This window comes from Dermacentor andersoni, chromosome 6, assembly GCF_023375885.2.
Source record: "Dermacentor andersoni chromosome 6, qqDerAnde1_hic_scaffold, whole genome shotgun sequence".
NCBI lineage: Eukaryota > Metazoa > Arthropoda > Arachnida > Ixodida > Ixodidae > Dermacentor > Dermacentor andersoni.
In genome coordinates, this window is record NC_092819.1 from 125,072,093 (window position 1) to 125,206,752 (window position 134,660).

Sequence of the window (134,660 nt, forward strand, 5' to 3'; positions counted from 1 at the left end):
TGTTTTTATTTTTTGCTTGATGTTGTTGTGCCTTTAGTGAACGCGTCCACGTTTGAACTCAGATTAGGTTATTAGAGTATGGGGTTTTACGCACCAAATCCACGATCTGATTGTGAGGCACGCCGTAGTGTGAGACACCGAAATTTGGACCACCTGGAGTGTTTAAGGCGCACCTAAATCTAAGTACACAGGTATTTTCACATTTTGCCCCCAGCGAAATGTGGCCACCGTGGCCGCGATTGGATCCCACGACCTCGTCCGTAGCAGCCCAACACCGTAGCCACTAAACGACCACGGCGGGTCGTTTAAACTTGATCGCCTCATCTACAGTACAGAAGATACAATAAACATTAGGTTGTTGTTACTGATGAGACGGGATGCTCCCTTTAAAAATAAAGAAGATGCGAAAAAGCTAAAGCAAACAGTGCGGAGCGAAGCTGTGGAGAAAGAGAACGAGTGAAAGAAGAAAGGAAAGGCAGGGAGGTGAACCGAAGGCGAGTTTCCGTTTTTCTACCCTGCACAGGGGTGGGGCACATAGGGTTTGTAAGAACGACAAAGAGCGAAAGGAGCAAGGAAAAAAAGTAAAAAAGAAAAAGAAAAGAAAAGTACATTGAAACCTCGTTAAACTGTAATTGGCCGGAACTCGGAAAAAGTATGTACTAAACGGTAGTACTGCTTAACCAAAATAGCATGAGATCGCCCACTTACCTGTCAAAAACGGAACTCGGAGAGAGTGCGATGAAAGTGGAAAAAACATGCAGTATTTATTTACTTCGCGCAACAAACATGTTATTTTTGTTTGATGCCGCGGTCGCCTAGCAGCGATGACAGCGGCCTCGAACTTACTGAAGCTGTGAGCCAGATTTTCAGCCAGCCCCTTCTCGGCAAACACTCGCATGGCAGATTCCTCATTGGCATTGCATATTCTTCGTGCAGAGGCGCGGTAGCATTGCAGAAGCCGCTGGGCACTTTCTCATTGCAGAGTGCTGTTTTTGTCGGGACGATTGCTTTCATGAGGCTGATGTAACACGTAGCTTCTGCCACTATAGGGCCTGAATCGCCCGTGCTGTCGCTTTCCGTGTCATCCTGATCACTGTCGCTAGGCAATACTTCGGCAACAACAGAGGCAACGATGTCAAAAAGTCGGACCCCGTAGCCGACGTCGCTTCGCAGTCGCAGCAGCGCTGCCGAGCAACTTTGCATTCGAAATGCCACACACCGTAGTCAACAGTAGACCCATGTCGCGTGCCAGCACCGAGTTTTCGCGTCACATTCGATAGCACAAACGATGCCTAATTTTTATTCTATGCTGAGCACTCGCAGTATTTTTTTATCCGAGCTTCAGCATTACGCAAGTTCTCGCTTGCACAACGCCAAAATGATACTGATGTTGATTTGGCTTCACGCACAAACGCACAGGGTGCTTGGATGCCGTTGTGCCGATCTCTAAGGCTTGTTGTTCTGCCGAGCTGCCCGATGGAGACGACGCGCTCAACTACGTTCGACTACGTGATGAGTGTGCTGATGTATTGCTGACGAACTTCAGAAGTGAATTTCAGCACGTCGCAAAGAACACAGCCATCGCCTTCCTGCACGGTGCTACTGCAGTCACAGATGTATGTAGCTTAGCGTCAAGGCCGCCTGCTGTCCAAACTACGCCTGACGCTGTAACATCAGTTGCGATCAACCAAAGTCTGTCACCAGCCCAGAAAGAAATGATGGAGGACTTTATAAATGACTTCGCTGAATGTTTCTCCACCTCATCAAAGGTACGGCACACACCAATTGTTGAACACCATGTAATAACAGACGAAGCGACCAGGCCAGTATACCAACATCCGTACCGAGTGTCACCGGTTGAACGAGAATGTCACCGGTTGAACTTAGCCGCTCGAGGCGAAGCTGTTCGGGCTTTACTTTTTTGTTTGGTTTCCGCTTGCTGAAAAAGGACCATTCTATGCTTCCGTTGTCCTCCTCGTTGTCTTCGTCGTTGTCACCCTCGCTAGCATCCTGAATATCCATTTGGTCGTTCACTTGCGACTCCCTCCTTCTGGCTTCTTCCATCGAGGAACTCACCACGGCGTCTTCGGCTGCAGCTCGGCGTTCACTCGGCGTTTCGACGCTCTCAGCGTGCTTCGCTCGTCGCGTTGTCTGCATTTTGGAGGGGCTATTTTTCAACTTTTCGGCGTCTCCAAGCTGAGTTGAGCATGGAGTTCTCGCGCTGGGTCCACTCGAGTGCGAATGTTGCTGTGGTGGCGACATGATGTCGTGCTCACCTGGCCGGCCTCGCCGAGGCCGCACTCGGGCTAGGCCCAGACGTGGTTCGGCTTAGGTCAGCGGGTCGCCGTCGAAAATGTCCTCGTAGCCAGAAAAAAACGTAAACTGGAGCCGTGAAAAGGCACACCACACTCACAGAAAGTACTCACAGTGTCGTTGCTCAGTGTTTTACCACGTTGAATGATAGTTTCACACCAGCTTAAAAGAAAACATCGAAGAGCCTAATTGGGACGCGTCTTCACACTCAGGCGATCGTAGCCCCCCCCCCCCCCTCTTGACAATAAAATTTGCCTTTTTTTTTTCATTCACAAAACTTTATTAGTGTCCTGAAGCCCGGTCTTTTCAGACCTAGGCGGGCCGCGTCCACGTCGGCACCGCCAGGCCGAGCCTTATGGCGTCATCGTGGACCCTCTGGACAGCCTGTAGCTGATCTTTATATGAAGAGCTTGTTAACAACTTGTACCAGTAAAGCAATTTTTCTTCGGGGTCGGCGAGAGTCGCGGGACAGCCCGCCAGCATGTGTCTGATGTCAATGATGCCATCGCACACGTTACATTCTTTCCTAATTTCTCTTTCGGGGTGAATTTTATTTATGAAATACGGAGTGGGGTACGTCCCGGTTTGCAGTAAACGTAGCGTGACTGCCTGAGCCCTGTTCAATTTTACGTGTGGCAGAGGGAATTGCCTACGGCCCAAGTAGTAATATTTAGTGATGTCGTTGTAAGTTAGTAACTGATCTTTATGCTCCCCGGAATGGTAGTAGGCGTCGGTTCGGCTCTGACCGGCACGGCAAGCAAGTCCTCGTGCCAGGTCGTTCGTAACCTCGTTGAGGTTGGGCCGAGTCTCGTCCACTTGTCCCATATGTGCAGGAAACCATCGGATTTCAGTTTTGATAGTTTCGACCTTGTCGATAATTTTAGCCGCAGTCCCAGCTACATAGCTTTTGTCAAAGCTCTTAATTGCTGCTTTGGAATCGCTATAGATGAAAGACCATTTACGGTTCCTGATGGCTAGAGCAATTGCGGCTTGCTCCGCCACCGTGGAATCCTTAGTGAAGATGGTGACGGCGTCCCGTACCTCGCCCCGGCTGTCGACCACCACAGCGGTGTAGGCCTCTTTGCCTTTGACCCAAGCAGCGTCTACAAGGGCCGCCTCTTGTCCTAGCTGTTCAATTTATTTCAACAAAGCATTCGCTCTCGCTTTTCTCCTGCTAACATTGTGTTCCGGGTGCATATTTCTCGGAAGAGGGGTGGTTCTGATCGCGTCTCTAAGTTTCGCGCTCAATTCTACCTCGGATTCCTTCGGGTTCATCGATCTATTTGGGTCTGTCCCTATCGCTTTGAGTATAAGCCTGCCCGCTCGCGTTTTCGTCAGTCTTTCCTGCTGCGCCATCTGTTGCGCTTCCGCCATCTCTTCTATCGTATTGTGAACGCCTAGGTTCATGAGCTTCACGTTCGAGGTGCTGATGATCAAAAGCTTTTTCGACGTCTAGTCCCACAATCGCTCTCGCGTGCACCGGGCTAACGTGTATGAGCTGGTGTTTGATCAGGAACATGGCGTCCTGAGTCGATAGTCCGGGGCGGAAACCGATGACGTTATACGGGAGTATGTCATTTTGCTCGACGTATCTAGTGAGTCTGTTAAGAATAACGTGTTCCATAGCTTTACCTATGCACGACGTAAGCGAGATTGGACGTAGGTTATCCAGATGGAGTGGTTTGCCCGGTTTTGGTATGAGGATGGTGTTAGCTATCTTCCATTCCTCCGGATAGTCTCCCTTTCTCCACAACTCGGTGAAATGATCCGTCAGGAAAGTGATCGACTCATCGTCTAGATTCATTAAGAGTTTATTGCCTTGAATGGGAAGAAATGAAAAGCGAGGAGAAAGTTGATATCAAAAAGGGGCTGAAACAGGGGTGCCCTCTTACCCCGCTGCTATCTATGATGTACATGCTAAACATGGAAAGGGCGCTACACCGAAGCTTATAGGGTGCAATATCTGATACAGACAGGTGGGTACTATAGTAGAGCAGCGACTTCCGGGTTTGTTTTATGCGGACGTCATTGCGATGCAAGCTAACAAGAAAAGCGATTTTCAACGTGTGGCTGATATTTGTGGAGAGGAGGGCGAGAATTTAGGTTTGAAATTTAGCATTAAAAAATCCGGTGTTATGTTATTCAATAATAACAGTGAACACACAGTGTCACTACGGGGCCAGGAAGCACCTGGGGTAAAATAACATAAATACCTTGGTATATGGATAAACGAAGGCAATAGGTATATGGAAGCACAGAAAAATAACAATAACAGCAAAGGGGAAGAGAACTGCGCCCATAATTAAATGCAGAGCGCTATGGCAATACAATAGGTACGAGGTGCTCCGGGGTATGTGGAAAGCTGTAATAGTTTCAGGACTTATATTTCGAATTGCGGTTGTTTGCTTGAAATCAGGGTTACCATCAGGACTCGATGGCAACCAAAGGTCAGTGGGACGCCTCGTATTGGGCAATCACGGGAAGGCTACAAATGAAGCTGTGCAGGGCGATATGAGCTGGACAAGTTTTGAAGTGAGGGAAGCTCAGGGGAATTGAATATGAAGAACGACTGAGGAATATGGAAGAAAGTGAATAGGCTGAGAGAGTTTTCAGGCATATGTACAGGAAAAAAATTGGTTTACAATTCGGCACATGAATTTTTTAAAAATATATGTAAAACCAATTTGGGTGCCGCAGAGTGCAATATCGAAGCGGGAGGAAGAACTGTCGATCAAGTGTGTGAACGCTGGCGCATTAATAGAACCAGGTATTTGCATTATTTTCAGCCGATGTCACATTTTCAACTAAAGGTGGCATTCACCTCTTCTCCGAGGACAGCAAGTGTTACTGCTGTTCGACAGCCAGCACTTGACACGTGCAATGTTCAGGCTCATGTGTTCAAACGCCGTTGAGATCCACTTTTCGTAGCCATGGAAATAAAAAAATGAAAATCAGTCAACAATGTGACGCTGCAAATCGCTTCTGTGGGTTTTCATACAATAAGAAAGCCAGGAAATCTTTACTGAATAGTTCCTCAGGCTCACTTTGTGGCCAATGTGTCTTTGCAGGACGGCAACCCTTCAACACAATGCTGGTAATGCTGTCTGCGTGATCCATGCACTGAAAATTAGGAAAATAGATTTTCGCGTTTAGAAAATAATACTTTTTTTGTAACTTCCCACATGCATAGTAGACACGTAGGGCTGTGTAATGATGTAACGCATATATTTTTAGGCCGACCACCAAAGCAACTTTATTTTTACCTTCAGTATGGGGCTTTTTGCCAAAAATAGAATTTTACGAATATTTTCCATGCGATCTGCTGTATCTTGGACACTTTCAATATCTTTCAACTATATTTTGGTGAGTGGGCTACCAACATATATTTTATTTGTGTCTCCTAAATTTTTCTAAGTTTTTCTAAGAAAAAGATTCGAGCTTTGCAATTTCACCTGCTTTGCCGGTGCCAAAAGCATTGGAAGTATTCAAATATTTTAAAATATTGGCAGTTTTGGCAATCACGTCATTTCATTATCTTGTCATACACACCATTTGAAGGACTGAATCTCACAATGTCTCTTTGAGAAAAAAATGTTGAATGATGCCTTCTAACTCAGCTGGGCAAGAAAGCCAAATTGTCGCCAAAATACTACAACATTTTTGGCAAGAAGAATAAACGTGGAGGACGACCGTTTACCTCCAAAAACATGCGGAATTTTTTTTTCTTTTGCTATATCTGTGATGGTCGAAAAAACGCTGGTTCATTTGCTGTGCAATGTCCCTGCTTCTAACGCTTCCTGCAGCTGCAACTGCATTGTTGCATTGCATTGTTGCATTGCATAAGCTGCAACTGCAGCTTATGTAACCGCAATGTTTACCGGCAAACGCTGGCGGCGAACTCTATGCACGAAGGTGAGCTTTCTGCAATAGACGCGGTCTCTTGCGTGGGCCGATCCCCGAAGTAGTGCATAATCGCGCCAAAAAAATTTGGTAATTTTCAAGCTTCTGTTATTGTTCCGCAATTTTAACATTTAGGTCTGAGAACATTTTACATAAAAGGCCTGCGGCAAGGTACGAGCAACTTTAGCGATGGAATGGTGTGGCAATATAACCCGCATATACCGCATGTCAAATAGCAAGGCGTCGCATATACATCTATGTAAATACATACGTAAATTTTCACTCACGGATAACTCAACAGCACCGACACCGTATTTTCTGCGGCACGGGCCTTTAACGCTCCCGCGTGATAGAGTATTCATAAAGATAACTCTGTTCTTAAGATCAGCAAGCTTGCGATGCCCGCCATTGCAAAGGCGAGCGCTGTCATCAAAAAAGGCGTGTATGAAACGGTAGCACAGGTGCCAACTTCATTACTTGCGTCAATAGCAAGCGTAAGTAGGTTCGCAAAACTTAAGCAGTCGTTGCAACTGCCGACGTAAAACGACATTTCTACGATAGGGGGGCAGCAGTCTTACGAACCTAATTATGTCTTTCTACGCCGCACGAACTGATGCGGGTAAGCGTCGGAACGCTGTTGCGTTGGAACGCCATTGGCCGGAGGCCACAACTGATAGCCGAGAATGGCGCGTGCTTATATCTGTACGGGGCGCTCTGATTTCTCATCTCGGAGTGCACTGAGCAGTTTTAGCGCATAATTGTATTGTGCGTGCCCTGTTGTAGAAGGCAGTAACCTTAATGCTATGCTGCAAACTTGCGCTTCATGTTTCATAGGATGTGCTTCTTTATGCGCTCTATAGCCTGATTTTTCATACCCGTAATGATATTCTGTGGAGTGGTAGCAAATAGAAGCTTAATGTCCGTTCCTGACAGCTGGCCAATTCGTAATTGTTGTCTATTGAGCACTTCTCTCTTTTTTTTTTGTAGTTTAAGCTTTCTGTCGCTCATAAGCAGCGGATGATTCATGATTATTCTTCCATACACTTTTTAAGCTATATATTTCTATACGACAAGAAAGAACGTAAAAACGCCTACACGTTTCTAATTATGAGAACTTGTTGCTGTTGTACAATTCGCCGTCGTCTTCGGTGCTGTTATCCTCAGCCTTCTATTATATTGCTCACAGTTTCAATTCAGCACGAAGTCAAAACGACGTGTCTGTGCCCACGCTTTTGCTCATCCGGCGGCCTACGGTGTGAGGGAACGTATGCGTAGGATAGACAGCCATCCTATCTATGAGATGAAGTGGGACGTCAAGACGGTGTCATAAAGAAGTGGTGAATAACGTCACGTATCACCATCGCGACGAAAACCGTGAAGAATTCTGGAACAAGAGTGATGCTGTGAAATAAAATACACGCATAAAATCTGCGTATAATTACCGCATGGGTCCTCACACGCATGCGCGCACTGGAGACACTTCATTTTTGGTAAAAAGAGCACGCTGCATAACTCTCATAAAGACGACACTGCGTTCTTGCTTTGCATCGAAAAGCCAGTAACAGGCACCAGGTCATTAGAAGACCCTATATCACAAATAAAAGCCAAAGCAGACGGCAGCAATCGTCGTCTTATAATTGGCTGGAGATGCTTATTAAAAACCCCAGACTAGCATCAATCCAGGGCAAAATGACGGCACTTGAGTCTTTCAGTCGCTTCGTGCGATGTTCTACCTCTTCCTACTCTCGCTTGAGAAACCCTTCACAGCCTCTTGTGCGTTCAGCGCAAGAATTTTCCTCCAGCCGGCCGTGGCCTTACGCTGCCCCGCACCTGTTGCGCAGTAGTCATGGCAACGTGACGGCAAGAAATGTCGGCCACAGTGGACTGCTTTCGTGAAGTGAACAATGTCAAGCGTGCACTACTGCTAAGCGCAGTCATTGAAACGCGTCGTATCAGCGAGATCAGCGTTTCCGTCGCTCGAATTATGCTCTCTTATGTCCTCACCCGGCACGCGCAGTTCGATCACTTAATTCAGTGTGTTTGGTTCAAAGTACCACATTTGTGCCTCATTATCGGAGTAAGCGCATATCGTATCGATTGTACTGAAGGACTGAACGAACTTCACATGAAAGGCCATGGCGCTTGCAGCTTTCGGCTGACAACTCAAAAATTATTGCATTTATACAAACCTTCCATATTTACGTTCCGCCACAGCGCACGTCTCCGCAACTCAACGGGCTTGGCCTCTACTTCAGTGATAGTTCCGGTTTGACATGTTTTAATTATCCGCAAGAAAAGAGGAAAAATACTAATCGAGAAAGCGGTCAGGCAAGCAGACACAATCTCTCCAGTGATATTCACTGCATGTTTAGAAGAAATATTTAAGTAGTTAGACTCATTGCTAGCGACGATAAAAAGTGAATTTATCAACAACCTTGAGCCGATGGCATTGATCTTAACCGAGAAAGTCTAAGAATAGGTTGAAGATTATTATGCACAAGACGAAGCTAATGTTTAATTACCTGTCAAACGAACAAGAATTCATGATCAACAGCAAGCTTCTAGATTGCGTGAACCCGCCGTGGTTGCTCAGTGGCTATGGTGTTGGGCTGCTGAGCACGAGGTCGCGGGATCGAATCCCGGCCACGGCGGCCGCATTTCGATGGGGGCGAAATGCCAAAACACCCGTGTACTTAGATTTAGGTGCACGTTAAAGAACCCCAGGTGGTCAAAATTTCCCGAGTCCTCCACTACGGCGTGCCTAATCATCAGAAAGTGGTTTTGGCACGTAAAACCCCATAATTTAATTAATTTTAGATTGCGTGAAAGAATAAGTTTATCTAGGACAATTATTCACAGGGAACCCTGATTATCAGAAGAATGAAAATGGCTAGGAGCGCACAAGGCAGGCACTAACAAATCGTGACCGGCAGCTCACAGCTGTTGTTGAAAAGAAAAGTGTACAATTATTCCATTCCTCAAGTGCTATCACATGCGGCAGAAACTTGTAGTTTAAAGGATTACTTACACAAAATTTCGAAGCGACTTAACATTGTGAGACCAATTTATGTGGACACATACACACGTCTGCAAAATATCAACGGCGAATATACCTTAGAATGATATTTAAAATGAATTTTAAAGTACGTGCCCGTACAAAAATGACTGTTGATTAACCATTGATATATTATTGGGGAATTGTTGAAACAACGGACTTCAACAAATTTTCAAAATCAATTGAGTTCGCTCAACACTTGCACAACAATATTACCCTTGAGTGTTCTCAATAAACGATTTATTGGGTAATTTGTGTTGATTTTTGTAGCTGTTTTTTTTTTGTTGTTGTGGAGCAGTTGAGTCCAGTATCGATAATTAGGACTCGCATATGAAGACATACCAACAATTAAATGCGAAGCGTTCCAACCTCATTGCTGTCACTTTGCGGCTGGTAGGTTCTTCTTTCGCCTCATTTTCATAAAAAGAAAATAATGTGTGACCGATTGGGTGGCATTGAACGTCGGCCGTCAAGCCCGGTGCTCTAACCATTAGGCCACGAACGTGCGCATGCTCCTATCGTTCGCAAGCCAGTAATATCTGAAACGCTTGGCGCGTGCGCAGCGTGCCACTTCCTTGTGCTGTCGCTAAAGCTGGCGCTTTCAAGCGCCTATCTCTGGGACTGCCCCACTTTCGTAGCCGTTATCTCTCTGTAAAAACTGCAGCGTTAGACTAGCTTCATGACCGCTCAAGTTCATAACGATTTATTTCTTCGCCGGTGTACAAATGCCATCGTCGTTTTAACATACAATAGATGACATAGCAATCGGTACGATCCAAAATGAGCACGTTTCGGGGAGCAGAAGAATGCTAAGTTCACTCGCAAGCACGGCGACTACGCGCATGTGGAGTTCCCCAAAAGTAGACACGGCGGCAGCGCCGCCGGCGCTAAAACAGGCGCCGACACGCGACGACGCTACTACCTTCGAGCATCCGACGCTCTGTGGGAACCGTAGGATCCAAGCGGCGCACATGCTGCAAACATACACGTGAGAGATCTTCGAATTTCCTGCGACGCACCCTCCGTCCGAAAAGTAAATATAGCTTTTTTTATCCAACGGCCGTGGTACTAGAGATCAAACAACGAACACGCTTTGAGATCGCAGCGCGCAGCCGCTATAACCATTGACTTCAAAGAGCTTCTGATTCAGAAACAGCCGCAACAGTATCGCAGCTAATCGCTGTATCTGCGGCTGCTCCCGACTCTCGCCTTGCAAGAAGCATGCGATTTATTTGAGCCTCGCCGAACTGTCGTCCGCAGGACAGGTCCCGTATGTTCAGGTAAATAGAGGAACACCGAAGGGAAATGAAAGAAATACAGGTAGCGGACTCATACATCATACCTTACTTGTCACCTCGTCATCTGCAAAGGCGCAATAAACTATTCTAGTAGTGTTACTTTTGTAAAGATAATAAAATTAGTACTAATTTTTTCTTCTAGGTGGCGCTACCAACGTCAAGGTAGCGTTCGGGTGTGTGTGTGTGTGTGCGCGCACGCGGTTGCAAGCGTTGTAGCTGCGTTTTGAGCACACTTTTTCAACAGTACACATTGTTACCGCTAGTTTCGTAGTCGCATATTTTGGTCGTAGTATTTATTGTTTACGCTACAAATTAGGTTGTTATTAAAACCTTATGAAGGTTAGTGGATGAAAAATTATTACTAATTAATTAGTGGTTTTCCCGTGTGGTTATATTGTTTGAAAGGTTTTTATAACTCCATACGATAGTGAAGCTGTGAACGGCTTTCGGACTCAGTTGGTTGCCGTTGCGTGGCGGTTCACGCCTCGTGCTTTTTGATGAAAGTATTTTATTCTTTTCGGTCATCATGACGCACATTTTGGTGAAATGCTTTAACGACGATAAGTGGGACGTTTATCCGTTGAAGTCGTTGGCTGACTCAGCTACTAGTCTTCGACTGATGTGCGAGCCTGGCTGTTTCGATGAGTTGCGCTGCAGAGGTCATGATGCCTGTTGGAGAGAAGGCACCCCGAAACAGTCGCAGCCGAACTTCTTCAGATACGTAAGTAATCTCGTTTTCTTGGGCACGTAGCCTTTTTTCTATTTTGACATTGACAAGCGTGAGATGTCAAGCACACCGTTCACTTTCTTCAAGCCAACCGTATGCCCCGGAGCGAAAGCGCGCGATACGCATTTCGTAACTATGGCGGCCGCCGTGGCAATTTGGGGCTCGAGGTCGTGGATACGATCCCTGCGGCGGCCGCATGCCAAAGGAGCGGAATGCGAAAACGCTCGTGCATTGTGCATTGTATGCGCGTAAAAATTTCCGGGAAGTCAACATTAATACGGAGTCCCCAACTACAGCCTGCCTCATAATCAGATCGTTGGCTTCGCACGTAGGACATCATAATTATTTTTTTTAATCCGTAGTGGCTCATCGCTTACCATACGGTTAGTGTGATCACCTTTTGTGCCGTAGCGGTTAAGCGCGCCTCGATTTAGGTTGCGCCTAATGATGCGGCGCACCGCAATATCTATTTCGCCTCTTTGGGATTTGCGGAGAACGGCCAACCGATTAGTCGCAGCTTACGCGCGGTGACTGTACACGGATACACAGCGCAAATGAACAGAGGCGTGGTGACGACTTCGGCAAAGAACACAGCCGCCGACGGGGTCGCCTTATCGCCTATCACCGCCAAAACTACCGCAGTAAGCATCTTTATCTAGCGCGGCGCGTTTCCGTTGAAGGCCTACTGTACAATTTTAATTAGCGATAACCGAAACATGCCACCGTTCTCTGCTGCCTCTTTGAGCTGGGCCGATCCGAGTCTGCTTTGCTTGCAGAAGCGAAAGGAGCGGCACTCGGCGCGTTGTCGCCTCGAACACCGTTTGCGCGGTGAAGATTGACGCTTGCAAGAAGCTAGCTCACTGCGCAGCAGGGTTGCCAGATTTGGCTACTTTGCGCCAAATTGGCTACTTTTTGAGGCTGTTGGCGGGGAAAAAAATGCCTTGGCTACTTGGCTACTTTTTTGGCTACTTTTGAAATAACTTGACTACTGTAAAAATTGGATAGAAACTTGTGTAGCTCATATTATGCAGCAACATTGGCAAATATTTAGGCCAACCCGCAACAACGACACTTCAAACCTTTTCAAGCTGGTCCATCATCATTGTCAATCTGACTCTGGCGCTTTCATTTCATGCAAAGGATTTCGCACTGGTGACGTCACAGCGTGTTCCATCTTCGCATTGACGTTCCGCGTCAGGCCTTCCACCTTCCACACATAGGGCTTCTTCGGTTTTCGGAGTTCTGGCAGCCCGCTGGCAGCCAGACGGCAGCCAGCTAGTGCCGGTCCTGATGGGAAGGCATCGTGAGGTGGGATCCTAAGACAACCCGAAGCTGCCCGAAGTTTCCAAAATCGAACATTTGGACAGCTGGTCATGGGATAAACGTAAACATGCTACCAGCATGTCAGCGGCCGGTCTGGTCGGCGCTCTCTCGGCGTAGTCGGTCCATGTATGTGTTCCCAGCTTGAAAATATACAGCTGTATTCTGGAATACGATCACTTTTGCGAGATTTCGCGCGACTGGGCATCTCACTTTGCAGAGCGTAACAAACGGCCTGCGACGCGTCCGATGCCAAGACGCAAGATCGCATGTAAATAATCGCAAAAGCGATCGCTCGAGGATGCCTTGAGCTTTGACCTTCTTCGAGAAATGTGCGCCGAGATTAACTCAAACATTTACACCTGAACTGGAGCTGTGATTCTGATTTGTGATAACATTCTAGTCATATTGCATGCTAATCAAAGCGCTCTTAGCTGTAGTCATTTATACACGTTTCATAATATTTTTTGTATGTTCCTACATTTACTAAAAGCAGCTTTAAGTGTTGGCTGTGATAATGTCTTCAGAGTTGCATATTAAATGAAAATGCAAGGTTTTTCCATAGCGTGGCTACTTTTTTGGCTACATTTCTGTGTGTGGCCAATGTTGGCTACTTTTCTGGCTACTTTTCGAGATTTTTTGGCTACTTTTCGCATTTTGGACCTGGCAACCCTGCTGCGCAGACGCTACCGCGCAAAACGTGCAAGGGCGTGTACGTGACGTTCTACACACAAATCGCGTGGGATGATCGGAGACACGCCGGAGCGGCTAGCGTTAAAGAAACGGTGCATGTTCTCACTCGTACAGGCATGCTCACGCCCGCATCGCTCTCGGCGTATTTTTAGGTCATTCCTGCTGCTGGACGTCTACCCAAAGATTTGATATCTGCTTGGTATCGGCTATGTGCCGTCGCGTGGTCTTTGGTTCTGCGAGAGAGCCGGGAATATTTCTCCCCGCTGTGAAACATCGCTGTGCGTGTCTTAGCTAACATTTACCGTAGCAACCTATTTCTTCCTTTTCTAGACAGCACTCGTAAAGAGTCGCAAATTTTTACTTGCCAGTATAGTGTCTACTTCTATTTTGTGCGTAGTTATGTGCAGTGTGTGGCAGATTCTCAATCCGCGCAATCTCATCTTCTGTCCGCATTCCCTTCTCGCAGGTTACGCATGCAGCATATGCCCAGATGCTAAAGTGTTCTACGTCAAGAACAGCTTGGCGGCGTGCAAGACACACCCGTTAATATGTGGCTGATTCACTAGCAAGCTCGCATCTCTGTTGCCACTCTCCATCAAGTGGGATATTTAACTATTCTTATGTTGCTGTGTGGTGTACTAGCTACCCCATGGACGCTGTAAGAGCTTACTTTCGATTTGCTCTGGCTTTTAGCAGTGAAGGATGGGCTACCTTTTAAGGCGAGGTATTTCCTTTTGCTTGCGAGAATGTTTACCAGCCTAACCAAGTGATACGTGCGTACTGGAAACAGCAGCGCGAAGAGAGGCGGACGACGGACGGCGAAATAGGTAGGAGCACAAACGAGCGCAAGTTTATTTTTGAAGACAGAAGTATTAAAGACGCTGGTCAACTTGACGAAGGTAAAGAGCCGTGCATGCGTGGCAGAAACAGCCACGAGCGACAAGAAAAAATATGAAGAAACCATGTCGTGTAGATAAACGTGCGTGAAAAACGAGAACTATCGGACAAATCTTTCGAAAAAGCGAAATATTTGTCCGATGAGTGATACTACCCAACGAGAAATACTCTTGAGAACTGCAAGTCTTTCCCACTAAGGGCAACAGATAACTTGCTTATGTATTTATTTCGTTTGTGATCAATAAATATTTCTGCTGGAACTCCTCTGGTGTTGACGTATAGAGCAGAAAGAACGGTTGTTTCATCACAAAGACCAGAACACAAGAGGACTTATGGAAGAATTATTTATTGATCACGAAGAAAAATTCATAAGCAATATTTCTGTGACTCTAAGTGGGAAAGAGTTGCTGCAGTATTTTTCGTTAATATCACTTACAGGACAAACCTTTCAGTTTTCATGTGTTTTTTTTTTTTGTTTTTGACGCATATGTTTGTTCTACAGGACATGTCTTTCGGTCCTTTTTTGTTGTGCCGGGCTGTTTCTGCTGCACATCCATGGCTTTTTCTTTGTGAAGTTGGCCAAAGATGTTTAAAATCTTTGTCTTCACGAATAAACTTCTAGTTGAGTCAGCGTTCATGTGTGTTCATACCTTAATTCATCCTTCTCGTTTCTGTTTGTGTGGTTGTCAAATATAAATGTACACCGAATTAGCGAAGTGTCCATAGAATTGATACATGAAATATTTGCGCTGTTTATTTCAGGAAGAACGCTATAGGGTCTTATCTTCTGTTTTTAACACTGATGTACATTTTCCTAGTTCAACTTCAAGGAGTCCCCTGAGGAAGCCAATAAGAGTGATGGCAACTTCATTGGTGTAAGATTTATGAATTTCATCCATTCAAGGCATGACATGTCACATGCCTGTTGGTATGCAAGTATTCGTACTTTTTAAACATACTAAGCTCTAGTTTTCGGTTCTCATGACGCTGCTTTCTAGTCATGACGCTGCCTTCTAGTCATAAACTTAAGTCGCAAGTAAAGACCACAATGGTCGTTTTGATTTAATTAATATGTATAGGTTTTTTCAGATGTATTTACACTGTTAAGAGCGCTGTAGGTACTAGCCTATGCCTCCAGGTTCGATGTAGTGGTGCCTTGTGTACTGTAATAATGTTTCATGGGCACGCGTCTTTATTGTAAATAAACGTACTTCAAATTGATCAGTCTCTCCTTTGCTTTTGTTTGTGTTTGTGAAAGTTATGAGCAGGCACCGGGGCATGCAAGTGAGAATAGCAAAGCAATTTTAATATATGAATAAAGATCCACTAGCCCAACGAAATGTCAATCATATTTCAATCACCACTTCTGAAATCTCAATGCCTTCTCAACCTGGCCACAACGTACTTTTCAGTGCTGTGACAACAATAACTCAACAACAGGTCAACGGAACTACCACAACGTCAGTTCAATGCAGCATCAATGGTAACCCAACAACCATTCAACAAAATGAACACAACGAGCCGTCAAAGCGCAATGGAATTTAATGGTAACTTAACAATTATTCAACATTGAGACACCCAATCGTGTTTCAATCAAATTTCAGTGGCCAATATTCAAGACCACTCAACAGTTAGCCAAACAACCCTCCAACAAAATTTCCACAATTCCTCTATGAAAAACTCAACATTGACCAATGATAATTCAATGCCTTCACAATAATTTTTCTTGTACGGGTGCGCGCAGCCAACCGCACATCGCAGCACCACGCGACATCGACATCAAGGAAGGATTGTAAACAAAACTGAGAAAACGCTACGTCACGAGCTTGCGCTGCCGTCGGGGCGGGCCCCTCGAGCAAGTTTGTGGCCGCTCCGAGCGTACCGGTGTCTTTATCTTTTTTTTCACCGCTGATGGCAGCACAAAGTCTGCTAAAATTTGTTTCTGCCACGAAATAACTCAGAGTAAAGTGACCTCAAAAGTCTCCGTATTACAAAGCGTCGCGCGAAATAGTAAATCGTTGGCGTAAATTTGACTCGCAAGCGGTCAGCGCAGCCACAGCAGCAATCGTCTCTGCGAAGCGGCTCGCATGGCTAACGTGTTTTCTCATCGCTACAAACGGCGTCGGGAAAACTAATTGTATTGTCACTTAGGAGCGACATAAATGTGCAGACGTTGATCGTGTTGACGAATATAGGCGTTTTATTACGAAGTGCGGACGGATCGCAAGGGCCGTCAGCCTCGGATCCGGACGGCCAGCGAGCTGTAGGCCTGGACCGTTTCCCAGCGATCGCCAGCTCGCCTGGCTTGCTCCCTCGCTACCGTCGGCGTCGATAAGCGGCAGAAGTGGTCCGAGTTCGTGCGCGCCGCTGGATGCTTAGAATGGACTCCGCTGAAGAGCAGCCACATTTGCTCGTTTCATTTCGAGCGTGTCTGGTATAAACAAAACCCGCCGAGCTTAGGGCAGTCCAATGATCTTCGACCTGGACCACGTGTGTAACCCCAAGCCTGATGCTGTGCCAACTTTTACCCCACCTTGTGTCCTGCTCCGCAATGTGCTTGATAGCTGTCACTGATATGATGATTGACAGCTGTCACTGGCTGCACTTTGTCGCTGCTTCGTAATGGATCCAATCAAAAGTGGTTGGCCACGTCTAATACGGCGCCGACTCCCGCCTGCAGGAAGTAGTCGCCGCTGGACGACGAAAATGAGGACGACGATGATGTCGAGGACATCACACAGCTCGTGTAGGCGTAACAGACGAACTATAGAAACACGAAGCTCTCGCGCTGGCGAGTGCGCTGGCGTGCGCACGTCACAGTTTTGTGCGATCACGTGCCCAGCTGGGTTTACATTCCTTCTTTGGCCCATCTCGTTGCTATCTGCAACCGAAACTTGGACTTGTCGCTCAAAGCAAGACTCCAAATAATTACCTGTCGCGCTCTGAAGCAAATGTTTCGTGCCATGATCACTGGGTCACCAGCTACTTGTTGCATCAGAAAAAACAAGATCGAATGTTTTTGTGTCGGTACTCCTTTAACAATGCAGCCTGAGAACAAGTTAATGGCCGCTCAAACAAGTGCTGGAACGAGAAATGTCAGGCCTAACGTTATGAGGCCAGAAGAGAGGGGTGTGGATCAGAGAGCAAACGGGAGTAGTGATAGTTGAAATTAAAAGGAAATACTACGAGCTCTCCCGTAATCGCGCTGACGTGCGTCCTGCAGCAACTTTATTAAAGTTTGTCCAATCCAAATCTCGTAATCGAGAGTAGATGTAAGCATGAAAGGGCAACCGGCAAAGCAGATTGGTTGGGAATTGATACTAACCACAGTCCTAAAATGGGTGTAGTGCATTTTCGCAACGGCACGCCGCAACACACTGCACCACGCCAAACTGTACACTGGTCCATATAGGGAACACAAGCTCAAGTTTGGGCGCGCGACGACAGCGCGCGCTGCTGCTCTAGCGGGCGAGCCGTGCGAAACTGGGGATAGATGGCGCCCGCGCAGCTGCAGGCGGCCACTGCACGTGCGCGCCCGCGCTATTCAGTCGATACGAGGCACTGGGGCGTCGCGCCATTAGTTGGGTACGTTGTCAAAAGGCTTGTTGCGCGAAGTTGCGTTTCCACAATGGCAAAAGTAGCCCCGCCGAAGCGAAAGCGCGGTCCGAAGTACTGCTGTGTCGTGGACTGCCACAACAGTGCAGACAACACCAAGGAACGCGCTGATCCTGTGAAACTGTATCGATTCCCGGGCAGGTCGTATGAGAAAGAAAGGCGACAAGCGTGGATCACCGCCGTAAGGAGAATCAAGTAAGTCCTATAGCTGAAAGATGTTCCGACCGTTTCACTTCTTTGCTTTGGTTTGGAACGCAGCGCATGCACGCAACGACAGTAATGGCATGCTCGTTGCCTTCTCGCATCGCTAGTGTTGTGAAAGCGCAGCTACGGCTGTGTGGTGCAACAACTTTGCATTTTCATTCCTAGTGTTTGTTCGACTTCGTTGTTCAAAGTTCACAAGCAAAGTGGTCGCGCGGTAAGCGTTGCCGTGTTCGTTTAATCAAAATAAGCTACGCACGTTTTGAAATGTTCAGTGCTCGCAATTTAGGCGTCGGGAAAGTAGCTTTATCGCGTCGGAATGAACGTCTCTTCCTTTCAGCAGAATTTATCGTTTGCTTTGTTTTTGTGGCTATATTAAGGTGGTATTTATAAGACTGCGAATCTCACTGGCACTTAATACGTGCTATGCTTGAGGGACACGTGGGTTCTTTCAGTTGCCATTTTCGGAGCTTGTGTGATTCTCTTCCGTGTGCGAGCGTGTGCGCGGGTATGTGTGTATGTGCTTGCGTGTGCCATGGCGGCTAACAAGCAATTGCTGTTCTTTCTTACACAGTCCCGATGGAACTTCATGGTTCCCCAAAGAGCATACACGAATTTGCAGCACTCATTTCGTGGGCAACTGCAAGGGCGACATTAAACAGCACCCATCCTACATCCCGTCCATTTTTCCGCCTGTCTACAGAAAAAAGGCACCTGACAGGAACAGGGCGCAAAGGTAGGAAAGCAAAAATGTGAAGCTCTTAATGGAAACTATAGCAATTCTAATAGATATGTCGTCACACTTGCCTGATTCATGAAAAGTTTCCATGCGTTGTGCAAAGGCTGCATGGACAAGCACTCGGTGCTTTTATTTCATTACAGGTTTGGTTGTAGCCTGTACAAGATTGGCATTGATCTTGGCGTTTGTTAAATGCAGGTGGCAAACACGTTTCGACAGGGCAGTGTCATCTCGGAAGCTTCATGCAGGAGATGAGGATCCATCCCAAAGCACAGCTGATGGAGCAACAATGCAGGTTTCAGAAACCCATTCTGGATGATGTGCCTCCTATAACGGATTTTAGTGATGCATCTGTGGAAACATGCTCAGCTAGTCCTTCGCATAACGGCATCGCTGATTCAGATCCGTTGGTACATGATGCAGTAGAAGAAAGTAATTGTGCTCGAAGGAAAGACGCTGTAAGGACACATTTGATTTTAATACTTGTCTTCGAGCTACTTAATGAAGCACCAAAAAGATGTCTAAATACCCCAAAAATGTCTGTGTCCCGTTCTTTCAGACATGCCAAACAGAGGAACTCACGACTCCAGCAAGGCTGTCTATACTTCTCTCAGCGACAAATGGAACGGAGGCGTCTACTCAAGTTGTGCACACAGAAATGAGTCACAAGGTTGGAAAATAATGATGTTGGTCCTTATCTGCTGTGCTGAATTGTGACGATGTCTTGCTGTTAGCATTCAAATTCTTATTTATTAGTAATTAAAGTGCATTATTGGGCAGACTTCATTTTGTTAGTCCTGCCTAACACTCATATTATAGTGGTGTTACTTATTTCCAGAATGAATGAATTTATTTGCACTAGAGTGCAATTAAATTTTTCCACTTTGTATTCCTCGTACCTCTCTTTTTTTATTTCATCATGCTGTGTTTTTTTTTCATCCTGAAGGTTGCAAGCACGGATGGGAATTGGAAGCGAGACTGTGCATTTCGGGGCTTTGAGTCTCTAAAGGAAAAGCAAGAGGCACTGCAAGATTTGTGTGGTGTGACCCTGCAAATCTTCTGCCTTCTTTTGAACATGTTGCCACCACTAAGGTACAGGTGCAATGCAATGTCAAATGAAGACAAGCTGTGCTTGTTCCTGGCCAAGCTGCGTCTTGGAATAACGTACAGTGCCCTAGGAGCAGTATTTAATGTTACAGCCAGAACAGCATCAACCGTGTTTAGGCAAACGCTTGGTATTATGAGCATTGCCCTGAAGAACTGGGTCTTCATGCCTACCCGGGAAATAATCAAGCTTTCTTTGCCTGACCCATTTAAAGAAAACTATCCTAATTGCACCTTAATAATAGACTGCACAGAGATCCGCACACAAAACACCCTCAAATCCTGATTGTCAGCACATGCTGTATTCACATTACAAAGGAGGATACACACTGAAGGTCTTAGTAGGCATAATTCCTAATGGCATGATAAGTTTCATATCCAAGGTATACGGAGGACGACACACTGATTCGTTTATTACGCAAGACTGTGGCTTCCTGCAGCTTCTCAAACCAGGGGACTTAATTTTAAGTGACAAAGGCTTTCCAAGCATCCGAACAACTGTAGAGGGGAGTGGTGTGGTGCTGCTCATGCCGCCTTTTAATTCAGGAGGCGGTCAACTGTCTGCACACGACATGGAGATTACGTACAAGATTGCTTCTGTGCGCATCCATGTAGAAAGAGTCATCCAAAGGTTGAAGATTTATCACATTCTAAGGAACAGAGTACCGCTAAGCCTGGTCCCACACATGAACAAAGTCATTTGAGTATGTGCTGCCCTTGTGAACATGCAGGCACCCATAATCAAGAAATAAGTGCTTTGCTTCCCGTGATGTCTATAGATTGGTTTATTTGCTTGCATTCATTTTCTACAGTTTCAAGTTAGCGTCAAAGTGACTTGACAACTGCAATTATGTGCTGGTTAATGAATAAATGTCTACATTAATTGCAGCAGTAAGTGTTCTTTGCTGAAATTATCTTGGTAGCAAGATGTTATACAATTGTCACCTTGTGTTTTGTCACTGCAGATGCATGCATTTGCCTTATCTTGCTTACAAAGCAGCAAATTGCTGAAATGGAAGCCTTGAATACAAGCCAACGCATGGTAACCGAAATATAACATAGCATTTAGCTCTTGTTTATTGAATTCAAATTATGATGTGCAAAGTTTGCACCAGCAGCCCAACATACAATATGAAAGTACGTGATAATAAGTATTAATCATTAGCAATGCAGGCTTGTGACAGTTACCCTTCCTGGCAGATGGCAGACAAAGCTGTCTCCAATAGGCAAGCAAATGCTCGACGGGATGTTTGACAGACTATACGGGTGATTGATTTGCATTTCAATTTATAAAATAACCATCATCATCATCATCATCAGCCTGATTACGCCCACTGCAGGGCAAAGGCCTCTCCCATACTTCTCCAACTACCCCGGTCATGTACTAATTGTGGCCATGTTGACCCTCCAAACTTCCTAATCTCATCTGCCCACCTAACTTTCTGTCGCCCCCTGCTACGCTTCCCTTCCCTCGGAATCCAGTCCGTAACCCTTAATGACCATCGGTTATCTTCCCTCCTCATTACATGTCCTGCCCATGCCCATTTCTTTTTCTTGATTTCAACTAATATGTCATTAACGCGCGTTTGTTCCCTCACCCAATCTGCTCTTTTCTTATCCCTTAACGTTACACCTATCATTTTTCTTTCCATAGCTCGTTGCGTCGTCCTCAATTTAAGTAGAACCCTTTTCGTAAGCCTCCAGGTTTCTGCCCCGTACGTGAGTACTGGTAAGACACAGCTGTTATACACTTTTCTCTTGAGGGATAATGGCAACCTGCTGTTCATGATCTGCGAATGCCTGCCAAACGCACCCCAGCCCATTCTTATTCTTCTGATTATTTCACTCTCATGATCTGGATCAGCAGTCACTACCTGTCCTAAGTAGATGTATTCTCTTACCACTTCCAGTGCCTCGCTACCTATCGTAAACTGCTGTTCCCTTCCGAGACTGTTAAACATTACTTTAGTTTTCTGCAGATTCATTTTTAGTCCCACCCTTCTGCTCTGCCTCTCCAGATCAGTGAGCATGCATTGCAGTTGGTCCCCTGAGTTACTAAGCAAGGCAATATCATCAGCGAAGCGCAAGTTACTAAGGTATTCTCCATTTACTCTTATCCCCAATTCTTCCCAATCCAGGTCTCTGAATACCTCCTGTAAACACGCTGTGAATAGCATTGGAGAGATCGTATCTCCCTGCCTGACGCCTTTCTTTATTGGGATTTTGTTGCTTTCTTTATGGAGGAGTACAGTGGCTGTGGAGCCGCTATAGATATCTTTCAGTATTTTTACATACGGCTCGTCTACACCCTGATTCCGCAATGCCTCCATGACTGCTGAGGTTTCGACTGAATCAAACGCTTTCTCGTAATCAATGAAAGCTATATATAATGGTTGGTTATATTCCGCACATTTCTCTATCACCTGATTGATAGTGTGAATATGATCTATTGTTGAGTAGCCTTTACGGAATCCTGCCTGGTCCTTTGGTTGACGGAAGTCTAAGGTGTTCCGGATTCTATTTGCAATTACCTTAGTAAATACTTTGTAGGCAACGGACAGTAAGCTGATCGGTCTATAATTTTTCAAGTCTTTGGCGTCGCCTTTCTTATGGATTAGGATTATGTTAGCGTTCTTCCAAGATTCGGGTACGCTCGAGGTCTTGAGGCATTGCGTATAGAGGCTGGCCAGTTTTTCTAGAACAATTTGCCCACCATCCTTCAGCAAATCTGCTGTTACCTGTTAACCATACCAAAATAACCATACCACAGCTAAATGAGGTCAGTATTGCAACACAGACGACCAATAACGAATCAGTGCTTGAAGTCCAAAGGCAGCTAAAGCTACAATTAAAGCAAAAATTGATAGACACTTAACGCTGCTTACGTGTATGAACGCGAAAGCATTAGCATAGTCGTAAGGCAATGGATACGCGTCCATCCATTCTCTGCTTCAGTCTCGCAGATCGTGGAAAGACCTCATGCCACTCATGGCGAGGTGGTGCAGTGGTTAAGCGATACATCACTGCCCTGGAAGGTAGATGTTCCCTATACAACCACCCACGGGGCTTGTGCGGCGTCCCAGGTTGCTGCCAACCATCTTTTTTGCCATTTCAGAGTGCACAGACGTGATTTCTCGAGGTATTGTTTAATGGGGCTAGTACATCGCTCAAATACACATATAACCTCATGCTTAAATACAAGATGCAAAAGTTGGTTTCACTACACGATAATTGTCAAATCAAATATACAAAAGAATTTAGTTTATACAAATGCGCAAGTTCAATTTCAAAAAGATATCATGCACCAGTTCACAAAAGAAAGCACAGAAACTTACAACAATGACGGAATAAAAAATTTGAAATAAAAACGTTCCAACTTGGGTATAAGGTCCCAAAGAAAAGCATCGTCCCGATTTGCATGCACTATTACAGAGTGCTTGGGACTGTACACATAAAGAAGAGCCCTGTGCAAATTCAGGACGTACATTTGTACCTGAATTTGTGTATAATAGCTGTGCGTCGTTTTGAGAATAATCAGGCCCCCACTGAACTCTAAATAGGGAAGCAAGCTTAGTCTTTCTTCGTATTTGATGAAAGGTTCCCGTTTGTACTTGTATGTGCACTTAATTTCGATAAGCACAGTTTCACCGCCCATTTTCGCAAGGCCATCTGGGCTGCAGCACAACCACGGCTGCTCTGGAAGCACGATGAGTCCTGCCTGGAAAATGAATAATTAGGATTAGTGCTTGAATTGAAATGAGCAACAGATAGGAAACTAGGCATGCAAGAAGCACCTCATGCAATATAAAATAGTAAGCAATGTCACCTGCACTATGCGGGTACCAAGCTTTTGCTGGAGCTCGTCTCGTGCTGTGGCTTCTGTCTTGATGCCTGGTAAAACATTTTGGCTTATTAATTTTTAGTTCAAAGGAGTTATGAACATAGGGTTCGCATTCAAGCTTGCTATGGCGCAAGTGAGACCGGTTTTGTAACTCTGTGACTAAGCACTGCATGTTTCATTTAATTAAAGTTATACGTCGCTGAAGAACATACCATAACGCATTGCAGCACTCGTGTATGACGATCTCCTGCAAAGCTGTTTGGCAGCTCTCTCTAGTCCTTCGTCATCCTTTTTTGTGCGGATGGCATGTGCTCTGGTGCTGCTGATTCGAACTTGTCGTTCCTCATGCCATCTGCAAATTGTCAAAATTGCAAACATGACGCCACGAAACGTGTATGAGATCTGTTGGCTATCATCTTTAGTTTAGTTCCATACCGTGAGCAGTTCGCCTGGCCTATGGTTCGAAAGCACAATTCAGTTGGCGTTTCTTTAAGAACTACTTTTGTAGAGTACATTGTGGTCTTTTCATCGTCCATTTCGGTGACAAAGTTTTTGACTTGTGTGCTATTATTTTCCAGAACATCCAGGTACCTGTACACAGGTCGGTGGCTCATTGGCTGGAGCATTTCGTCTAACATTTCCATTTCCACTTTTTCCGATACTTGCTCAATAATGTTATTCAGCACATCTGCACAGATTGGATCTTCATGAGCTCTGTTCTGGAGCTCCAAAATCTCCTTCAGTGGGCACATTCTCTCCGGATAGTTGAAAACAACATTTGGGTCAGCGGGTATTGTTTTGGGAGTGTTGGTGTCCTGGCCTGGCATGGAGGATCAGACAAGAGGCAAACAGATTTTTCGCTGAAAAATGCCAAATTGCAGCTTCAAGGTGTGACACGTTGTGTGTTAAGAAATGAAAAAAAGTAAACTAAACTGTTACAGGCCAGAAAACATCTAAAATGTTTAGTACTGGTGCATGTTAAGAAAGCCGACAGTCATCTAAGTCTAGGCAGGCACAAGAGATTTTGTTTTATTTCTGGGGATGATTATTGATCTATTATTGGTCTAATCACTTAATATCTGAAAACTAATAAGAAAGTAGAAGAAAAGGTTACTTCACTGAAGCAGTGCATTCAACAGCATGAATGTTTTTCTAACTCACTTGGGAAGAGGTCCGAGACATCTTGTTCTAGGCGTCTCTTTGGCTTTCCACTTGGCTTGCCCCATTTCTGGGGCTGGCTGGTGCATGAATTTACTTGTTTATTGTTGACGTAAGTGCACACCGCAGCTGCGTGCTTGCACTGAGCCGTAATGCCAGCTTTGCAGGTGCATCTGCCTTCTCGAACGCAAAAATTCCGCTTTTCATGGCACGACCACTGCAGCTATGAAAAAAAAGAAATAAGGGTGAGACAGTGAAGCCATTTGCCACTACTTTTCAAATGCAGCTGCCTTCCAAACTTGTCTCTACAAATATTTAGTAACATGGCATGGCGCGCATTTCCAAAGCTAACTCCAAGTTTGCACTTCTGCCACAATACTCCAGGCTGCCGTATAAAGCGAAAATAAGGGCAACATGATATGCTTACGTTTACTAATATAAACACTCAGCACAGTGTTTCGAGTGTGTGTTCACTAGCGCGCTAATTACGCGAGCGCATCACGCGCACGATACCACATCGCGCCTTTAATTCTGCACCACTCACACTGAACCGCGTTCGCGCAGTAGGTTTTATGCGCCTGTAAAGCCGATACTTTCACAAAACTCGAGTGCGGGCATGACGCGATCGCCAAAATAAACGAGGTGTTGAACTGGCTTCGCAGTACTTAAATTTCAACTGCCTCGCCGCCAAGTGAGTGGGTGATGCTCCAATGGGCGAAGCATAAGTGTTGTATCTTCCCAGGCTTTTCAGTGGGATGCCATGGCCGTACAATTTTTTTGTTTTCTCACGCCGCAAACGTTCGTCCCCGACAGTACGCGACAATCACTGTAAGGATGCCATATCAAAAGAACTAAATCATATGCTTCATATTCGACAACGAAGAACATCGACAGTGCGCGGCTCCATTTCGCAGTGTGCATATACAATAAGTATATTTAACATATGACAGAATGACACTCACCTCGAGGTACACACGTCGTACACGATGTTGTCGCTGACTTGGGAAATGCATTTCGCATTGAGCTGTGCATCGTTGCCGTTGATTGTCTGCTCCACAGAGTACACGGGACTGACGAGCTTTTCTCCTTTTAACAAGTTGGCTTTCCTGAAATAGCTGTCCAGCTGGCCGATCTTTTTGAAGCCGCATTGAAGGCGATACATTGTGACGCGCCGCACGTGCAACGCGAGGAGAGAGCCCCGCACGTGCACAAAATGCGATCAGCTGTAGCGCGGCGCAGCAGAAATGCGCAGTGGATATTCCCAGTTTTGATTTTTCTGCCAGAGATGGCGCTACTCATCAGGAGCAGTGGCGCCGCTCGCGGACGCTGCCCAGCTAGATGAAAACAGGCTGAAGGTGGCACGACAGGCCGCGAAAGACGCAAGGAAGGCCTAGCGCACTGCGCAGGTAGAACAAAAGCGCCTAAGAGAGGCGCCACGCAGCGTGGCGCCATCTCTCGAGGCGACGCAAAAGCCCCGCTGCGGCACTCACGGTCTGCTGGCATTCAAAGAGCACAGGAGCTCAGCGCTAAAAGGTGACCATGAAGTGTATGGTGCCCTGTATCTGTTTTTTCAACGTCGCTGTTAGAATTCGGCGAACTAGACGTTTCAGCTTGACTGATAGCGTCAGCAAACATTAGGAAGAAATTGAGAGCAATATTTTTTGCAACTTGTTAGTGCACTAACTAGCGTGTGTAACACGGTCCTGTACAAAGGGTTCGGGGCCAAAGACCGCGTTCTCTTAAATTTGGACCGATCGCTGTCTCTATGCTGATCGCCCGAATGTCCTCGTTTTGTTCTCGCAACTTGCCCGGATAACGGTTCTGGCTTTTGCCTCAAGGTCGCATACAACGGGAGCTAAAGGCATTTCATCCTTAATAGGCTGATGATGCTTCTCTCTCTCTCTCTCTATATATATATATATATATATATATATATATATATATACATATATATTGTGAGTGCTACATATGCCTGACTATCAGCTTCATCATCTCTACATATCAGCGCACGCTGTAGATCTTCCTCATTTGTATATATCATCATCAGCTGCACAGCTTCGTCTTCGTCTGACAGCACAAGCTCGGCTGGAAAAAAGCGCTTCCTTATAAGTGATGGAAGGTGCCTTAAATTTCGTTCCCCAAGAGCTTTCGCACGTCCTCACTGCAGCTGGTCACACTGTAAAAGGAACGTTTCGAGATCGTGCTGTGCGCGCATGCCATTCTTTAAGGGCGGAGGCCATTTGTGGTTTGGCACAGCTCTGCGAATGCTTATGTCGAAACACCGTCTTCGCCGTTTATGTTGGTAGCGAAACACATCCGGTTCGCGATGTTCGCAGGCAGTACTTGTGCCGTGTGATATGGTCAAGCAAGACAACTAAGTGTGTGTGGACCGACGATGTCAGACATAGCCGTGCATTTCGCCTGACGGCTGCATTACTGTGCACACGCACTTTTAGTCGAGCCCTGTATGCATGTCAAAACGTCATTTTCCGTTTTATTTCGCTATAAAGTTACTTTATCTGCCTTCATCGAAAAAAAAAGACAGATTCTGGTCCGTTGTCGTAAAGCCCTACGCATATAAGCACCTGAAATCGATAAATTTGTAACGGTGCAGCCATGTGCGTAGACCTCGGTTGCGCAGATTTGTCGAGTGTTCGAAAGCTTGTCTTGCATAGCATCGTCAATTCTTTGTTTTAAGAGAGCGTTGTTGAGATATGTCCTAATCAAGACAGAAAGTGTTCTGAATATTGACTTTTATTCACAGGTGTCATACCACAGATTCCCAAGAGACCAGGACATATACAAAAAGTGGATTGCAGCCATCAGGCGAGATGAAGGCCCACTCTTCACAGTTTCGAAGGCCACCAGGGTCTGCTCTCTCCACTTTCTTGAGAGTGACTTTGTTGCTAATGTTGCTAATGGTTACCGACACTTACACCAGTCTGCTGTGCCATCCATATTTTTATTCAAGCAGCCAAAGCCATCGAGAAAACCACCAGCTCAACGGGCACCACTTCAGAAAGTTGCATTATCGAAAAGGAAGTGTAACGGTAATGTTCAAGGGCTTTCCACTACAGGACAAAAGGTAGACACCCATATCGATAACCAAGCAGATGACAAGGAAAACTCAGCAGATGGATGCAACAAAAATACATTCAGTGAAGGCACTGACGTCTTCAATGTTGAAGATACGGGCTCCAGTTTGCTTCCTGACAAACCGCAACAGTCACCAGAAGAACCAGCCTCTGGAAGTATTTGTGCATGCAGAGAAAATATTTCTGCCCTAGAGCAGGAGCTGGCTGCAAGCAAAGCAAGCGGAGCAGATACAGAAGCTGAAAATCATCACCTGAAGCTGCAAGTAAGCTCTTTAAGAAAAACTATTGCTGTCCTAGAAGATAAACTCGCTGTAAGCAAAGCAACCGAAGCAGAAAATCAGCGCCTGAAGCTGCAAATAAAGGCTCAAAATAATTAATTAAAGCTGCTTCGCACAGAGCTTGTAACTGCACAGAAAAATATTGAGAAGCTGGAAGAATTTCCTCCATTTGGAATTCAAAGATTCAAGGACAACAATGATGACATTGCGTTTTACACTGGACTGCCCAGCTACAAGCACTTCTGTGCTCTCATGCATCTCCTTGATTTTGGGGAAAATGGTGAAAACATTGCACGCAAGCGTACGAGGAGCGGGCTACGAAATGTTGAGTATAGTGGTCGGCGACACAAGATTGGTATGGAGAACCAGCTCTTTCTTGTGCTTGTTAAACTTCGAGTTGGCTTATTTCACAGACACATCGGCCACTTGTTCAACGTCTCCATCAGCACAGTGTCAAGAATTTTTTCCGCAGTGCTTGACTATATCTATTTGCAGGTAACAGAAATGACAACATGGATATCACGACAAGCTATTGATGCTGCCATGCCATCTGCTTTCAAGGAAAAATATCCATCAACACGTGTCATCTTGGATGCCACTGAGATTAGATGTGATGTGCCAACATCTTTCGTGACCAAGTCACAAGTCTATTCCTCGTACAAGTCTACCGATACGTTCAAAGCACTCATAGGCATATCCCCTCATGGAGTACTGACTTTTGTTTCGGAACTATTTACTGGGTGTACGTCTGACAGAGAGTGTGTGGAGAAGAGTGGATTTTTAGACCTGAAGTTTGACACAGGTGACTCAGTCATGGCTGACAAGGGATTTAAAATAAAAGACCTGCTACAAAGCAAGAAAGTTATGCTGAACATTCCACCCTTCCTCATGCATGGGCAATTTACTCCCGCCAAAGTGGAGGAGACTCAGGAAATTGCAGCAATCAGGATACATGTGGAGAGGAAGATCAAGAAAATCAAGGGATATCACATTTTTGACCGGTCGATTCCAATCTCCCTTGTACCCTTAGCGAATCAGATGTGGGCTGTGTGTGCCTTCCTTACAAACTTCCAGCCATCACTTCTAAAAGAAGACACAACCTGATCTAATCCACAGTGCTCCTTAAAGACACTTATTTGCTAGTCATATGTCAATCCTCACTGCCTCGTGGTGCTGCCCTCCTCTTGTGTGCAATAAAATGTTTGCAGCCCTACTTGTCTTTTCGACATGCCATTTTTGCATTGTTTTCTGCATCACATCAGATTACAGTGCTCGACAGGTATGGCAGCAGTGTGTCAAAGTAAAAGTTGTCGAGCACCTCTCTGGCACTTTTCCATTCACTCTCATTAAATCTTATTCTTTCGATCAAAATAAAATATCCTCCATAGACCACAAAGTCACCCCAGCGCAACTGTGATACACCCATCTGCCCAAGCAGTTGATGGTAATACTGGTGGTCCCTCTTAAGCTCTGGTACACCATCCCTGATTATGCTACAGAAATCAGTGTTTAGAAGGGCAGACGCCTTGTGGTAACGTAAAGAGTAGGGACACTTGATCTCCACTACACCATAGGATTGTTCTGTGGGGTCGTACACAATCCTGTCGGGCGACGCACCCAACCAAGGAAAAGCTGGGTTAACCAGCAATCCACAGGTGCTAACTGTAGGAGCGTGGCCCAGATGGCGTAGAGCATCCTCGTAGCGTTGAGCAGCTAGCGACTCCATCTTGATGCCGTAACTGGAAAAATGTAACAGAAATAAACTTGGTGCAATGTTAGTTGAGCTACAATGTATGGCACAATTTTTGGATACACTAATGCCACTCTGTGGCATATATAATTTGTTCATGCGTTTACAAGGATAAAAAGAAAATACTAACTTGACTGCAGCAACTCTAGAAAGGTCTCTCGCAGCTGTGAGGTTCTGCAGGCCCTTAACAGTCAACTCCTTCCTATTCAGGACCGCACCAAACTTGGAGGATGTGACACGAAGCCGGCGTTCCTGCTGCCATGTTGCACTTTTTGCCTGCTGGCGGCTGTCCTTTTCAAGCGCTTCAGCTGCCAATGGTGTCACACATATCTCCTGATGCAGGAAATAAATGTCAGACAGATATGAAAATTAAAAACATTGCATGTTTATCACGCTCAGTGCACACATTGGTCTAACGGATAAAGAGATGTACGTCTTAATATTTGTGGGGTTGCTAAAAATACAAAATATTACATCTGTCCAATACGACCTAGTGACAGGAAACTATATGAAAGTGCGCATCTATTTGCTGCCAAACGCGGGTCCAAGGCAATTAAAATATTGAATGTGATGACTCTGCCTATAGCATCGAAACCATGGCTAAACGTAATTCGCACAAGGATTTGGCACCAACACACAACAATCGAGAGATTCATAATTCCTTGCAAGAAACATTGACCAGCCTCTGACCTGCATAACACTGTTTGTCTCAAGGTGTGCTGGAGGATTCCAGGCTGTGCCGCTTTCGAAGAAAGTGACAGTCGGGATGCTTTCACAAGAATCTTCTTCGTTTGCTGGTTGTAACCCAGAAAGAAGCACGGTGAAACCGTGTGGCACCAGGGACTGCTGGTAGCTCTGTGGCGCCAATGAGGACACCAGCCCAAACCGGGACTGCACGGTGTCGCCTTCATCGGTCAGCAGGAGCGCTTTCGCGAAGTCATTATCTGGGTCAAACGAAAGCAGTTCTTGAGCAAACTTTTGCTTCGCCTCTTCTTGCTCCTGCCGATTTCTACGGCGTACACGGCGCTCCTTCGGCAAGGCAAACTTTGGCGCGCTAGTCCCGCCTTCTTTCACTTTGCGCCAGTCCACGGATTGAAGCGGGCATCCTCTGATCGCGCTTCTGCGGGGAATCCTCCATTGCTGAGGCAAATCCGTGCACGAGAGCTGGTCCGGCGCCTCAGAGAAACCCTTTGACTGTAGGAGCATGGCAGTCCTCAAAACAGCGATCATGTGGTTGCAGGCGAGTTTTCCTGCCGGGCAGTCGCAGCTTCCATCGATGATGCGTGTCGTGTCCAATGCTATCATCACGGAATACGGGGGCGCGTTCTTCTTTTTGCTTCGGTAGCATGGTGCCTTCAAGAAGATGAGCCCGGCGCTGGAAAAAAATAAAGAGTGCTAAGCTCCTCCATCCATGACTTCAGACAAGAGAATAAACTATTGTACCAACTGATCTATAATTTGTTTTCTTAAACCTAAGCATAAATAAAGTCATGAGGATTTCTTAACATTCACACAACAGCAAAGCACTTTTATCACTGAGGGTCAACGGTTGCGACTATCGCCCGTTTGCATGTGATACAGTTGCACAAATATTTACCTGTTTTGGGTGACATTGGTCTTCAGCGCACATACGTTGACGTACGATTCCACGTGAAAGTTGTAGCTTCGTTCGTAGCTTCGTTTCGTTCCCGATCGTCCTGCATAAAATTCGTGTACGCTCCGATCTGACAGCGGAGGTAACACGGCAAGGTCGTTCTTCCATCCAGTGATGGGGAAAATTACCTTCCCTGAATGGTGCGACATCGTTGAGGGCGATTGCACAAACGGGGAACACAAAATGCAGCGCAGACGATTGTTCACGTTAAGATAAGGCCACAGAACAAAAACCAACTTGCCTACCCCTATCGCATCCGCATGTGCACTGCGGTTTTTTTTGTAGTGTTTTCATGCACAATGGCGGCGCTGCACAGTGTTGCTTGAACACTCCAGAGCTTTCTACAGTGTTGCTGGCATTTATGCAACTGGTCTATTATCCCACAAGAGAAAAGTGTATAATAGCTGTGTCTCACCAGTACTTACCTACGGGGCAGAAACCTGGAGGCTTACGAAAAGGGTTCTACTCAAATTGAGGACGACGCAACGAGCTATGGAAAGAAGAATGATGGGTGTAACGTTAAGGGATTGGGTGAGGGAGCAGATTGGGTGAGGGAACAAACGCGAGTTAATGACATCTTAGTTGAAATCAAGAAAAAGAAATGGGCATGGGCAGGACATGTAATGAGGAGCGAAGATAACCGATGGTCATTAAGGGTTACGGACTGGATTCCAAGGGAAAGGAAGCGTAGCAGGGGGCGGATGAGATTAAGAAGTTTGCAGGGGCGACATGGCCACAATTAGTACATGACCGGGGTTGTTGGAGAAGTATGAGAGAGGCCTTTGCCCTGCAGTGGGCGTAACCAGGCTGATGATGATGATGACTCAACTACTCGTATTAAAATCATAAGTTCATTAGATTATAAGACGGAAGAAAATGCTACTTGCCAACTTCTATTCGATTCCAAGAAAAAACATTTTGACGTTACCCCTTAGCAGTATAGGCAGGTTGCGAACGTAGTTCCCGCGCCTACTAGGGCACCCCTCGCGGCGGCGAGCGCGGAACCGGCAGGATACGACCGGCCCGCTTGCGTTCGGAAAGCCTGTATGTGCACTACTTCGCGCGTAGCTGCTGCCTTTTCTGAGCAATGCCGAAGTGCAACCCGAACTGTTGAGTAGTGGGCTGCAACAGCACGTACACCAACTCACGAGGAATACAGTTTTACAGGTTTCCAAGCCGACCGTATGAAGCAGAACGGCGTCATTGCAACACTGGATAGCGCTCGTCCAACGGCATAAGCTGTTTTATGTTCCGGCGTTATGCCAAGTGCGTTATAACGCTGAATTCTTTGCTTTTACAGCAATGATGGCAGCAACGGGACACCTGCAGTCAGTGGCGTAGCTAGGTCGTCTGGCACCCGGGGCCCATAGGTCTTCTGTCTCCCCCCTCCCCTCCCACGGGTTTATTGGAGGAAGGCGAGGATATCAGCAATTTCCTTGTGTCTCCAGACGTATATGGCACCCCCCCCCCCCACTGGCCCCTTGCACCCGGGGCCCACGGCCCACCCCCTTTGCTGCGCCACTGTCTGCAGTGCGTAACAGGATATGCAGCAAACAAAGTAGTTTGTTCCCACACTCTACCGCAGTAAAGCTGTGGAACTCTTTCCCAATCCTCTCCCATTCCAACAGCGCTAGGCCTTGCTGAGAGATTTGAGGAGGGTTGGCAGCCGGCTGAGCTGGCATACACCCTTCTGCGCCCAGCATATCAACGAAGGGGCAGTTGACGTCACCAAAATTTTTGACAACGTGGTTAATTGGAACCTCCTTTGCACGCACTCAAAAATCGCAACATAAGAGTATCGCACTTCCAGTAACTTGGGCGAAAATATTTTCCCAGCGTAGTCTAACACAACTGGTAAGTTCATCCCCTTTTTTTGTGTTTGGGGAGAGCAACGTTAGAATACCTCTGGTAGGTCTTACGAGTCGTTCGTACGCCCCACGTTCTTGGATGAGATGTTCTGGATTCGTATTTGGCGTCCTGTATATACAGGGAAACTACCGCGGCGTCCTTGCACTTCCCTGCGATGCCAGCACGGCAATCGCAGCTCCCCGCTAGGATTTGTCTGCTGTCGCCGATCTTCAAGAATCAATGTCGCCTATAATTTCATGCGTCCACACCGTAGATAACGAAGTAACTTACGCTGAGCTTCACGCATCTCGCTGGTGCATTATTTTTCGTTTGCGGAATAAACCTAGCAGTCACTTCCGATCAGTGCGAGTTCAACACTTCCCTCACGTCGTAGACGTGCCCCACTTCAAATAGACGACTTCCTTTCTCTAAATTCTTTTCACGAAAAAAGCCATGAAGATCTTGTAATTCCCGAAACCCGGTTAAAATTAATATCGGCACTCTGTTTCGCGCCATCGCTACCGTTTGACAGGACGCCAAACACGCAGCGCGGGCTGCTGACGCCGTGAGTAGTGGTGGTGGTGGTGGTGAAAAACGTTTATTCGCTCTATTTACATATGGAGTTATCAGTTCTTCAGATTGCTTCTTCCATCTTGATTTGCAGGGTTGGTGCCCCTAGTCCAGGGCCCCACTGAGGGTAGCTGCCGTGCGAGCACGCCTTACTAGCCCTTGCTGGACATTCAGGATGTCGCTGGAAAGCATCATCTCCCACTGTTCCGCACTCGGGTTTTCTATTATGGTTATTTCTTTTGCTTTTTGGCAGGCCCACGTGATATGATATAGCGTGGGCTTGTCCCCGCACCAGGGGCATGTGTTCTCATATTGGGTAGGGTAAATTTTGTTTAGAATGTATAAGTTCGGGTATGTGCCCGTTTGTAGTTGCCGCCAGATTACGGCTTCTTCTCTGTTGAGTTGTTTCTCTGGTGCCGGGTATCTCATTCTGGCGCCCCTGAAGTAGTTTAGCGTGTCAGCGTATGTTTGGCCTACCGGTTCTGGGTCCTCTATGGCGGCAGTGTTCTTGGACGCCCGGTTTGTTGCGTACCCTCGAGCTATCCTATCTGCCTCCAGGTGTCCCTCGACACTCATGTGTCCCGGTATCCAAACTATCGCGTGTTTGCTTTGCTTGTCTGTGGGTCGGCCGTTAGAGCGTAGAATGTTCAGCGCTTTGCGGCTGATCCTGCCATTCATGTAATTCCGGCATGCTGTTTGCGAGTCTGTTAGAATCGTTAGGGATTTGCCTAGTCGATAGCCCTCCACTGCCGCTAGAGCTACGGCCGCTTCCTCGGCTTCAACTACCGTGCAGTTTCATATTGACGCGCTGGTGATTTCCCTGAGCTCCGGGCCAATCACCGTCGCCACTTTATGCTTATTGCCTTCTCCTTTGCCGGCGTATGTTGCGGCGTCAACATACACCGTTTCGTTCCGGGTGGCCAGTGTCCTTTGCACGTACTCTGCCCTCGCCTCCCTGCGTGCCTTGTGCAGGTTCGGGTCCATATTTCTGGGTATTGGTGCTGCCCTGATGGTACTGCGGTACTCGTCCGGGATCGTCATGTTATCTTGTACTTCTCGTAGGGTTGATTCGCCGCCGTACCTGACTAGAAGTCTTCTATCGGTTTCAGTTTGCTGTAGTCTTTGGAATTGTGCGATCCTTTGGGCTTCTTGCAGTTCCTCAAAGCTGTTGTGCAGCCCTAGGGCTAGCAGCTTCTCGGTCGACGCTGTTTGGGGTATTTGAAGCGCCGTCTTGAGTGCTTTCCTTAGGATGGTATCGATTTGCTGGATTTCGCTTTTGACACAGTTGTAGTACGGTAGGCTGTACACCACTCTGCTGACTACTAGGCTTTTTATCAGTTTGAGTGTGTCTGCCTCCTTCATGCCATATCTTCTTTTCGACACCCGGTTTATCATTCTGGCCACTTGGTTGACTGCAGTCTTGGTTAGTGCCAGGGCGTATGTGCAACGCTGGTTTGTTTGCACCCACATCCCCAGTATTCTGCATTGCGTCACTTCCGGGATCTGGTGTCCCTCCAGGTAGATTTTCAGGGGCTCGGCCTCGTCGCTGGCCTTGCGTCTCCGGCGTACTCTCAGGAGCTCAGATTTCTCCGTTGAGCATGCGAGTCCTCTTGCCCTGACATATGTTTCTACGCATGCTGCGGCCTCTTGCAACTTGAGTTCTTGGTATCCTAACGGAGCTCTTTGCGCCCAGATGGCGATATCGTCGGCGTACATCGCATGACGTATACTCCCAATTTCCTCTAATTGTTTGGCCAGTCCTATCATTGCCACGTTGAAAAGGATGGACGAGATAACTGACCCTCGCAGTGTGCCTTTGTTTGGAGTGCTGAACTTGTCTGATCTTAGCTCTCCTAGCCCGATGGTGGCTGTTCTGCCCGACAGGAATGCTTTGACATAGCCGTGGTTTGACATTGGTGGTCGAACGGTTTCGTTTTCGCTCGACTCTGCGCCGCGCGCGCTCTGGAGTTTCAGTTGTTTCGTTATCGCGTCGTGCTGCGCTGGTTCTGCTGGCTCGCGAAACTTACTCGCGACGGCATGTCCAGGCATGTCCGAGGTCGCATCGCTGGAGTCCTCGTTGCCTTTGCGCTTCAACGACGCCGGCAGCGCGAGCCCTCATCAGCGCAGGTCACATTCAGTGCTTAAATCGCTCAAGTCAAGCACAGCATCGCGAGCCAATATGTCGTTGTCGCAGGGCCGTCCATTGCAACGAGCGTCGAAGTTCGAGTCATAAAATAAAGAACCAGCTTATCGTCGCGCGCTTCCCTTCCGCTAGCCATCATAGTTCCACTTTCGCGCTGCTGTCTTGGCTGTTTCTGGCCGCGCGTTTGCGTTTTGTGCAGAAAAGCCGTAGCGCCCTCTGCGGGCGCCGTTTTGCTCACCGACGGCGCAACGTCACTATGAAACCATGACGTCACCACTCCTCGATCGGAGGGCGGGCGATTTGAACTGTGCTAGGGGTACGTTCACGCTTCAGAACGCCTTTTCTCTTAAAATCGCGTTTCGTGGTTTCTGGGATATTCCAACAGTCCACGTTGACTTATTAACCTTTAGTGTCCCTTTAAGTCCTTGATTTCACACCACTGTACTATTGCAAAAACACCACATTGGTAATCATTTAAAGAATAAAGACAGTTAGCAAAATAGTTTTTTTTGTCAATAACATAGCACCGACAATGAAACAGTTGGGTTACCCCAATGTTCACAAAGAAATGCATTTGTGCTTTATATATGGTTCTCCTGTACCCCCCATTTAAGATGCCAGACAAGTTTTTGCCTAAGCTTGTTAACATATGCATTTCGTGATCACATGGTGCCAACACTCACCAACTTTAATGGGTACCAAAGTTGGTAATGAAATATCATTGGAGGTTTCCATACAAAGTTTGGCATCTACTGTTATGCATGCGGCAGAAAAAGCAACTTTTCATCATGCCCTTTCATTTTAAAGAAGTTAAGACACAACAGGTGTTGCAGTTCAGCCCAAGCAGGCACCCATTGTGCACGGTACATTGCAATCCACTCATTTTGTTCAGCCATTCTTAACCTTCAAGACCATGCCTGTAAATTGTTCAAAATTTTCAGAGTCTGAAAGATCATTGTTTAGCGACAGCTTTGGATCACTGCACTATGCATGCCAGCTGTAGCAGTGAACATAATAAGGATGTCTGTCTGAAATATTGCAACAAAGGTACAATTCTATTTTGCTTGTCCCACAGCACGAGTAGACTGCACTGTATATGCATATTATGTGCCAGTAGATATGAAAATGCATGGATTCATATGCAGAAGCCATATATATGCCATTTCCATCACCAAATACTGCAAATAAATAAAAGGCTGCTTCCCGTCTCTACACAGACACAAACTTCTATAATGGCTCATAGCTGCTTAAAGGAGCAGTAAAAAAATGCAGTTTATTTCACAATTACAAAAGTGATTCACCATAGTGGCCATGAATAGTAAATGCAACTTCTTTACAGGGAACATAGAATCCTTAATTGACAATGCACCTAAAAATAAGTCTTAGCTAAAATGGTAATTAAAATGCTTATAAAATGGGTGCAGGGACCAATTAGCATTTTTTAAGAGCACGACTAAATGTAGTACACTTGAATTTTCAAATAATGTAAACAGCCCAAAGGACAAGCTGAGGCTTGGATGGCATTGTAAGCTTAAAAGGCAGTAAAGGTGCATTCACAATGCTCTCTTGAACAAACCTTTCCCGTAAACAATGTTTTAAAAAGAACTGCTTTGTCTAAATCAAGGCTGTAAAAACTATACCGTTCTTACAATGCACACAAAAAGATATCTCGATTTGTGGTGCTTTCAAAAGTTACCAATTAGAATTATCACTGAACTGTGGCTGGCCTACCACCAAGAGCTCATTGTCGGCCCAGACACCACATTTTTGTGAGAAGGCCTATGATTTCTACTAACTGGAAAGGCTTCACCGTGTAAAATTTCCTTCCAATACCAGGAACCATTAACAGTAATAGGCACCTCAATGGCTTGTCCTCCTACAATCGATAAGCAGACAGAAACACTTCTGTGAATTGTACAACTTAAGCATGTCACTGCACGCAATTTTAATTGGATGGGAAAATCCACTTGTGCCTCCGATTGATGTGCCCAACTTCTTAACTGGCTTTCTGAATCAGCTTTTAAGAAAATGCAGGTTGTGCTGCTTTTGCCATTGATATTTCAACACCTTGTGGTTGGCTCAGCATAGCCCTTCGCTTTTGCACAATTAAACATAACTTTAACAAGCACACATAGCACAGTGAAAAAGAAATTTTTGAATTCAGGCCAAATCCGATTTTAAAACCATGTCTTAGCACGCAGCAGGTCTGTACGGAATAATTACGACACAACATTCACTTCCGTAATAGTCAGATAGTAGTAGTTGAAAACAATGAAACTAACCTGGTTTTTGCACCGTACAGTTCTTGACTGAGGCCGACATGCAATAATCACTCAACAGAAGTGTAGGACAAAGGAGAAAAGGTCACAGAAACTGACAAACTTTTATGATGTAAATTATGTAGGGTCCAACAATAATTAACCCAAAATGGTTTAAGTACTGGAAGAGAAATGGAGTTGCTTCAGAGCAACTTTCTTGATCAGTTATTTGTACATCATTGTGCATTCATTTCTTCCCGCAAATTTCTGCTTACTTCAGCAATAACCTACCTTCATAATACAATCTGAATGTTGGCCAATCCCCAGTGGTGAGTATCGCATCACGCAGCCAGCCTTGGCAAACGAACTCTCCGAGAAGTCATCCCCTTTGCTTTTTCCCTCGCAGTAGCAGCCCAACACGTCACCCCTAAAACTTGACATATTGGTCAACAATGTTTGGTTCCCAATATTTTTTTTATAATCAACACGCACTTGACGGCAGTCCTGCCGTGGCTGCCGTGTGAGCACTGAAACCTACCGCGCATTCGTCCACGACATTTGGCTTCAATCATGTTGCACCAATGCTTTCTTCCAATTCTTTTCTTTCTCCATTTGTCACACAACGATACTGCCGATGGCGGTGGGCTGGCATTTAGAAAAACTTCGTTAGCAAAATATCCTTTGCATTCCTCTTTCACTCGGGATTCGCTAGTACTGTTTACATGCCAGAAACGTGTGGTTCAGTTTCTATGGCTTTGACAACATGTCAGCACTCCTCATTAGTTGCCATGTGCTAGCTGACACTGAAATCGTAGAGTTTCCTACAATATTCACTACTAGGGGGAACTGTGCTGCTAGTGTCTTCGGGTGCTGCAAGCATTGTGCTTCAGCCGTGGTTTGTACATTTTCTTAAGCTTGCCCTTCTCACTTTGAAGCTTTGCTAAGTGATCATTTTCAACAAAATACTGCATTATAAATGGAACATTGATGATGCATGTCGCAGTCTTATTGCCTTCTACATTAAGAAAAATAGGAGTATACAGAGAAAGGCTTCGTACATGAAGGCGATGATATACAGAGAAAGGCTTCGTACATGAAGCCAGAACTAAATACAAACTATTTTATTCATGTAATTTTTAAATATCACAGCAAACCAAAGCAAAACAACCAAACATCACATTTACAAAAAAACATTTCATGAACCCTTCTACTGTATGTGCATATGAATCAGAAAAAAAAATTTTCTTTGGTTTTGTTCTTTAATTTACTTGAACCGGTAAACATGATGAAATAACCCTTCATTATATTTAGTTTATTCCCAGATTTGGAGTAGATATATATATATATATATATATATTTATATATATGTATATTGACATCATTCTGCCTGGACATTTTTTTCCCCCTTTTTTTGACACCGTCTTAGTGTGTTGTCCATTTGTTACATTTTTCTCATTTTTATTTTGCTTGTTTAGGACAGGTACATGTGAGAAAAAGAAAAAAATGTGCCAAGACAAGACATTCATAAAGACTATTTCACTATGAAAGCACATAATTAGAATGATAACCTTATAACTAGACTACACAATAAAATACCACCACACAGTAACCTGATGAAAAATTTTTCATATAGCAACATAACGGCCTCTCTCAAAACTTGATGCTGCTGAAAATGACTGCATTAAGAGACTTCACTTTTTCCCTTAAAAAACAGCAACTTTTATACCAGACATGATAAACAACCCCCCTCCCCCCAAAAAAAACAACAACACAAAAAAGAAGCAATGGAATGAAAATGCACAAAACATTGTAAAAATCCCGGCAGATAGATGGATAGTTGGCATGGTCCCCACAGTGACTTTACTCTTACATAGATGGTACTCAAAGCTTTCATACATGATTCACACATGTAACAAAAGTACCCTAGCCCTTAATTCATTTGATCTGGACCTTAAGAAAAGCGTTTACTTAAAGATACATGAAACAAGAGCAGAACAATGCATACACATTCTATTTAATGCAATCATGCAAAATGTTTTTGTAAATTCGGAAAGACAAATAGTTTTTAACTGCTTTAAACAATAGAATGAACCCACTACATGAACAAGATGAAGATAGTATTTATTAAATCCGGTAAGAATTAAGCTACTGTGAAATGAAATTTGTACTGAATATGGAACAGAGCGCAATGAAAAGAATGTTTAAAGTAAAAAAAAAACCATGGACACACACCTATCAAAATGCCTGTTTCGTTAAAGCATCTAACAATAACTTAGCTCAGTTATAGTAAATCCTGTGTACAAGAAAAAATAAAAAAATGGAATGCTTGCTTTAATAAAAAATAAAGTAAGGTCATCCAATTTGAAGAGCCCTTATGAAGATCAAAAGAAAGCGAACTAGGCCTGTGGTTTTAGTTGAGGGAGCAATCATCGAAACGATACACAGCCGACTTAATATAGGGTTTGTACCAGACACGCAAAATTAAATAGTAGTATTAAATTTTTCATTATTTTAAATATGAGTATGGAAACAATGTTGACAGAGAGAGTGCTTTCATTTGAGAAAGAAATGATCCAGACAATAAGTAAGCTATTTAATGAAATGTCTGTACTGGATACACGTGAATAAACGCAAAGAATGCTTCTGTAAAATGACAGATTATCCTAAAATAGCAGATTATCCAGACGGATGCATAGTAAGACACAAGGTTGAAGCTGCACACTGCGAGTCCGTCCATCCATCTCGACACGACCCCGTCTCGGGGAGCGGTCGGAGCCCGTTACAGGTAGAACAGGGTGGATGCCAGGCGAGGGCTGTGCTCAGCATGCAATGACTGGCCGGCTAGGAAGGCAAGCTTGTGTGCGTACTGGCACGGTGCCGGCACTCGGATGGTGCCGGGCCAGTTGAAGTACAGGTGGGTCAGCTTGTACGACAGCCGCTGCATGTGGTCCGGTTTGAGGCCTGTCGTGTCATAGATGACGTTGTAGTGGGTCGGGGCCACAGTGCCCTGGCGGACGCTCTGCGACACCAGGAAGTAGTCGTAGCGCTCGGGGCGCGTCACCTCGGTGTCGACTACGGTGCCGGGCAAAGGGTTGCCGTAACCCCCGCTCGGCAGGTGCGAGAAGAAGCGCGTGGTGATGCGCTTGGTGACCACCACGAAGGCTAGCTTGTGGTCCACGCCAGGGAAGAGGGCGTCCAGTGAGCTGATAATCTGTTCGATTTCCCACTCTCGCACCTGTGTGCAAAGGGGACAGAGGACAACACGATGTAGGAAAAAAAGGGGACGGAATGCTGCAAATTACATTACAAAAAAAAAAACGGTCGCATCTTACACGAAAGTAGGTCTTTTACATTAAATAATTGTTAGAAGCATGTACATAAATAGTGGAATATATATAGATAGGGTCCCTATTTTAAAAAGAAAAGATAATCATGGAAACGTGCCCCCTTGTCTTATATACCAGGTGTTCCTGCAAAGAATAAAGCAATATTTAAAGATTGCGAATGGAAGAATGCACAATTCTAGTGCTTGAGGTGGTCCACTCGAAGAAGCAGACTTGCACGAGAACTCAAAATGCATATTCGACTAACAAAAAATCACTAAAACACGGGGAATGCAGGAGATGGAAATTCAAGATGATGAGCAAGACGAGAGCGCTAAAACAAAATCACAATGTTTGTTTAAGTAATTACTATACAGCACATATTACAATTCATAACTTGTAACCCGCCGTGGTTGCTCGCTATGGTGTTCGGCTGCTGAGCACGAGGTCGCGGGATCGAATCGTGGTCACGGCAGCTGTATTTCGATGGGGGCGACATGCGAAAACACCAGTGTGCTTAGATTTAGGTGCACGTTAAATAATCCCAGGTGGTCGAAATTTCTAGAGTCTTCCACTACGGCGTGCCTCATAATCAGAAAGTGGTTTTGGCACATAAAACCCCATAATTTCATTCATAAATTGTATCCCACAAGACTGCAAGGCAAGTCCACTTGAAAAGAATTCTTTGGATGAAAGCATTTTTGATTTCTTTGCCATAAAGTTGCAGTAAAAGTGCACTCTTGTTCCACCTACCTGCATTTTTTTTAAAGAAGATGCCATTTTAAGCATTGAAGCACAAAAGTAACTGGGCCTGAAAGCACAAAAGCAACTGGGTAACTGGATTGAACCGCGTTCGCTGGCTCACCCTCACACGCTTTCACTTATACAGAACCTCATGGCGACGGAAACCTCATGGCGACGGAAACGCCGACGGCTGAAATCCGCCTGTTTTTGTTGCTATTGCAATAAAAACAAATTCGTGAATTTTGGGGGATAAGTTCAATAATGGATTCCTATTTCTCATGCAAGTAATGACAGCCAGCCTCTTCGAGTGGACCAGATTAAGGACTACAACTGTGCTATCTGGTACAGGTGATCCTTTAAAGAATGCTTCAACTCTTAAACAGACATTATAGCGTCTGCGTGAAGGAGGAGGGAGGGTAAACGCAATGGCCCATACCAAGCTGGAACATGGCACCATTATAACAAGGTCACTTTTTATACTAAAGTACTTTTGCTTTATCCAATATTTGTTATCAGCATGCAGTATACAGTGAAACTTCGTTTATAAACACCACATCAACAAACTTTTTGGAAATCCCCTGCTGAATGCTTATAATTTCAATGCAAGGATATTTCAGTACTACAACTTCAGAATACCAAGCTTTTCAGAATAACAAACGTTATTCAGTTTCTGTATCAATAAAGAAACGTGAAAAATTCGACTGTAGTCTACCTCTACGTCAGGCAAAGCATTGCGTAAACAGTTGTAACCAGAGACGCATGCTGGGCTGGTGGAGCCCAAGCAGCCCGAGACGCGTGCGGTCTTTTTCATGGCTTCGGCAAGCTAACGTTCGCATTCCGCGAATACAACCTGCGTCAGCAGCTTCTTCAAGTGGGGCATTTTGGAAGTTAGTTCTGACATGCCCACTGAGCGCGAATCATCGCGGCACAAAACACCGAGGCCCGTCGAGATGGTGGGGCACGAGATCATAGATCAATATCAATATAGAGTCCGTGTGGCCACACCATATTTTTACTTTATTTTTTTTTATTGACATTACCCCTAAGGGCCCTCACGCGAGGGTATTACATAGGGGGGGGGGGTGGCAAAAACATGAAATATACACAAGAAATAAAACTACATGAAATAAACACCCCCCAGACACAAGGAACATAAAATAAATAGATATGAACAAGGGGTACATGCACTTAGTCATGAAAACACAAGAACATTTTACATAATGTTACATATGTTAATATGTGCATATAACAATAAGTAATAACTAATCTGCTACCACTAACCTGTTTTCTTGCACAAGGTTTGGAAAGATGGTAAGTTAACTTCAGTAGCTATGCGTGATGGTAGGTTATTCCATTCTATTATTGTGCGAGGAATAAATGATTTTGCGTAGAGCGATGAGCGGCACAATATGCGTTTTACTTTGTTAGCATGGTCACAGCGCTGGAAAACTGCAGGGGATGGTGAAAACAAGTCTGTGCCAACAACAGCTGATCACGGTTGAATATTGTTCTTAGTGGATGCACAAGGCGCTGAAGAGCGATAACGGCTTATAATGACCGGGATTTCATCAGCGCACCTGGCGCTCTCACTTGCAGTCGTTTGGTTGTGTCATCAATTCACCTTGTGCCGCCATTCGCAGCAGTTCGTATTGCAGCGCTGTCATTTATACTGGTCAGATAAAGTTTTCACAACACTGATAATGAGACTGGGCTGCATGGAGATGAGCAGCTGGCATCATGCTTACCAGTGTTGTGGAATTAGAACTTGCCGCAATTCCATTCCACTCGATTCCTCGGAAGGAAAAAACTTAGCTCATTCTCGCTCTGGAAATGGCCAGGCAGTTGAATTTCGTTGCAACAGAACTGGTTGTTGGCCTAGTTGTTACTTGCTAAAAGACATGTCTTTTGCCGCAATTTAACACACACAAAAGGAGGACACATAAAGACAACACGGGCGGCACTGCCAACTGGTTTAATTTGGGCTGTGACCCATGAATATATATACATATACACGCATGCGCTGGCTGCTCACAAATCTAGGTTACTCAGCGGTCAAACAACCTAGTTTCAGATTTGTAGAGCACGATAGATGTATCGCTAATGCAGTTTGTACCTTTATTTTTTATATAGTAAACTTCCATTAGCTCACGTGCCGTTTGAAATCTACTTCTGCCAAGAATCCTAATCTCAGAAAAACGTGGTTTGCACGTGCAGGCCTTACAGTGCGCAGGCAAATGTGCCACATGTGCCACGCCATCTTTCACTAGATTTATTTCGTGTTCCCTGGCTCATTCAGTTATGCAGCGTCCAGTCTGTCCTATATAGGACTTGCCGCACTCAAAGGGAATTTCATACACCACGCCTTTGCGTTTTCATAAACCACGCCCACAGCCTTGCGAACCGGTCTCCGCACGAGTGGTTCTCGAACAGAGTCGACCCAGTTTGACGGGGGCAGAAAAGGCAATGGGTACACCATACTGGCCTGCCACCTTCTTGAGGTTATGGGAAACCTTATGAACATAAGGAATCACTGCAGGTCTTATGGTTCTGGCTCTTTCTTCCTCCCTTGTGGTGCTGGTACTTTTAACCTTCCATAAAAGGCTTTCGGTGACTGAGGTCACCAACGAGTCAGGGAACCGAGCTGCTTTAGGTCATTTAATCTGATTATTGAATGAGGCCTGCACCGTGTGTATACACTCAAGGTGGTATGTGAAAGCTTGCAGTGAACGCAAGCTTCGTGCCTGCGTCAATATGCATCACAACTTTCAAAGAAGTGCTTTTTCGAATATGCGTCCGAGTCGCCAACGGGGACACAGCAGGCAGCCGGGGCAAAGGCACCACCGAGGTAAAAGAAAATCACAAGGAGTAAGGGGGGGGGGGGGGGGGAGTATGCCGCCCCCGTAGTTCCGCATGACGGATACCAATGGCATAGAGCCACGATTACGCAAAGAGCAGAGATAAACTTCAGAGCAACTCGATCTACAAGACCCGAACTGTAGTGGGTGTGTTGCTTCTAAATGTACCATGCTCGTAATCAGCCAGGCCATTTTAAACATACTGCTTTGATGTTGAATTTGAGGCTTTGACTTAAAATTGTTTGAACGTGGGCTGGCTGGTTCTTCAGCATATATTGACAAAAAAATTGTGCATAAACGAAAAAAGCGCTCTATTTTCTGAAAAAGACGTAACTCGGTTCCCATTCCATTCTGGACAAAAAGTGCTTAATTCCATTCCCATTCTATTCTGGGGTCACGAAAATCATTCCGACTCCGGAGTGGTAACTCCTCAACACTGATGCTTACGACAACTCCCAGAGGAGCTTCTGCGTTAATTTTTATAAGCTGAATTTCCTTTATGCTAGCCTGGTCCATATGGTCGAATATTAAGTTGAAGTTTATTCAAGTGTGGCAGTTTACACACTTGGGAAAAGGGAAAAAGCAAAAATACCTGACTACGCCCTATTCCCCATATAACTAGGGAGTGTGTTTGCAACGCATTTCAAGGGCACATAATTTCAACAGATTTCCCATATTCAAAGGCACATAATATAAACACACGTATACAAAAAATATGATATACTGTAGCTGTTATATGTGCATACATAATAATTAAAAAGCCGGAAAAATGCAAGCCAAGAGCATTTACTAGTGTAATGCAGAAAATTATTTTGGCAAGAATTCCTTTTTTTTCTTTTCACACTGCTAAGATTCACAATCTCTTATCAGTTCCTCTAGACATTTGTTATTCTTTCGAAAATGTATGATTTCACAACATTGTATGATGGCCATAATTAGTCTTTATTATCTCTGCAGGCATGTCAAAGTATATATTCAAAATGAAAGAGAAATGACCACAAGAGAGTCTAGTGCAACAACATGGTGAGTCTGGCTAGTTGGTGAATGTTGGTGTGTTGGCAAATCTGTAGTTGGTGATTGGCGTCCAATAAAAAATTTTGAACTGTGGTTGAAGCATCATCGTGTCTGCTTTTTCTGTTATCTCTTTTCTGCGTGGGTGCTGGTCTGCTTGATGAGATGTCTGTTACGAGCATCACAGAGCCGCTCACCTGTGGTATCTGGCCGTCAGAGACGCCGTCCCTGAAGAAGATGATCCTGTCTGGCGCCGAGCCAGAGTTGACCTGCATGTACTTGTGCAGTGCGTCCTGCAGCAGAAGGCCCAGAGAGCTGCCCAGCTCCTGATGCGTGGCGTGGAAGGCAACACGAGAGTACCAGCGTGTCAGCAAGCGGTTCATGCTGGCCACAAAGGCACCGGCCGAGAGCCTGCGCGAGCTCGAATCGTGGTACGTGTCGTAGCCAACCACCATCGTGTTGACCAGAGGGATGTCCAGGCACCACGCTTCGCCACCGAGCTTGCAGTTCAGCTGAATGGCCACCTTGGTGGCCACCGAGCGCATATTACGGCGGTTGCTGATTGTCCGTGCCAGGATCACCTGCAGAACGATGCAGTTTAGCGCTGCTGGCCTCAGCCGTCATGTGTGCCAATAAATCGCCATCAAGAAAAGTGCTAGTGTTCTTTTATTTCTATTTCATAGGTGCACCTAAATTAATGAGTCTCACAGTCTGCCATTTCACCCACCAGACTGTATGTCACGATATCTTCACAATGAGCTCAGTTTCATGTGTTTGAACAGTCAGACACAAGCATTTAAGTCGTCTGCATTGCCATCAGCTGTTGTACATTGGAACTGTCGTCTGGGCCCCACAGCATCCATATCTAACCACGAAACATTTCACAATGACCTGAACGTGCTGCACTCTTAATATTGTATAATTTATAGTTCAGAGTACTATACACCACGCGCAAAATGCTGACAACGCCGCCTGTCGCCAAGGCTGCGAAGCATAGGTGGGCTCGGACGAGCACTGTTTCGTCTACGCCCATGCGCATGCTGTTATGTTTGCATTCTTGACAGTGATTTAATGCTTCTGTCAGCCTTCAGCGATGTCTTGAAACAACTTTGCACAGTTCGCTGCTTTAAAACGTACAAAAAATTGCCAGGCACCCGCTTAGTTGCCAGTGCTGCTTCGCTAGGAAGAGTGACGTTGGCGGTGAATCGTGGCTGTTTGACGGAGAAGCAATCGCGCTTTGTTTACTGCAGCTTTAGAGTGATTGCTATGTTGTTATTTTTTGCTTGATGTTGTTTTGCCTTTAGTGAAAGCGTCCACGTTTGAACTCAGATTAGGTTATTAGAGTATGGGGTTTTACATACCAAAACCACGATCTGATTGCGAGGCTCGCCGTAGTGGGGGACACCGAAATTTGGACCACCTGGGGTGTTTAAGGCGCACCTAAATCTAAGTACACAGGTATTTTCGCATTTTGCCCCCAGCGAAATGTGGCCACCATGGCCAGGATTGGATCCGGCGACCTCGTCCGTAGCAGCCCAACACCGTAGCCACTAAACGACCACGGCGGGTCGTTTAAACTTAGTCGCCTCATCTACAGTACAGAAGATACAATAAACGTTAGGTTGTTGTTACTGATCAGACGGGATGCTCCCTTTAAAAATAAAGAAGATGCGAAAAACTAAAGCAAACAGTGCGGAGCGAAGCTGTGGAGAAAGAGAACGAGTGAAAGAAGAAAGGAAAGGCAGGGAGGTTAACCCGAGGTGAGTTTCCGTTTTTCTACCCTGCACTGGGGTGGGGCACATAGGGTTTGTAAGAACGACAAAAAGCGAAAGGAGCAAGGAAAAAAGTAAAAAAGAAAAAGAAAAGAAAGGTACACTGAAACCTCGTTAAACTGTAATTGGCCGGAACTCGGAAAAAGTATGTACTAAACGGTAGTACTGCTTAACCAAAATAGCATGAGATCGCCCACTTACCTGTCAAAAACGTAACTCGGAGAGAGTGCGATGAAAGGGGAAAAAAATGCAGTATTTATTTACTTCGCGCAACAAACATGTTATTTTTGTTTGATGCCGCGGTCGCCTAGCAGCGATGACAGCGGCCTCGAACTTAACTGAAGCTGTGAGCCAGCTTTTCAGCCAGCCCCTTCTCAGCAAACACTCGCATGGCAGATTCCTCATTGGCATTGCATATTCTCCGTGCAGAGGCGCGGTAGCATTGCAGAAGCTGCTGGGCACTTTCTCATTGCGGGGTGCTGTTTTTGTCGGAACGATTGCTTTCATGAGGCTGATGTAACACGCAGCTGCTGCCACTATAGGGCCTGAATCGTCCGTGCTGTCGCTTTCCGTGTCGTCCTGATCACTGTCGCTAGGCAACACTTCGGCAACAACAGAGGCAACGGTGTCAAAAAGTCGGACCCCGTAGCCGACGTCGCTTCGCAGTCGCAGCAGCGCTGCCGAGCAACTTCTTTGCATTCGAAATGCCACACACCGTAGTCAACAGTAGACCCATGTCGCGTGCCAGCACCGAGTTTTCGCGTCACATTCGATAGCACAAACGATGTCTAATTTTTATTCTATGCTGAGCACTCGCAGTATTTTTTTATCCGAGCTTCAGCACTACGCAAGTTCTCGCTTGCGCAACGCCAAAATGATACTGATGTTGATTTGGCTTCACGCACAAACGCACAGGGTGCTTGGATGCCATTGTGCCGATCCATAAGGCTTGTTGTTCTGCCGAGCAGCCCGATGGAGACGATGCACTCAACTACGCTCAACTACGTGATGGGTGTGCTGATGTATTGCTGACAAGCTTCAGAAGTGAATTTCAGCACGTCGCAAAGAACACAGTCATCGCCTCCTGCACGGTGCTACTGCAGTCACAGATGTATGTAGCTTAGTGCTGTCCAAACTACGCCTGACGCTGTAACATCAGTTGCGATCAACTAAAGTCTGTCACCAGCCCAGAAAGAAATGATGGAGGACCTTATAAATGACTTCGCTGAATGTTTCTCCACCTCATCAAAGGTACGGCGCACACCAATTGTTGAACACCATGTAATAACAAACGAAGCGACCAGGCCAGTATACCAACATTCGTACCGAGTGTCACCGGTTGAACGAGAGGTCATAAAGAGTCAGGTGCAAGAGATGGTTGAGGACGATGTCATTCAGCCACCAAACAGCCCGTGGGCTTCACCCGTAGTCCTTGTGAGAAAGAAGGACAATACACTGAGATCCTGTGTTGATTACCGGAAACTGAACAGTGTGACCAAGCGTGATGTATACCCCCTACCCCGCATTGATGACACGTTGGATCGCCTACGACATGCAAAATTTTTCTCTTCATTAGATCTCAAGAGCGGATATTGGCAAATTGAATTAGATGAAAGAGACCGTGAAAAAACTGCTTTCGTAACCCCAGACGGCATGTATGAGTTCAAAGCGCTTCCATTCCGCCTCTGCTGTGTGCCGGCGACATTCCAGCACATGATGGACAGTGTCCTTTCGGGTCTTAAATGGCAGTCATGCTTAGTTTACCTAGATGTCGTAGTGGTATTTTCCGCAACATTCGACCAGCATGTCCAGAGGCTGCGTTTAGTGCTTCAAGCCATCCGCTCGGCAGGCCTAACCATTAAACCGGAAAAGTGCCAGTTTGGATTCCAAGAACTTCGTTTCCTGGGTCACGTAATTAGCGCTCAAGGAATTGGTCCAGATCCCGACAGGACTGCTGCTGTTGCGCGATTTCCAAAGCCGACAAACAAGAAGACAATACGACAATTTTTGGAACTATGTGCTTACTACAGGCGATTTGTAGAAAACTTCTCAAAAATTGCCGAACCTCTAACGAAACTTACTAAAGAAGACGCACCCTTCATGAGGCGTACTGAACAAGAGGTCGTATTCAATGAATTAAAGGAACGATTGCAAGCCCCACTGATCCTTGCCCACTTCGACGAAACAGCGGACACAGTAGTCCACACAGATGCAAGCGATCTCGGTCTCAGCGCGGTTCTAGTTCAGTGGCTAAATAGGGAAGAGGAAGTCATAGCGTATGCTAGCCACACTCTCTCGAACGCTGAAACAAATTACTCTGTGACAGAAAAGGAGTGTTTGGCTGTCATATGGGCCATCAGCAAGTTCTGACCATACCTCTATGGCAGCCGTTCCGTGCAGTCAGCGATCACCATTCTCTTTGCTGGCTGGCAAACCTAAAGGACCCATCTGGACGACTTGCGAGGTGGAGCCTCAGGCTACAAGAATACGACATTACTGTCGTGTACAGGTCTGGAAGAAAACATAACAATGCTGACTGCTTGTCCCACTCACCAGTGGAGTCTGCTCCTTCAGAAAAAGAAGATTTCCCGTTTCTTACAGCGATGACAGCTTCGGAAATCGTCGAGCGTCAACGGGCCGACACAGAATTGCTCCCACTCATCAAGCACCTCCAAGGATACGACATCCAAGTCCCACTATGTTTATGAGAGGTTTATCATCATTTTGCCTCTAAGATAACGCGCTCTACAACAGAAACTTTGAAAGCATCCAGGAAAAATTCTTGCTCATCATACTGTCAGCCATGTGACAAAAAATTTTGGAAGCTTGCCATGATGAACCATCGTCGAATCACTTGTGTGTCAGCCGGACGATCGCCAGAATTCGTCTCAGATACTTCTGGCCTAAATTGTTAGCATCGGTGCAGCATTACGTGAAGACATGTCAGGAATGTCAAAGGTGCACACCACCTGTGAAACCAGCTGGCCTTCTCCAACCCATAGACGCACCGAAGACTCCATTTCAACAAGTTGGAATGGATCTTCTTGGACCATTCCCAGCATCATTGTCAAGGAAGAGATGGATCGTTGTAGCGATGGACTATTGAAGTTGAAGTTTATTCATATGCAAAACATAAGTAATAACATAGGTAAACATGTAATATACAGACGAGGGTCCCAAAGTAATGATACTGAAAACGGGACCCTCGGTTAGTAACTATAACAGAATTGTAAAATTGTTGGCAGCATAACAGTGGATAGCATAATAATATATTAGCTGCAAGAAAAGCATATGATAATGAAAGAAAAAAGAAGAAAAACTCAACAAACTATGCTCTAATCGGTGTAGTGTAACAGAAATAACAACGGGAGTGACAAAAATTATACAATTGTTAAAGGCAAAAAGGAAAAAAAAAAAGAACGAACAAAGAGAAAAAAAAAAGTGGCGCAATCTGAACACTGCAAAAAAGAAAAAAAGAACGGGTGATACTTATTAGTTAGGTGACTATGAAAATACAAACATTCATTAGGAAAAATTATCACAGGTTAGCAGAAAATCTTTTAGCGAAGCTTTGAAACGCTGAAATGTAGGTAGTATTTTAAGCGGAGCAGGAAAACGATTCGAAAGTATAATAGTAGCGAATGTAGACGTTTTTTTAACATAGTGCGAACTGATGGTAAAAGAAAATTATAATTAGAAGTGAACCTAGCAGGGTTTGTATTTCTAAGGGAGCTGCTTTGAATATATTGAAAGGTCAGCTGGGAATCAAGCAATTTATACAACATTATTGCTAAATCGTAATTGAATAATCTTTTTATGCATAAAATTTTGTACTGCTCAAGCAGGCCGAAAGCATTAGAGCACGGTGAACTGTGGGTGATGATACGGATTGCTCAATTTTGTGTATGCTGGACGGAAGACAAATAACATAGATATGCATTACCCCAAACGATTAATCCGTAGTTAATGTGTGAATGAATGAACGCAAAGTAGAGTGAAAGCAAAGCAGGAGGAGAAAAATAGTGTCCTGCCTTGATAAGCGCACAGATACCAAAAGCGCACTTCAGCTTGACATGATGATGTGCAGGTGAAACTTCAGATGGCTGTCTAGGATAATCCCTAGAAATGAAATGGTGTCGCTAATGGGAATAGAATGATTGCCTAAGGTTAATGAAGGAAGAATAATTAACGCTTTAGCGATGGCGGAAATTCACCAGATTTAAAGATCAGGTTAATTAGTACTAAGCTCAGGGGTTCGCATATGGCATCAGTGACTAGCTTTAGGTGGCGCACTGCAATGCCATCTAATCCTGGACTTCTGTTACGAAGATTACGCATAATAGAAAGCACTTCATGCGGCGTGACAGGATGAAGGAAAAATGAATGGCTCAGGCGTTCTATTTTAGGCTGAAAATTTGTTAGTTTGTTTCTCTCGGGTAATGCGAAATAATCAGAAAAAGCGTTTGCTATCTGAGCAGGCTGACAAAAAGTGAGATTGTCGCGTACAATTTTAGAGATAAATTTAGGCGGCTCATTGTTGAAAAAGTCATTCAGCAACTGCCATTGCTTTTTAGGGTTGTTTTTATTCTGCAAGAACGCTGTTTCATAGCAAAGCCTTTTGGCTTCTCTGAGAGTCCTGTTAAGAATGTTGCAGCATGTTTTGTACTGATTTATCAGAGAACAGTTAAATGGTTGTCTTTAGTCTTCTTATACAAATTATCTTTTTTGCGCAAACTCTTCAGCAGACAATCTGACATCCAAGGATTATTGGGGCAATTAAATCGATTTTTACATCGCACAGTTCGAGAGCAAGTACTGATAGCTTTAGTGAATAAATTGCAGAATAAATTAAGAGCTTCTATAGGGTCTTCAATAAAATTCAGATCTGACCAGTCAGTGGAGCTAATAGTAGAAATTAATTTATCGGTGTCGAGTACTGCAGTGAAGTAAGAGGTGACAATGTTGGCCAAACGTGTTTCGAAGATTGCAAAAATCGGAAAGTGATCAGTGAGGTCAGTGTTAACAACGCCCGCCAAAATGGGTGCGTCTAGGTTTGTTAAAAGATGATCAATTAGTGAATGAGAACCCTCACCAACGCATCTTGTAGGCGATGTAATGAGGGATTCAAGGCCGTAGCCACTGAAGCAGTCAGTGTAGGCTGTATACAAGCTAGAATTAACATCCAGCAAGTTGATGTTTACACCTCCCACAATCATTACACTCTTATTTTTCGATAGCAGTTTGTCAAGTACGTTATCAAGAGCATAGATGAAATCCGAAATGTTAGAACCTGGTGACCTATAAACACAACCGAGAACAAACCTTTTAGTGCTGCATGCCTCGATGGGCTCGTTAGCTTCCACCCATACCGTTTCGCAGCAATCGACGTGAAAGTTTAAATCATTTCGGCGAGTGTAACTGATGTGCGGAGAAACAAAGATGGGAGCCCCACCATGCCTACTGTTTAAACGATAACATGATATGCTGAAACTGGCTGCCTTGAGCGAGGAACGGCAGTTGAAGTTGCCAATTTCTTCGTTTGTAACATAGTACTGCAACATGGTGCACCAATGGTCGTGATTACTGATCGAGGATCAGCCTTCACAGCTAATTTGATGCAGTGTTTGATGAAGATGACTCACGCCAGTCACAGGAAAGGCACTGCATACCATCCCCAAACAAGCGGCCTGACGGAACGTCTAAACCGTACCCTGGCCGATATGCTGTCTATGTATGTTGATCTCGAACATACGAGATGGGACGCAATCTTGGCTTACGCCACTTTCGCCTATAATACGGCTGTACAGAAGACAACTCGGATCACTCCATTTCAACTGGTCTATAGCCGCACAGTAACAACCACACTGGATACTATGTTGGAAGTAAATAATAACAACAACAACCTGTGCAACGTCAATGACTTCCTACGAGCTGAAGAAGCCCGGCAGTTGGCATGGTTCCATGTACGCCAGCAACAACAAAGGGACGCAAGCTACTACAACTTGCACCGCAGAGAAGCCCAGTACCACCCAGGCACTAAAGTGTGGGTATCGACACCAGAGCATCGTCGTGGACTATGTGAAAAGCTTCTTCGCTGATACTTTGGACCTTATGAAGTTATTCGCTGAGTAGGTGACCTGAATTAAAAGTCATCCCTATTGAACAAAAGCGATCAAAGTGACACAACCATGCAGAGGTCGTACACGTAGTTCGCATGAAGCCTTACTGCAACAGGCAATGAAAACACATCTATAGATCAATTTGTTTTCACTAATGCCACAGTGAGCTCTCCACATGCCAGTTATGAGCACTCTCGTGAGGTACCCTTCCAAGCGCCTCATCGCTAAAGCCCCTAGGCATTACTCATAGCATTGCCATGAGAAGAACGCCAGCAATGCCTCGTGCATGGCGATACAGCGCATCTCCCGTGCACACGCACACGGCAGCGCCAGAGTCTCCCGTCCAATGAGAAGTCACGGCGTGGCTCCTGGCCTTCGGGTCGCGTGAAAAGTGTGTTCGGCATGGAGACACGGTTGACTGTTGAATAGGCTCCTGTTAACTCTTCCTGTAAATTGTGCGAATGCTTAGTATTGAGTTGCCGGGCACAAGCTCGCCCACAATAAACCAGCTTGTTTAGTGTGCTTCATTGAGGAGTACTACAATATGTCTGGAACAGATATGCAAGCAGACACCGTGCCTGGACATGTACGATCTGTCCCATACCATCTGAGCATGTGTATACTCGCGGACAAATTTCTGTGGCAATGAAGGGAAAGCTACGGACGCATGGGTGCAGCACGTGCATTACCGCGCCAAGTAGTCTGGCGGCATTTGACAGTGCTTTTGGTTGTTCGGAACAGACACTGAATCGAGGCAGCTATCACATGCGATGGTTTCACGTTTCCTCAGAAGCGGAAGGGAAAAGCCCCAAATAAATCTTTACACTCAGTGGTGTGTTCTGTCTTATTTAACTGTTGCTAATAAGGTATTTATGTTCTCTCTTCCCTAGCCTAAAGTAATGTGAGCTAAAACGCACACAAGTGGACTCTATTCACAAGTGCTCTCACTTGTGTGCACTTTGCCTCTGTAGCTTTCCCTTCATTGCCACAGGAAGTTGTCGCCGAGGGTATGTGTGTCGGCGCAAGCTTTCATGTGCCAACAAGCCTACGTTTGGTATGGCCTTAAAAGAAAACACAGGAATAGGAAAGGCGCTTGTATGTTTTCTTGTCGCAGACTTTCTGGGTTTCTTTTCTGCTTTTCTTCCTAGTGTGCTGGCATTCCCCTGTGTGATACTATCATGCACCAACTCTCCCAACAAGTCACTGTTAGGAAATGAAGCGAAAGAACAAGTACAGAGCTTCTGTGCATGTCTTACTGCACCATGTTTTCCGGCAGCATTTGAGATTGCGTCTGATTTCATGGAACAGACACTGAACCAGCGTAACTTCCACGTGCAACGGTTTCGCATTTGCCCAAACACAGAAGAATAAAGCAGAAAAATGAGTAAAACTTAGCATTTGGTGATCTATATGGTCCTATTTTGCTATTGTAAATAAAAACTCGGTGCCCTTCCACGCTGAGAAGGACGACGACCAGCGAAGCTGTGTATGTGGGCCCTCTAATGGCAAACTGCACCTCCGCTGCGAGTCGGCCCGGCATTTCGCTATCTTTAACGCCTGCTTCACTTCTGCCAAGGGTCGGCCCGGTATTGTACCATATTCAGGATTTTTTTCTACAGGTGGACATGACAGTGTGCAAAGTAGCCCTTAACAGCTTCACTGTAAAAAGTTATGTATTCTACAATACCAATTAAATTCAGACGTTTTAGGGTGCCTGGCAACTTCCTTCTTCAAAATTCCCTGACCTTTCCAGGTTTTTCACGACTGCCATAATAACTACATGGCTAAAAAAACATCAAAAAAGAGCAAGTGTATTTTCAGCACAAGTTTTCTCACAACTCCCCAAAAATGGGGGAATCCTGAAGGAACAAAACTTGCACTTAACACTGGCAGCAGGAGAAATATAAGTAAGACTTTCATTAATACTCTTTAGGTTAATTTTTCCATTAATTTGGCCCTAACCAAAGGTCCTGACCAGTGTTCAAACATTTTTATGGGCCCAACCTTTTGTCATTTCGGTCTTTAAATTAGCTTTTGACGGCTAATCCCAACTTGGTTGGTGAGCATGCAAGCCCTTAACTCCAACAGTGACACCAGTTATGACTCCAATAGCGGCACGTCACTTAGGGTACAGTGAACGAGTTAAAGACCCATAATCTCCCATCGAAAATGTCTATTTTCCTACACACATTCTTGTGGCACAAAGACCACAAGACTAGCTTTCTGTCTCTAAATTGTGACACTTGTTTGAGCGAAATGTGTTTAAAATAATGTGACCATTCTCACTTGCAATATCATACAGGCAGATGGCGCTGAGCGAGATTAAATGAAACCTTGCAGGGCATCCGAAATTTCAACCACCGTTGTGGTCAGGCTCTAGGGCATGCATAGTCATGCTGTAATAAAATCTGAATAGTAGTACAGCAAATGTAAAGAAAGACCACTCACCAAGTATAAATATGAATTTAAGAATGTCAGAAACCAGTGACCACAGCTCTGACAGCTAAGAACTTGCTCGTCAATCCCAAATGAAATATTCAGTAGTTTTTCATATCAGTGTGAAAGCTGTTGACAGTGTTTGTGTATGCTCCGTTACATACACCAGGCGCAACACTGTGGAAGCTAGAGATACTTCTTGCAGTGGCTGCATTCGCACTTAGAAATAGCTTGGTGTTTCTAGACCCGATTTTCGTGAAAATTTTCTTTATATAAGCTGTTTTGAATGAAGAAAAGAAAGAATTCACTCTTAGGAACAAACAAACCATGTACTTATACGGCTGATAACAAGTTGTTTTAAATGAATTTGCGTTTCGTTGTTTCTTTTCGTTAGCTGTAGCGGCAGCCTCACGTGCATGCGAGCAAACGCCTCCTGGCGCACAACAAAGCATAGACGGGAACACGCGGAGTGATAAATTTTGGTGACTGAACTTCTGTAGCTTCCACAGAGTTGCAGCTGATGTATGAAACGGGGTATAGAAGATGCACTGGCGACGATAAGAATAGCAAGGCGGTTCGGCACAGAAAAGACGATAACCCCACCCTCCCTTCTGATACTCTTCAAATTATGTAGAAGCAATAAGAATGCCATATAACTGATACTTTTCTTTTGCCTCTGGCACAATTTGAAGAAAATTGGCAGAAGGGCAAGCATGGATGTCTTTTCTGTGCCAAATGACCTCGCTAGTCTATGCAGTCAGGTTAACAATGGAGCTAGTATAGCCCAAGGCTGCACTAAGCAACTCTATCAGTTGTTTGTCAGTTGCAGTGAAAATGTAGCATACGCCATCCCAGAGTCTTGTAAAAAGTGTATGCAGGAAAAATGAGCCGTTGTCTCAACCTGCAGCGTAAGGACAATGTAACGACACAGACAAAGAGAACAATGACGTTTCACGCACCTCCGTTGTGAGCCCGCGGCGAAACCGCAACTGCAAAAGGGGTGTTACCACAGTCTGCGCGACGCGCTGAAGCTAGAAATCAGTTCTGTTTATCTCCCCAAGAAGGTAGCACACATTTCAAATGCTTCTTATAAGTCCTAAGAGGTGGCAGCACCTTTTTCAGCGCATTTAGCCTTCCCCTCTAGGGACTGCAGCTGCATGAAAGAGTTTGAAAAAAACTATGATTGTGAGCAGGAATCATGATAAAACTACATGCCAAATATTACAAGCTGAAGAAATCTTAGAGCTACAAGATACCTGTATCAGCAGCCCTTCACTTGTGCTTTTGGACAGAGAAGCTCAACTTCAGCGTTGTAATAATTAAATCAAATAAATCTCACCACATGCTGTAATAAATGATGATAGTCCAGAGATGTGATCGCATACCTTTGTGTTTTCGATGCTGTTCCGTCCTTGCTCTAGGGGTGTATGAATAGCGATTTTTGAGACTGAATCGAATACGAATCGAACTGTGCCAGAATCGAATCGAATGGAATATCGAATACTTTTCGAATCGTTTGTGAAAAAATTGAAGAGCCATTCCACTCCGTAAAGGTGATTGACCAGCAACGCTACTATTGTGGCATTCGTATAGTTTTGTCGGTGTGTAACTATACATACAATTATGTATATGTCATTTATGTGAAACACAAAGGGATATCAGGCGCACACTACGTCCCACACTACGTCATACATGCATAGAGCTACCGCTGACGGGCTTTTACCATGCCACTTTAAAGATGCAGGTCTTGTCGACGCAGATGCGACGAAGCACTGTTTAGACGCAGGCGGGCGTTAAACGGATCCTCGGCGTGAGCGATGATACGTGTTGACTGGGGCACAGTCCAAAGGAGTGCACGAAACAAAACAAGTTTGTTTTTAATTTGCTATTGGGCATACTTCCTAGTTAATTAGCTGAGTGAAACATGGAATGACTAGAGCTTTATTCTAGCGGACAAACATGGGGCTGTCTGTGTCCCTTCCATAGAAGCCCATGTATTGACAGCAGACAGGAATTCCAAGATATTTTGAACATCACTGTGAACTTGTAATTACGAAAAGTAAATGAAACTCGGCATAATGTTAGAGTCATTTTAGCGGCTAATTGCCATATTAATTTGTTCTGGGATAGCTTCGATAAAACAAGAGTTACAGCAGTTTTCTGTAACCATACTCCCTCCGTAGATGCCCATGTATTGACAGCAGACAGGAATTCTGTAACGTTTACAACTTCACTGTGAACTAACTATTTATGACAAGTAAATGAAACTTGGCATAATGATAGAGTGGCCTTAGTGGCCAATTTCAGTATGATTTTTTCCAAGACACCTAAATTAGATTGAGAGCTACAGAGCATTGGTAAGAAAGCTGGCTTTGCTGCAAGGCATTTTCTGTTTGTTGCCACAATTTTCCCAGAGAGTATCCATAGACAGCTTCGCTGTAATAATAAATAGCCATTAACACAAATAATATAAAATGATGTCCACATCCCACAGTGTTCTTAAAGTTAGCAAGTTTTGTCATTACATATTTCATTATGAAGGATTGTATATTAAAAAACACAAATGGGGGTAGCATTAGGAGCAAACAAGCCGTTTCAGACAGTGCAAATGATCCGTGTGCAGCCTATAAAGCAGGACTACGTTTGTGACCTAGCCTGCTCCACTATGCAGTTTCTCATGATGTATGTCTATACCATGCCCGCAGGGGTGAAAATTTACTGTACTTTTGCACCAATTTCTTTTATTTTGGCACAGCTGACGCTTCCAAATATTCGTAAAGTTTTCGAAAGATACCTTCATTAATGAATAGTGACTATTCGGTTCAAAGACCGAATCGAATAGTACACTATGTGATTCATTATACGAAAGCTTTGAATACGCACACACCCATACTTTGCTGACTATACCGATATTCTGTACCTATATACACGTCGGTTCTTCAACAGTAAAGCTCAGTTGTTAGTTCAGCGCTCGTGTTGCCTGTTTTACATTTCTTGCGTCCACTTCCTTCCTGCATTGCAGCCTTAGTATGTCGAAGCCACTAGCCTATTAAAACTAACTGCTCTGCAACAAACTAAGGCCTTCGGTTCATCGGTGTCTACCCTACAGGCAAGGTTCATCCCTGCCACTGTCAATATCCTTCACCGCAACAGACAAAATGATTCCCGTATTGCAAGCTCTGCGTATAAACAAGTGCATGTAGTGCGCTGAAAGATTACACTGTCTTGCAAGTGCGTGTAGGGGCCAAGCATGTGCTCCCATCGAGCCAGAAGCCACTGCTGCACATAATTTATGAATCAAGTACCTCAGTGCGGTGATCAACAACAAATTAATGTGCAGGAAAGCTGACTTGTAATGCTGCAAAGAGCCTCATAATTTTGTGGGGAACCTGCCTGCATGAATTTGGAACTTGGGCAGTTTAATCAGACATTTCCCATGACTTTAATGACTAAAAATGACGAATTCCCTCACAATACACCGACATTTCGAGGTCTTCAGGAATTCCCCGACTTTCCCAGGTTTCTAGACACCCTGGGTCTTGCATGCAGGAATCACAAAGTATGCCATAGATGGGGCCTACAAATCAATTTTGACCACTTGGGGTTTTTTAACGTATACCCAATGCATGGTACATGGAAATTTTTTCATTTTGCCCCATTGAAATGTGGCCGCTGCAGCCAGGATCATGGTCATGGCCAGGTCATAGGATCCCATAAGGTCATGGGATCCCATGATCTTATGCTTAGCGTTTACATATTCTCTTCTAGGGATTACACTAATGCGAATGAGCATGTGGGCATGTTTTTTGAGAAGTGCGCTTACTCTTGAACACTTTGCCCCTGTAGCTTTCCCCTCGTAGCTGCCGAACAACGTCCTCGAGTACAAGTTCAAACACCTCCACTGCAAACAATATTTGTTATAAGCATGCATGCCAATATTGGTGAAGGGAAATTTGAGAACTTTGTATTTACTTGGCTATATCTGATAATCTGTTATGTGTCTATGCACTGAGGTTCGAGTGCAGAGTAGAAAGGCGGATGAATCCGAGGCAGAGAGTTCTAAATGACAGCTGAAAGACTGCTAGCATATAGAGGGAGAAAATTCACAGAATGAAAATCACGGTACCTCTTTTTTTTTAAGGTCAACAACATGGTCTAGGATTTAAAATGGTTGTTCAGCACTTTTGGAAGAATCGCAGAAACACAGAATAAGAGGAATGTGACACGAAGGCTCAAGCTGATTCAGAAGACTGTGGGTGGCCCATCTACGTATATGCTATTCCGCTAGCATGGCTTTCAACCGCACAGACGACAGCACCGCTGTTGTGATGCGCCGAGTAGATTGCGGATATCACCACTAAGCAAACAAGTGCCCTGCACTCTGCAACCCAACACACTTGACCTGGGTGCAACCTAATAAATTATGCAGGACTGCTCTTTAATACTGAAGTTGCCTAGCTGTGCTGACTAATGTGGTAGGCTAGAAGAACAGATATAATCATGCAGATGATTTAGTGCTGCAGAAGGCAGAAGCACCATAACATGCATATTAAGCTAATCATTTTTTCAGTGCTGCATTAATCACTGGATTCACCAATTTCACCCTAGAGGCAAAAAAATAAATAAATAAAGAACGAAAAAAAAAAGACAGCAAAAGCCGGCAGATCCCATGCCCTGTGGGAATCGATGTTGTGTGAAGCTGTGTGCGGGGAGCCTACCAAGTTAATGAAACGACCTCGAGAACCCAAAGATGTAGCCAGCTGTTTCATGACGTACATGACACGCATGTCATGACCTATCATTTATGTTTGTCATACACTTTTGTCATACTATGCCAATTTCGGTACATACCAAGTTATTGAAACGACCACGAGAGTACTAAGATGTAGGCGGCTGGCTGGCTGGCTGGCTAGTTTAGTATAGTACACTATTAGACTCACAACGAACTATAGCCTGCAATAACCTAGCTATCACTTACGTTTGTCATATACTCTTGTCATGCTATGCTAAATTTGGTAGATACCAAGTTATCAAAACGACCATGAGAGCCCCAAGACGTAGTCGGCTGGCTGGCTGGATGGCTGGCTGGCTGGCTGGCTGGCTGGCTGGCTGGCTAGCCAGCCTGCTTTTCATGTGTTCATGCTTCAAAATATAGACGAGTCTTGTTAAGAGGCTCTGCGGTCATGCTCTAGGTGAATGACTTTTGGGGACGTCGCTTTCAACACGCATTTACTGCGTAAGCCTGCGGGCAGGATGCCCACGTCGCTTCAATGGGGTGCTGCACTAGAAGCTACGTCATGCAAATGGGACGGCCTTGCTAGAATGATCAACCAAGAGAATGGCCATGGCATGTTCAACTCTCTATGCTAACTATCCTTTAACAAACAGACATTGCTGCCAACCTGTGGACATTAAAATGTTTTAAATCCTGCAAAGTGGCAAGGAAGGGTGAAGGGAGAAGGATAGAACACATTTCTTAAAAGTCTGCCCTCAGCGAACCATTTGTGGGATGCACTTTATTAAACTGATCATTTACTTTTAGATGCAGTGCACAAAGTAAGTGGTAAAGTATTCAGTAAACTAGCAATAGCAGAGACCGACAAACAACACACTGTTTTTCAAATGCAGCAATTTTTCCAGTGACTCTGCCGTTGCCGATTTCGCCTGCTTCGAGAACTTGTCTGAATGAACTTGTTCAAATCAAGCAGCCCTCTCTTACACGGTGTCTTGCGCTGCCAGAGAAGAGCGGTGCTGGTATCATCACAATCGCTTTGTTATGCACATTTTTCTTCGTCGCAATCTTGCCTACTCCATCCTTCAACAGCTTAAAAAGTTCTCACGAACAGTGTCTTTTTTTCATAAAACTTCATATGACAATCATAAGGTATTAGGATCGGAATTTATTATTAAAAGGTTGGTCATATTGCAGTTACATAGCATGCAGAAGGAGATACCACAGTCAAAGACTGTACAGTAGAACCCCGCTGTTACGTTCCTCACTGCTGCGTTTTCCCGGCTGCTACGTCGTTTTCATCCGGTCCCGGCATAGCTTCCATAGGATCCAATGTATAAGGAACCCCGCTGTTATGTTGTAGCTGTGAAAACGTTCCCGCATGATACGTCGCAACTTAGCACCCCGAACCCGCCTGGGCTAAAGTAGACAACGCGCTCCAACCGCCATTTTGGCTTTTGACAAGTTTTGGCTGGGCTTGGCCGGGCTTGGCTATGGAACTGGCTGTAAGAAGCCGCACGCCAGTTCGAGAGGCCGCATGAGGCCGCCACTAAGTGGCCATTCGTGAAAAATGATCTTACTATCATCACTGTGATTACGGTCACCGCATGGTTGTTGGACGGGTCGACTCACGGAGGAAGGAAACTCAGGAGAGGCCCTGACGTCACTCTTTGTGAAGCTAAAGTGAAACTGGAAGTTGGCGTTGCTCATGGCGTTGCTCCGCCTATCGGGCCTGCTCTCCTCTCTTGTTTACGTTTCTCCCACGCCGCGCTGCGCGCAACCGGGCTGCTCGGACGCGCGCGCTTCGCAGTAATACTAAACAGTCGTTAGCACGTTAGCATGATTACGCCAAAGAGGGCAAAATTTCCCGCGGATATTCGTTCGTTCGTCCGTTGCCATTGCCGTGGCGCGGTGACGACAAGAAGCACGAGCCGCATGATGCCGGGGAGTTGCCAAATCCTAGCTTTGGAGAAGCCGTCGCGGCTCTGGACCTCCTCCGCAGGTACGTCGCACCTCACAGCGACGCTGACAGCAATGCGGCCTTCCAGGGTATTGAGAAACGTGTGGCGATTTCTAGCGAGCGAAAGAAACGGCAAGCCACCATTCTAGACTTTTTTAAGTCCTAAGCGCACTCTGTGGAAATAACTTGTCTATAGTTGAAGCTGCAATTTTTTAATTCATTTTCGGAGCTTTCCTCACTGTTGCGTTTTCCCGGCTGTTACGTTTTTTTTCCCCGGTCCGGTGAAAAACGTATGAACGGGGTTCCACTGTATCGGGGCCTCCCGTACAAGAACAAGGAAGATTAACTCAACGCAACAATCGCACACTGCAAGGTAGTACAGAGACAAAAAGAAAAGAATGTTAACTGAACAAATGACAGAATTTGTAAACTTCACACGAAAAGTTTGGGGGCATGGGCAAGTACAAAAAAAAGATGATCAATGGCAAACCTGGGTGTGGAGTCCGAGATCGACGCAGGCCTGCTTCTTGATCATGTCGTAGCGGTCCTTGCGGTTGTTGGGCAGCACCACGATGGCCAGCTGGAGGTTCCCGCCGCTCCCGACCTCGTGCAGGGCGCGCACGTAGTTGCCCGCTCGGTCGTCGTCCAGCTGCAGCATCTGCGGCTGGCCCAAACCCAGTCCCATCGGCGGGCTCACGCTCAGCAAGGTGCGCACAAACTCGGTGGTGTCGGTCTCCACCCGCCGGGGGCACACCACCAGCCACGACTCGATGTTGACCGCCACGTGCAGGCGCTGGTCACGCGTCTCACGCGAGAAATCGGCCGTCTGCGAGTTGTAGCCGTGACTGCGGTCGCCCTGCCTCACACGCTCGACTGGCAGCACGCGGCCCTTAACAGTGACCAGTGCGTCGTCGAACTTGAGGCCCCACTCGTCCATCTCCCGGCGGATCGCCTCATCGCCGTTGATGCGGCCGATGAACTCGAGCAGGTTGCGGATGCGCTTTGATGGCTCGACGCGCGTGTGCTGGGCCAAGTCACGCATCACGGACACGTTGGCCCGCATCTGTGAAGGAGGGGGGAGAGATAATGGTGAGTGAGAAGTACTTCACTGCTTCACTAGGTAGTATAGTCATGAGGAAACTGACACGGTAGGCAGAGCTTAGCAGTCAGCTTCCGTAAATTCAGCCTTGATGGGATTGTCGAAATTGATTTATTTATCCGGCAGGTCGAACTAAACAAGGTGAAAAAAAAAAAAATTCAAAAACACACCACCGATTCATTTGGTAGTATTTGCCCGATACGAACACGCCCTAAATCAAGCGTACACCTTCTTCTTGTGTGTAAGAAGCACAAAACCAACATAGAAATAAAATTGAAGTAGAAATGTAACACGCAGTTGATGGTCTAGCAAAAAAGAAATTGGCAAGGGTTCATCTGTTGCACCATGGCAGCCGGTTTCCCAAGATAAGCATTGTCCCCTTTCTTTCTTTTTTTAAATTTTGCTTTTCTGCAATACACTTGTGTTAGGCAGCAATGCATACAAACACTTCGAAGGCTGTTATAGTTTCATGTTCGACTGCACCACACAGGCAGCTCGGGCCCAATTTTCTCAAAAAAGAAAAGAAAACAAAAAACAAAAACAACAACAGGCACGTTAGAATCAGGTAAGTGCCGTAATCACACATGGCCAGCTGCACTTATTGCTTCAAAAACTTAGTAGGACAGGCCGAAAATAAGCGTTTCCAACAGGAGACAACGTGTCTCCAGACACTTTCACCGTCCCCAAGCTCCTCCGAGACAGACGTTGCCGCAAAGAAGTCACTATCGGGGTCACCATAAGGGTCAAGTACGAATTATATGATGAAGGTCAATTCTAGGAACGAAATAACGGAAGTTTGGGGCCACAGAAATGCATGAGCGCTGCCTGGGACCTTCAGTCAGGATCTAATTGACTGAAAAATTGAATTAACGGAGTCAATTTATCAGAAGCCTACTGTACCTGATCACCTCATGATCAGTCCCTGTGTGACCAAAGGTATAACTTTTTTTTTTTTATTAAGGTGTGGAAGTTACTAAGTTGGTCTCTGCACCATGTATTCTGAGCCCTCTAAAATCTCTTGAACTGTTTAACAATGGATATTACAGTATTCCCAACTCTCACTTGAAGAGCTTGACAGTGTTACACAACCAGAAAAGTGGCTCTGCAATGCAGATAAAATCTGCACAGTATTTTATATATATGTGTGTGTGTGTGTGTCAGCCAGTCACGAGATGGCGCCATGTATCCTTTGGTGCACCGTCGCCGTTTCACCTTTTCAAAGCCACTCTTGTTTTCTCCCTCTCGTTTTTTTTTTATTTGTGCTATTAAACAAAATGGCAGCTTGACAGTTGTGCGTCGTTTCGTTGGCTTCGTGCCAAATCTACTCAATCTGCGACCCCAAAAGATCTGGTCACCTTGCGTGCTCAACAAAGCCAACAGACTATGGGCCCAGGACAACGCATCGACCACTTTTTGAAAGAAATGAGACAGATTGCCTCGGTTGAGTGATGAAAAAGTGCGACCATGTTGAAGCAGAAAACGTCAAGCTACACCGCCTTCACTATGTCGTGCTGATGTCTTGAGAAGTTTAGACAGTTGTGAGTATCGTGAAACTGTCGGGAAGAAGTGACTGACAAGCAGTGTGTGCCCGTAAATAAAAGTGACAAGTGCGCATTTTTTTCGTAGGACGGACGGACTGTCACGCGGCACCGGCGTTGCTGCAGGCTCCATGTTGGGTGTGTACGGAAGACGCTTAGACACGTCTGGCGTGAGTACGGCAAAACTGCCAGGAAGAGGTTACTAACAAAATCTTTTCGAGTACACTAATTGAGAAACAGCTCCGAAAAAGAAGTGCGTTGTTTCTCTTGCATTGGAGGATCAGCGAACATGTCGGCATTAGACGAGTTAAGAATGCCGAAGTTATCATCAGATAACTATCACACATGGTTGATAAGGGCAAGAGCAGCTCTCGTACAGATGGGATGCCCTTTCTGTTCCTTATCGTCGAGGACAACTACCTGGATGACATCGGGACTTGGAGAACTGCAAAAGAAGCCTGGAATACGCTGCAGGAAAGGCACTGAAAATTTGGACTCTTGCATATACTCCAGCTGATGCGCGACTTTTTCAACGTAAAAATGAAGAGAGACGAGTCAATGTAAGATTAAGGAAGATTGATGGTGCTGCTTAGGAAGTTGTCAAATGCAGGCTATGCAGTTACAGACAGCGAGGTTGCATTAGTGGTGCTAATGGGGCTTTCTGACACATTCGAACCACTCATTCTGAATTTGGAGCAAGACTAGCAAAACCTCACGACCAAAGCAGGGAAGACATGGCTGCTGATCGAAGAAAATAGAAAGCTGCGCATTGACGAAGATCGGTTAAGCGAAGAGAGTCAGACAAGGGCCCTGATCATTAAAGCTCGATCAAAGGCTGAAAGCAAGCAACCCAATGAGGCGACACATCATCGACTCACTGTCAAGAAGGACGGAAGTTTCGTCAATGCACATCAAGTATGCAAAAGAAGAAGGTGCGATGCTTTGCTTGTGGCAAAATTGGTCATATAGCCAGAGAGCATGATCAGTTTCAAGATGAAGGGGATGACCAGAAGAAGAGAAACTCGTCACAGGCAAAGATTGCAGCATAGATGCCTTTACGTGCTAAAATGTGATAACAGCGCTTTCTCATGTGTGGCATCTTGATAGCGGTGTCGCAGATCACATGACATCACACAAGGCGAAGGTTACCGACTTCAAGCCATGCGAGTCAGGAGTAGAAACTGCAAACAAAGAATCCATGAGTGTCATGGGGAAAGGAAGAGTTCAGATTCAACTATCTGAAGAGTGCGGTGGGTATTTCATCACGCTAGAAGATGTCCTTTATGTAGCCAACTTGAATGGCAACCTAATATCAGTCAGAAGAATTGAATAGCGAGGTTTGCATGTGACGTTCGCCTGGGACAAAGCCGATGTAACAAAGGACACCGGTGAGCTGATCTTTGCGGCAACTCGAAAAGGAAGACTGTACTCTGTAAAAGAAGAAATAATGTCGATGAAGATGGCAAAGACAAAAGGCACAGCTTTGTGGCACAGGCGACTAGGCCACCAGGATGCTGTTCGACGCCTCTGTGAAGCTAGTGAAGACCCTGTGAAGGACAAATGTCACACGTGTTGTCTGGGAAAGCTAAGGCGAAGCAGTTCCCCAAAGGGGGAGGCAACACAGGCTAAGATTCCACTGGAGCTGGTGCATTCAGATGTGATTGAAAATATCACACCGATGACCAAAGGGGGCTCCAGTTACTTTGTAGCCTTCATAGACGACTACTCAAGATATACTGTGGCGTACCGCATGAAAGCGAAAGGCGAAGTGCTTCAGAAGTTTCACTAGTACAGACGCATGGCAGAAAATCTGCACAACACGAAGGTGAAGTCCTTGCTAGTGACAATGGAGGAGAGTATACACAAACAAAGAGTTCAACGAGTACCTGGCCAAGCATGGCATAAGGTACCAGCTGACCATTCCTGGCACGCCTGAGCACAATGGAGTCGCAGAGAGAATGAACCAAACATTGCTTGACATGACGAGGTGCCTTCTCATCGAATCAGGTGTCACCAAAAGGCTCTGGGCTGACGCCGTTGTCACTGCAAGTCACATCAGAAACAAGTGCCCATCGAAGGCGGTTGTACGGGAGTCACCAGAAGCTCTGTGGACAGGGGCAGTAGTGAAACTGGACCACCTAAGGGTGTTTGGGTGCCGAGCATGGAGTGTGCGAAACAGAAGTTGCAAGGGGAGTAATTTGGACCCGAAAGTAGAAGAGTGCATAATGGTCGGCTACGCAGAAGGAGTGAAGGGGTACAAGCTGTGTAACCAGAATGAAGATCGCTTCTTTGTAAGTCAGGACATTACCTTTGAAGAAGAGTCCTTTCCATGCAAGCTTACCCAAGTTGCATGTAGCAAGACTGAAGCACATAGCAACACTTATTGCACAATCACGTTACAAGCTGAAGACAGCTTGAGCGAGCCACATGATGTTGGTAGTTCAGATCGCAATGACACTGATTACAACTATGCTGATGTAGTTCGCTCATCAGCTGATGAAGACGAGGCAACTACACAGGAAAAAGGAGCTACCCAGTGACTGTCCAGCATGACAGATTGTGGTACACAGGCACTAAGGCAGTCGGAAAGACTAGCAAACAAGAAACCACATCAAACAGAATGTCACGGCTGCTACGTAGCCAGGCAAAACAGCCAAAGAGATCCAGAAACTCTACACGAAGCCTTATCTGCACCTGACAAGGAGGAATGGAAAAACAGCTATACAGAGTGAACTGGACAGCCTCGAAGCTTCCAATACACAGGAGCTAGTGCCACGACCAAAAGACAGACAAGTCATAAAATGCAACGGGGTATTCCGCAAGAAGTACGATGAAAATGGTGACCTAGAGCGATATAAGGCACGGTTGGTTGCATGCGGACACTCACAAGTGAGAGGTGCCGATTACAGGGAAACCTTCTCTCCTGTAGTGAAGCTGAAGTCCGTCAGCACACTGCTGGCCATAGCGGTTGAGAGGAATTGGAAGATCCACCAGATGGACATCACGGCAGCATACTTAAATGGTATTCTGAAGGAGACCGTCTACATGGAACAACCGCAGCCTTTAAGTGACAGTAAGAAGGACGAAGTCTGCCTTCTTAAGAAGAGCCTTTACGGGCTACGACAGTCTGGAAAGGAGTGGAATCTTGCTTTGGACCAAATGCTCAAGTCAGAAGTGATGACAAGATCAAAAGTAGAACCCTGTGTTTATGTCAGCAAGAAGAACCTCATCGTAGGTGTGTATGTTGATGACTTGCTGATCATCGCAGAAGATGAGAAACAGATTGCCGACTTCAAGAGCCACTTGGGTCTAGAATTTGATGCAAGGGGCTTGGGTGAAGCTAGCCACATTCTTTCCATATAAATGAAGAAAGAAAAAGATGGAAAACTAACACTGGACCAGACGGCCTATGCTGACATACTGGAGACGTTTGGCATGTCAGATGTAAAGGCAGCATCATCTCTTTTGGATCCTAGAAGCAAGTACCGAAGAGGAGACAACAATAACCCATCAAGTGAGGACCTGCCCCACAAGTACAGACAAGAAATTGGTGCGTTGCTTTACCTCGTCGGAGGCACGAGGCCGGACTTGGCTTTTGAGACTACTTATATGAGCCAGTTCAATGAACATCCCACAGAAGAACATTGGAATGGCACAAGGCACATTCTTCGCTATGTGAACCAGACAAAGAATAATCCACTAGTCTACCAGAGAACTAGGAAGTTCATACAGGCCATTTGCGATGCAGGCTGGGCTAGTGAAAAGGCTAACAGGAAGTCATTCAGTGGGTATATGTTCACGCTAGCTGGTGCTACGTTTTGCTGGAGTAGTAAGAAGTAGCAAAGCACTGCATCGTCGTCAGTTGAAGCGGAATATGTAGCAATGTGTCACACTACAAAAGAAGTAATGTGGCTCCAAAATTTCATGAAGGAAATTAACGCGCACGAATTCATTCACGAACCAAAGTTTTTAATGGCTGACAACCAGGGTGCAATTGCGCTTGCGAAAAGCCAAGTTACTTCAGATAGAAGCAAACACATTGACCTCAAGTATTATTTCCAAAGAGAAAAGGCCGAAGAGGGAAAGTTACAACTCCAGTACGTCGAATCGTCAAACTTAGAGCTTTAGTAGGCGTACTAAAGCTCCCATCGTTGTCTTTGTCATCACCATAGAAGAGACTCGGCAATATATTGGTGTTGACACAACAGATGGGACATGTGTGCAACCTTGGTCACAGTACTGCAAGTCATAGCTTGAAGATAGGCACATTTCTGGATGTGACAAGGTCATTCATTTTTAAGGCCAGAAAACATCTCCTACTGTTTAACTGTGACCTGTGGCAACGTGCATAAGAGTAATCCCACGCCATCTGGAAGGCTGACCTTGCCCAACCGGTGCAGGCTATCATGAATGACAACATTGGATAGTCAATGATGGCTGTTGCCAAGTGGTGCCAGGTAGCAGAACCAGTACGGTGTCTATCTTTGTGCGCACGAGGCCAATTACTAGGTCACTAAAGTCGTACACGGATTTTTGTAGTATGTAAATACAGATACCCACATGGCATCATTCCTTTGCCATTTGTCAGCTATCATGCCATAGTATGCTGATGTCTGAACGAAATAACGTTATTTCAACTGAGATAACAGTGCGCTGTCCAAAAGTCAACACGCTAGAGTTGTCACCGTTTTCCCAAATACCTCAAGCACCAAGCAAACTTTTTTCCCAGAAACACGCTGGTCATCCCACATGGGTTTGCATCATTGTACTTGACTGCATGGCATATTTAATACATGCCGGCTACGGTTGCATTCAGTATTATTCTGCACATGGTTCACATTATAATTGCGTATATTACTGCAGCCCCCGAGCATATGATTTAAAGAGGCTATGGACCTACACAGTGAGCAGGGCGAGTCTATCAAGTGAAAGTAAAAGTGTGTGTATATTTGTGGGTTGGGAAAGGTGTGTTTGGAGCCAGTGCCAGGTGACTTCTCGTCTCTCGGTGAGCTTGGGATGTGGTGGGGGTTCTGTCTGCCTTGGGAGATGGTAGCGTTGTGCTATGTCGTGGTATGCGGTCAGTGGCTCACTGACCAGGTCCCCTGGGTCAGAGGCGGGACCCACCGCTTGGTTGACAAATCCATGAGCACATTGGTGGGCCACTTCATTCCCTGGGTTCCCTGCATATCTGCGAAGTATTAGTACCCCTGACTTACTCTGTGAGCACTTAAGCCCACGTCAGCCACGTACTGGACGACCGTGTTGGCTGCCTTCCGAAGGGCCTCTGACTTGTCCATCGGATCCCATGGTCACCCATAGTGTAATGTCGTTGGTATAGAGAGTGTGTTGCAGGCTTTGGGTGGTAGCGACTTCACTGCAAGGTTAAATAAGAAAGGCGACAGAACGGCTCCCTGAGGAGTGCCACAAACTTCAAGGCTGATCGGTTCAGAGAGTAGGTCACCCACTGAGAGTTCGACGATATGGTTGGATAGAAAGGCACATACGTAATTGTATGTGTGTTCTCCCAATTGCAACTCAACCAAGCTGTTTACTATGGAAGTGTGCTTCGTGTTATCAAAGGCTTTGTGAAGGTCTAGGCCGAGCAAGGCTTTGGTACAGTAAAGCTTCGTTAAACCGTACCTGCTTAAACAGTAGTTTTGTTTTAAAAGTAGTAAAGACAAATCCCCGACTCAACGGCCACTGAACATAATGTGTTTTGCATCCGCATAAACCATAACAGCTTATTGTGTACGTATCGGCTACCACATAGTGTTTCCACTTTTCATCGCGCAAACACAGTGGTGCGTCGTCTCCATTGGGCAGCTTGGCAGAACAACAAGCCTCAGTGATCAGAACAATGGCCTTCAAGCGCCCTGTGCATTTGGACGTGAAGCCACATCAACATCAACATGATTTTGGCGCCGTGCCAGAGAGCATTGTGCGTCATGCGAGCAAGGACTCACGTCATGCCGAAGCTCGGATAAAAAAAGACGCCGGGCACTCAGCATCCAAAAAAAAAAAAAAAAAAAGAGACATTGTTTGTTCTATTGAACGTGACACGAAGAAGTCGGCGCTGGCATGCAACAGGGGTCTACTGTTGACTACGGTGTGTGCCATTTGGAGCACGAAGAAGTTGTTCGGCAGCGCTGCTGCGACCGCGAAGAGATGCCATGTCGGCTACGAGGTTTGACTTTTCACCATCGTTGCCCCTGTTGTTGCCGAAGTGCCACCTAGCGACAGTGATGACGACAACACAGAAAGTGAAAGCACCGGCGATTCAGGCCCGACAATGGCAGAAGCTTCACGTTACGTCAGCCTCATGAATGCAATCGTCGCGACGTGAACAGCACCCCGCAATGAAAAAGGCGCCCCGCGACTTCTGCAACGCTACCACGCCCGTGCACGGAGAGTATGCAACGCAACGAGGAATCTGCCATGCGATTGTTTGCCGAGAAGAGGGGGCAGGCTGAAAAGCTGGCTCGCAGCTTCAGTAAGTTCGAGGCCGCTGTCGTCGCTGCTAGGCCGCCGCGGCATCAAAAAAAACTACTGTAAAAACCCACATATAACACGAGGTTTTTTCCTACTATTTTCACTTCATACTATATGTGGATCCAAACAAAAATTTTAGTCAGAAATTTGGGCTAGAAGTTTTGGTTTCGCTATTGCTGCGTAGCTACGGCTTGGCTTCCTTTTTGCTGCGTGGCTACGGCTTGGTTTTGTTATTGCTGCGTGACTACAGCATCATTTCTTTATTGTTGAGTGTGCACCTTGGCAGCACACGTGCAAACCACGCTTTGAGAAGAACATCTTTTTTATTCTGCATTGAAGGACCAAGATGTCCGGACCACGAAAACAGTTCTCGGCTGCTTTCAAGAGAAAGGTTATTTTAGCCACACAGGACATCGGCAACAGTGCTGCCGGGAGGCAGTTTGGCGTCAATGAGGGAAGCATTCGCAGTTGTGGTCGACAGAAGGAAGTCCTTTTTGCGTGCAGCAGAACGCAAAGAAGCTTTCCCGGCTCGAAGAGTGGGACATTCCCGGAAGTTGAACTCATCCTGACGGAGTTCCTACGCCAACAGCGAGCCGCACATCTAGCTGTGAGCGTGGAGCTTATGCAGGCAAAAGCTAAGGAGCTTGCAAGAGGAAAAGGGCTACCGAGCTCCGCCTTCAAAGCGAGCAAGCACTGGATTTATCACTACATGTGCCGTGCTGGTTTTTCCTTACGCCGCCAAACTTCTGATTTCGCAAAAGCTGCCCGAATCATTCGAAGAACTGCTTGTGGCTTTCCAGCGCCACATTATTTCGCTGCGCAAGTCCAAGAAATTCCAGCTAGGGCAAACCGGCAATGCTGACCAAACGCCGGTTTATCCGGACATGCCATCGCCCCTCACCGTGAATGAGAAGGGCTCTAAACAAGTTTACGTCTGGTCCACTGGCAACAAGAAAACGTGAGTTACCGTCACGCCGTCGTGCATGGCAGACGGACGCAAGCTCCCGCCCTATGTCGTCTCAGCATCACTGTGGGCACATCTAGTGAGCGTCTAAACTTACAGCCAAAATGCCCCGTCCAAAGAAGTTGCTGACTCGGGCCTGATCCGAGGAGCGCAAATGTAAGCTTGTTGAAGCTGCAAAAATGACGAGCATCTCGAGCCGCAACGATTCGTGCAGCATGTGCTTCCCTTCACGTAGATGTCAACTACCGAGTCTGTAAAATGTTTTAGTAACTTTGGATCATGCATTTTTCTGGTTAGTATGTTTTTTCTCACATTTTTTCCCTAGAACATATGAACAAGATTTTACTATACAAAAAAAAGAACATGCTCCTTCCGTTGTAAACAAAGGTTGAACTTGTGTTTTTTGGTGAAAATAACTGCACCACAGGGGTGGAAACTGACCATCTTATGCAAGTAGTCTAAATAGCGAGAGCAAAAAAAAATCAAGGCCACTCCCTGTAAACACCAGCTTAAACAAGCAGAAGGCATCGCAGATACCCCCCCCTCAGCACATGCCTCGTCGGTGAGTCCGGTGAGCACGCACAGCTCGGGTATGAGGTAGATGTTGTCGGTCCTGCCAGCACGCAGGTCCTTTTCCTTGGGACGGCACACCAGCAGTGGCTGCCTCCCGTCAGAAATACGTTTCTCGTATTGTTCCTGCAAGAAGGACAAAGAGCATCTATGTCAACTGGATGTTGGACAATGTGCAACGAAGCAGGAGAAAAAAAAGAATGCGACACGCATAGCTTGGCAGGGGGAGGTGTGATGCAACACGATTGTGAGTCTAGAGCACACCGCTCATTCTATAATACCCGTGACGATGCCTGCCCCAGGTGGGAATACCCATCACTACAAGTTAGAACAAAGCAACTATTCAGACAGGGTGTAGGATAACACAGAATAAAAGCACAGTAACATAGGGCAAACGTAACTCCCGCATTTAGAAATGCATCTTAACTTAAAGCCCAAGCTCAACTTGGTGAAAATAATGTCCGACGTGAACCCACCAAACGAAACATAATGAGGGCTTTTGGTACGTTCACACCAGCTGGCGCTGTCATCTGGATCAAGTCAAGCATAGGCTTCAAGTTAAGGCACGTTTGTGAATATGAGGGTAATACAACACAGGAGACAGTCTAGCGTAATACAGGATCAACAGAAGTAGTGCATAGGACAAAGTAGGACAAGTATCTACTACAAGGAGAGCTAGCTTAGTCAAGTGGTCATTTAAACTGCTTTTTCCCTTCAGCCCCCCAGTTTTATGCAGAACTAACTGAAATAAAAATCAATTATTGATTGATTGATATAAGATTCCAGGGTTAGGTGAGGAAGCAGGTGAAGATATCAAGAAGGATACCAAGGCTGTCAAGGAAGAAAACAAGGCTAAGACAGAGAATGGAGGTCAAATATGGCTACTCAGTAATTATAATAAATTCTCAAAGGCTCCCAGCTTTCAGGGACTCCTAAAAGTGATAGTCACAATGCAGGGCCGAGAAGTACACAAGGAGCAGGACAGCACAGGACACAAATGGCGAGTAGGGCAATGCAGCACATGAGAAAATATACCGACAAGTGTGCACGCTAGGACATGTAGCACGGGGAGCTGCATACAACTCGTCTGGGCCTGCATTCACAAAGCAACTCTACATGATGATTTGTGCTCACTGACAAGCCTTCAGGAGCCTGGCATTCACACAGCATTCACTGTGTGTAACAGCATGACCACCATGGCTATGACTGTTCACAGTGGCGTACCAAATATTTCTCGGGGGGGGGGGGGGCAGAGGGAGCAGATCATCTGACCCTCCTCTACTCTATCTACATACATACATACAGTACATGAAAAACAGCAAATGTATGTTGATGCACCAACGAAAAACAGCAATATGAAATTATATATATATATATATAGGTGCCACGCGACTGGACGCTTGAGGCACTTTACGTGTATTTGTGGACTTCTTTCACACTCGAATAAACACTTTTATGTAGCACGTATTGAGCAACAGAAAGCTTTATTGAGAGTTTTTCATGTTGCTGTAAAATTTTGTTATTGGCATTTTTCATGTGATTATAATATTTGAGAAGCTAAGACAAAATTATTTAATTAGGCAGAACGCAACAACACACACACACACACATATATATATATATATATATATATATATATATATATATATATATATAAAGAGAGAGAGAGCATTTACCAGTGATTTTAACATTAACAAACACAAACCTGATTATGGATCACACATATGGTAATTTACGAAAGGCGAAAAAATGATCTGAATTTGAATTTATACATTTAAATCATATAAAACCTCAAGATCACGCAGGGACAAATGGCAATGTGTGCCTGACAGAGGTCTCTGACCCCACACAACAGCAGCAGTACAGCGCATACAAAAATATACCTTTGCTACAAATTTAACATAGAAACAAAGAATAGTACTTGGTGTTTACATCTATTAGAACAAATTTATTGCTAGTTAAGGCAATAGTACTGTCGAGGTTATACACAATAAAGTACAATCATCATAAAATACTTGTAATGTTCACAACAAAAATTATTGCAGATGCGTGCAACCTTGCAGAATTACAACTGAATTTCTAGCAAAGCTGCTGTTTCTTTCGCACAGTTGCAACAAGAGTCAGTTTCCTATAGTTATCTTACGTCCTTTGAAAAGCTGCCTGTACATGACTGCTCTGTTTGAAACCTTGCCCGCATGTAATACTTTCGAGCACTTGTCAGAAATTTTGAAACAGCCAGCCAATTCATCAACACACACATTAATTCACGATGTCACGCTCATAGTGCTCCTCCCAAGTTTGCTAAATTTGATCTTGGTGACATCCGTAGCCCTGCCAGGGGCATGGGATAAATTCTGCCCCTCTCGTCAGACACTTGAAATGCTCTAGAGCATTTGCATATGCAATTTACTGGCAAAGCGCCAATTACCCACCCATTACTAACTTTCCCACACATATCACCCATTACTACCTTGCCTTTACCATCACCAAACATGGAAGATGCTGCCTAGTTTAGTTCACCGAGGACACCAGATGAACCAAATATATCATGCATAAAAAAAATGCAAAGTGAGGGTTCACTAACTGTATGTAATGCCTTGCAAATAAACCAGAAACATTAAAAGTTCACAACACATTTCCTTTAAGATGCGGCCATTTCTTCCAAGTGTAAAGTTTGTGAAACACAGAGTTCTCTTAGTGATTCAGGAAACACAGACGATAATAGCAAATCGACCCTTTGGAACACTTGCTAAGAATTTTTTTTTTTTTTTTTTGCGAAAGTTGTATTCGATTGACACACATTAGACAACACACACAATCATGGTGCAGCGTTCCCCCTATGTTCGCAAAATTTTACCTTTGTTGTCGCTGTAATTATGACAGGGCAGCGGTATGTTTTATGGCACTCGTAAAACACACTGATTACGCTTAGTACAACTTGAATACACTATCTATTGAGGAAAAGCGCATTTAACCCACTTGCTTAGGACGTTGCCTACACATTATCAATAGCCTACACATTATCAATAGCATGCCCCTATTTCTTCCCAAAAATGAACAGGGTGTCCAATTTAGAGACCCCCAAAGGCATCGAAGAAACAAACTATGAGCCTCGTGTGATGCGCAGAAATAGGAAAAGCGAGGGTTCAGTAATAATTTGCAACGCTCTCACTTAAAAGCAGGAATGTGAAAGTTTCACAACGAATTCGAAGTTCCTATCTCATGCAGTTGTATCTCGTGACGTTTCTTTTTTTTCTTTTATATTATATCTCTGCTAATATTCTCCTGCAGGGAGCATGAGCTAGTGAACTTTTATGTATAAACAGCCTGGATATGAAATGGACAGACATCAGAAGAGACACGTGCTGATAGAAAAAAAATTCAGGTCGGTGCCGCAACGGTACATTGCAATGGCTTTGAACATTCAACAAGGTCGTTTTCACTGCCGTATCTAGGATAACTCGTGAATACACGACGAAAGTTGACAGTCACAACTGTAAATCTTAATCTGTTTTTTTTTTCGGTAGTGAAGGGAGACCGAGCGTGCAACACTGTGTCGACAATCTCTGGACAGAGATTCAAACGTTCCGGTACTATTTGATTATCCGGTGATTTCATGTGCCATAAGGAGTGCAATTGTTGGGTGCAGCTGATTGTAACACTTCACCCAGACCCCACCACTTGCCCTTAGGTCAAATAGAGCAATGTGATTTTGGGTTTTCATATATGATTGTACGGGCCGAAAAGCTGCGTATGATACAAGAAGCGCCAGATGAAATTTGTTACGGTAAGAACTGCTATGGGCACATCCCACGCATCACGGCGAGGCACAAAAGACAATCCTCATTAAAGAAATAAAGAAAAGATGAATTTCTAAAGATAAAGAAAACCGCTAGTTACATTGGCAATATATCAAGAAACAAAATTTTGCCTCAGGTGTCGTTTTGTTTAGTTCCCCAGTGTGTAGCCAAGAGTGCCCACTTTAAAAGTGAGGGGCAAATTTACCCTTGCACTTTTAACAGTGCTGAGGCAAGTGCCCACCTCTGCCACCTGGTGGGTAGGCATATGGTTGTACAGGTATAGCATTTAAGCAAGAAAAGCTTCGAAGAGATTTGCGGTGGCAGCTACTATTGAAGTGGCGAGAAAATGTGTCTTAGGCTACAGATGTCACTGTAAGCTTGCAGTTGTCTGGGAGAGTGTTGAGGTATTTGTAAAGGAAATACATTGATTCACATTGGAGGAAAAGAACTAGGAAGCTTAGCAGAAAGTATGCTGTCTGTAGGGTGAGCAACCAAGAAGGTCAAGCGGAAAGTCAGAGAGGCCGAAATAATCTCATGGGTGGCGGCAATGGAAAAGAAACCGGCCACGAGTAACTACTTAAGAGGAAAAAACGAAATCAGGAAAGAAACAATTTATGATAACTCAAAGAGATGCTCCGTACTTTTCGAAACGAGATCAGGATACCTTAGAACACGCGCTTATGAAGCTATACATAAAACGGAAGAAGAAGCATGTGCTTGATGCGGTAAAGCGAGGGAAATGATGGAGCATGTTTTATTAGAATGTGAAGACATCTGCCCAGCGGCCGATTTAGGCACCACTGGGCTCCTTGAATTAAGCCCTTGGGTTCGGCGAGAGCAGGGGGAAAGTAAACAAGTCTGCAATAGAGGTTAGTAGAGGGAACTGAAAGATTGGTGGAAGTAGGGAAACGCCAAAAAACGGAGACGTACAAAAACAAAGTTCACAATAGGGGGTCAGAAAATTTGGTTATGGGAATACAGTGTGTTTTTTTCTCTTTTTCTTTTCTTCTTTTTTAACCTGGGTAGGACATTAGGCAGTATAATAACAAGAGCTTGGTGACACAACCCACCGCCCCGTTCCAAAGCGGACACTCATAACATCCATCCGGCCATCCATGTCACCAACACTCTTAAAGGGACACTAAAGAGAAAAATGATTTATTTTGCACCTGTAAATTACCTTTCTATGACACTTTTAAAAACACCACTCTTACCACAATATAATGCTTGGCAAGCCAGAAAAAGCGAAAGAACGATAGGCGGGTGGCGACGCCTACTTAAGTTGCCGCACCTGGGGGCTGTGATGTCTTAGATGTCAATGGCATCTTCTAGGACCTACTTACTTATATAGCGGTAGAGATTGACTCCATTGCGTTCTAAAGGAACCAAATATTAAACATAGCAAGTTTCGGGAACCTTTACTCAGTCAACACGGCCCAAATGCAAAAACATACCTTGGTATCCCTGACATCACACTGACGTAACGGTGTCGGGGTTTTGGCACAAAATTCAAATACTCGTACTTCGACCTTCATTTTCTCATATAATAATGAAACTATTATTTTGAAATGACTGCCTGCAGGGTTCTCAAACAATGCTTTATTAGTCTAAACTGATTTATTGTTTCGCTTTAGTGTCCCTTTAAGAAGGCAAGCTAGAGCCATTGCGCTCATTAAGCACTGAAGCTAGCTCCAAAATGACCTTAGTTCCAGCAGCAGCTTTCATCATACTTCAGTCGATTGCGTGCTTATTTTTACACAAGATTTTCTTACGCCGCCACTGCGAAAATCCATACCTCTCACAACTTGGTGCTCGTGTGCCCTGCGTAATATGTAAAATTGAATTTTTGATCCTTAAAGAAAATAAAGATTCACATAGCGCTGCTTTAAGGATGTCTAATTACAGCCCTGCCTTTACTAAAAATTACTGTCAAACAAAACATTCATTTGATAGTACAAGCCTTTCACACTGATATCCTGCATAAGCATATTATTCTGCTTCACTGTACAGCTCATAAATAGCATGGTTATGATTCGATAGACAATCTATAGCCTCCTACAGGGATCTATAGTTTACGTACACCTTATACTGAACTTGTGATAACAGAGTGACGTGACTGAGTTGGCTATCTTGTGCGCATGTCTTGCATGTTTAAACCCATCACACGTGTGCCGATAAGTGGTGCACCGTGCCTACATAAACCCTTGTTTCTTGTGCAATAACGGAATCTTGCAAAAGCTGCTGCTGCGTCCACATCGGTTATTACAGAACTGAACACAACCAACAAAAACACCACCTAAAACTGGTTAAACAGCGATGATCAATGAGGGCATCTAGCTTTTTGTTGCTCAATAGATGTTACACAAACATTTTTCCAAGCGTGACAGAAAAGGTGTCACGCGACGTCCTTTCAGGCCTGGAACAAACATTTATGCAGCATGCATTGAGCAACAAAAAGCTGCATTGGAAATTTTTTAGGATGGTCTACAATTCTCTCATTGACACTTTTGCTCTGAGTATAACATTGGTGAATATTATTAAATACTAATAACTAATTACGTAGTGAGACAAAATGCAAAAAACTAAGCCGACTTGCTCCAAGTGACAGCAAACACTACCTTGGTTCTGCTAAGATGTGTGGCAGTTTCATATTAATTAGGTTTTGGTACAAACAAGTTACGTGGAACCCGTGGTATATTAGTTGGCTAATGAATAGAGCTGACAGGGTGGCACACTTTAAGAAATGCGGTCACTGAATCTGCAGAGCGCCTGGGGCAAGGACTTCTTTCTCTCTCTCCTTCCACTTGTCGAAGTGATTAATTTTACTTTTCATTATTGATGATGGAAGAGAATATGTAAGAAGGGAACAAGCCACCTTTGGGGACATGAACCCACATACCCCACGCACTACAGGTATGCTGTTCTCTGACGAGTAAGCAATCTATTAATTATCAGTTGCACACAAGGGCAGTAGCTTCAGATCTAACCGCCAGCCTATTACTGCCAGCTTCCTACGTTTAGCCCCTCATCGCTAGTGCAAGCAAAATGTGCTACTGCCAGCTACAGTGATAGAATTGTCAGTTCCTCTATGCATTCCTTGCATTCAGCGGCATATTAGCTGACTGGCACACGAAAGAAACACAAGGATAGTACAGCAGACAGAGACTAAGTGCTATGCGTCTATTTGCGTTCCTTTTCTTTTTTTCTTTCTACATTACTTAGTGAATACGAAATACCAACAAGCCCAAAGTTCCTTCGTGTAAAATTTTTTGACAGTTATGCTAAATACATAATTCCTGGAAAACATAACTCCAGAACAAGTATGCAAAGAATGGAAAGGGCAAGACAAAAAAAGTGCTCGCATCATTAACTCCGTTTCCATTGTACTCATTCTAGAGCTGAGCTATTTGTACAGTGACAACGAACCATTTATCTGTTAGCGCTAATGCGTGTCCACAACTGCGTCTCCGGCTTTCTGCAGCAAATTCCGAGTCTTTAAACGAGAAACACATCAGCCACTGTACACACCTGGTAGTAGTCCATGTACGTCTTCGTCCCCTCCTTGGTCTCGAATGTGCTGAGTGGACATTTGTCCCAGTCAATGTCATCAACACGGTACGTCTTGTTGTTGTACGGGGTCATCACGATGCAGCCGGCCACGCGCCTCATAGCCTCGTTCCTGTAGTCTGGCAAGTGTGACAGGTGAGACAGCAAGTCGAGCACACTGTCTCGTCGGAGCACCTGAGATATACAGAAACATGAGTGAATAATGTTGCACTTTGAACTTTGTTGACGCCAAGTAATAATTAACATGATGCAGGAGCCCCGACAGAAGTGAGAGCTTGACAGAGCCGCAAGCACAATGATTACTCTAACAGACAACACACACAAAAAAAAAATATTTGTAAAAATATGTTAGTCACTGCACTTAATCTCAGGATTCTTTTTAAAGAAATATAGTAACACAACAATTAATATAACATAGTTAATATATATATATGATACAACTAATATAGTAACACAACAAGTAGTAGTAAACTCAAAATTGTGCACACATGCAAACAGTATAAATATAACACACACGGGATCCCGGCACACGAATTTACCAAAATAATAATTAGGCAACACACATCTTAGCATCATGAAAGGATAGCAAGCTACACATTGAAGGCAATAGACAAAACGTGGGGTGCCACAAATAGACAGTTCTGTCAGTTTATCTTTCTTTTCACTCTGCACTGCAGAATTTGATGCTGCTGGTCACTCCAGAGCGAGTTCTAGTCGTTTCGGATCCAACTCACCACAAAGTGCAGAGCTCTTTCTTGCCTCGATATTGGGGCACACAGTGTTCAAGGGCATGTTCAAGGGCATTTCAAGTCACTTTTGCCAGCCGGGAACACTTGTGTGTGCCTCGTGTTAGCGTTTGTGGTATCTCTTTGCCTCACCACTATCGTCGTGTACCCCTCAAATAAAAAAAAATGTTTATATAAACTGTCCCAGACATGAACGTTGCTGCATTTAGTGCACTGCATAAATATTCCTCCACAATAGTTTGCTTTCTTGTGCAATTGCATTTTACGCTGATGCAGACCCTCAATTAGCATTCGAAGCACTGTGTATCAGAGAAGCTACGGTGGAATTTCTCTGACATCTCTATAATGTAAGAAATGCAAACTGAACCGAGATACAGAATGCTGGGCTGGTTGGTTTCCAGTACAGTTATGAAACGTGTTTACAGTACCATGGAAGGCGAAGAGAATAAAAAACTGCACGACTTGGTGCTTGTCCTGCACGGTTCGTGCTTATGTTTTTGTCCTTCCTAGAGCTGCAACCACGTTTCATAAGACTAGAGCAGGGAGAGAGAGCTGGAATACGTTCTAAAGGAATTTTTGGAGTAGAAAAATCTTGGTTTTGGAGCAACTTAATGGGAAAAGAAACATATCTGCAGCACCAAATTTTAAACTTGGAGCAGCTTATTTAGAGCAGAGCACTCCAAACACGGAGCAGGTGAAAGAAATAGGTGACAGCAATTTTTACTCAAGTCCTTCACTTTTGCTCTGACTGCTGGCATCGTAGATCCGATTTCACGGTGTGCAAAGGACTGACATTGTTCCTGCTTTCTGCTATTTACCTAGTACAGTGAAGTCCCTGTAACTCCTGCTTCTATAGTTCAAACTAATGGATAAGTCGTATAGCATTTTGGGTCCCGTCATTGCACCAGACATTTAAATTGGAAAAAGAAAAAAAAAACTCGGTATAGGTGGTGCCCAAAACCCGACGTCTAGGATGTTTCCAACTCCCGCATTCGCAACCAGCACACAAGCACAGCCTTCAAAAGCAGGGCCTCCGAGGTTTGCGCACGCCGGCTGGTTTTTCCCTGTCCATCCCATCTGCCGCACTCCGCAGCAGAAAAGTGTAATGCGGCCATGCGCACCCGGGAACCCAGAGAGGACACTGTTAGCCGAGGCATATGGCACCAGAAGAGGCTGTGGCAGAAGGCTGACCACACGAGATCTCAGCGTGCCGCATTGGCTCTTTTTTCACCTTTTGCGGGGCATTTTGACAGCCAAAGAAAAGGAGCAGTGCCCAGATCTTGCAAACGCATTCATTTTGGCATAATTTATGAAGGAAAACACTGTAACTGCTCAGTTTCCCAAAATTAGACCAACGTAAGAATATCCCTTTTTGTCCATGTTAGTATAACGTTATTTTGTTCGAGTCTGTTTCTCTGCAGTGTAAAATATCCTGATGAGGGAAATAAAAGGGCTATTCTGGCATCCTTCTTTGCTCTAGAGATATCTGGATGGAAATTGGGCTAATTGTGGTTGCTGATGCATTCTGTGTTCCTCATTCCATGAAACATCACCTTATTATTTGATTGCGCACAGATATTCAAGAGGCACGGACAAACCCAAGCAGGGCTCCTTTCTGTGTTATAAGAAGGCCGTTTGAACACTAAAGCCGTAGGAGGTTGTCAGATGTCACAGCCGTAAGTCACTGTGCAAAGAAGGCTGGCAGCTCTGACAGATTTTAAAGCATTTTGACCCCAGATACCCACTCGTCGCTTATGTTCTTGTTCTTAATATTTGCGTTACTATCTATCTCTACACAAGTCATTTGTGTCCTTTGAATCCTGCACGCATTTCTGGAAGCAAAACCAAGTAGTATCTACTTCCAGGTTCAATGGCATACCCAGAAATTTATTTGAGGGGGGTTCTTTGCAGATAGCCAACACTCCTCCCTCTCCTTCACCTCTCTTTCTCTCTCTCTCACTACATAGGGAAAATTACTTGTACTTACCAATTGAATTAAAGAAAAGATAAATTAATGCAAATGAAAATGGATATAAAAACAGCCTGCAGGTGGGGAATGATCCCATGTCTTCACATTATGCATGTGATTGTCTTTCCCATAACATAAACACACGCACACATATATATAGCTATGGTTTATGAGTGGTGGCGCTGGCTGACACTCCCAGGTTTAGTTCTAGTACTAAAAACATAAATACCCCAGAAAGTGGAAGGGAAAACGGCACCGCAGTAGCTCAGTTGGTAAGAGCATTGCACGCATGGTGCGAAGACGTGGGTTTGCATCTCACCTGCGCCCAGTTGTTTCTTCATCCACTTTCATTTCCACTAATTTATAATTTCTTTAATTCAATTAGCAAGTACAAGTCATTTTTCCTATGCTTGTTGGCTTCTTATGATATGAATAATAAAAATTCGGCCCCTCGGTTACCTTTCTTCACGTTTATATATATATATATATTGTGAGACGTCGACCAATGTGACGCTTGTATTTCAGAGCAGCTGCCTGAGACAGAGCCGAAGCACCCCACGAGCCAAAAGATGACAATGCGTCACATGTACAGATGACAATGATGTTATGCACAAACAGCCCTCAAACTAACTTCCCCCCTTCACAAAAGCAGTGAGCAAGATCGCAAGCTAGAAAAGGTAGGTACGGCGAATGTACGGTTTCAGGCGAGAGACGTGAGCGATATAGGGCGGCGGCGGTCAGTAGCTGAGCCGACAGGAGTGATGTGAAAGTTAATGGTTGAAGTTCTTTGCGAAACTGCGTATGGGCCGAGATATCACTGAAGAAATTTTTCACAGAGCCCTGGTGTACAAACAGGTGTCCACAAAAGAACTTTGTCGCCTGGGTAGAATGAAGCAACACGACGCGTCACATCATAGCCAACTTTCCTTTTGTCCTGAATGATAGCAATGTTGGCATGGGCAATTTCACGGCAGCGGGCGATGCGAGCACCACATTTTTCTGGAAAGGTCGCGAATGGTGCAGCATGTGCTGGAAGGAATGTAGTGTCCAAGACGAAAGACGGTGCACGTCCGTACACGAGGAAGAAGGGATTGTAATCGGTTGTGCGTTGGACAGCAGTATTATCAGCAAACGTCACAAAAGACAGAATGGTGTCCCAGTTTGTGTGATCAAGTTGAACTTATATAGACAGCATGTCAGACAAAGTTCGATAAAAACACTCTGCAAGACCATTTGTATTCGGATGGTACACTGATGTGGTCTTATGGGCAGTGTCAGAGGCCTGGAGGTCTTCATGAAGCACATACAAAAGGAATGTCCTGCCACAGTCACTCAGGAGGACACGAGGTGCACCGTGGCTTAAAACAATGCCGTGTACGAAAAACTCTACGAATTCAGAGGCAGTACCAGAGCGAAGAGCTGCTGTCTCGGCCCAGCGTGTCAGATGGTCCACTTAGGTAAAGAGCCAGCGGTGACCAGCGGGTGTGAGTAGGAGGGGTCTGTATAAGTCTACGCTGACAATTTCGTAAGGGGTAGACAGGCATGGTACAGGCTGCAGAGGGCTGGCTGCATGGGATGTCAAGCGTTTTCTGTGTTGGCATGACATGCAGGAGCCAACACACCGTAAAAGCCTGCATATTATACGAGTTTTTTTTCCATTATTAGCGTCCCAAATTTTAGCCTCATACTATGTGCGGATCCGAACGAAAATTTCAGTCAGGAATTTGGGCTAGAAGTTTTGGTTTTGTTATTGCTGCGTGGCTATGGCTTGACTTCGTTATTGCTGCGTGACTACAGCATCGGTTCTTTATTGTTGTGTGCACCTTGGCAGCACACGTGCAAACCACGCTTCGTGAAGTGCATCTTTTTTATTCCGCATTGAAGAACCGAGATATCCGGACCATAACAACAGTTCTCGGCTGCTTTCAAGAGAAAGGTTATTTTAGCTGCACAGGACATCGGCAACAGTGCGAACGGGAGGCAGTTTGGCGTCAACGAGGGAAGCATTCACAGAAGGCGTCAACAGAAGGAAGCCTTTTTCGCGTGCAGCGGAACACGAAGAAGCTTTCGCGGCTCGAAAAGTGGGACATTCCCAGAAATCGAACTCACCCTGACAGAGTTTGTACACCAACAGCGAGCCGCGCATCTAGCTGTGAACATGAAGCTTATGCAGGCAAAAGCTAAGGAGCTTGCAAGAGGAAAAGGGCTACCGCGCTCCGCCTTCAAAGCGAGCAAGCGCTGGATTTAGCGCTACATGTACCGTGCTGGTTTTTCTTTACGCCGCCGAACTTCAATTTCGCAAAAGCTGCCCAAATCATTCGAAGAACTGCTTGTGGCTTTCCAGCGCCACGTCATTTCGCTACGCAAGTCCGAGAACTTCCAGCTAGGGCAAATCGGCAATGCTGACCAAGTGCCAGTTTATCTGGACATGCCTCTCACCGTGCACGAAAAGGGCTCTAAACAGTTTATGTCTAGTCCACTGGCAACAAGAAAACGCGAGTTACTGTCATGTCGTCGTGCACGGCAGACAAACCCAAGCTTCTGCCCTATGTCGTCTTCAAGCGCAAGACAGTGCCTAAAGGTGAGGAGCTGCCAAAAAATGTGGTCCTGAGATGCCACAAGAAAGGCTGGATGAATGAGAATCTTGTGCTCGACTGGATAAAGTCCGTCTGGAGTAGGCGGCCCGGCGCACTGTTGTCGTTGCTATCCATCCTCGTGCTGGACGCATTTCGTTGCCATTTGGCCGACTCAGTGAAGAGGCTGTTGCGCGAATCCGGCACTGAACTCGTCGTTATCCCGGGTGGTATGACGTCTCAGCTGCAGCCTTTAGATGTTTGCGTGAACAAGCCGTTCAAGGACGCGGTCAATCGGTGTTACGCAGATTGGATGCGCTCAGGTGAGCCTGCAGTGACGCCGACCAGGCAACTGAAGCGGGCTTCGCCAGCCACGCTATGCAAGTGGATTGTGGACACATGGGCCAGCATACCAGAGGACCTTGTGCATCGCACATTCAAGAAGTGCGGCATCTCGAATGCGCTCGATGGCACAGAGGATGAGCACCTGTCATGAGGCAATAAAGGAAGAAAGAAGAAAAAGCAGATGAGAAGAAAACAAGAATACACGAGGACTCGGTGGCAGAAATAAAGAAAAAAAGAAGATAGAAAATAAAAGCGTACGAATAAAACGATATAATATGAAAGCAGAAGAAGCACAAAAGTGCACGCGCAGCTACATGGCCAATGGGAGAAGGGACACGTAGTCGAAGAGTGCGGCCCAGCTACGCTATGGGATGAAGGCGAGGAGAAGGGGCTGGAGGCCGAACAGGATGGGTGGATCGCGGAGACGGCGGCAACTCAGTGGAAGCAGTTCTGCAGCTGCCGCAGCCACGACCCGTGAGCTGAGAGGGCCTGCCACCGGAAGCCACAGCTACAGGCTGACGGCACCACTTCCCGGATTCCCTGCGGCTACGATCCGCAGCTTGCAGAGTTGACCGGGCGATCCAGGCGCCTAGGTCATTCCGCGCTCCTGACCACCTGACCAAGCCAACCGTGGACTGAACATCGGACACAGCAACGTCGAGTCTAAGACGCATCGGCGGGCCCAACGACGTGTCGTCGGGAGCAGCGACGACGAGGTGACGTGGCCACATCGATAGACTTTATGTAAATATTTTCAGCTACATAATACGTCGTGTGCGAGGGCTTAAGACAATACTTTCGATTAACTAGCTTTGTATGTAGTTTGTCGTATGTTAGGGTTTTGCCATTGGGTTGACAACGCATACTTTCTGGATATATGCATTTTCTTTTGCTCAGGCCCCATAAAGGCTTTTCCCGACTCAAACGTTCCTTGCGTCGTGTTTACCACTCTGAGACCGTGACAGTACCCCTGGGAAGATATGTCTGACAATGAACTATCCAAAGAGAGCACAGCTGAGGAAGACAGTGATAGAAGTCCGGAGTGCAATTTAAATAGATGTCTTCCTTGAGTTTTTCTAACTTGTATTATACACGGATAAAACTTTTTTTTTTTCCATTTAGCGTCCCAAAAATTTCACCTCGTACTTTATGCAGGTTGTGTACTATACGCGGGTTTATACGGTATTTGGCGGCATAGGTGGAAAAGCCCGGCCAGAAACAGCGCATCTTGATACAGTTGTAGTTCTTCAGAAAACCCAAATGGCCAGCCATTGCATCGTTGTGAAATGCTTCTAAAGCTTGGAGTCGAAGTGAGCGCGGTATGACTGGGACCCATCGGTTACCGGAAGGACGGTCAAAATAATGTGCCACCTAGAAGTCTAAAACATTGAAGTTATGATCTTAAGCGACTATTGGGGGACGTGTTAAGCCAGTGAGTCGGTCGGTCAGTGTACAGCACTATGGATCAGTACAGTGGAGCTAGACGAGGTCAGTAGATGGAAGAATGTCAACTGAGGCAACTGAGTGTACTACTTGGTGTGTGCTTGGACGTTCGGTTAGATGGTGGCGGGCAAACTGAAGGTGAAGCATGGGCGTTTGGCGACAGTGGGCAATGCAACAAAACATCAGCATCTTAAGATTTGCCGGACCTATACATGACAATGAGGTCATACTCCTGCAAGCGCAGCACCCCATGGCCGAGGCGTCCAGACAAGTTTTTCAGGGACGACAACCAACAGAAAGCATGGTGGTCTGTCACAATTGTGCCTTGGAGATAGGGCAGAAATTTTTGTATTGACCACACGATGGCGAAGCATTCCTGTTTTGTCATGGTGTAGTTGCCCTCGGTCGGAGAAAGAGTACGACTTGCATAAGCGACGACTTGCACTTCAGACTTCCGATTCCACTGCAGCAGGACCGCGTCAATTCCATGCCCACATGCATCAGTGTGTAAAATAGTAGAGGTGGTTGCATCAAAATGATGGAGCACTGGGCCTGACTTCAGACATTGCTTGAGGGTCTGGAAGGCGGCTTCACAGTCGTCCAACCACACAAAAGATGCGCTCCAAGTCAGAAGTTTGTGAAGAGGAGAGGCGATGGTGGTGAAGTCATGAACAAAGCAGTGGAAGTAGGACGCTAGCGGACATTGCAACACTGCAGCAAATTCTTATCAGGATCAGGCTGAATGCCATGCTTATTGACGATGTGGCCCAGTACTTTAAAGCTTCGGCTTGCAAATAAACACTTTTTAGTATTTAGTTCAAGACCAGCCTTTGCTAGAAACGTGAGAACTTCATCTAGACGTTGTAGGTGCTGGGACAAACTCAATGAAATGATGACAATATCTTCCAAGTAACAAAGGCAGGTCTTCCATTTTAAGCCACGAAGTACTGTATCTATTATACGTTCAAACGTAGCTTGGTGCATTGTACAGTCCAAAAGGCATCATGTTATTAAACTAGAAAAGGCCATCAGGTGTGGCAAACACAGACTTCTCTTTATCAGGGTCACGCATCGGAATCTGCCGATATCTAGAACACAAGTCAAGGCTTGAAAACTACTCGGCACCTTGTAAAGTATCCAAAGTGTCTTCGATACGAGGCACTGGATATGTGGAGGTTGTACACCACACAAAGACAAACTCTTAGCACTCCCCAAACAAGAATGCTTTAACAAGGATGCACATTTTCATGTTGCTGAAACAAAACTTTGCTTAACTTCCAACAAAAGTTTTTCACTGCTAAGGAGTGCAATCACTTCACATCAAATTATGCTATCATCCTTATGCTATATTTTCATTTTCATTTATTATACCCTCAAGGCCTGTGAAGGCTTTACAGAGGAGAGTGGGCTACAGGTAAATTCAAACAGTAAGTCTTACAAGAGAGAAATATACAACATAAAAATACAATTAGACAAATGATTCAGTAGGAATACAATGAGCCCCCCCCCCCCAATTACAAAAGCTATTACAATAAAAGGACAAGATATACAAGAACATTAAACTGCATTCTAGCAAGTAATGCTGGTTAAGGCATCACAAAACAAAAGGCTATCACTGATGGACACAATGTTTACGGGAAGGTAGTTCCACTCTAGTGATGTCAGAGGTACGAATGACTGGGAAAATGTATTTATGCTGCAAGAAGGGACGTGAACCTTGTAAGAATCATCGATGCAACGAGATACGTAGCGTGGGGTATGGATCAATACATCACGTAATGTTGTGTGGTGAAAACTTTTTTGAAATAATGATAAACGGGAACCTTTACGTCGAGCTGCAAGAGATGGAAGAGAAAGGCTAGTTTTCATGGCTGTTACGCTGTCAGTTGTTATATTCGAAAGAATAAGACGGGCAGCATTATTCTGAACTAATTCTAATGCGTTAAGTTTAGGTTATTAGACTCCCAGACTGATGCAGCGTATTCTAATTTCAGGCATATTAATGTTTTATAAAGCGATAATTTCAAAGAGTGTGAAGCCTTAAAAACGTTTCGCCTTAAGTAACCAAGAGCACGGTTATCAATGTTCACTATAATTGTAATGTGAGTTGCCCAGGTAAGGTCGTATGTAATATGAATTCCTAAGTACTTGTACGAAGTTACCTGTTCTAAAGGAAGGTAATTTATATAGTATACCTGAGAGACATTAGGTGTCCTAGATACATGCATAGCTTTACACTTGTTAACATTTAATTCCATTAGCCATAAACTGCAGCACTTAGATATTATATCAAGGTCCGATTGAAGATGGTTAGTATCACAATCTGTAGTTATTTCTCTAAAGATAACACAATCATCCGCGAAGAGATGAATGATCGAAGTTACTAGTGAAGGAAGGTCGTTAATATATATTAAGAACAACAAAGGACCGAGAACCGATCCTTGGGGCACTCCGGAAGCAACAGAGCACACCAGTGAATTGCAGCTGTTAGCAGTAACGTATTGTGAGCGATGAACAAGAAAGCATTCGATCCATTTCAAAAGATTAGCATCAATATTCAAATGAGTTAGTTTGTGGACTAGAAGTTTGTGACAGACTTTATCGAATGCTTTTGAGAAGTCTAAAAACATGCAGTCGGCGCATGATGAACGATCAAGAATTCGATGCAAGTGATGAGTGAAGGATACGAGTTGAGTCTCACATGAGTATGATTTCCTAAAGCCATGTTGTGCAGGTGAAAAAATGTGTTAGCTTCAAGAAAGTCGACGAGGTTTGTGAATACAATCTGTTCTAGCAGTTTGTAGCACATGCTGTTAAGCGAGATGGGGCGATAGTTGGTTGCTATGTTTTTGTTACCAGATTTGTGGAGCGGAACCACCTTCCCGACCTTCCACTGATTAGGTAAAGCGCTTTTGTTGAGCGATTGTTGAAAAATTTTGGTTAGTATAGTAGAACTGTATGCGGAAGTATTTTTTGGGAACTTACCCCCATATTCAGAAAAGCATCTTAATTTGAAGCCCATGCTTGACTTGATTTAAACGACGCCTATCGTCACGCACCAAAAGAAACACAATGAGCGTCTTCGGCGCCTTCGCACCATGCGTCATTTATATCAAGTCAAGCATGAGCTTGATGTTAAGTTGCATTTCTGTCAGTTTGTCAATACGTTTAGCAACACCAGATGTATGAACTATAACTGGAAACATGACTGGATAACCATAGTTACATAACTTGGAAAGTTGCTTATTTAGAGCACCCAAAAAATTCTTGAGAAAGGCTTCGTTAAGGTGAGTTACAGCACCATAGTTAGGAACAGGCTGCCCAGTAGAGTTGTCTAATAAGATTAAGTTATCAGAAACAGGTCTAATTATTTTCCAAAATTTTTTAATGCTAGTTTTAAGAATAGATGGAAGAGTAACAGCAAGAAAAGTATGTTTAGCAAGTTTCAATGCTTGAATATATTCTTTAGAAGCCGCCTTGTATGCCGTCCAACGAAAAGCACTTGAGGACAACTTAACTGAACAGTAGATATGCTTTTTACGATTAGAAATTCGTTTAATGCGAGTGGTATACCAGTGGGCTTGTGGGTTAGTAGTTAAGATATGGCTGGGAACATATTTGTTCATTAGTTCATTTACTTTATGAGCAAACAGGTCCCAATTAGTCTGCACAGAACGGTTATCAAAGTTAATCAAGAATGTGTCAAGAAACATATGTAACTCGCTATTGATGGCCTCGAAGGTTGCTCTCTTACAGTCGAGTATCGTTCTCTTTTTCTTGATATTCTTCGGATGGTGGGCACTAATGGCAAAATGCATAGCAGAATGGTGACTTAAAGGCGGAAGGAAGGTGTAGTGTTTTCACGGGGTGAAAACCGCAGCCGAAGGAAGAGGCGTGGGCAGAATCTAACGTGGTTTATTCCATGACGGCTCGTAGTGGAAGAACGCGCGGTGGCCGCATGACTGGGCTAATATAGCAAGCTGTCGCGATAGTCGCGCCGCCACTATCGCTCAAGTGGCGATGATAACACAACACTCTTCCCTCTTTATTTTAGAGGGTGCACTTGTATGCTTATACAATAGTTAAAGAACGGCTTAGTATCTCTCGGGTGGACGGCGTTGTCTTGACGGGTAGCGCCTGTGCGGAGCCGGTGTCTCTGATGGAGGAGCGGGAGCTGGAGGGATGGACTCCCCGGGTGTCGGCTCTTCTGGCGTTGGCTGGTCACCAGTCTGACCTTCAGGGAAGACCAGGAACCCCTCCGAGAAATCGGAGTTGAATGCCCTTGGTGTCACCATAGGGCCGGCGCCAGCCAGCAGCTGGTCGAGATGTCGACGCCAGATGAACTTGCCTCGGGGGGTGGTTACCATGACTTTGTACGAGACTGGTCCAGTCTTCTTCAGAACGGTTCCACGAAGCCACTTCGTTGGGCCTCTGTAATTGCGAACTAGAACACTGTCATTAACACAAAAACAGTCCCTGTTGCTCCTGCGCTGCTGCATTTGGGTGAACTGACTGTGCATCACCTTCCCCTCCACTGTAGGCTTCATTGCATCCAGCCTTGTGCGCAATCGTCTACCCATCAATAGGTTAGCTGGAGCTTCTCCAGTCGTAGGGTGAGGCGTATTTCTGTACGCCAATAAGAAGTTGTGAAGTGTTTCTTCGATAGACTCACCGGGAGATGACTTGCGTAGAGCAGACTTCAACGTTTGCACGAAACGCTCCGCCAGACCGTTTGTGCTTGGGTGATAAGGAGCGCTCACGATGTGTCTGGCCCCGACGCTCCGCATAAACGCCTTGAACTCTTCGGATACCAGTTGTGGTCCATTGTCGGACACCACCGTCTCCGGCACTCCGAATCTGCAGAAAAGTTCACGCAAGCAGGCAACAGTACGCTCGGACGTTGTGCTTCGCATCACGAACACTTCCGGCCACTTCGAGTGGGCATCTACAACGACTAAAAACATAGTTCCTCGAAAAGGTCCTGCGAAGTCCAAGTGAATTCGCCTCCACGGCGCGGTCGGCCATGACCAGGGATGCAGAGGTGCCTTAACTGGATCATTTCGTTGTTCCTGGCAGGCTTGGCAACTTCGTACCTTTGTCTCTAAGTCTGCATCAATGGACGGCCACCACACATAGCTGCGAGCCAGCTCCTTTCTCCGCACAATGCCGGGATGACCGAGGTGCAGTTCGTCGAGCACGGCTTCCCTAAGAGGGGACGGAATAACAACCCTCAGGCCATACATGAGGCACCCTTGATGCACGCCGATCTGCAAACGTCTGTCAAAGAATGGTTTGAGGCTCGCATCTCGCAAATGCAATGGCCAGCCTATGCTTGTAAGCTGGAGCACTTTACTGAGCACCGGATCACGTGCTGTAGCGAGCGCAATCTGTTTAGCGGACACCGGCATAGAGTCCAGACGCAAAGCATAAAACGATTCCTCGCCTTCAGACGTACCGTCTTCGGGACCCTGGAGCGGGAACCTTGAAAAAAAATCTGCTTCTGCGTTGTCACTGGACTTTTTGTACACGAGCGAGTACTTGTAAGCGGACAACGTGACAGCCCATCGCTGTAAGCGTGCCGCTGCAATTGGTGGAATGCCCGTTTTTTGCCCAAGAATTGTTTGCAATGGCTTGTGATCCGTAATCAATGTGAAGCATCTCCCATAGATGTAGAAATGAAACTTTTTGACGGCAAAGATAATGGCCAGCGCTTCTTTTTCTAGCTGACTGTACTTCTTTTCGGCCTCGGTTAATGTGCGCGACGCGTAAAACACAGGCCGAGAGCTTCCATCTTCAGTTACATGAGAAAGTACTGCGCCCACGCCGTATTGGGAAGCGTCACATGCCACTTGCAAAGGTTTATCCGGGTCGTAATGCGCCAGGATCGAGGATGACGCCAACGCATTCTTGATTTCCTCGAATGCCCTTCGACACGATTCATCCCAGAGCCATGGCTGGTCGCGACGCAGCAGTTTGTAAAGTGGATTCGCCAGAGTAGACAATCGAGGAACAAACTTCCCGTAGTAATTTACAACGCCCAGAAACGATTGTAGTTGCTGCTTGCCTGTGGGTGCGGACGCTTTCATCAGTGCTTCTATCTTGTCTGGCGTTGTGCTAACACCTGCTGCACTGATAACATGACCCAGATACCGTAATTCCGCTTGGAAAAATGAGCACTTTTCTTTCTTTACTCGAACGCCGCGCTCCGTTAACCGCTTCAGAACCGCTTCGAGATTTGCAAAATGCTCGTCTGACGTCTTGCCGGTGATGAGAACGTCATCCAAATAGCAGCTGACTCCTTTCAGGCCTTTCAACATTGTGTCCATAATTCTTTGAAAAATAGAAGGTGCCGACGAAACACCGAACGGCAGCCTGTTCACGGAAAAAAGTCCTTTATGCGTATTTAGTGTCAAATACTTTCTTGACGATTCTGACATGACTACCTGCTGATAGGCTCGATTTAGGTCAATTTTAGAAAATTGTTGGCCCCCTGCGAGCGCCGTGAACAGCTCGTCGATTCTCTGGAGTGGATAGCGATCAGTTTCAAGACAAGGGTTTAGGGTGGTCTTATAATCGCCGCATAGTCTTATGCCACCGTCCTTCTTTACTACTGGCACAACCGGCGTCGCGTAGTCGCTTGACTCGACTGGAGAAATGACTCCCATGTCTTCCAACTTTTTAAGTTCAGCCTCGACTGCTGGTTGCAATGCAAAAGGCACACTTCTTGCCTTCATAAATTTTGGCACGCTACCTTCTTTCAGGGACAATGTCGCTCTTTCTTCTGCAATTGTCCCCAGTTCGTCCCGAAACAAACTCTGGTACTTGTCTAGAAGAGCGCGCAGTCTGGAACAGGCAGAAACGTCCCACCTGGGAATAGCGTTGAGCTTGAAAATACGGCTCCAGTCGAGTCGGATGGCTTGCAACCATTGTCGACCTAGCAGAGGGGGTCCCTTTTGTCTCGTGACGTAAAAAGGCAGCTGGGCCCTCTGCTCTCCGTACTGCACGGCAACGTGAGCCACTCCCACAGGCTGGATGATGGCTCCGTCGAACGTCCGCAGCTTCAGCGTCGTTGGCACGACCTTGATGGAGGGAAACATTTGACGAAACTGATCCAAAGACATTACGGATACAGTAGCCCCCGTATCCAGCTCCATTTCCAAGGGTACGTCTTGTACTTGCACTGAAATTTTTATCGGCTCCATACCAGACGAAACAATTCCCTTCACGCTAACAGAAGCTTGAACGGGACTCAACCCCTTAATTACGTTTCGACGCGCTCCCTTCGTCGTTCTCTTCTTGTTAGCTTGGCACATTCTTTGAATGTGCTCTTTCTTATCACATTTGAAACAGATGGCCGCAACGTGCGGGCACAGTCTGCTTGCATGTTTCGCAGATCCGCAGCGGTAGCAATTTCCCTGCGTCATATCAGTTTTCCCAACCGCTCCGACTTTGTGAACGTCTGATACACTTGATTCCGAAGCGTGCACTTCTGCAACGCTCTTTTTCGCCGCTTCCATGGCTAGCGCTCTTTCTACGGCCTTCTGGAAGGTTAGCTTGTTATCCTCCGTGAATAACACGCGCTGTATATCTTCTCGGCACAGACCACAGACAAAACGGTCCCGCAACGACTGATCAAGGGCGGATTCAAATTCGCATGTCTGTGCCAATTTCCGCAACTGCGCAACATATTCCGAAATTGACTCAGTCTCAAGTTGTGCTCTTCTGTGAAATTTTGCGCGTTCGCTTATTACCGACGGCTTCGGTGACAAATGGTCACCAAGAAGTCTCTTTAAAAACTCGAAACCTTTAGCTGACGGCAATTCCGGCGCGGTCAACGACTTGAGAAGACTGTACGTCTTTGGGCCTATGAGACTCAAAAAAGCGTGTACCTTGTCGTCCTCGGGGATACGGTTGACCTGAAGAAACGACGACAAGCGTTCCTCGTACGACGGCCAGTCGCTTGTGGACTCGTCAAAGGGCTCGATGTGTCCCAGTCGACCCACGATTTGCGCCACTGCACCCGCCGCTGCCGGACCTTCCGTTGCCATGTCAGCTTGCCGCAGAATTGCTCAGCGTCCCACCCTCGTCGCCAATGTAGTGTTTTCACGGGGTGAAAACCGCAGCCGAAGGAAGAGGCGTGGGCAGAATCTAACGTGGTTTATTCCATGACGGCTCGTAGTGGAAGAACGCGCGGTGGCCGCATGACTGGGCTAATATAGCAAGCTGTCGCGATAGTCGCGCCGCCACTATCGCTCAAGTGGCGATGATAACACAACAGAAGGTAATGTTAGTAGTTTGTAAAAAGGTGATGTAAAAAAGTAATGTAAAAAGGTAATATTGGAAGTGATTGTAAAAAAGATGATATTAAAAAATATTTGTTCACCCATTGATGCATTTATATAATGCATGTCGGTGACCTAGCTGCTACATGACTTGGAAAAATGAAGAGTGCTAAAAACAGAGCCAAACAAAAAACACAGCGCGTTATCGTGTATCTTGTTGGCAGGCGAGACTTGTTGTAGCCCAGGTAGCAGTGGAGATAACCGTTGTTTTCGAGCCAGATCTTCTAGTGTGTGGTATGCCCACGGCTATGTACGAAAGAGGGCGGGCACTATTTTGCAAGTAGCCTATCACTCAATCATGCTTTCTCTGTTGTGGACATGCTATATTACTCTACATTTAAAAATACAGGAATAAAGCTTTGAGCTAGAAGTTCCATAGTATCATATGATGCAAGTTTCACTCACTTTCGGTGACCTGCTGTCCGACTCATTCAAAGAGATGTTTGAAAGTAACTTGCGACCATGGTATTGTAGTCATAATGCGACGCATATTGTTATTTGATCACACTCTGGAATTGATGAGCCAGATAGTCCAAAGCAGGCATGCTTCCTGTTTAGACGCCTTTGCGAAAATTACGGCATTTGCAGTTCGGAGTAAAGTAAGAGCAAGTAGCTCCGAGAGATTTGAAAGTGTAGTGTCTCCTGACACCAGACTATTGTGAAAATTTCCAAGACATTTCGATATATTGGCTTTCCACAGCAAGCAGCACGTTACGAAGGGGTAGGTGAGGAGATAGGTAAGGCGAGGCAGCTAGGAGACTGGCCACGGCCGTCTGGTGTTGAGCTACCAAGCAGTGACGAGGTGCTGTTCCTATGTCCATAATTTTCTGCATTCCGCCAACTCCCCCTCCTCCTCGTATCCATCACCCCACTCCCCTTCTTAAAATTCTTTTTCATTAGTCGCACTCTTCAACATTCACCAAGTTGCTGAACAGTGCGGAGGCCCCTGACTTATAGAGTTGAACTTCACAATAACGAAATCAGAGGGGAACACAAAAAAATTCACTTTCACAAGAATTTCATTGTTGCGAAATGAGACAGCCCATATAGGTAATGCGTCGCAGAACGAAACTTTACATTAAAAATTCTATTAGCCTACTTTGCCAAGCTTTGCTCAACGATAGAGAACCAAATTGCTGACAGTACAAAGTGTGCCACATGCGTCGGTCAGCAGTGGCAGCAGTGCCGTAGAGCAGTATCGTCGGTCAATTGCTTCGAAGGTATGATCACTTTTGCGCGATTTTGCGTAACACGGCATCGGACGAAGAGCAACAGCGCTGCATGCATGCAACAGCCTTTCTCCAGCACACGTTGGCACCTGTATGCGCCGAGACGTTTCCAATTCCGAGCATGAAAGTGATCGTATCTTGTATACACGAAGGCAATCGATCGAGATTACAGCCCCTTCATACAAATCTTCGTCTGCCACCAAATCCGCACACGATGCCTGTCAGGTGGCACCAAAACCAGCGTTCTTGAAGCAGGAGATGAATATTCCCGGACGATCGCTCAATCACTGCCCGATGCATGGCACTCCATATGATGCGACCACTATCTCAAGAGCCATAAACGATTCCACGTAGGTGGGATGTGGACTTCCTTGTTTTTGCTGCATTTTTCTAACCGAGGCACACATTACGCACTGTACTATAAGTGTGCAAAAACCGTCATCCCATGTCAGTAGTACGAGTGCCGCTTCAAACAGGCAATCAACAAACAAGAGCGCGGCCATGACATGTTTCCGGCGCATGCAATCACTTCCAACGCTTGGTTGTTTCTGTAAACAAAAATAGCTGCACCTATGCAAGAGTAATGTTGTGGTATTTCACGCAACTTTAGTGGAAAGCAATCACATTTGAGCACATTTTGTAGCCTGCTAGCCTTGCGCAAGAAGGTAATATATGGGGTTACATTCCAGCAAATTTCGTGGATGCGGGATTTCATTATCGTGGGTTTCGACTGTATTTCTGTTTCTGGCATTCGAATGAACTTCAAGGCCATTTGCCTACCTGCCCTCCCACCTGTTTGTTGCGGCGGTTCCTTAGCTTCCCTGGCTCAGCACCCGCGTCCTTGATATATTTTGCCATACGCAAATCAGAGTTTTGTATGTCTTTCTTGTCCTGTTTTTGCCCTGTTTTCATTCTTAGCTGCACGTACAAACAAGCTTAACGGCAAGCTCTTCTCAAGTTTAATAACATAATGAAAGTCAGAGACAAGGAAAAGAAAGAGAATTTAAAAAAGAATGGGGTGCTTATTATGCATTTCCTAGATAGACAAGCAAGTCAAAATATTTTCGGAATGCTTTTCTTCTGCGCAGCGTGGTCGACGATTCAGTCAAGTACCAGAAATGGGAAGCTCTTCGACGACACGAAGGCCTGGTGGGGAGCAATGTCTCCAAGTTTTATGCATGCAATAATTCCATCTTTATCCATGTGTGAAAATTTCATTGCTGATCCCCCCTCAGCAGTTATGGTTAACATGATCTGGAATAAGGTAGAGGCGCGTCATTGGCGAGGCCGCAATGTTCTGTGCATGGGTGAGGGAATCGCCTCCACGACATCCCGTCCCCCCTTTCGAACTGTTACTAGTATAACTTGGGTGCAACTTTAGAAGAAAGGGGCGTTTACTCCTACAAGGCAAATGCAAATGAGCCTCCACCAGTGGGCATGCACTCTAGACCGACGTCGCGGAGCCGGATGGCCGATGACCCCGCAGATGGAGAAGATGGCTGCCCGGGCTTCGAGTTGGGTCGAGACACGTCAGTTGTGTGTGTCTGCCCCTCTTGCAGAGTGAATTCTCAAACTGTTTGTGGTGGTCTACCATACCAGAAATATTATTGCGAGCCTACAATGCACCATTTGTGCTGCATGCGTTTATTCTGAGCTGTGATCCGGTGACAAAAGAAGGTGAGCATCGCTGACGCTACGCTACACTAAGCGAACTGGCAAGACTGCAGGCGTGCAAAAAAAAAAAGAGCATGAAAAGGAACGAAAAAGAAAACCATCACATTCTTGAAAATAACTTTGTGAAAACACAAAAGAAAAAAAATAATTCTTGTGCTATCTATAATACAGTACTTATTTAAAATGATAAATGAAACGTTTTTGCATCTTTCCTGCCTCGATTGTCTTCTCGTCCCAGGTTTGTAATGGTTTTAGTAAATGCATTTTTTTTTAAGTGCTTGTTAAATAGCAACTGATTGATTTAAAGCTCAGAAAACAAGTAGTAAATGTGCCGTGTACATGTAAACCAGCACAAAAGCCATGTAGAACAACTGCTCTTTCTTCTTTTGTCCCTTGCAATGAAGCTAAAAAGCAGACGATGCGCAGCATTATAGAAGGCACAGAGCTATTTCTCTCACGTGATCCAGCACATGCTGCAGCATTCCAATCACAAGATCTCTACCAAACCAGTCATCAAAATACAGTTTTTATTTATACAGAGAATTATGCGTTTTAGAAGCACGGTGTATTGAGCGGGACTATTTGAGTCATGGAGGCAATGGGATGTCGCGCTTCGGTCATCTGGGCGGGGCATTCTCATTGTTCTAAAGTTGTACCTGACTATTGCTTTCACATTCAAGCTTTTTCCTTACATCCCTGTAGTTCTTTCAGAGCCCCACTCCTGATACTTTCTGTTCCGTGGGAAAGGGGAAAAGGGGGGCTCCATCAGAAAATTTCTGGGTAAGGGGGGGGAAGGATTTCGATCCCCCAACCACCCACCTGTCCCTGGCTACGCCAATGGTCAGGCTAGATGGTACGGGAACGAGCCCACTAGTTACAATCCCAATTAATATCGGAAAAAAATTAATAGAAGAACTGGTCAGACCAGCTGGCTGGTTCAATGCCATCTCGAGATAGGAATTCTGCAGAGGATGCCTTATCTCCATTTGGATATATTGTCACCGTGACCTTGCGAACAGTAGTGCTGAGCTCAAAGGGGAATGGAAAGCGGGTATGGCATAGGTCAGCAAACTCACTCGTGAGTCAACTCACTTAGACTCACTCAAATTTACACTGAGCCACGAGTGTGGGGCTGGCTGAGTAGAAGTCTGGTGAGACCGAGTGGGACCTAAGTAAAAAAAATAGATCTTCTGATTATTTTCTGACTATATGGTGAATTGGAAAAAAAGGCATCGTTAAATTGTCGCGAAGGCGGCAACATCAAACGTTTATCCTAGTGGCGCGCACCATACTCCAAACGACTGTATCGAGAGAAAAGGACCCATCACAGGACTGCACGACCGCCGTGTTATCGGCAGCACAATGGTCGCACATATACGCTGAACTTCCCCATTCCTTCATACAAACATGCACGTACACACACATACGAGCTTTACGTACGTGCCTGTAGCTCCAGTCTGAAGCCATCGCAGCAGCAACAACGCTCAGACTAGACGTACGACCACTTCCACTGCCCTCACTGCCCGGTGCTTCTTGTCTTGCTCCTAAATGTATTTGTCCACATTTCACACCTCCGCGGCACTACAGCATGAGTTCGAAAGGGAAAGGTGGAAAACCTCGCAGGCAAACGCCAAGCATTGTGCGCAATGCAAGCATAGCTTTCGCTTCCACCACTGGCGCCACAGGGTCTGGCGATAACTGACCGTCCTCACAAAGATGAGGTGAAGATGAGGTCACACGTCGCCAGACTTGGCGGCGCCGGCAACATTGCGAGAAGCGAGCATATTCGATGCCGAGTGCCTAGTTTGGTCAGTTCAGTTAGCATGAATGTGCGCTCGACCTAATTTCTTTGTACTGCGCGCATGCTGCAACTGAGTGTTTGCACTGATGCCTTGTCCAAATGCGTTCAGTGTAACTTAGACGAAATGCCAATGTCACCACCTGGAGTGTCTGTATAATAATCACAATTGCAATACAAAATTCTGGGTGTACGAGCAAAAAAAAGGAACAATACGATTAATAGGCACGCTGTAGCACGGAGCTCCAAAATAATTTTGACCACTCATGGTTCTCTCACGTGCACATCAATCTAAGTACACTGGCGATTGCGGTAAGTTTCTGTGGGCACGTCGTGCTACGTCTTGCTTCACGCCATATCACTATGCCGAAATGCACAGCCGAAAGCAAGCGGCAATACCAGCAGGCGGAATTGCTTTGAAACTAGCTGCTTTGGTGAGCCAGCTTTGAAATTGGCTCAGAAAATGATAAACATTATATAACCCGCAAATTTCGAAGTACTAGATTATGCATTTCCAGCACATGACAATTTTTTACAAGGACATTCCACTTCTACATTCTCATTTGAATGCAGCGAGTGTATGTCTACAGAAAAAAATTAAGCATTTGAGAAAATCTACACTCCAACATGCACTTTGACCCTTGTCCACACCATGAGCCCCCAATCCGTGAAAAATCATAAAGCAGCGCAAGAACATTCTTTTCTCGCCTCATCCAAGCTGCAGCAACAGTACCAAAGCTTCCGAAAGCCTCCCCGATGGCTCGGTTGCGAGTGCTACAGTGCAGAGGAGGAGCCAGCCATGCCCCCCTCCGAAGTTATGCTCTCTCCATGCAATAGGCATGGCAGGAGAAAAACCAGCTGGTGCATGCAAATCTTGGAGGCCATGGTTTAAGATATTTAAGATATTTAAGATATGGTACTTTTTCTAGAAGGCAGCGAGTGTAGCGTAGTGTAATTTCATCTATTCGAGCTCATCAAGGTGCAACTATCATCTATCATCTAATCATCTATTCGAGCTCATCAAGGTGCAAGGTGGTTATCTTGAGCAAAGTTCCCCCTTCCGCCTGCTGCTTATCGCGGAAGTATAGTGCCTGAACACAAACAGAAATTCCAGTCAGACGCTTGGAGCAAGCCTTCCCATTTCTTAATTTGTTTTTCCACAATGACTGGGGCCTTCAGCAAAACTCTGGCATATGCTAGAGGAATGTCTACATATCAATGGGAACCATGTGATGCCGGTCAAGAGGGTATATGGCAGCGTACCTCCAGCTCTGTTTGCACTTGGCTAGATGGTTATTTGCATGTTGCAGGCATCCTTCCAATAATTTGAATCATGATTGATCTATAACTCCTCTGTAAACTAGAGTGTTCCCAACCCTTAGTGATGATTTTGTTAATTTACAAGCATGCTATTCCCGCATGGATGTAGCTGATGCAAAGCATATTGGTGTTCCCTCCATGAATGACTGAGCACACTTGCTGCTATATACTGAATCCCCTCATCGGCATCACCGACGCCAAGTTGAAAGTTACCGTCCGTGTTGTTTTTGTGTTCTCTTCCAGTGCTTCTTCTCCAACTTCCTCTTCTTCCTCTTCCCCGTCTTTATTTGCGGTCAATATGATATGCAGTGCAAGGCAGTTTGTTTTCCACTAGACTTGGCACTCGACATGCTGCCTAACTAATCCTTTCACTCGCTCGCCTTGTCTAGCTAGACATTCCCCCTTGAATACGCAGTGTCGACAAGCAGAAAATTGCGATGTTTTCAAAACCTAGAGCCAAACGCAGTAGCCAACATGCCTGCACAGCCTGCTTTACGTTGCTTTGTTAGTGCACTACAAGCACAATGAAATATGTCCACTGAAGTGTGGTACTGCAGCAGCTGCTAACAGGGCAACAGTATGGTGTCCAAAACATAGATACATCACACGACATGTCATGCAATCCACAGTAACCTCCCTCCAGGTTGCCCTTATCATTTCCACAGCTGTACAATACCATGCTCGCTCTAAGGGAGCTCAGAGCCGCGACATGTTCGTTCTAAGATGTGCTACCACACGCCGCATGAAAATTATGACAGTCAGTTGTTTGTGATAACTGAGCACTTGTTATAACTCGGATGGTTATAAGTGGGCTCGACTTATACAGCTTGTTTGTGTGGTATAGGCCACCACCAAAGACGAACTCTCAAAGCTGCTGGCAACCACCCACCTTGTGCACCGTGTCCGTGACCATCATGACGCCAGTCTCGTGCTGCCCGATCGCGGTGACCAGTCCCTGCCAAAGCTCGAGCCCGTGCTGTGGGATGGCCGACACTGCCCGCTTGTCAAAGAAGTGCCGGTTTATCTGCACGAAGCCCAGGTGCTCGAGGTTCCGGCGCATCTGTGTGTTGAGCAGCCGCAGCACCTCGGGGTTGTTGGGCGCCAGCTGCTGGGCCCACTTGATGCGGATCACGATAGGCGCGCCGTCAGAGGGCCGATAGGCCTGCAGCTCCAGCGGGTCGGGCCTGAGCAGCGTGGGCGTCTTAAGGTCCGACATGCCGTCGAACACGAAGCAGCGGCCGAATCGCTCGCGGAAATCGTTTATCAGGGCGCGCCGCACGCGGCTCGACTCGACCAGTGGCAGGAAGTCGACGTGGTACTGGTGCACGCACCACTGGGGCAGCGACACCAGCCGGAAGTAGTTGGCCAGCAGCTGGACGGGGTTACCCGTGTTGCCGCACTTGTCGGTCAAGTGCTGGGGCCGCGTGGCAAGAATGGCCAACTCATCGCGCCGGCCGCGCTGGGTGCCATGGCCCACCTGGGAGGCGGCCACCAGGGCCTGTGGACCAGGCATGCCCGCGAAGTGCTGTCAGGAGGAAATGGAAATGGTTGTCTCAAGTTGTGTGTGAGTTATTAAATTTCCAGATGCATAGATTCGTTTCTTATTAGTCAAAATGGCTGAAGTCATGTCGTTGCAAAGCACGTCAATATGGAACTGAGCTGTTTTGCTGTCTCTCTTCTGCACTTTAAATGATCTGGTAATCCTTTGGGATTCTAACTGCTGCAGTAGCTCAATGGCTGAAGTCATGTAAAAACTAGTACAACATTTAGAACAAATACAAAATGAAGAAAAGGTAAGCGTAGGGGCAAGAAACTGTGTCCCAAGTTGTGTATAATTAAACGTGTGCATGGAGCCTTCAGCCAACCTGTGAAGGTTAAAATTCGTTAAATATCCCTGACGCATTTGAAAGAACTTTGCCCCAAGCACACACCTTCTGTGGCATACACGTGTGCTGGTATTTGATCCCTGTGAATAACCAACTAGCCTGAATTTCAGCTCTAGTGAAATATGCCTTTTATTAACAATGATTTAGCTTCACTGCAGCACACACGCAGTAGTAAACTTGACACAGTAGAGATTGAAAGCAACTTTTTCAGTGACTTTGCTGATGCAGGTTTCACCCACTTTACAAACTATTCCGAATAAACTGGCTCGAACCAGTAGCCTTGTGGTATATGGGCTGATAATTTTTAAGTTTTCCATAATTTTTAAAGATCGCCTGTTGCTGCATGATAACCTAATTCTAGTACTTGGCCTGGATTATGCAGGGAGGCGGACATTACTTGCATGAGAAAACGAAATGCATATAGACTAATTAAATAAATTGACTAATTAACTCCCTAATTAATTACTTTAGGGCACATATTGCCATTTAGGAATTGTATTCGGCGAGCTTGGAAGACATATCCACTTGGAAGGAACTTAAAGACTGACACCAGTTTGGAGATATGTTGCATCAAGCTCGTCGTAAAAATGCAGTTGTTCCCACATCTTTTTTAACAAAACATTCTTTTCCGCAGTGAAGCACAAAAGTAACTGGAACCCCTGTGTATTTGATCCCACACTTTGAGAAATATCTCAAAACTGGTGTAATCCTGCAAATTCAGTTCAAGTGGATACTTCTTGCAAATGCACCAGCTGCAATTCATGAATAGCAGCGAAGGTAATTAAGAGGGTAATTAGTCCATTTCTGTTAATCTACTGACTATGTGGTTTGATTTCTCATGCTAGTAATGACCGCCTCTTCATATAATCCCATTCAAGGACAAGAATTATGCTATCTGCCACCGGGTGATCTTTAACTAATCTGAAAATTTTGAAAATTACCACCCCATATAGCGCCTTGCACTGCAACAAAAAGTCAACGCAAGTACCATCAAAATTTCATTTTTGGAAGCATTTTTTACAATCCCGCACTAGCCCCTCTTTCAACACCTTTAAAAGATTTTCGCGAACTGAATTTACTTTCTGTAATGCATGATGTGACATTAATACCAACGCAGAAAAAGCCCGAACTCATAGTTTACAAAACTGAATTTGTTTTCTGCTATACACGATTCAGCTTTAATAAAAATGTACAACAGGCCCAAATTTGCAGCTTACAAAAGATTCGTGAGGATTGGCAGGTATGCATACGAGCGTTCAAGTACCAGTCTGAATGGATGAAGTTTATATTTGTTAAGGAAAAGGGGGGAATGAAAGTATAAAAAGAGACTACCCATGCAACACAAAAAATTTTTTATAGCGGTCTAGAAGATGTCTTTGCAAGAAAACACACAGGGCCTTGTAAGTAGTCTAGACAAGTAGGTAGTCATTTACCCTACAAGCTTCTAAAAAAAGTGTAGTGACCACTAACATTACACTTGTAGGCCTCTTTTAGAAGCCTATGCAGGAACACAATTAGGTATCTGTGAGACATCAGTGCCTCAAAACACATTTCAGCGATTGCTTCAGTGGCGATATAGTGATGCAAAAACTAAGTTGCTACTACAGCAGCTGCAAGAAAGGGCGTTATGATGAGTTGACAGTTGCGCTGGCGCCGGAGGAGCCTGTGTCATTAGCAAGGATTCCAGCTACATAGGCGCGCGCGCTCACGCCACGCGTGCAACCAGTCGGAGCCATTTCACTTTCGCAGGGGAGGGAAAGGGCAGGAGAGGGTTTTGAGCGCGCTGCGCCGCCTTCGTTTCCGTTCAGTTCATTCTCGAAAAACAGGGGTGCGATCTTGTACGCGTTCCAAAATAGAACGGAGGCGGTCCGTTCCCCCGAGCCACACACGATTGGTAAATTTGAACCGTGACGAACGCCATGGCGGCAATTGTGACGTGATATCTGCTGTCAATCATTCCGTGTCGTCTGCTATCGGACGAAGGCAATGGAACGGACCGCCCATTTCGTGACGTAAAGAACGGACCGCCTCCGTCCGATTTCGGAATGCGTACAAGATCGCACCCCAGATGGGACGGCCACGCGTTGTGCGTTCCCCAGAGGAACTGGCAGCCTTCGACGAGCGGCGGCGAGAACTCGCCCGTGAAAGGGCTCGCTGTCGGTGCGCCCATCCAGCCGTTAAGGCCTAAATCTAGTCCGACGTAGCGTGACCGCGCGCACACGTTAGGTCACGTTGGCGTGAACAACAGCGTCTATAGTTCGACCGATCGTTCGACGCACTGGCGCCGCCATCGTAACCAGACGCGGCCAACGGGCCCCGACGCACCCGAACGTCTAACGACGCTCGTACGCGCGCCGATAACGTCAGACTATAAAAACGCCTTCAGAGCCACCCGAGGCCGAAACAATCAGGCGCCGTTACATTTTGGTTACTTAACCGTGACGAAGGTCAATGCACGCATTTTCGCCTTCCCCATTTCGCTTACCCCCCCTTTTTCTCTAGGGAAAGGGTTAATTCCTCTATTTTTGCTGCACCAAATTTTTTAAATTGAAATGCATTACGCAACAAGGAAATGTTGCGAGGAGGGCAGGTAAAAAGCTGTAAAAACAGCTTGAGTAGTCCTCACCTCGCAGCATACAGAGCAACACAGTGGCGTGCGGCGAAGGCGATACACATAAAGATTGCCTATGGCAGATAGCACAATTCTAACCCTTGATCTAAATTATACGATGCGGCAGGCGGCCATTACTTCTGCGAGACACCAAATGTTCAATTGAATAATTAATGTAATTACGTTAACTTCTTCATTGATTATCTTACGCCACTTATTTCAATCTACGAATTATAGCCGACGAGTTCGCACGACGTATTCACTTGAAACGAATTCTCTGGACAGCGCCATGCTACGTGTCACTATGGCCAAAGGCGTTAATCAGACGTTCGCCACGACGCAACCCCCAGCCCTCCACCGGCGCCTACCAATAAGTTAACGCAGCGTTGACACCGACTGCTGACGGGTCCACAAAAGGCACCCCCCTTCCCCAACATTACCTGCCAACCTGAATGATGAAAAGGGCCAACGTCTAATGCTACCGAAGAACGGCGACGACTGTGGATTCCCAGGTTGCTATCCTGTCCCCTGTTCCATGCTTCGGAGATGCGGAGGCTTCGGAGAACGGGATGCTGACGAGCGTTGCGATTGCATGGGCGTGTGCTAGCGCAACCGATTTGATTATTAATCATCAGATTCCCTAGTAGACAAGGGTATTAAAAGCGGAGATTTTTCGTGCAGTGGGGGCCGACGTGTTGTGAACTCGGACGTTTAACATGCTCCTGCATTTTGTGGGCTTCCGTAACTGGAGCCGTGTAACTAATGCCAAATAAACCCTTTTTCCTTCATTCCTAATACTGAACGTATTCGTCGATGAACTTGGTGGATTCCCTGCCCTACCGCCACCTCGGGCCGCAACAACCAGTTCCGAAATATAAATTTTCAAAGTGTCCGACGAAATGCAGTGGCGTTCCAGTTAATATTTAAGAATCTGATACAATGCACTGAAGCACAAAAGTAACTGCAACACCAATGGATTTCGACGGACACTGAAAATATCTTGGAACTGGTGCATGACCAGAGAATTCGTCCCAAGTGGATATCCCGTGTCAACCCAGCGGATGTAATTCGTAGATTGAAACTTGTGGCGTAATGTAACTAATTAAAAAAGTTAATTAACGTAATTACGCTAATAATTCAATTGGACATTTCAACTTCTCGTAGCCACCTTATCGAGTAATTAGATCAAGGGTTAGAATTATGCTATCTGCCATAGGTAATCTTTAAAAAATTTGATGCAACTAAAAAAAGAACACCCTGTATAATCATAACAGAAAACATTAACACGCGAAATGAAAACGAACATAGATCGATCTGCGCTCAAATTCAGCATTAGGGAGCATCGTAATCTTCGGTGATTTTTTAATATTTTTTATGTTGATGCGCTTCGAATTCCGAGATTTCTTTTTTACAGCCGCGGAGTCCAATAGAAGACGAAAGGCACGTGCGATGTATACTCCACTAGGAAGCACTTCTCCAACATACACCAGAGATGCAAGTGGGAATCTCAGGTGCTCTCCTGAGGTCTCCGTTTGCCGGTTACATGTGCCCTCATGGAGCAGTACCTGTAAAAACATCCAATCTATCGTCGCAACGAAAAAAGCGACTTCTGCAACACCAGTCAGAACTTTGCCAGTGGGAACACCAACAGCGTTGGATCTGATGAAGTTGCTAAGACCGCCGTACAACCAGCGTCCACAGAGCAAGCGCGACGCCAGCAGCATTTTAGCCCGACGCACCGGAACACAGCAACAGCGACACCGAAGTGATGGTGAATTAGGCAAATCGCACCGGTGCGCACCAATCATCCAATCATCGTCGTCCCAGGGCGGGCCCCGGTGCGCGCCGGTGCGATTTGCCTAATTCGCCATACAATACGCCTAAGCAAGTGTGTGTGAGAGAAAGAGGTGCTCCAAGAACCGCCTCTGATAAGTATACAACAACGGGAGAAGCCAACAGCTGTGACTTGCGCGCCTTTTACGACGCGCGCTCAATTCTGATGGGTCTCGTGGCTCGGTTGCGAAAAAAAAAAGTCTGGAGCATCACATATGTTGCTAACTCCGATGTACCCAATACACATTAAAGAAACGTTACGACACTATTCGAGTAGGTCTTACACAAAGTACCGAACAACAAAGCGCAAGGGCCCGTTTCCGAGACGCGTCGAAATTGGTATGTGTGTACCAGTGCGTACGCCGAGCGCGTCCGCACGTTCCGCAAACGCACCGATGGATCTCGACGCGCCTCAGAAAGGAATTAGGAGTTTTCAACAATAAATTATGGTGTGAAACTCTATGCGAACAGGCGCAATCGCTGTTAGACGCAACCTGAGTTTTTGCAACCCTGGCTAACACATATCGTCACAAATTGGTAAGTCCAAACGCTCCGTCAGTACAGCGTGGACGCGCAAATTATCTACGACGAGCGATCCCAAAGCGTGGTTAGTACTCATTTTCTTACCGCAACATCCTGCGCCGCTCCCGTGATGGTCATCCTATCCACGGATGCCGTGAGGCTGCTGACGTCAGTCATGGCCGACATCGGGGATAGCACCGTCGGCGTAGGTGAAGGCCGTGAGAACACGCTTGTTGCAGGAGACTGCGGTGCCGTGTGTTGCAGTCGCCCGCGAGAGCGGCCCCTAGCTCTGCCCAGAGGCGGTCCATCACCGCTGCCGTCCATTGTACTGCTCCTTGTGCTACTTATAGTCGCTAATGACAACCTGAAGGGGTCTTATTAAAGCCACGTCGCGCTGACGCTGCCAACACCGTCGCGGTAATGCGTTTCAAGCGCCGACGCACGCCCAACCATACCCAACGAAGCCGAGTATGAAAGTGACGAGGAGGGTGGCGAAGGAGTGAGCAGAAACTAAGGCAGAAGTGACGAAATGCTGCGGGGAGTAGCGGAGGGTAGACGGCGAAATTGCCACGCACGCGCTAGGGACCGTTTGCTCAATTACGCTGCGGCAATGAAGGGAAAGCCATAGAGGAAGGGAAAGCTATAGAGGCAAAGCGCACACAAGTGAGAGCGCTCCTCAATAGAGTCCCGTGTTTATACACACGTTAGTTTAGGCTGGGGAAGAGAAAACGTAAACACCTTATTAGCAACAGTTAAATAAGGTAAAAAAAACCACTGAATGTATAAGTTTACTTATTTTGCGGCTTTTCCCTTCCGTGTCTTGGCAAACGCGAAACCGTCGCACGTGAAGCTGCGTCGATTCAGCGTCTTTGGCGGACTACTTGGCGCCGTAACACGTGTGGAGCAACCACGCGCCCGTAGTGCCCGTAGCCTTTCACTCACTCCCACAGAAAGTTGTCCGCGATGATGGCGCATGCACGCGCCACGTATTTATTTATGGTCTTATTTATATTTGTAGCGGCGGCGTTGTCCGCACTGCGTAGTATTGACATGCATAGTATGGCAAAGCGGTCCATTGCGGTTCTAGTTCAAATTGCTCAGATAGGAGAATGCTTTGCGGCGCTAGCGTAGCTCGCGCAGCATTGCGGAGGAAGTCGTGCCCTGAAGGCGAGCGCGACTCTCCTCACAGCACTGACTGATCAGTCCGTTTACCTTGGAAGAGCGAGGCAATGCTGCAATATGCGTACAAACAGAGCTGTCTTTATGCACTGTCTCGCACTTCTGAAGCCACGCAACACCAACTACGTCAGCATATATCGCGCACTGCTGGGGCTGTTCTGCTTTTGTCGTAGTAGACGCCATACGGCGTCTACGATTTCTGTATCGTTTGTAACCGCAGATGCAGCAGCAGCACGGCCACAGCGAGAACGCGTAAGTGGTTAGGAAAGTCGGAGCGTGTGGTACGTCGGCGTCGTTACGTAGTACGTAAGTGCAATGTATTGTACAGTGAAACCGAATAAACGTTTGCGGGGCGGTCTCTGTCATTAGAGGGGCTTCGAGTTGCACCGTCGACACATACTAGTGAAGAGCGCAGTTCATCGCTGCGAATGTGCGGATGTTCGTACGAATAGAGGCTAGCTGCTCTTCGACGGCTATCTCGAACAAGATTGCCGCCTTCGTGGTTTCTGTCATATTTTCCCACTGCCTCTTATGTGCAAGGTTCTGACAATGTTGCAGATGTCGGGTGCCACGGCAGCGCTGAACTTAGCGCTGCAGAAGTTGGTGGCTGGGCGTGATCATATTTTTCAATCGTATTTTTTTTGTTGTGCCAATGTGTGAATATTTCGTATTATTGGCGGCGCCTACATCAAAGCTGGAACCCGCACTGATCCGTGGGTTGGGGCTCGCCGAGGCTCCAATCCACGTACGGCCCTGTTTCCTGCTTAATTAGATTCCCCCGCGGCCCTTTGGGTGACCCTGAAATTCTGCGTCACTTGCTTTGTTATAATCTCAGGCATGCTCTCCTGAGGCCTCCGTTTGACGGTTACATACTATGTGCCCTCCTAGAGCAGTACTTATAAAGAAATCACCGCCCAAGCATTCCGTACAGATGGTTGCGAAGCTGAAACGTGCGGCCCCGGTGTTTATCACATGGCTTATTCCCGAGGCTTCATTAAACGACGGCTTGGTAGGCAGCCGGATCTTCGGTACGCAGTTGCTGCTTGCGCTCGGCTGCACGAGCCTGTTCTTGGGCCCGGGCTGCAGCACCAGCACGGCGTAGATGACCTCGTTCTCAGTTCTACTCGTTGCTTCGGTGCCCGAAAGCTGCCTTCTCCTCAGCAGTACGCATGACGCGCGGCCTACCTGTTTCGGTAGGCCGCGCGTATCATATCGGAGCGTATCATGTCGACGCCAATAACATACACTGATGCATTCATTTATGGCGAATTCGGCAAATCGTACCGGTGTGCAACGGGGAGCCCCAATGCCCCGTTTCATCCAATCATCGCCGCCCCAGCGCTCCCCAGTGCGCGACGGTGCGATTTGCCGAATTCGACATTAGCAAAGGACCCCGGCGTCGTGAAAGACGCGATTTGGAAGAAGTCGCAACATCGACAGTAGCGCTCTTAGCAATCGAGCCTTCTTAGCCTTGTTAGTCAGAGCGCCTCACGCGCGCCTCTTCACAGCTATGCATATATTTAAGGCGGAAGCCTTTAATGGCTCATTGTCAAGGTCATCTGTCGTTAGCAGAAACTTTCACAGCTTTCCGGCCTCCTGATTGGTCTCCTCTGTGTCGTGACGTCACTGTCGTCAAGTGCGAGTGTCGAGGTGGTTCGGCGCCGCGCGGGATGACTCATCACATCGGCACGCGTGGCGGCCGTGTGTTCGATGGTGCGCCCTGACGTCACTGTCGTCAGGCGCTTGAGGTGGCCTCCCGATTGGGCGCTGTGTGGCCTGACGTTACTGTCGCGAGGCGCGCGTGGCGACCGTTTGCTTGGGTGTGGTGTGGCGGCGGCGGTGGCGGCAGGTTGCGGTATCGTATGCGAAGGATGCCTCGTCTCGACAAACCAGTGTCTCCCAACACGCGACGTGCGGCAGCAGCTGAACGCAAGCGGCGCTCAAGAGAGGCTGAGCGTATACGTCGCATGCATCAGTGCGGCGAGGCGCGTCCGACACCACAGAGTCCAGGGACGCGACGAGTCAACGCAAGAAAGGCAATGCGTTTGAAGCGACTCGCTGCATCTCCGGGTACCAAGGCAAATGAAGCTCGGAAGCGCCATGACCGTCATCTTGCTGCAGCAAGCCGAGCAAGTACAAGTCAATCGAGTGAAGTGGATGATGAGGATGGCCAACTGCATCCCGACACCGCCATGGAAGACGCGTCTCCTCCTGATCCACAAACAGCGCTACAACAGTTCCAGGCAGCCACAAACTACTTTAACAGATAATTCGCCCAGAACGACGTTGCAGGCATTTAATAAACAAACATTCACATAACAGTGTAAGAGTTGTGTGCCTCCGTGGTGTTTCCGACGCAATAAATCACCATTGGCAATGGTGTCAGGCTTCCGCCGTTTCACACTTTAGTCTCGACAAAGCGTCTTCCGTTTTTTTTTCTTGTTACTGAACTGGGCAGCCCTGCGTTTTTTGTCAGCGTGTCTGTATGAATATAATGGCGAGAACGCTCACAAAAGAGCCAGAGAATGTACCTTTATCAAAAGGATGGCTCAGTCGCCTTAGCAGGATCGAGTGAGACTAGTCTATGATGGGGATCATAAAATAAAGAAAGAAATGTGGTAGAAACTACACTTTCATAACCTGCCGGTCAATCCTGCCTCGCGCACGAACTCCCACAAATAAAGGTTAAGAAAAGAGCGGTCGCGTTCCAAGAGCGTTGATGCAACGCGGACAGGCGCAAAAGCATACGCCAGAACGACACTTCTGATTATCTTTGTCAGAAATTTGCGTCCCGAACTAAAATTTGAACCTCCGCCGTGGCAAGCTCTACGTATTCAATGCGGCAACGTTCGATTTTACTCTGCAATGTTCATTTAAACGATGCTGCCTCAACTGACCCTGCTGGCTTCTGAAGAAGCTACATGTCCAATGATTTCTAGAACTGTGGCTCGGCACCTTGTCAAGGAGCGACCCACCTTTTCTTGAAAGTTTTGTTACAGGGATGGAAGTATCTCGGTCATAGTTCTCTTATGTGTTGCGCGGCTGGGCATTCCCAGAATGTGTGCACGTTATTTGTGCGGGCTTCGCATTCTTTATAAAGAAGCATGCAAGTGCATGCGAGTGACAAATAGAGCTTGTAGATTTTTGGGCGGAATGTGCCGGTTTGCGCATTCCATTATTACTGATCGGCATCTCTTAGTGTAGTGGATCAACTTGGGAGGTTGGTGGTGTTCTCTCGTACTTTTTCGGAGAACCGCCTTTCCATCTAGGTGTAATCCTTTCTTGTGTAAGTATGGTATTAGGCGGTCGGCCGAGTGACGCTGCTAGTTGCGAGGCTAGCGCACTTTGACGTTTCCCTCAATTCTGTGATGGTCAGGCACTTAGTTTGGAAGAAACCGTTGGGCTTGGGGCCCTATAACGTAAAACTGGGTGCTATAACGTAAAACTATTCCAAACGTTTCTATTCCAATTCTGCAATCGGCCCTACGCGATTGGTTAAAAACTTTTTTGGACCACCCCCATTTCGCGTGGCTGTCACGGGACGTCATGAAAACCGCGATAGCTCCCCATCTGATATGACGTGTGCACACTGATTACGCATTATTTTACCGAACAAAAGCAAAATAGTTATTTCTGATTCGACGCCTTTTCGCCATTAGCCCTCGGCTTGGTCAAAGGCTTTCGGGCTGCACCCACTTCTCCTGCCTGCCACGCGACGTCACAAAACCACAGAAACTCACCGCGTCAAAGTGACGTGTACGCGTTAAAGACGCATTAATATGCCGAACAAAACTGACTTTTCTTCTGAATAGCCGCCGGCTGCCCCGTTCTGAAAGGAATATAAAAGATGGCTGCCGCCGATCGCCGTGGCACTGGCTTCTCGCACCTACCGGAAAGCATGGGTTTATTTGCGTATAATAAAACCTTTCGCGTGGCCGCGTAACGTTTTCGAGCACTTTCGGCACGTTTACGACCTCGTTCGGCCAACTCTTCTTTGCTGAGGATCCATTTTAGCGCTATTCTTAAGCTTTTTTTAAGGGCAACAGAGTTGGACAAGCGGCTGTAGCCTGAACAAATGTTGATAGTGCTGCAAGTGTTACTGTGCTGTGCGGTGACACTATGCGGTGACAGTGACCGATTGTGATTGTGTGTCTATGCTCCTTTCTTTCTTTATCTCTACTATGTTATCACACTTTACCTGCCCCTCCCCTCTTTCCTCAGCGTAGGGTAGCAAACCGGATCTTCCCCACTGGTTAACCTCCGTGCCTTTCCTCTGTCTCTGTCTATCTCTTAAGCTTCCGTTTCATGCCGCCGCGGATAGCGACCAGCCACCGCGAATTAAATAAGGGAAAGCGCACCAATCGCATACGCCGGCACCACCCTCTTCGTCCGGTCATCGATTTTCAGTGCAGTGGCTCGGCCCCATCAAATCCCTCTCCACTTGAGCGTGCTCTTCGCCTCTTGTCAGCCAGTTATATAAGATAAGCCGCTCAGCGTAGGTAATGTTATTCGTTTTTGAAGCAAACAAAAGTGTCCTCCTATGAACAAGGAGACCGTTTGATTGGTCTGTTCAGACAACCCTGCGGGTCACCGCCCGACGCTTGCGTCAGCGGTTACGCAAATTTGACGTCAGGAGATTGGAATAAACATTTTGGAATAGTTTTACATTATAGGGCCCCTATCCCAATATGATTTTATTCCAATCTCCTGAAGTCAAATTTGCGTAACCGCCGACGCAAGCACCGGACGGTCACCCGCAGGGTTGTCTGAACAGACCAATCGAACGCTCTCCTCGTTAATAGGAGGTCACTTTTGTTTGCTTAAAAAACGAATAACATTGCCTACACTGAGCGGCTTGTCTTATCTTATTGGCTCACAAGTGGTTATGAGCACACTCAAGTGGAGAGGGATTCAATGGGGCCGAGCCACTGCACTAAAAATCGATAACCGGATGAAGAAGGCCGTGCAGGCGTCTGCGATTGGTCCGCTTTACTTAGCTTGCGGTGGCTGGTCGAAAATCGCGGCGGTATGCAACGGAAGCTTAAGGATGACGCTAAAACGGATCCTCAGCAAAGAAGAGTTGGCAGAACGAGGTCGTAAAGGTGCCGAAAGTGCTCGAAAAAGTTACATGGCCACGCAAGATGTTTTATTATACGCAAATAAACCCATGCTCTCCGGCAGGTGCGAGTACCCAGCGCCTGAGCGATCGGCCGCAGCCATCTTTTATTCATTTCGGAACGGGGCAGCCTGCGGCTATTCAGAAGAACATTAGGTCTTGTTCGGCATAATAATGCATCTTTCTACACTTCACTTTGACGTGGTGAGTTTTCGCGGTTTTGTGCCGTCGCGTGACAGGCAGGTGACGCGGGTGCAGCCCGAAAACCTTTGACCAATAGCCGGGGGCTAATGACGAAAATGCGTCGAATCAGAAATAACTATTTCTCTTTTTTTCGGTCAAATCATGCATAATCAGTGTGTGCACTTCATATCAGATGGGGAGCTATACAGACAGGGGAAGTGGGGGTGGTGCAAAAAAGTTTTTGATCACTCGCGGAGGGCTGATTACAGAACTAAAATAGAAAAGTTTGGAATATTTTTACGTTATAGCGCCCTTGGTCTTTAAGTTCGTGTGGTCTTTGAGGGCGGTTTCGTTATGAGCAGGCAGTGCGATTGCGAATTTCCGTGCGGCGGCTTGGTTATCGGAAAGTATATGAATCTGGTTCGGGTCGTTGGAGTGCATGTGTTAATTATTGCGATTGCCTGCATTTCGCGTGTTGTTGCTCAACGGCGCTGTGGTATCTATATATGCATGAATTGAGAATCATGCCCTATCGCTGATGTTTGGCCAGGGTTTTCGTGACTCTACTGAAGCTGGCGTCGAAGTCCCTGGGCCCAACGCGTCTACGGCGCGTTCTCTTTTGTGCCGATATGCGCTGTTACTGTTCAAACGACTGATCGTGCGAGCTTTCTTCTGCGCTTTGAATTTTACTTCACAGCGTAGCTTGTTGTGCGTGACTGGAAGCCCGCGAAAAAGTTATGTGCGTGTTTTCAGAGTCGTGACGGAACCAGGTAATCGAAAGAAATTAAATTTAGCGGGAATATGGGACATGCTTGATGTAATGTGCAGGAAAAGTGGGAAGGGTGGGGTTATAATCAGCGGCTAAATTAAAACTTATAAACCTTGTTTTGTTTTTGGTTTTCTTAAGTGTTATATGAGACGTTTACAGTGTTTCCCGCTTCCCCGAGAGAACCAAATGCGATAGTAATTCTATATTTGTAGAAAACGGGGAGCAAATTACTGGTGACGTGTAAATAAAATTTGAAGTCTATAGCTTAATCACAGCTTTTGTAGAAAATAACTTATTCAAGCGTTCCAGGGCTTTGCAAGCGTAATTTACGGCCCGCACAGAAATTTCGTCAACTGTCCTGAAGCAATTCAACGTGCCAGAAAGTTGAAATATTGAGGAAAGAGGGAAAACTTGTGCGTGTTTCATGACCGAAGTTTCAAGGACCCTGGTTAATACCAGCATTTGCACAAGAAATGTAAGGCAAGCGTAGATAAGCGTTATACTACCGTCATGGGCCGAGTTTCTCACGCAGTGTCTCGAGGATACGCCAAGTCACACCCCGAGCGCAGCTTGCACGAACATTTACAACAACGAAAATAATAACAATTTTATTAATGCGTTATTAAATGCTCCCAAGATCCCCACCGCTTGGCACCCAGCCAACAGTCTATTAAAAATACCAGTCTAAAAATTTCGTGAAAGGGTGGCCTCTTAGTGCAAAATGTTGCGTAACTCGGCAACAAACTTCTTGGAGCAAGCCGGTGATATTGCCTTGTGGGAATTATCAAACAAAGTACGTTACCAGTAAAAAAAATATATATTTTGACTAAATTTTATTTGCATTTTCTAGCAAGAAGTATCGGGACACATATGGTGCGTTTAATTGTTGACGATTGTAACGATGTTTTTTTACTCTGTCTCTGCAACATTTTTCGACTAATCTAGCAGTAGGGTTCTTACTGAGGCTACGCGTTGTTCTAGAATAGACTGTACCGAGGCTAGGAGAGACGATGCACGGAATAAGGAAAAAGTTAGGAGGGAGCATCGCATGCACAACGCGACTGAAGCGAAACCTGTCGGCCCAAACCGTTATCGCACGTCAAAATGCGCGGTTGGTTTTAGTGTTCAGGCTCTGCGGACAAAGCCACGGCAGGGCAGCCGAACAAGCGCGCTCCGAATAAACTACTAGCATAGCTACTGGGAACGAAACGTTTCAGCAAATATCGATTCTTGCTCCGTGATCTCGACGCAAGAGGTCACGTGTTGGGCCACCACTGGTGCAAAGGGCTAGCTTCACGAAGCGTTCGCTTGCCAAGGCTGGCTGCGTGGCGCAATGACTTCTCCTAACTTTCCCTTCCTCCATGGACGGTGGGAAACAGCTGGCCCTATTAGCATGACGTTTCTGTGCCTCAGTTTCCGTTAGCCAAATTAACGCCGACTGGAAGGTTTTTTTTTTCGATGACCAAAGACGTCGAGATGATGTCGTACGCCCCCCTATCTGCTCCTGCACAATACATCTTCAGGAACGAATGAGTTTTTCCGTGCAGCACAGCCGTCGAGTCGCCAAATGTAGAGTCGACGTGAGCTAGATGAGTCGGCGTGGAAATTGTGGCGTTGTGTTGTAACCTGCGAGTGCGAGAATTGCAGTGGTGTGTTCATATGTTTGTCGCACTGCTCTGACCGCGACGTGGAGTGTTTGAGTTAAAAAGCACCGATGAGGCAGCCCAGCGTCTCGGTGGTAGCGATAGGCCTACTTGTGCCCAAAGTATCCGATTTCTTCAAAGCGACTGCGTCGGCTACGTAGATTGCGTGCGACGGGGTCCAATGGGGTGAACTGGTCGTACGTTAAGGTAGCATTCATGTTTACCCTGTACGCACTCTGCCTGCACAGGCAACAGCAATGGGCTAATTGTTGACCACCGAAAATTGTGATGTGCTGAGCGATGATGCGCTGTTTCTCAGTCTCGGAAACTCTTCTTGCTGAAGCTATCACTTTTCGCGTAGGTACGGTGCACGTAAGTATACTCGCGTTGTGTATTGCATTAGTGTTGGATGTCGGAAACGTAGAACATTTTCTTTCCGACCCGTACGCTTCAGGTTTACGTGTGCATTGTTGGTGTAAGAAAATTGTCTACGTGTATTTATACCGCGCGTATACTGCTCTAAATAGAAACGTTTATCCCCGGATTCCTACCTGTGTCTTTTGCTGCGAAATGAAGGTGGCGCAGCGGAATCACGCACTATGTTGCTTAAATGTGTGCCTGGTATGCATCACCCTTTCTGCTGCACTGCTCGCTCGCGGTCACATTGCAAACAGAAAGCATTTCGTTGTGTATGCATTTTAATGCCACATTTGGATGCACTGTTGCTTGTCTTGTTCAGATTAAATCGGAATACACGTCGCCTACTTTGTCGAGTAGAAAGCGCAGAAATTGCGGGGATGGAGCCGCAGTGCCGTCTGTCGTTATAGTCGCGAAACGTGGCACACAACTTGTTTCACCCACAACCTATGGTTTCACCTTCACATTGCCAGAAGGCGCCGCCGTTATGTTACAGCAAATATTATACTTTGTGCTAGTCGCTGCCCTGCGTGTCCCCTGCTAAGTATGACTGCGAACGACCAACTTGGTTTAGCCAGAAGAGGCCTGCAAACCTCACGTTCCGCCTATATTTTGATGGAGATGTTGCACCATTGGTTATGTAATGGCCGCCGAGCTAGGGGCAGCTGCTTGCAGTTGGAGGCTCCAGGTCCCTTTACCAAAGGTACTAAGTTGGAGCATTGTAGGGAACGTTTAAGAGCACGTTATTAAAATTCTTATTATTTTAGGTATTAAATGTTCGTGCCAGTCACCCCTGGTTTTCATTAGGGGAAAATGGGGTGCATGTTAAAGCGCAACCCCGGCGTTTTTTTTAAACATATTAGGATATACCATTTTCAAATGGCGTTGACAGCCCGTAAAGGCTACTCAACAGTAGACCATATTCACACTATCAATCAGGTGAAAGAGAAATGTGCGGAATATATAACAAACCCTTATATATAGCCTTCATTGATTACGAGAAAGCGTTTGATTCTGTCGAAACCTCAGCAGTCATGGAGGCATTACGGAATCAGGGTGTAGACGAGCCGTATGTAAAAATACTGAAATATATCTATAGTAGCTCCACAGCCACCATAGTCCTCCATAAAGAAAGAAACAAAATTCCAATAGAGAAAGGCGTCAGGCAGGGAGGTACGACTTCTCCAATGCTATTCACAGAGTGTTTACAGGAGGTATTCAGAAACCTGGATTGGGAAGAATTGGGGATAAGAGTTAATGGAGAATACCTTAGTAACTTGCGATTCGCTGATGATATTGCCTTGCTTAGTAACTCAGGCGACCAATTGCAATGCATGCTCACTGACCTGGAGAAGCATAGAAGAAGGGTGGGTCTCAAGATTAATCTGCAGAAAACTAAAGTAATGTTTAACAGTCTCGGAAGAGAACAGCAATTTACGATAGGTAGCGAAGCACAGCAAGTGGTAAGGGAATATATCTACTTAGGGCAGGTAGTGAGCACGGATCCGGATCATGAGACTGAAATAATCAGAAGAATAAGAATGGGTTGGGGTGCGTTTGGCAGGCATTCTCAGATCATGAACAGCAGGTTGCCATTATCCCTCAACGGAAAAGTATATAACAGCTGTGTCTTACCAGTACTTACGTACGGGGCAGAAACCTGGAGGCTTACGAAAAGGGTTCTACTTAAATTGAGGTCGACGCAGCGAGCTATGGAAAGAAGAATGATAGGTGTAACGTTAAGGGATAAGGAAAGAACTGATTGGGTGAGGGAACAAACGCGAGTTAATGATATCTTAGTTGAAATCAAGAAAAGAAATGGGCAGGACATGTAATGAGGAGGGAAGATAACCGATGGTCATTAAGGGTTACAGACTGGATTCCAAGGGAAGGGAAGCGTAGCAGAGGGCGGCAGAAAGTTAGGTGGGCGGATGAGATTAAGAAGTTTGCAGGGACAACATGGCCACAATTAGTACATGACCGGGGTAGTTGGAGAAGTATGGCGGAGGCCTTTGCCCTGCAGTGGGCGTAACCAGGCTGATGATGATGATGATGACAGTCCGGCCACCGGTGAGGTAAGGTAATTTGCTTAGAAATTCATCAATTACTTTAACGTGACGTCACGTCACGATGAGTAGATGACGTCAGATCCTGCACTACCATAATGTAAACACGCAGAATGCGTGCGAAACACGCAGTACACATGGCGCTGACGTCAAAGAATCGAAACTGATGAAGTCTTCTGTCGGCACTGGGCAGTTTTTACATGTTTTCCGAACGAGACAGCGGCGATTTCAGCGGCGATTTCAGTGACAGTGGCGATGTAGTCTCTGACGTCACAAACACAGGGTGGCCAGTAAAAACTCATGAGTCGGGAACGAAACCAATCTTTAAAATTCATTTTCAGGAAAACCAAATGACTTGCAGCCACATTGTTTGGCACAGATTATCAGAGTGCGAAAGAGAACGTATATTCAAAATTTTATGAAGATCAGGGGACATCAAAAAATCACCGGAGTTTTTATTTAGCAATACTGTAGCCATTACAGGAGAGGAATTGTCAAAATAAAAAGGTAAATTTCAGCAACGACAATACAACGTTATACCGCATTGTCAAACACAAATTACAGGGAGGATGAACAAGTATGCACAGCATGCACAGAATAACAGTAAGCATGATAAATTTTTAATTATCTTGCCTGTAATACAATTCTACTTGAGCACAAAATTCGTTAACATATTATGCTGTTACTGCGCACTCCGGAAGGCCATTCCATATATTATTACACGAAGAAAAGAACGAGTATTGAGTTGCCTTTAAGCATAAAGTGAAACATTATTGTTTCTGGCTTAATTATAAATCTTTTAAATAATTACTCCATGCTCCGTTTCTAGCTATTTTCATGCTTTCAACGAGGTACTAGGTTTCCACAGTGTCCACTGTGAATAAAAGAAAACAAAATTCACCGACTATTACGATAATCCATAAAGCGAAATTTGAGCGCAGCTTTCATTCCGCGAAATATTGGTTGGCGCAGACAATGTCTCGTGCTACACGTCGCAAACGGAGCAAAGTGTGGCGCGACAGCCTCGCTAATCTGGAGATCGCGAGAGGCAGCGCGTCGGTGACGCGTGGGCGCGATTCACAGCAGCCGCCGAAGACAGACCTCACAGACGACGCGCGCTACTATGGCGCCATCTCGTAGCCCTCGTCGTCGCACTACAGTTTCCTTCTCACGCTTTTGCCATACCCTCCTCCTCAGCTTCCCGCCTCATGATGCCGCTGCATCTTCCTCCTTCGCTTTCCTCCTCGCGTCTTTAATCTGCTGTGCTCGTTAGCTCGGTTACGCCGACGCTCGTCGCAGGAACGGGCACCTAAGAGCTGCGCTCTAATTCTTGGCTTGTACTTGGTGAACATGAAGGAGATGATATGGGTAGTGTGTAGGCAAACTTCTGAATGCGTGGGCTACTTGTTTCCATTCCATTAAATTACGTATGCTAGTTCTCCCAAGCACAATAAGCGTGCTTCATGAATGGGGAAAGCTCGCCGTCCTGGCAGAACCACGATAGCCAACGAGGCCAAATTAGCTGAATATAGGGGGACAATTACATTCAATGCACATGAGAAGTGCGTGTGCATTAATTTGGGATACATGAGCCTTGAGAAAATTCCTTCATCGTTATGCAGCCGTTATTTCGCTATGCTTTCAAGGGTCCTAAAAGGAGTGTATAGTGACACCGAGTTCGTATTGAGGCACTGCCGGTGTGGACGCGCGCGTCCAGACCGTATATATATATATATATATATATATATATATATATATATATATATATATATATATATATATATATATATATATATATACGCACACACAGGGTGTCCCGGCTATCACGCGCGAAGACTTAAAAATATGCAAATATCACGTGGCTGGACAGAACCAAGCTAATGTTTGCTGTCGCTTGGAGATACTGAGATTATATTCTGCATCCCGACTAATTACGTAATTATTGTTAATTATTTCAACTTCTCAAGTATTATAGTTAGACGAAAAGTGCAATGAGAAAATTGCAGACCAACATGAAAAGCTCCCAATACCACTTTATGTCGCTCAATAGTGCCACATAAGAGTGTTTTATTGCGATGGCAATTACATGGGCATTCCAAGCGCATTTATGCCGTCGCCGTGATGTTTCGTATAAAGTCCAAGGGCGATAAGGCCATCGCCACGCGTACGTGCGAGTGTATGTGCGAGTGAAAGCACGCAAGGAAAGCCGACGATCGCGGCTCAATCTGGCGCGTGCGAAGGAAAGCGGAGAGGAAACGCGCCCCTTTCCGTTGCGCGAAAGGCCGATAGGGGAGGGAGGGACGGGGAGGCGGCGTTGTGCTCCGGCAGAAACTGCGCATTTCGCGACCTGGCGCACGGGAACCGATGATCGCGGCTCAATCTCGCGCGCCATATGGACGTCACACTCTGGAGTTTTGCATAAAACCCCTTGATCATTTCAAAGTAGCTACACTCTACTCCTCGCGACACTTTCCTCCTCGATTCTCCTCGCCCGCCGGCTGCGCACGGCGCGCTTTTCCTCCTGGGTTCCCGCGGACGGGCCGCAGGATTCTATGGAGGCGTGTTATTTTAGGCCAGTGGCGCGCCTCAGTGGGGTTGAAAATTTTGAGAAATGCTAATAACAGCATCGATAATGCTGGAGGCAACGTTTATGAAGAGGTTGGTTTTCTCTTAAAGCCGTATTAACGGGGTATACCGATGTAAAGGAAGCTTTGAGGCGAGTTCTATACTCCAGACAATTTTTTTGACACACGATCAGATGCTTTACTTCGTGCGTCTGATCTAGTATTGCTTCTGACACATCCCTTTGTGTGTGGCTTATTAGGCGAAAGCCTTAGACCTCTGTTTCAAGGTCCCGTTGTGAGCTACAGAAAATATCACGTGACCGAAGGAAGGCGGGAAGCGAACCAATGCATGTGCAGCAGCGTATAAGAGATGATTAATGATTAGCAAAGTAATGATTGATTAGTGATTGGATTAAGATGAATTCGCGTGTCTTAAGGTGGATTAAAGTCGATGCAGGTACATTAGGGTGAATGAAGGTGAATTAAGGTGCATAAAGGAGGACTACGTTGGATTAAAGTCGATTAAGGTGAATTCGGGTGGATGAAGGTGTGTTGGGGTGCATTAAGGACGATTATAGTGGATTAGGGTGGATTAAAGCGCATGAAGAAGGATAAGGGTGGATTAAGAAAGATTAAGGTGCAATAAGGAGAATTATGGTGGGCTAGGGTAATTAAAATGAATGAAGGAGGATTAGGGTGGATTAAGGAGGATTAGGGTGGACTAAGGTAGATTAATGTGGATTCGGGTGGATTCAGGTGAATTAAGGACGGTTATAGTGGATTAGGGTGGATTAAAGTGAATGAGGAAGCATTAGGGTTGATCAAGGAGGATTAAAGTGCATTAAGGGAAGAAGAAGAAGAAGTGTATCTGTTCGGTCGCTGTTTTTATGTGGTGCTCTGAGCTTTCTGGTTTTTTGGATAGTTACGGTTACCTTTGACGACGATTGATTAACAAGACATCGGGTGAAGATTCAACGAGCCAGGCGCCTTACAGGTACGACATTTCTTTTTTGAAGACCTGACTATTACCCTGCCGCTACAGTGGTCGGAAGCCGAGAACATCGTCACGAGCCTTATGCTCGTCCAAACGTAACAAGACATATGAATGACGCTACGGGCCGTAATGAAAAGCCTGGAGCCTTGCAAGCGTCACAAAGCTTCATAAAGCCGGCGCGTTTGGTTCTCCCCAACTCAGAATCAACTTCAGCGAATTCAGGAATGATGGCTGATGGTGAAGCCGAGACCAAGAAACCTCGCCTAGAAGACGGCAAGTACGATGATAGAACATCGACTTATGAGCTAAGTAATGAAGAAGAGATGGGTGAAGATGCACCATTTACTGTCGTCACGTATAAGAAAAAGCGAGCCGAAGGCATTCCGGTTGTCTTTCGCCCAACAAGTCAAGGTACTACTTTTTGGCAAGTAAATCCAAACCGAGTGTCTGCCGAAATAGTTTCTGCTGCCAAAGAAAAAGTACAGTCTTTCAGGACGACCAGAGATGGAAGTTTCAGTGTCAGCGTTGCTTCCTTAGCATCGGCGAAACGCCTTTTGATGTTCTCAAGTGTAGGTGGCCTGGAAGTCAAGCCATTCATCCCAGAGTCGTACACGCGAAACGTTGGGAAAGTAAAACATGTGCCTCTGCAGTACACAGACGATCAACTCCTAGACTTCTTGAAAGACGCAGGAGTTATATCGGCACGCAGACAGATAAGGTATTCCCGCCAAGAAGATGGAGCAGTGAAGTCATACCCACTTCACACGGTAATCCTGACTTTCAGAGACGACCGCCCTATTCCTGGAAGAATTTACTTGGGTTTCACCAGTCACCCTGTCGAGGAATACCTAGGACCCGCACTTCGCTGCTATAATTGCCAGAGATTTGGGCACATGGCGAAAACCTGCCGTAGCACACGTAGATGCAAAATCTGCTCAGAAGACCATGACCACAAGGAGTGCAAGTCACTTCTTCAACCTAAATGTGCAAACTGTGCGGGGAACCATGCCGCCTCCTTCTCAGGCTGCCCACAGAAAAAAGCAGCGGCACAAATGCGTCGACATGAACTAATTCATGGAAGACAACCGCGACGCAATGAACCCGCACCAAACCTGGAGATTGTTCATCCAGTGCCAGATCACCCACCTCAGCGGGCACCGGAAGCACCACAGCCAAGAGCACCAACAAGATATCCCTCCTCTAGAGAACAACCAACAGTGCAACCAAGAGACCAATCAAGAGGATCACAGTCAGCGCCCAGTCTTATGCATCAGTGCTACAGAAACCCAGACGACAGCAGGCCGAAAGTAATACACAAGAAAGCTCGAGTACTCGCACACGTTTCTCTCAGCGACCTTACGCATCTACTGCAGAAGTAACACCAGATAATAGCGAACATACCACAGCATCGGTGACACAAGTGATTTTGCCAATGCTTTTCGCAGCTCTTAAGGCAATCCTATCTGCTTTGCCGGAAGCAAACAACCTACCAGAAGTAAAAGCCTTGTTGCCTCTGGAAGCACTGTTGTGTCAACAATCCGGACCGAAACTGCGGCAGGCACTACATGAATAACCGCTACAAAAATGTCTCCATATTTCAGTGGAATGCCAACAGTCTCCGAAGAAAGTGCGCTGACTTTCGTAAACTGCTTGTGCAATACAACTTCCCAATACTTTGCATTCAAGAGGCGGGAATCACTGACGACTTTCGCCTCTCGAGTTATGTGATATATAAGACTTCTCGTCAAGGTGCTGTAAGCAGAGTGCTCATGTGCGTCAGAAAGGACCTACCATCCTATCAAATTCAGTCCAGTGATTCAGACTTCCCGGAATTCATCGCATGTAAAGTATCCTTTGGCAAGCTCTGTATAACAGTGATTAATCTATATCTACAACCTTCAAACCGGATTTCAGTAGAAGCGCTAGTGGATATATTCAAAATAGCTCATTCTAATGTATTTATATGTGGCGACTTCAACGCACACAACATCATCTGGGGCAGTGATCATTGTGATGCACGGGGTAATGTTATTGAGTGCGCCATAGATAAATGCAACTTGACTGTTTTAAACGATGGGTCGCCAACATTCCTTCGTGGATATAATTACTCAAGCTGCATAGATGTTACCCTGTGTTCACATGATCTAGTGAATGGTGTGGGATGGACAACAGATATGGAAACGCGCGGAAGTGATCATTTTCCCATTCTTGTTAACCACCCTAGCATGCACTATGATATCAGGCGTTACAGCAGACTAACCAACTGGCAAGCTTTTCGGTACCGCCTAACGGATCAAATTAACCAACATGCAACAGTGGAAAAATTTACAGAATTTTTGCAGGATAATATGAACATATGAACAAAGAAGGTCCCAATACCAAAAGATTATGCTGCAGTTGACGGAGAATATGAACACCTAAGAGCCATCCGACGCCAATCCGAAAGAGCTTACCGACGGAGCGGAAGTTTAGAAGCATACAGAAACGCTCAGAAAATACACAATGTAATGCGCAGACGAATGAAAAGCTTAGGCAAACGGCGCTGGCGCGCTTTCTGCGGCACGCTGTCTCCTCACACGGCTGTCCCACGAATTTTTCTAGTAATTCGTTCTTTAAGCGAACCTGTAACACAAAGCTTCCCATTTCGTGCTCTCGCTGTAGCCCGGGACACGTGTGAAATAATAGTTGCAGATGAATTTTGTGAGCTTATTTCCAGATCTGCTTTTTCATCCCAATGTGTAGAATTTGATATTTCAGTAGAGTTGGCTAAGCGAAAAATTACTGCTTGCTACTGGGCCCAACATCCTCAATTAGATCACACTTTCACATTAAGCGAGCTCAAATGTGCAATTGCATCATGTCGCCAAAAGTCCGCTGCTGGGCCGGACGGCATTACGTACAATATGCTAAGAAACCTCGGACCGAGAGGTACAAATGCGCTCTTAGACATCTATAATAACTTATGGATAGAGGAAACTGTACCTGACTCTTGGAAAGTCGCTCGAATCATACCAATTTTAAAACCTGGTAAGACGCCCTTGTGCCTTGAATCCTTCCGCGCCGTTAGTTTGACAAGTTGTTTATGCAAAGTAATGGAGAAAATGATTGACGCGCGACTTCAATGGTGGTGTAATGAAACGAAGGTGTTGTCCAACTACTTAGTAGGTTTTAGAAAACATAGATGCACAATGGATGCAATATTAGATAGAGTAACCTGTGTGGAGCACGAGCGTGCACGTGGAAACATGACTATAGCAGTATTCCTAGACATCAAGAGGGCATTTGACACTGTTATTCACGTTCATGTTCTGCTAAGCATGTTGGAACTTGGTCTGTCTGGCAGGTCCTTGCGATGGATTTCTGAATTTTTATCAGGTCGCAAAATATTTGTTCAGACGGGTGAAGGAAAGAGTGCTGAACATATCGTCAAACAGGGAATACCACAGGGAAGCGTACTCAGCCCCTTCCTATTTAACTGCGTCATGGCTGATTTAACGCGAAGACTGCCATCACAGTTAAAGTTTTCACTGTATGCAGATGATGTGTGTATTTGGACATCTGGGTCTAAAGCTCAACTACTCCAGATGGCATTGCAAGACGGCATAAATATCATCAACCAATTTTTGAGAGAAAGAGGAATGGTACTATCACACGCAAAGACTGCTGTATTGCCCTTCACTCGGAGGCAGTTAAAAAATTTCACTCTTAATCTGGAAGGACACCCTCTAATGATTGTCACACAGCATCGATTTCTTGGCATAATACTTGATAGGCAGCTATCCTGGGCACCCCACTTAAAAAAACTCGAAAACGAGGTCAATGCCATAGTGACTGTACTTCGCAGACTTGCAGGCACATCATGGGGCGGATCAGTATCGTCCATGCTGACTGTTTACAATGCATTAATACGACAAAAAATTGCATATTCCGCGCCCATCTTACACGGACTTTCCCACACGTCAGAAGAGAGAGTTCAAAGACTTTTAGCTAGAGGACTACGCCTATGTCTAGGAGTTCCACGAGCGACTTCGAGTTCTCTTGTAATAGCTGAGGCTCGCCAATCACCATTTCCAGTTATGCGAACTACAGAAACATGCCGGCATTATTTCCGTCTTCAAACCCAGCATAAAAACCACCAATTGGCTCTAGACATAATGAAACGAGATAGAAGTTATGTTCATATAGAAATTCAAAAAAATCTTCACATATTGCCAGGAAATGAATTTTGGAACTCAGACATCGAATATCCTCCATGGCTGCTTACAGTTCCAAAAATCGAATTGTCAGTAGAAGGGATATTCAGCAAAAGAGACATGTTCATTCAAGCTGCTCAACAACTAGCACTATACCAGATATATAGGCGGTATTCAGGATACACACACGTCTATACAGACGACTCCAGTACAGCAATCTCTTCAACTTGATCATTCATTATACCGCACCTCAACAAACAAGAATCATTTAAGGTATCTCGTGCGACTTCGTCCACAACGGCTGAAGTGTTCGCAATCCTATGTGCGGTAAAATTTATATTGTCAGTAACAGAAGCGCAAAAATGGGTAATTTTCAGCGATTCACAGGCGGCTCTAACATCACTCTGCAGCACAAAGGGGAAAACATTCAGCGACAGTATAATATATGAAACACTTAAAAACCTCACAAAGGCAAGCGAAGCGAAACATGCAATAGCATTCCAGTGGATACCAGGGCATTGCAACATTCCTGGCAACACAGCAGCCGATGAAGCAGCACGACAAGCGCACCTGAAAGATGATACGGCTCCGCTACCAATATCAAAGAATGAATTACGCTGCATTATAAGGACAACGTCTTTCAACATGTCTAGAAACACTTGGTTTGACCATAATTCTAAGAGCTCTGACTTATATCATATTGATCCATTTATTGAATTCAAATTTTCATTGTCATTAGATAGAACTATGGAAACGCTTATTCATCGATTAAGGCTAGGCACTGCCTACACAAAGCATTTCTTACACAGAATTGGCCGAGCGGAAACCCCCGAATGTGATTGTGGATTTGTAGATGAAGATATATATCACCTCCTTCTAGATTGCCCACATCACGACACACCAAGATGCCGACTTAAATCAGCGCTAAGTAAATTAGACCGCAGACCTTTCAGTTTAAGGAAGCTTTTGGGCCCTTGGCCAACAACGGCCTTGCAGAAGAGCGCTTTAAAAGCACTAAAGACTTTTTTTGAAGACAGCGGCATCGCTGGACGTTATTAGTGCTTTCATTGTTCTGTTCATTTCAATGTGACTCTATATATCCATCTGTTTGGGAATTATGTTATGTTGACTGCTCTGTTGTTACTGTATGTGCTAATATATTTACACGATGTATATACCACCCGCTGACTAGACAATGTGTTATTAGGTGACAGTATCGTTTGTACTTTTGAGACTTTCGACTAAATAAGTGTGGAGACTCTTTGCCATGTATATTGTATGTACCCGCTGACCCGCTGACTAGAAAATGTGTTATTAGGCTACAGTATCGTTTCTACTTTTGAGACTTTCGACTACATAGGTGTTGTTGTGCCATTACCACCAGCCCGGATTCCGAATCTGCAAGATGCAAAATTATCCTTCGAGCGCCCACATTCTCCCTTGAAAAGTCAAGATGCTGAGCCGTCAGGCAGCGGTGTCCTGCGGGAGAAGCATCGGCGAGCAACTTGTTCAGACGTGTCGCCAAGTGCCAGACAGCCCGGCGCCGTAGACACCCACTAGGTGACCTCCGGCCCTTGCCTGAAGGTCACCGCGCCCGCCACATTTGAACCAGGTGGCCAGCGCGGTCGCTGGTTGGACCTCTCGGACGACCGTCGAGTGCTCGCTTTGTATTGGGCCGTTTGGGTGACAATGGTTTTGGGGGGCTTATAGCGGAGGCGCGCCGCCTGAAAAACCGGATCCGCCGACCCACCGGGAGCCAGTGCCGCTCTCGACTGGAGCGAGATGTGTCACGCGTTTTCGCCGGACGTTGCCGTGCGGGAACAGTCGCGTTTGCTGTGAGCTCTCGGCCCCAGTGCCGATCCCTTCATGTCCTGTATAATGACCTGTATATAGTGTATAAAGTCCCTTTTGTTATTCTCATCGACGCCTGGCTCGGAGTCTTCGCTACCAACGCTCTGTCACGAAACGGGTGACGAGCGCTACGGGACCACAAAGTCGTAATAGTGGTGCAGCGGTGCAAAGTCGTAACAGTGGATGGCAGCTACGGGATTGACCGGCATCAGCTACCTCGGCGCGGTGAGTGCCTGAAGTTTACCTCAAACACCAGACTTTCTCTGACACAGGTTATAGTAGCTCAGGGAAGGATTTGGTGTTGCATTGTGTTAACCTTGTGTGTTTCAAGCCTAGTGAGAGTGTTTTGAAAACCAGGGGATGCTGAGGGGGTAAACGGGGCAGTGTGTGAAATACTTGCATATGTCTTACTAGTAGTGTTATAGTAGCGTACGGCAGGTATATTCAAAAAGGGTAAACAGCAGGAGGACAGTGTGAACGATGGAGAAGTACAAGGTCAAGGAACTTCTCCAAATTTGTGAGGAGTTGGGCATTGAGTTGGGCTCAACTAAAAGAAAGAATGCGATCCTTGAGGTCATGAGGACTGGGGACGTAACGGCTGAGGAAGCCGCAGAGGCCTGGGCGGATATCAATGAACGTCGGGAAAGGGAGGAAAGAAAAGAAAAGGAACGTCGGGAGTGGCAGGCAGAAAAGGAACGTCGCGAGGAGGAAAAGAAGGAGAAGGAACGGTGCGAGGAAGAAAGGAGAGAGAGGGAACGTCGCGAGCACGAGCTTAAAATGAAAGAGTTGGAGACCCGAAATAGCTCGCCGGCGCCTAGTCTAACTTCTAACGTTCCAAGAATACGCGATCAACTTCCACCCTTTGTCGTCGGGGAGGATATGGCCAAATACCTTGTGAAATTTGAGCACGTGTGCGAACGGAATAGCATTGAGCGATCCCTCTGGGCACAGAATCTGTTAGCCTTGCTTCCTGGGGAGGCATCAGACGTAATAACTTGCTTATCGAAAGAGGCGTTTGAAAGCTACAGTGATGTGAAGGAAGCGCTACTGCGGAAGTACAAATTGTCGCCCGAAGCTTTCCGGCAGAGGTTCCGGTATGCAAAAAAGGGCAGGGAGTCGAATGTTGACTTCGCGTTTCGTCTAAAAGCCGACCTGGTGGAATGGCTGAAGGGCGAAGAGGTTTACGACGACCGCGACAAAATCGTCGAATGCATCGCGTTGGAGCAGTTTTACCGTTACATTGATGAGGATGTCAGGCTCTGGCTGCAAGATAGGCTAAAGGAGGTTAAGCTAAACAAGGCAGCAGAGTTAGCGGAAGAGTATTACACCCGCCGCAGCTTGCACAGCAAGGCAGTGCGCGTAGAAAAAGCAGATAGGAGAGATGGGTTTTCCGGGGAGCCCGATGAACGGAAAGAAATCAGGCGTCGCGAGTTTCGGGAAGACGAGTCCCTTCCCAAAGAAACTGTAAGGGAAGGACAGAATGCATCTCAGTATGATGACGATGGTCCGAAACAGCGAAATGATACGACGCGTTCTTTTGAAAAACGGAAGCCGGTAACTTGCTACAATTGCAAAAAGCAAGGGCACATCGCTGCGAGCGGCCCAGAGAAAATTGCGTTTGCAACGATACGGGAAACTAACAAAAACATACGACTCTTGGAGCCATATATGCGGGAAATTAAGGTAAACGGCAAGAAGTGCCGAGCACTTCGGGACTCTGCAGCAACTATGGACGTTGTCCACCCGTCTTTCGTCTCCTCGAGTGATTTTACGGGAGAGTGTGCTAGGATACGGCAAGTGGCCGAGGAGGAGAGTGTCTGTTTACCGATCGCAACGGTTATCATTGAAGGAGAGTTTGGGAAACTTAACACCGAAGCCGCTGTGTCAGCCGCCCTCCCGGAGCACTTTCCCTACCTCTTCTCAAATAGCTCGGAGCAGCTGCTGAAGGATCAGGGCGAATCGTTCTTTGCCGACGGGGCGTACATGGCCCTCACGCGATCCAAAGCGCGCCCGCTGTCGAGGGAACTTGACTTTGCGTCGGTGAGCGAACAGCGGTGCGGCACGCGGACCGATCAAGGTAACTTGAGTTGCGAGCAGGCACGGGAGAGGCAGAGCTCGGAGGCTGGCCTGGGCGAGCGTGTCCTGGAAGTGAGTGGGAGTGACGCGTGCAGTGCTAGCCGCGATATAGACGCGACGCCGCAATTAGGCGACGCGGGCTCCACACTCGCTCCGGTTTCCGCCAGCTGGCAGGAGCAGGCGGCAGTTGAAAGAGAAACTCTGATTCGCGAGCAACAGGAAGACTGTTCACTAGCCGATCTGAGGAAGAGCGTCAAACGGGGAGTGAAAAAAAAGAGGGTTTCATTTGGCAAGGAATCTGGCTTATTGTACCGCCGCTACACGGATAAGCAGGGTCGCAAATATAAGCAGCTTCGGATTCCGCGAAAATATCGCCGGGAAAAATGAATGACCTCATTTGCTTCCTCAGTAGTATGTTTTCGGTCCAAGTGATTTCAAGGGGACCATTCTATTTGTCATTATTATTGCTGATTATTAGTTGTTCCTGATCTTTTGGTGTGTTGTTAATTTGAAAACTGGTTGTTTGAGCCTTGTGTACTAGATCGTACACCTGCCTCTTGTTGCAGCGGGAGCAAAAAGGGGGATAGTAATTCAGTTAGGTTGATTTGGATTATAGCCTTGTCTGGTGTTTGACGGGAGACAGAGGGCACTTGTTCGTGTTGGGTGTTGCCTTTTGCCGGTCCGTTTTGCAAGCTGCAGAACGACCAACCGGGATCAGTGGCGAGAAGCAAGGGCTTAGGAACGACCCGAGCGGAGCTGGTAGAGGTGCCTTGGCGACAACGCGGTGAGCAGAGCTCCTGTCCTGGCGAGTGGGACCTGGGCACGTGAAGTTACCTGGCGTCCCGACACTGGACGTGAACTTGGACGAGCCTGACGAACGTGCGCGCCTGGCATCCGAGCTACGTGGAGGCAGCTCGTCTTCCCGGCGCCTTATCTGAGGGCGGGGATGCTGTTGTGCCATTACCACCAGCCCGGATTCCGAATCTGCAAGATGCAAAATTATCCTTCGAGCGCCCAAATTCTCCCTTGAAAAGTCAAGATGCTGAGCCGTCAGGCAGCGGTGTCCTGCGGGAGAAGCATCGGCGAGCAACTTGTTCAGACGTGTCGCCAAGTGCCAGACAGCCCGGCGCCGTAGACACCCACTAGGTGACCTCCGGCCCTTGCCTGAAGGTCACCGCGCCCGCCACATTTGAACCAGGTGGCCAGCGCGGTCGCTGGTTGGACCTCTCGGACGACCGTCGAGTGCTCGCTTTGTATTGGGCCGTTTGGGTGACAATGGTTTTGGGGGGCTTATAAGCGGAGGCGCGCCGCCTGAAAAACCGGATCCGCCGACCCACCGGGAGCCAGTGCCGCTCTCGACTGGAGCGAGATGTGTCACGCGTTTTCGCCGGACGTTGCCGTGCGGGAACAGTCGCGTTTGCTGTGAGCTCTCGGCCCCAGTGCCGATCCCTTCATGTCCTGTATAATGACCTGTATATAGTGTATAAAGTCCCTTTTGTTATTCTCATCGACGCCTGGCTCGGAGTCTTCGCTACCAACGCTCTGTCACGAAACGGGTGACGAGCGCTACGGGACCACAAAGTCGTAATAGTGGTGCAGCGGTGCAAAGTCGTAACAGTGTGGAGACATTTGCCATAGTCTGCCTGTGAAAACGTTGCTATATAAATCCTGGTGCTTGTGTGAAATGATTACTTGATATGTAACCGTGAACCCTGAATGATGTATGACGGAACCACCCAAGAGATAAGGAGTAGCCGGCGCCTTAAATTGCGCGCCAACATCTCCTTATATCATATCAATAAAAAAAATTTGCATTAAGGAGGTCTTTCGTGGATTATGGTGGATTAAAGTGAGTGAAGGAGGATTAAGGTCGATGAATGTG

At 46.0% G+C, this 134,660-nt stretch overlaps 3 protein-coding genes and 1 pseudogene across 3 annotated transcripts in view; 2 read left to right on the forward strand and 2 right to left on the reverse strand.

The window, feature by feature from the left end:
* LOC140219104 (piwi-like protein 1) overlaps positions 1–2,262 on the reverse strand; it is a 10,352-nt gene extending 8,090 nt beyond the window's left edge. The window contains exon 1 of the mRNA XM_072288986.1: positions 1,837–2,262. Within this exon, the coding sequence (XP_072145087.1) occupies positions 1,837–2,262 (426 nt within the window). The remainder of the gene's footprint in view (positions 1–1,836) is intronic.
* Positions 2,263–18,027: 15,765 nt separating this feature from the next.
* On the forward strand, positions 18,028–20,750 carry LOC129382619 (uncharacterized; annotated as a pseudogene).
* Positions 20,751–27,097: 6,347 nt separating this feature from the next.
* Positions 27,098–29,583, forward strand: LOC140218795 (uncharacterized). Its single transcript, XM_072288545.1, has one exon. The coding sequence runs from the start codon at positions 28,487–28,489 to the stop codon at positions 29,336–29,338; it is 852 nt and encodes a 283-aa protein (XP_072144646.1). The 5' UTR covers positions 27,098–28,486; the 3' UTR covers positions 29,339–29,583.
* A 9,980-nt stretch (positions 29,584–39,563) lies between these two features.
* On the reverse strand, positions 39,564–110,339 carry LOC126523526 (piwi-like protein 1). The gene is made up of 7 exons (XM_050172128.3): positions 109,833–110,339; positions 103,765–104,400; positions 81,398–81,610; positions 74,055–74,195; positions 63,900–64,472; positions 46,588–46,971; positions 39,564–41,692 (listed from the first exon to the last, which is right to left on the reverse strand). The coding sequence occupies exons 1-7, from the start codon at positions 110,049–110,051 to the stop codon at positions 41,237–41,239; spliced, it is 2,622 nt and encodes an 873-aa protein (XP_050028085.3). The 5' UTR covers positions 110,052–110,339; the 3' UTR covers positions 39,564–41,236.
* Positions 110,340–134,660: the final 24,321 nt, after the last annotated feature.

Coding starts and splice junctions, on each gene's coding strand:
- LOC140218795 (XM_072288545.1), top strand. CDS start 28,487: ATGCATCTCCTTGATTTTGGGGAAAATGGTGAAAACATTGCACGCAAG.
- LOC126523526 (XM_050172128.3), bottom strand. CDS start 110,051: ATGGACGGCAGCGGTGATGGACCGCCTCTGGGCAGAGCTAGGGGCCGC. Junction 104,401..109,832: donor GAGCGGCGCAGGATGTTGCG/GTAAGAAAATGA, acceptor TCCTCCTGACAG/CACTTCGCGGGCATGCCTGG. Junction 64,473..74,054: donor TCACCGGACTCACCGACGAG/GCATGTGCTGAG, acceptor CCTCCTTCACAG/ATGCGGGCCAACGTGTCCGT.